The 142115-nt window shown below is 45.9% G+C and overlaps 2 protein-coding genes and 2 long non-coding RNA genes across 10 annotated transcripts; 1 reads left to right on the forward strand and 3 right to left on the reverse strand.

Annotated features, from left to right (window-relative positions):
• Positions 1–265: 265 nt before the first annotated feature.
• Positions 266–45436, reverse strand: LOC105482068 (uncharacterized). Of its 2 annotated transcripts, XR_011607156.1 has the most exons (6): positions 45397–45436; positions 42259–42303; positions 6738–6843; positions 6055–6292; positions 1488–1560; positions 266–1302 (listed from the first exon to the last, which is right to left on the reverse strand). It is a non-coding gene; the product is annotated as an uncharacterized lncRNA (long non-coding RNA). The 2 variants fall into 2 exon arrangements; XR_987373.2 differs by having other exon boundaries at positions 266–1560.
• Positions 24051–77384, forward strand: LOC105482067 (TNF receptor superfamily member 10b). 2 transcript variants are annotated; one of them, XM_011741941.3, is made up of 10 exons: positions 24051–24361; positions 52212–52317; positions 64373–64486; positions 65518–65629; positions 66639–66712; positions 66800–66910; positions 67489–67520; positions 67953–68117; positions 72015–72087; positions 73281–77384. In XM_011741941.3, the coding sequence occupies exons 1-10, from the start codon at positions 24212–24214 to the stop codon at positions 73592–73594; spliced, it is 1251 nt and encodes a 416-aa protein (XP_011740243.2). In that variant the 5' UTR covers positions 24051–24211; the 3' UTR covers positions 73595–77384. The 2 variants fall into 2 exon arrangements, with proteins under 2 accessions (XP_011740243.2, XP_011740242.2); XM_011741940.3 differs by having other exon boundaries at positions 66639–66910.
• LOC105482066 (Rho related BTB domain containing 2) lies at positions 75721–101649 on the reverse strand. Of its 5 annotated transcripts, none has more exons than XM_011741936.3 (10): positions 101579–101649; positions 91640–91841; positions 90771–90874; positions 90092–90277; positions 88492–89510; positions 88128–88246; positions 85561–85711; positions 81502–81590; positions 80542–80647; positions 75721–79050 (listed from the first exon to the last, which is right to left on the reverse strand). In XM_011741936.3, exons 1-10 carry the CDS (start codon positions 101632–101634, stop codon positions 78833–78835), a joined length of 2250 nt encoding a protein of 749 aa, XP_011740238.1. In that variant the 5' UTR covers positions 101635–101649; the 3' UTR covers positions 75721–78832. The 5 variants fall into 5 exon arrangements, with proteins under 5 accessions (XP_011740238.1, XP_011740240.1, XP_011740239.1 ...); XM_011741938.3 differs by lacking the exon at positions 101579–101649 and adding an exon at positions 99149–99437; XM_011741937.3 differs by lacking the exon at positions 101579–101649 and adding an exon at positions 96137–96690.
• A 5321-nt stretch (positions 101650–106970) lies between these two features.
• On the reverse strand, positions 106971–109055 carry LOC139355896 (uncharacterized). The gene is made up of 3 exons (XR_011607157.1): positions 108823–109055; positions 108638–108709; positions 106971–107163 (listed from the first exon to the last, which is right to left on the reverse strand). It is a non-coding gene; the product is annotated as an uncharacterized lncRNA (long non-coding RNA).
• Between the last annotated feature and the right edge of the window lie 33060 nt (positions 109056–142115).

Here is a 142115-nt window from a genome sequence, read left to right on the forward strand (position 1 = left end):
ATGGCGCTTGAAAGAGAAGCTCTTCACAGTCTCAGATCTAGCATAATTCTCACTGTCCTCATCTGCTGTGGACACGTAGGAAGATGCAGTTCCATGACGGTCCCAGCAGGACAAACCAGACACATGGCTTCCCAAAGATACCATGCTCTTCAAAATCCTGGGCATATGTAAACGTCTACTTATAAATAAGTATTTATTTATAAATAAATATAAATAATTATTTATTTCTAAATATTGTTTATTTGTAAATAAATACCTCTATATACCTCTAAAATCATCAACTAAGACAGACCGGCCCCTTGAAAAGTTGCCAGCCATCAAACCCTGGTCCACTCTGAGGGAGTAGGAGGGAGAACTGGAACACAGTCAGTGCCTCCCACAGAGGGAGGATTTCTCCCCTCATCGCTAGTCATTTTTGACTGCTGATTTTCACAGGCAGCCCATGTAAACAGCCTAACAAATGCATTTCCTAAAATTTTTCCATGCTTACATCAACGTGCACAAAAATAGGAAAACAGAAAGATGTACAACATATAGTTTTAGGCAATACAGATGTTTCTCTACTTAAGATGGAGGTAAGCCCCAATAATCCTGTCTTAAAGCCGAAAAATCTAAATTGAACCATCGTAAGTCCACATGCTCATGACTTAGCATGGGGCTATGTCTTGATAATCTCATCGTAAGTTGAAAGAGCCACATTTAAAACGCATGTAATACCCAGATAAACCAGTTATAAAGTTAAAAAACTCTAAGTCAAACCACTGTGGTATTACACCATCTGTAGTTAAATGTCATTAAATGCACATACCAGTATAGATGGGACTTACAATATAAGAAAGCTTTTTTCTCATGATGACTTCTCTCATAAAAAGGACTTCTCTCAGGATGAACTGAAAAAAATGACATCCTAAAACCACCCTTAATACACAATCATATAACTCTATGCCACCAACATCTTATATAAATTTCCACAGTTTGATTATCACACAGAATATTTCGTAAAAATTACTCCAAGTGCATTGACAAAGTTCTAGGACCTTTGGTAAGCTGCACCATATTGGATGGTAGAGTTAATTGAGGCATGGGTCAAGTAGTAGACTGTTTCTTCCAGGCTGCTTCTCTTTGTAGGAGAAAAGGTAAACGAAGGAAGCTCTAGTTTCCTGAAGAGATTCTTTCACACGCAGGATGCAGCAGAGCCTGCATCACCTTCTTCATAGAAGAACTTTTTGGAGACCACCAGTTGGTCCTGAATTATTTCCTTTGCATGTCTTTCAGTGTGTGAGGCCTCCAGCAAGGTGTTGACTGAAGAAGAAGAGAGGAATTCAGGGTCTTGATGCTCCAGAGACAATCAGCACAGGATTGGCATAGGACCCCCTACTTCCAGCAGGGAATGCTCCAGAAGAGCCCTCTCAGCTATGGGGGCAGCAGTTAGGACATCATCCCTATTGCCTCCATTCCTTCTGCATCTCTAGGCACAAAACACTTACTCTCAGTGGGGTCAGCACCATTCACTGGAACCAGCAGCCTCCTCCTCTGACACCCTTCAGCTTCTGCCTGTTCCTGTAACACACAGTGAGGAATGCTCTGGTCAGAGTCAGGAGTCCTGCGGTCCAGTACTGACCCCGACCACCAGCCAGCAAGAGACCTGCAGAGCTTCCCCTCTCGGGTCTCCATGGAGATGGAGACAAACCTCTGGTCCTGCATAGCTCTTGGGCTCTGTGTGCTGGTGACTCATTGAGACATACATGACAGGTAGTAAATGCTCACTTCATAAGTGTTCTGTCCAGCTTTGACTACTGTATACACCTGTGTAATCATCCTATGATCAAGACATAGCACGTTGCCACACCCCAGAAAGTCCCCTTCTTCCCCATCTCATCAATTTCCACCCACCCTCACAGAAGAGGATCACTTCATTACAGAACTTTTACCAACAGAAGTCTCAACAGAGGACTATGTATGAGAGCACCCAGAAAAAATCTAACAAAAGGATTTATTCCAAGATTGCAAAAGTTCTTTGATCATCAATACTATACCATATCAATAGTCTAAATAAGGAAATAAAACATCAGTCTCTATGGAGGCTGAAAAGATATTTAGTAAAATTAAACACCAATTCTGAATTTTTGAAACCCCTTTAGAATAGGAGGCTGCATTCTTGATGATGTGAATTTCTTTCTATATGAAACCAAAAGTGAGCATCATTCCTAAGGGTGGCACGTTAGAGGCCTTCCCCGGAAATCAGATCAGGACCCAAACACCTGCCTTCCCTAAGCACAGCTGAACATGGTTCTGAAATTTCTGGCCCGTGCAACAAGATGGAAAACAAAAATGAGGCAAGATTCTTGGAAGGGGGCAGACACAATAATCATTATATTTAATGTCACTTAAAAACCCTAAGAATGGGACTGGCTGGGCGCAGTGGCTCATGCCTGTAATCCCAGCACTTTGGGAGGCCGAGGCAGGTGGATCACAAGATCAGGAGATTGAGACCATCCTGGCTAACATGGTGAAACCCCGTCTCTACTAAAATTAGTCCCAGCTACTCGGGAGGCTGAGGCAGGAGAATCACTTGAACTCGGGAGGCGGAGGTTGCAGTGAGCCAAGATCGCACCACCGCACTCCAGCCTGGGCGACAGAGCCAAACTCTGTCAAAAACAAACAAACAAACAAACAAACAACCCTAAGAATGAAACTATGATATTGAAATATAAAAGTATATCTGAAGGAATGTTAAAAACATAGGAGATGCAATAAATTAGCAAATAGAATTACAAGGCTATGTAACTCATAACGATTACAAAAATACCAAACAGCCATGAGAAGAAATAGGAATAAATTTATCTGAAGAGGAGCACATATCACAACTCAGTTATAATAAAATACTTGACTTCAAACTGGATAAGGAAATACTGAATATTGATAAGATATTAAGTATTTCTAGATTAATTTTTAATTTTAAGATAAATTGATAAAAATGCCACTGATTTTCTTTAGAAGGGGAGAATGGAAGAAATCTTATAATTATAAGCTTTATCTGGGTAAAATGATAAAGTTTGAAAAAGTACAGAAGAGGTGTTTGCTCTCTTGGATATTAAAACACATTAGAAAGTTCCCATTGGAACATGCCTTAAAATAATAAGAGCCATCTATGACAGATCCATAGCCAAAATCATACTGAATGGGCAAAAGTTGGAAGCATTCCCCTTGAGAACTGGAACAAGACAAGGATGCTCACTCTAACCACTGCCATTCAACATAGTTCTGGAAGTCCTAGCCAGAGCACCTAGGCAAGAGAAAGAAATAAAAGGCATCCAGATATGAAACGAAGAAGTCAAAGATCTATCTTAATGGACAATATAATTCTATACCCTGAAAACCCTAAAGACTCCACAAAAAGGCTTCTGGAACTGACAACAACTTCAGCAAAATTTCAGGATACAAAATCAATGTGTAAAAATCGTTAGCATATCTATACACCAATAACATTCAGCCTGAGAAACAAGTCAAGAACACAATCCCATTTACAATAGACACACACACACCCCCCCGCCCCCCCGCACCAGGAATACCTCTAACCAAGGAGGTGAAAGATCTCTACAAGCAGAATTACAAAACACTGCTAAAAAAAAAAATCATAGATGGGGCCGGGTGTCAATGGCTTACACCTGTAATCCCAGCACTTTGGAAGGCCGAGGTGGGCAGATCACTAGGTCAGGAGATTGAGGCCATGCTGGCTAACATGGTAAAACCCCATCTCTACTAAAAATACGAAAAGAAATTAGTCGGGCACGGAGGGGCATGCCTGAAGTCCCAGCTACTCGGGAGGCTGAGGCAGGAGAATCGCTTGAACCTGGCAGGAGGAGATTGCAGTGAGCTAAGATTGTGCCAGTGCACTCCAGCCTGGGCGACAGAGCAAGACTCCATCTTAAATAAATAAATGAATAAATAAATATCATAGATAACATGAACAAATGGAACAACATTCCACACCCATGGATTGGAAAAAATAATATCATTAAAATGGGCATACTGCTCAAAGCAATCTACAGATTCAACACTATTCCTATCAAACTACCAATGTCATTTTTCGCAGAATTGGAAAAATTATTCTTAAATTCATATGTGACCACAAAAGAGCTTGAATCGCCAAAGTAATCCTAGGCAAAATGAACAAAGCTAGAGGCATCATGTTATCTGACTTCAAGCTATACTCTAAGGCTACCGTAACCAAAACAACATGATACTGGTACAATGGAACAGAATAGAGAACCCTGAATTAAAGTAACACAACTACAGCCATCTAATTTTTGACAATGTGGACTAAAATAATCAATGAGGAAAGGACTCCTTATTCAATAAATGGTGCTAAGATAACTGGCTAGCCATATGCAGAAGAATGAAAACTAGACCCCCAACTTTCACCATATACACAAATTAACTCAAGGTGGATTAAAGATTTAGATGTAAGACCTCAAACTATAAGAACCCTCGAAGAAAACCTAGGAAATACCCTTCTGGACATCATCCATGGCAAGGAATTTATGACTAAGTCCCCAAAAGCAATGCAACAAAAACAAAAATTGACAAGCAGGACCTAATTAAACTAGAGAGCTTCTGCACAGCAAAAGAAACTATCAGCCAAAAGAAACTATCAACAGAGTAAACAGACAACAATGAGAGAAAATATTTGTAAGCTATGCATCTGAGAAAGGTCTAATATTCAGGAGCTATATGCAACTTAATTGAATAAGCAAAAAACAAATAACCCCATTAAAAATGGGCAAAAGACATGAACAGGCACATCTCAAAAGAAGACATACAAGTGGCCAGCAAACATGTGAAAAAATGCTCATCAGCATGGATCAGAGAAATGTATCTCACATTAGTCAAAATGGTGATTATTAGAAAACCAGTAAACAACAGATGTTAGCCAGGCTATGGAGAAAAGGGAAAATTTATATACTTTTTTTTTTTTTTTTGAGACAGTGTCTTGTTCTGTCACCCAGGCTGGAGTGCAGTGGCATGATCTCGGCTCACTGCAACCTCTGCCTCCCAGGTTCAAGCAGTTATCCTGCCTCAGCCCCCCCAGTATCTAGGATTACAGGTGTGCGCCACCACGCCCAGCTAATTTTTCTTTGTATTTTTAGTACAGACAGGGTTTCACCATATTGGCCAGGCTGGTCTCGAACTCCTGACCTTGTGATCCACCCATCTCAGCTTCTCAAAGTGTTGGGATTATAGGCGTGAGCCACCGTGCCTGGCCTATATTTTTGGTGGGAATGTAAATTAGTTCAGCCACTGTGGAAAGGAATTTGGAGATTACTCAAAGAATTTAAATACAACTACTATTTAACTGAGCAAACCCACTACTGGGTATATATAGAGAATAAAACAAATAATTCTGCCAAAAAGACACCACTATTCACAACAACAATGACGTGGGATCAATCTAAGTGTCCATCAACAGTGGACTGTATAAAGAAAATGTGAGATATATATATATATATCACACACACACACACACACACACACACACGCACCATGGAATACTATGCAGCCATAAAAAATGAAATCATATCATTGACAGCTACATGGATGGAGTTGGAGGCCATTATCATAAGCCAATTAATGCAAGAATGCAAAACCAAATACTGTATGTTCTCACTTATAAGAAGGAACTAAAGACTGTGTACTCATGAACATAAAGATGGCAACAATAGACACTAGAAACTACTACAAGGGGTAGGAAGGGAGTGGAGGAAGGGTTGAAAAGCTAATTGTTGGGTACTATGCTCACTACCTGGGTGATGGAATCATTCATACCCCAAACTATATGCCCAGGTAACAAACCTGCACATATGCCCTCTAATCTAAAAGAAAAGTTGAAAAAGGAAAAAACAAACATGAAAAAAAAAGTTTCCTTTGGCTGTGTATTATATATAATATAATCCCTGTAATGTCAATAAAAAGTACATATTCATGTGTGAATATAGATGGCATATGCATAAAAATTTCTGCAAAGATTCACAAGAAATTATCTGTTGTATTTACCTGAATTTAAAAGGGCTGGGGACTGGAGAAAGTGTTAGGGAACTCCCACGATGACTGAGTGCCTTTCTATAGTATAGTAGATGTGTGACTCTGCATTTACCACCTTCAAAAAACATGCAATTTGGATGAGTGCAGTGGCTTATGCCTGTAATTCCACCACTTTGAGAGGCCAAGGTGGGAGGATCACTTGAGGCCAGGAGTTTGAGACCAGCCTGGGCAGCATAGCAAGACGGGATCTCTGCAAATTAAAAAACAAACGTGCAAAGTGATTCAGCACTGTGTAGTAATTGTTGACATTTTTTGTTTGTTTCCTTTCTTTTAACTTCTTGTGATTTAAAAAACACGTGGTACAGGTACAGGAAAGGAAGAAAAAGGTGGAAAGTATCCACATATTTTTGATCAGTGTTGGTTGCAACTATGGATGCAGAACCCATGGATGAGGAGGGCGAAGAAGGCTTATCCCAGGGCTGTGTATCCGTACAGCTGAAAATTGCTGAGCAGATTTTAAGTGTTCTTACCACAAATACATGATAAATATGTGAATTAGCTTGATTTAGGCATTCTACAATGTATAAAAATGTAAACACATCATGGTGTACACTATGAATATATATAATGTTTATCTGTCAATTATGTTTATCTGTCAATTAAAAATAAATTGATTTTTAAAAATAAGAGTGCACCTGTTGGACACTCATCCTCCTCGAAGCTGCGCCTCTGTTGCTGTGGGGCCACTGTCTGCTAGAGAACTTCGTCCTGCCAGGGGAAGGTGGCAGAGTCAACTTGGACCTGTGAGGACAAGGCAGAGATGGGCATGAGTGGCTTCCAGATCTCACCTCTCCCAGGCTCCGTTCCCTTCACCCCAGGCAAGAAAACCCATCAGAGCTTGGACTTTTTTCCAGCTCCAAACTTTCATTCTTTTGCATCCATGTTTGTCCCTTGGCCTGTTATAGCAGCTATTTTCTATAAAGAAAAATACCTCTGTATCCTTTTCTCATATTATAACATAAAATAGCTTTACCCCAGAAAATGTGAACAAGAAGTTATTTTGGTTTTTTGATACAGAGTCTTGCTATGTTGCCCTGGCTGGAATGCAGTGGCTATTTACAGATGTGATCATATCCCGCTATAGGCTCGAATTCCTGGCCTGAAGTGATCCTCCTGCCTCAGTCTCCCAAATAACTTGGATAACAGGTACATGCCACTGTGGTTGGCAAGAAAATATTTTATAAGAATAACTAAAAAAAACACATATGAGCCTTTCAGGCAGAAATGCTATCTAATATATTTAGTTTGACCAAGTATTTGACCAATGTGTGAATTCTGTCTCTCTCACACACACAAACACACACAGACACACATATAAACATACACATTTTTACAAATGAGGGTTATAATATATATAACCTCAAAGAAAGTTAGGATGTGCATCAAACATTAAGTAATTAATTTCTGCTTTTCAAACGACCTTGACAAGCTGTTCCCACTAAATATCAAAGTGTTCATGTCCCACTAAATATCAAAGAGTGACAGAAAAAGATGAAACAGCAATTCAGGGATCCTGGCTATGATCTCCATGTTGTAAATGACAACTGGAAGGCAACTGGAGAATCGGAATAGAGTCTGCATATTAGATAGTGGTAAAGTGTTGATGCTAATTTCCTTGTTTGTAGAAAGTACACACTGAAGAATTCAGTAATAGAGTCCATCATTTCAACAGCTATTTTTCGGCTGGTTGTCTTGTATACTTTTTGTAACTTTTCTTTAAGTTGGGAGTGTTTTAAAGTAGCAAATTAATTTAAGCAAAACCAAAATGGTTACAATGAAAGCGGCTTATGTTGGGCCCAGTTCAACTGCCTAGATCTAAATAAGACAAAATATAGCCTTCTTCCACATCAAAGCCTGTCCAGTAGTTGGTGGCAGTGAAGCTACTGTGTGGCCCTTAAACCCTCCTTTTTCCCGGCTGGGGTCCCTCTAGGTTCAGGCAATGTCTGCGTCTTCTTTCTCTGCTCTCACGCTCTTACTCCCTCTCATCTAACGAGGGGTTTATTAGGTTTTTTGATCCTTTCAGAACAGTTTTTCATTTTGTCAATTTCTTTCTTTCTTTCTTTCTTTTTTTTTTTTGAGACAGGGTCTCCTTCTGTAATCCAGGTTGGAGTGCAGTGGCATGATCTCTGCTCACTACCACCTCTGCCTCCAGGGCTCTAGCGATCCTCCCACCTCAGTCCCGCAAGTGGTAGGGACCACAGAGAGATGTGTGTTACAATGCCCGGCTAATTTTTGTACGTTTTATAGAGATGGTGTTTCGCCATGTTGCCAGACTGATCTACCTCCTAAGCTCAAGTGTTCTGCCTGCCTGGGCCTCTCAAAGTGCTGGGATTACAGGGGTAAGCCACCACACCAAGTCCACATTGTCAATTATTTTTGTGGTTTGTATTCTACTTCCTTAACTTACATTCCTGCTTGTTACTTTGATTGGTTTAAATTCACTTTATATTTTATGATTCATTAATGTGGATATTCGGGTCATACATTTCATGTTTTTTCTTTTTTTGACAGCTTTAGTGAGGAACAATTCACATAATTAATAGTTATAATTATTCATATAATTCACCCATTTAAAGCTACATTTCCATATTTTTTAAATACACTCGTAACTATGCAATCATCACTATAATCAATTTTAGAATATTTTCATCACCCCAAAAAGTAACTTCTTACCCTTCAGTAGTAACTCCCCATCTCCCAACCTACAATTCCTTAATAGAAATATTGAAAGACGCACGTTTCACCCTGAGCACTGTTAGCCACTTCCCACCAGTTGTGATGTGTTATAGTCATTATTTATTTTGAAATATTTAAACTTCCCTTTTGATTTCTTTGTTGAACCACAGATATTTTAGAATTGTGTTGTTCAATATCCAAATTTTGGATTTCTCTATGGATATTGTTACTAATTTCCAGTTTAGTTTCATTAAGCTTAAAAATCATATCGTATATGATTTCACTCCTTTTAAATTTCTTTAGACATGTTTTATAGCTCAGAATGTGGTCCATCTTGGCAAAAGAACCACAGTTGAAAAGAATGAGTCTTCAGTGGATGTTCCATTCCTGCTCGTTAAATGTCAATTAAATTGGTGGCCGGGCACGGTGGCTCATGCCTGTAATCCCAGCACTGTGGGAGGCTGAGGCGGGTGGATCACGAAGTCAGGAGATCGAGACCATCCTGGCTAACACACTGAAACCCCGTCTCTACTAATAAATAAATAAATAAATAAATGTCAATTAAATCAAGGTGGTTGACAGTGTGCAGGTCGCTTGCCACTTTGCTAGTGTTTTCATCTCATTGTTCTATCAATTGCAGAGAAAGAGCTGATTTAATCTCATTTTCATTCCATTTTTGCTTCAAGTGTTTTGAAGCTATATTACTAGGCATATACAATTTGTGATTATTATTATACTCCCTGATGAATTAACCTTTTTAACTGCAAAGGTTGTTTTTGATCTCCCATAATATTCTACGTCCTACAATTGTTACCCTACATAGCTAGTCAGGAATGAGCAGGGCAGGACAGGGCTCCCCCTGCTTCTTACACTAGGAGGGTTGAACGAACATCAGGTGATGGTTAGGTGGTTTTTAACTGTTTCTCTAAAGAAGTAACTGGTTACAGCTGATGCCAGGGAAAGGCAGGCTCCTAATAGATAGAAAGCACCTGAAACTGATCAGCAGCTTCCCAACAAGATTTCAGGACAGGGGAGAAGCAAGGCAAGATCCTGGAAGTATGCCAACGTATAAATCCCCAAGTCACAAGGTCAGGCTGCTCATTTGGCTTCTCAAGTCACCTGCTTGGCCATCTTCCAAGTTGTATTTTCCTTTCCTTTCCTTTTTCCTTCCCTTTTTCCTTCCCTTTTTCCTTCCCTTTTTCCTTCCCTTCCCTTCCCTTCCCTTCCCTTCCCTTCCCTTCCCTTTCCTTTCTGTTCTAAAGCTTTTTAATAAACTCACGACTGCTCTAAAACTTGCCTCCATCTCTCCTTCTGCCTTATAACCCTTACTCAAATTCTTTCTTACCAGGAGGCGAAGAGCTGAAGTTGCTGTGTACCCGTCCGAATTCGCCATCATCAGCATAGGTTAACTCGGATCTCGTCCACTGCTAACAAAATCAGCTATGTCTGATACTGAGATAGCCACAACAGTTTTCTTGGCCTTAGGATTTGCATGACATATCTTTTCCCATCCATTTACTTTCAACAGACAGCATCTGTGTCTTCCTTTTTAAGTCCCATCTCTTATAGACAAGATCTGGTTGCTTTCTCAGCCCTTCCAACCATTTCTACCTTTGAACTGTAGTGGTCAGTGGACTTACAGTTAGTGCAATAATTGATACAGTTGAAATAGATGTATAAGTTTACCATTTAAGCAATGATTGTCTAGTCTAATTTTTTTGCTCCTTTTTCCCCTGTACATTTTAATGTTAATTACCTTTTAGGATTCCATTTTAATTGGATACTGCCTTTTTTTTTTTCTTTTTTCTTTTCTTTTTTTTTTTTTTTTTGTTTTTGAGACGAAGTCTTGCTCCATTACCAGGCTGGAGTGCAGTGGCGCGATCTTGGCTTACTGCAACCTCCACCTCCAGGGTTCAAGCGATTCTTCTGCCTCAGCCTCCCAAGTATCTGGGACTACAGGCTTGTGCCACCACACCCAGCTAATTTTTTGTATTTTTTAGTAGAGACGGGGTTTTACCATGTTGGCCAGGATAGTCTCCATCTCTTGACCTCGTGATCCACCCACCTCAGCCTTCCAAAGTGCTGGGATTACAGGCATGAGCTACTGCACCTGACCAGATACTGACTTTTAGTGTGTACATATTTCCTGATCTATGTGCAAGTGCTATAGGGAATGCAGTATACACTCAAGTGTTTATATTCTATTTAAAGTTTTTTAAAAAATGAATTTATTGAGGTATAATGGATATAAAACAAAGTGCACATTTTTAAAATGTGTAGTTTGGTAGAGATGTAAGTATACACTATGAAACTATCACCACAATAAGATGATGACATGTCTGCCACCCCCAGAATGTCTTCATTCTTCAATGTAATCCTCTCTTCTGCTTTGCTCCTATGTCCCCAGCAACAATTCATCTGCTTTTTGTCACAAGAGATTAGCTACATTTTAATAAGAAGTAGAATCAGATGGTATGCATTCTGCTTGGATTCCTTCACATGACATGATCATTTTGAAATCCATCCCTGTGGCCATGTGCAGCAGTACTGCATTCCTTTTCATGGCTGAGTTGTGTTGCTGAATTAATTGTGTGATATTAATGGAAAGCTTAAGAGACTTGCAACAAGATAGGTCCATTCATCACCACCCACTATTCCTAAGCCTTAACTGCATACTTTATGAACCTCACAGCAATATCATCATCATTGATAGTATATATTTTTCAAGAAACTAAGAAGAAGTAATAATCCTTTACGTTTTCCCCCACTTTATATTTCTGGTGACCTTCCTTTCTTCCTTCACATCGAGGTTTCCATTTGGTGTCAGGTCTTTTCGGCCTGAAGCATTTTGTGTCCTGCGGGTCTACTAGCAATGAAGTGTCCATAGCGTCTCCAAAATCATATTCACATTCCTAATTCTTAAAGCCACTTTATGCCCTTTTACTCCTTATTTGGTAATGACCTCAGCCAAATCTCAGATCAGAAAAACCAGAATTCCACCCTGAACCTCCTTCCTCTTCTTACCAAACCCATTGCATCACCGGCCTGTATCATCATCATCATTTCCCTCAGATCCGCCTCAGCTACCACTTGCCTTCTTCATGATAATGCAACCTGACCCTCACCCTAACCACTAGGACCCATCCTAAATGCTGCCCAGGCCACGTCTGAGGTCACCCACCTAATCCACTCTGCACTGGGCAAACAATGATCTCTGAAGTGTTGATCTGGTGGGTGATGTCTCAGGTGAAAACTTGACAATGGTCCTGGTGACTCTGGATCCTCTGGATCCTCTGCACTCTATTCAGATCCTGTGTTCTGTCCTCGGCCTGCCTGCCACACTCCCCACCTCTCACGTTTAACACACTTTATGAGCAGGCTGAGGACACAACATTTGCATTAGTGCAGCTTCCTAGAATCCACATTACCCATTCATTCACTCATGGAAGGCATGTAGGCACCTGGTGACCACATATGCAAGGAGCCACGGAGTATCAGGAACACAGCACAGCCCTTCCTTTCCTTAGCACAGTTTCCATTCACGGGAGCTGAGGCACAGTCATCACCAACCCCAAAGTCCATGAACTTGTGAAGAGTCTGGAGGGGCTGCTCAGGCAGAGGTGACAAATGCCATCGGTGGCAGGGACAGTAATGGACATAGTGGGGAAAGTCCACACAGACAGAATCCCAGACAAATAGGAAGTCAAAGTAATGGGGGAGGGGAGTAAAAACAAGTGAGGTGGGGACAAGGCTGTGCAGGATGCGGCCTCTGATTGAGAGAGAACGGGTGTGTGGCCAGAGATGTGTGACTTTGTCCGTCCATAGAATTGTGTCAGACTTGAACTTTTTCCTGGTGTGTGTGTGTGTGTGTGTGTGAGAGAGAGAGAGAGAGAGAGAGCAGCATGCCAGAGGCATGGTGGGGAGAGAAGGAGAATGAGAAGGGAGGAGGGTGGAGGCTTCCTTAGGTCCTCTCCTGCAAGGCTCTGCAGTTCCAGGCTTCTCTCCAGATGAGTCATCAGCCGGGGGTTTCCTGGTTATGCACATCCCCCACTGATGATGCAATAGGTAGGTGGTTCCACAGCCCAGTGTGGCCCTCACCCTCCCTCAAGCCAAGCAGGCTCCTCTTTCCTCTGCAGGGCACACACACCCTTAAAGCTGCTAGTTGACCCTGACCTGAGCAGTCATTCAGAAGACCAGACATCAACTCAGACTTGTTCTCTCAGTCTTTCTGTGGCCTGGGATCTACTTCTGAGGTTTATAGATTTCTTTTTGTCCCTGTATAAGACCAGGGCCAGCCATTAAAGAGATGCAGGAGTCCGGGGAAGTCACTTCCCTTCCTTTCTAAACGTGAAGAGAGAAACTTCATTTAAAACAGCAAGTGTCATTAAATGAGCTCTTGGAGACCTCCCAGCAGTGACCCAGAAAGAGCTGAGCACCAAATTCTCCCCTGGGAAAGGCAGCAGAAGCCAGTCAGGCAGTGGGTGCTGCTCCCCTGAGATTGGCTCACCCATCCCCCAGTGACCCCCCTCCTGCCAGCCATCCCCCGCCCTGAGAATAGCTGTGTGACCTTCAGCAAGTTACTGAGTTGATCCGTGTCTCACACAAGAGAACCAACTTAATCATAGTTCTGGCACAGTCAGGTTGCTGTCAGAATTAGATGTGTGAATTTGTATGAAGGGGTCTGAATAGAGCCTGACTTATGGGATGTGCTGTATTTCAGTGCACACTCTGAATAGCATAATCATTACTAAAAGAATTTTTTTTGAGCCAGGGTCTCACTCTGTCTCCCAGGCTGGAGTGCAGTGGTGTGAACACGGTTTACTACAGCCTCGACTTCCCAGGCTCAGGTGATCCTCCCACATCAGCCTCCCAAAGAGCTGGGACTACAGGCGCATGCCACCACACCAGGCTAATTTTCTGTGAGTTTTGTTGTTGTTTGTAGAGATGGGTTTTGCTATGTTTCCCAGGCTGGTCTTGAACTCCTGGGCTCAAGTGAGCTGCCCGCCTTGGCAGGACTACAGGTGTGAGCCATTGCACCCTGCCCACTGTGGCCAATTGACTATTATGAATTAAAGGCTATTGAAAAACAGCAGGGGCATCGCTTCTTGGCCTTTTGGCTAAGATCAAGTGAAAAACAGCATGTGCAAGAAGATCCTTTTGACCTTTTTTGTGTTTTCTAAAAGCAGGACATGAAAGTCCCCTGGGATACATCAGACAAACTCTTTGTTTTTAAGGATGAGAAGTAGAGGCCAAGAGAGTACGGCACAGACCTTGTTAGAATAGAACCACTCTTGAGAGTATCGGCTTGGAGGGAGGGGCCAAAATAGCCCAATAGGAACAGCTCCCGTTTGCAGCTCCCAGCGAGACCGATGCAGAAGGCAGGTGATTTCTGCATTTCCAACTGAGGTACCCAGTTCATCTTATTGGGACTGGTTAGGCAGTGGGTCCAACCCACGGAGGGTAAGCAGAAGCAGGGTGGGGTGTCACTTCACCCGGGAAGTGCAAGGAGCCAGGGACCTCCCTCCCCGAGCCAAGGGAATCCCCGAGGGACTGTGCTACCCGGCCAGGTTACTACGTTTTTCACGGTTTTTGCAACCTGCAGATGAGGAGATTCTCTTGTGTCTACACCACCAGGGCCCTGGGTTTCAAGCACAAAACTGTTTGGGCAGACACTGAACTAGCTGCAGGAGTATTTTTTCTTACCCGTGGTGCCTGGAACCCAAGGGAGACAGAATCTGTTTACTGCCCCTGGAAAGGGAGCTGAAGCCAGGGAGCCAAGTGGTCTCGCTCATCAGGTCCCCCTCCCATAGAGCCCAGCAAGCTAAGATCCCACTGGCTTGAAATTTTCGCTCCTAGTATGGCAGTCTGAAGTCGACCTGGGAGGATCGAGCTTGGCTGGGGGAGGGACGTCTACCATTACTGAGGTTTTAGTAGGCAGTTTTCCCATGACAGTGCTAAGGAGTCTGGGAGGTCTGGGGTGGGCATGGCAAAGCAGCTGTGGCCAGACTGCTTCTTTAGATTCCTCCTCACTAGGCAGGGCATCTCTGAAGGAAAGGCAACAGCCCTAGTCAGGAGTTTACAGACAAAACTCCTGTCTTCCTGGGACAGAGCACCTGGGGGAAGGGGCGGCTGTGGGCGCAGCTTCATCGAATTTAATCCTTCCTGCCTGCCGGCTCTGAAGAGAGCAAGTGATCCTGACAAGAGGGTTTCTCCCACCACAGCACACCAGCTCTGCTAAGGGACAGACTACCTCCTCAAGTGGGTCCCTGACCCCTGTGCCTCCTGACTGGGAGAAATCCCCCAACAGGGGTTCCAGGCACCACGGGTCAACCTCAAACAGGAGAGCGCCTGCTGGCATCAGGCCAGTGCCCCTCTGGGACAAAGCTTCCAGAGTAAAGAGTAGGCAGCAATCTTTGCTGTTCTGCAGCCACCACTAATGATATCCAGGTGAATACAGGCTGAAGCGGACCTCCAGCAGACTGCAGCAGACATACAGAAGAGGGGCCTGACTGTTAGAAGAAAAACTAATAGAAAGCAACAACATCAACACCAACATAAAAGACCCCCACACTAAAACCCCATCGAAAGGTCATCAACCTCAAAGATCAAAGGTAGATAAATCCATGAAGATGAGGAAAAACCAGTGCAAAAATGCTGAAAATTCCAAAAACCAGAATCCCTCTCCTTCCCCAAATGATCACAACCCCCCTCTAGCAAGGGCACAAAACTGGATGGAGAATGAGATTGATAAATTGACAGAAGTAGGCTTCAGAAGGTGTGTAATAAAAAACTCCTCTGAGTTAAAGAAGCATGTTCTAATCCAATGCAAGGAAACTAAGAACCTTGATGAAAGGTTACAGGAACTGCTAACTAGAATAACCAGTTTAGAGAGGAACATAAATCAACTGATGGAGCTGAAAAACACAGCACAAGAACTTTGTGAAGCATACCCAAGTATCAATAGCTGAATTGATCAAGTGGAAGAAAGGATATCAGAGATTGAAGATCAACTTAATGAAATAAGGCATGAAGACAAGATTAGAGAAAAAAGAATGAAGATGAACAAACAAAGCCTCCAAGAAATATGGGACTATGTGAAAATATCAAACCTACAATTGATTGGTGTACCTGAAAGTGACAGGGAGAATGGAACGAAGTTGGAAAACACACTTCAGGATATAATCCACGAGAACCTCCCTAACCTAGCAAGACAGGCCAACATTCAAATTCAGGAAATACAGAGAACACCACTAAGATATTCCTTAAGAAGAGCAACGCCAAGACACATAATTGTCAGATTCTCCAAGGTTGAAACAAAGGAAAAAATATTAAGGGCAGCCAGAGAGAAAGGTCAGGTTACCTACAAAGGGAAGCCCATCAGATTAACAGCGGATCTCTCGGCAGAAACCCTATAAGCCAGAAGACAGTGAGGGCCAATATTTAACATTCTTAAAGAAAATAATTTTCAACCCAGAATTTCATATCCAGCCAAACTAAGCTTCATAAGTAAAGGAGAAATAAAATCCTTTCTAGACAAGCAAATGCTGAGGGATTTTGTCACCAGCAGGCTTTTTTTTTTACAAGAGCCCCTAATGAAGCACTAAATATGGAAAGGAAAAACTGGTAGCAGCCACTGCAAAAACACACCAAAATATAAAGACCAATGACACTATGAAGAAACTGCATCAACTACTGTGCAAAATAACCAGCTAGCATCATGATGACAGGATCAAATTCACACATAGTAATAACCTTAAATGTAAATGGGCTAAATGCCCCAATTAGAAGACACAGACTGGCAAATTTGATAAAAAGTCAAGACCTATTCGTGTGCTGTATTCAGGAGACCCATCTCACATGCAAAGACACACATAGGCTCAAAATAAAGGGATGGAGGAATATTTGCCAAGCAAATGGAAAGCAATAATAATAATAAACAAAAACAGGGACTGCAATCCTAGTGTCTGATAAAACAGGCTTTAAACGAAGATCAAAAAAGACAAAGAAGGCCATTACATAATGGTAAAAGGATCAGTGCAACAAGAAGAGTTAACTATCCTAAATATATATGCACCTGACATAGGAGAACCCAGATTCATAAAACAAGTTCTTAGAGACCTACAAAAAGACTTAGACTCCCACACAATAATAGTGGGAGACTTTAACACCCCACTGTCAATATTAGATCAACGAGACAGAAAATTAACAAGGCTATTCAGGACTTGAACTCAGCTCTGGACCAAGTGGACCTAACAGACATCTATAGAACTCTCCGCCCCAAATCAACAGAGTATACATTCTTCTCAGCACCATAAAGCACGTGTTATAAAATTGACCACATAATTGGAAGTAAAACACTCCTCAGCAAATGCAAAAGAACGGAAATCATAATAGTCTCTCAGACCACAGTGCAATCAAATTAGAACTCAGGATTAAGAAACTCACTCAAAATCGCACAACTACATGGAAATTTAACAACCTGCTCCTGAATGACTACTGGGTAAATAATGAAATTAAGGCAAAAATAAAGAAGTTCTTTGAAACCAATGAGAAGAAGGACACAATGTACCAGAATCTGTGGGACATAGCTAAATCAGTGTTAAGAGGGAAATTTATAGCACTATATGCCCACAACAGAAAGCCAGAAAGATCTAAAATCAACACCCTAACATCACAATTAAAAGAACTAGAGAAGCAAGAGCAAACAAATTCAAAAGCTAGCAGAAGACAAGAAATAACTAAGATCAGAGCAGAACTGAAGGAGATAGAGACATGAAAACCCCTTTAAAAAAAATCAATGAATCCAGGAGCTGGTTTTTTGAAAAGATTAACAAAATAAATGGACCACTAGCTAGACTAATAAGAAAAGAGAGAAGAATCAAATAGACACAATAAAAAATGATAAAGGGATATCACCACTGATCCCACAGAAATACAAACTACCATCAGAGAATACTATAAACACCTCTACATCCTCCCAAATCTAAACCAGGAAGAAGTCGAATCTCTGAATACACCAATAACAAGTTCTGAAATTGAGGCAGCAATTAATAGCCTACCAAACAAAAAAAAAAAAAACCCAGGACCAGATGGATTCACAGCCGAATTCTACCAGAGGTACAAAGAGGAGCTGGTACCATTCCTTCTGAAACTATTCCAAACAATAGAAAAAGAGGGACTCCTCCCTAACTCATTTTATGAGGCCAGCATCATCCTGATACCAAAGCCTGGCAGAGACACAACAAAAAAAGAAAATTCAGGCCAATATCCCTGATGAACATCGTTGCAAAAATCCTCAATAAAATACTGACAAACTGAATCCAGCAAGCACATCGAAAAGCTTATCCACCAAGATCAAGCTGACTTCATCCCTGGGATGCAAGGCTGATCCAACATACGCAAATCAGTAAACATAATCCATCACATAAACAGAACCAATGATAAAACCTCATGATTATCTCAATAGATGCAGAAAAGGCCTTCAATAAAATTCAACATCCCTTCATGCTAAAAACTCTCAATAACTAGGTACTGATGGAACATCTCTCAAAATAATAAGAGCTATTTATGACAAACCCATAGCCAATATCATACTAAATGGGCAAAAGCTAGAAGCATTCCCTTTGAAAGCCAGCACAAGACAAGACAAGGATGCCCTCTCTCACCACTCATATTCAACATAGTATTGGAAGTTCTGGCCAGGGCAATCAGGCAAGAGAAAGAAAAAAAGGGTAATCAAATAGGAAGAGAGGAAGTCAAATTGTCTCTGTTTGCGGACGACATGATTGTATATTTAGAAAACCACATCGTCTCAGCCCAAAACCTCCTTCAGCTGATAAGCAACATCAGCAAAGTCTCAGGATACAAAATCAGTGTGCAAAAATCACAAGCATTCCTATACATCAACAATAGACAAGCAGAGAGCCCAATCATGAGTGAACTTCTATTCACAACTGCTACAAATAAATAAAATACCTAGGAATACAGCTTACAAGGGACATGAAGGACCTCTTCAAGGATAACTACAAATCACTGCCCAAGGAAATACAAGAGGACACAAACAAATGGAAAAACATTCCATGCTTATGGATAAAAAGAATTAATTTCATGAAAATGGCCATACTGCCCAAAGTAATTTATAGATTCAATGCTATTCCCATCAAGCTGCCAGTGACTTTCTTCACAGAGTTAGAAAAAGCTACTTTAAGTTTCATATGGAACCAAAAAGGAGTCCATATAGCCAAGATAATCCTAAGCAAAAAGAACAAAACTGGAGGCATCACGCCACCTGACTTCAAACTATACTACAAGACTACAGTAACCAAAACAGCATGGTACTGGTACCAAAACAGATATACAGTCAAATGAAACAGAACAGAGACCTCAGAAATAACACCACACATCTACAACCATCTGATCTTCGACAAACCTGACAAAAACAAACAATCTATTAAAAGGATTCCCTATTTAATAAATGGTGCTGGGAAAACTGGCTAGCCATATGCAGAAAACAGAAACTGGACCCCCTTCCTTACACCTTGTACAAAAATTAACTCAAGATGGATTAAAGACTTAAATGTAAAACCCAAAACCATAAAAATCCTAGAAGAAAACCTAGGCAATACCATTCAGGACATAGGCATGGGCAAAGACTTCATGACTAAAACACCAAAAGCAATGGCAACAAAAGCCAAAACTGACAAATGGGATCTTATCAAACTGAAGAGCTTCTGCACAGCAAAAGAAACTATCATCAGAGTGAACAGGCAATGTACAGAATGGGAGAAAGTTTTTGCAAGCTACCTGTCTGACAAAAGTCTAATATCCAGAATCTACAAGGAACTTAAATAAATTTACAACAACAACAAAAATAAAACCATCAGAAAGTGGGTGAAGGATATGAACAGACACTTCTCAAAAGAAGACATTTATACGGCCAACGAACATATGAAAAAAAGCTCATCATCACTGGTCATTAGAGAAATGCAAATCAAAACCACAATGAGATACTATTTCACGCCAGTTAAAATGATGATTATTTTAAAAGTCAGGAAACAACAGATGCTGGTGAGGCTATGGAGAAATAGGAACACTTTTACACTGCTGGTGGGAGTGTAAATTAGTTCAACCATTGTGGAAGACAGTGTGACGATTCCTCAAAGATCTAGAACCAGAAATACCATTTGACCCAGCAATCCCATTACTGGGTATATGCCCAAAGGATTTATAAATCATTCTACTATAAAGAGACATGGACACGTATGTTTACTGTGGCACTATTCACAATAGCAAAGACTTGGAACCAACCCAAATGCCCTTCAATAATAGACTGGATAAAAAAAATGTGGCACATATACACCATGGAATACTATGCATCAATAAAAAAGAATGAGTTCATGTCCTTTGCAGGGACATGGATGAAGCTGGAAGCCATCATTCTCAGCAAACTAAAACAGGAACAGAAAACCAAACACTGCATGTTCTCATTCATAAGTAGAAGTTGAACAATAAGAACACTTGGACATGGGGAGGGGAACATCACACACTGGGGCCTGTCAGGGGGTGAGGGGCAAAGGGAGGGAGAGCATTAGGATAAATACCTAATGCATGCAGGGCTTAAAACCTAGATAATGGGTTGTTAGGTGCAGCAAACAACCATGGCAAATGTATACTTGTGTAACAAACTTGCATGTTCTGCACATGTATTTCAGAACTTAAAGTAAAATAAAATAATAAAGTATTCAGGGATAAGGAGAGAAAAATAAATTTAGATTGTATACATATATAAAATACATTTTAAAAGGTAAGCTTGTCTTTTTTATTCCTTAAAGGAGCAGATATTTAAAAAAAAAAAAAGAATAGAATCACTCATCTTTTTAGCCTCCACATATTTACTTGCTTCTTCACAAGTTACTTGGTCTAATTCAGTATATAAGTAACTGACTCTCACTATATCTTCTGTGCCATGTAAAATTTGCATATTAATTTATGTGCTTTTCTCCTGTGGATCTGTCTTATGTCAATTTAATTCTCAGGCCCAGCCAAACAAACAAACAAACAAACAAACCAACCCTTAAAGGGGAACTTAGCTTCCCTCCATGACCCTCATTGGTGGCTGTAATCAAACCACATCTTCCAGGCCAACAATACCACATCCTATGGCCTTACAGCTGCACTGCCTCCCTCCAGCACGGCCTCTCTGGAGGAGGGGGAGGCCAGGGTGGTGAGCTCTCAGGCCTCCCTCATGCTACCTCCTATTAGTTATATGTCCCCTAGTGTCACCTCTCCCTCCACACTGTGGGCTCCGGGGAGCAGGATTCACATGGGGTTTGTTTGTCCTCCCTGCCGCCAGCAGACCCCAGGCACAGGTGTTCCCAGAGTAAAGGGCTCACTGTCTACTTCCTGGGTGAATCATTTTCCCCAAAAGCCCATGAGGTGAGTGCAGTGGTAGCTTCAGCTCACTGCCTAAGGACAGGCTCCAGGCTGCAGCACAGGGAGGGCCCTGTGGACTCTGCTGAGGACCCACAGGAGCTCCCCGAGGCCAAGTGCAGGACAGAGATCAGAGAAGCAGCTGCTCAGAGAACTCTAGCCCTGCAGAGGCCCAAATATGGCTGCTATTATACAGAAGGTGAGGCCAAAATTGCTGGAGACATTGCTCCTGAATCTCATTTTGCCCCTTGTAAAACATGGAAAACGATCTACCCTCATCTCCCCGGGTTGTTAGGAAAATCCACTACATGAAGATGTGCAGTCTTTGGCTGGGAGCAGGACACCAGCTGCCCAACAGCACAGGCTCAGGGCATGGCACTGTCCCCACTGTCCCCACTCTCCCCACCCCCAACCTGGAAGCTAGAGCCTGACTGCCCTGCCACTCCTGGATACAGGACAGAGGACCGGAACCGGGACCGTGGTCTCTCAGTAGAGGCTGGGTGAACAGCCATCTGTGGCCACGTGGATTGAGACCTTTCCTGCTCACTCTTCAAACTGGGGCATGGGCTGGGCGCCCACCAGAAGGACAACTGGAAGCGCGGCAGGTAAACCAGGCTGTGATCCTGCAGTGCCATTGCTGTCCTCATTTGAATTCTGGCTCCTCTGTTCCTCCATGGCCTCTCCACATGGCGCTCCACCCCAGTCTTCAGAAGCTTCTGCCCCAAGCTCAGAGAGCTGGTACTGAGGTGCAGGTAGGAGCAGGTGCAGCCTCTGCTGGGTGGAGGACATGTGCCCTGGGGACCCAGAGTCCAGAGTGACTGACACCAGCCCTGAGGATGCAATTTGTCCTCCCAGACCTGTTAACAGAGCCTGCAGAAGTTTACACAGAGCTGCTGAAGATTTTTATCTCCTCATTTTACAGGAAGGAGCTGGGGCCACACCAGAGTCACAAAGCTGGACTGGGAGCATGGCAGGGCCCAGCCATCCACAGCCTCCAGTTTCAGTACTCTGACAACCTGAAAGCTGAGCCTTTGGATCTTCTTGATTCCTGTTTTGATAAAGAGAGGGATGGGGTGGAAGGACCTGGCATAGAGATTGGACCAGCCCAGCATTGACAGAGCCAGGACCTGGGGTCAGGAACTGAGCTCAGCTCCAGGCTCATCTGATGTCCTCCTGACAGCCTGAGGACAGAGACCTTATCTCCATTCACAGGCATGGTGGGTGGCAGGGACTGGCCCCAGCTGACCACGGTTTTCCAAGTGCACAGCTGAGAATTCAGTCTTCCCTGCCGCCCTCCACTGCTGTCTTGTCTGGATCCCTTGGTCGTCTATTCCCAGTACCAAAAACTCCTGTATCCTTGAAAATCCCTAGTACCATGAAGGAATGAAAATACCTAACAATGTGATGTATCATGTTTTATTTCCTAGACTAGTGACAAATGAAAGCTAAGTGTAGCAAGGGTGCAGGGACACAGACACATCTGTGGACTAGGTGTGAGCGTAAGTTGGGTTCTGTAGCAGGAAGAGCTGCAGACAAAAGCCATCAGACACCGAGTTACAGAAGGAAGGGGTTTATTTGGCCGGGAGCATTGGCAAGACTCCTGTCTCAAGAGCCAACCTCCTCAAGTGGGCAATTCCTGTCCCTTTTAAGGGCTCACAACTCTAACGGGGGTCCATGTGAGAAGGTTGTGATTGATTGAGCAAGCAGAGGGTACGTGACTAGGGGGCTGCACGCACCGGTAATCAGAATGGAACAGAACAGGACAGGGATTTTTTACAATGCTTTTCCATACAATGTCTGGAATCTATAGATAACGTAACCACTTAGGTCAGGGGTCCATCTTTAACTACCAGGACCAGGGCATGGTGCTGGGCTGTCTGCCTATGGATTTCATTTCTGCCTTTTAGTTTTTACTTCTTCTTTCTTTGGAGGCAGAAATTGGGCATAAGACAATATGAGGGGTGGTCTCCTGCCTTAGTTCAATGGTCTTTTGGCCAACATAGTGAACCACCATGCCTACTAAAACTACAAAAATTAGCCAGGTGTGGTGGTGCAGGCCTGTAGTACCAGCTACACAGAAGGCTGAGATGGGAGCATTGCTTGAACCTGGGAGACGGAGGTTGCAGTGAGCCGGGATCACACCACGGCACACCAACCTGAGCCACAGAGAGACTGTCTCAAAAAATAAACCACACAAAAGAAAGAAAAGAAAAAGAAAGAAAGAGAGGAAAGAAAAGAGAGGAAAGAAAAGGAAAGGAAAGAAAGAAAAAAAAGAAAGAAAGGAAGGAAGGAAAGAGAAAGCAGGAAGGAAGGAAAAGAAAAAGAGAAAGAAAAAGAAGAAAGAAAGAAAAGAAAGAATGAAAGAAAGAAAGAGAAGGAAGAAAGAAGGAAGGAAAGAAATGAGAAAGAAGGAAAGAAGAAAGAAAGAGAGAAAACAAGAGAACAGGAAGGACAGGTGCCCCTGGGAAGGGGAGAGGATCAGGACGCGCCTGGAAAGCGGACTCTGAACCGCAAGACCCTGTCTGTTCACAGCCAAGCGCGCGACCCTGGGAGGCATCAACTCCCCAGGCGCCTCCCTCAACTCATTCTCCCCCAGTTTCGGTGCCTGTCCTGGCGCAGACAGGACCCAGAAACAAACCACAGCCCGGGGCGCAGCCGCCAGGGCGAAGGTTACTTTCCGATACCTTCCCCTCCCCGCCCCACTTGGACGGGCTTGCAGAGCGTTACGTTGACAAGGCTCTTATTATTTATTTATTTTTTGTCACCAACCTGTGGCGGAATTTGCAGTTGCGTATTGGCTCTGATTCGCCCCGCCCCGAATGACGCCTGCCTGGGGGCTGTGAAAGTACAGCCGCGCCGCCCCAACTCATCCTGGACACAGAAATCAGCACGTGTCCCGCGAACCCCGCAATCTCTGTGCCCACAAAATACACGGACTGACGTCCGATCTACTTTAAGAGTTGAAACCTACGGGCCTGGGGGGCGAAGAGCGTTCCCTCCTGCCATGGGACAACTGAGACAGAGCGCCCCGGCCGCTTCGGGGGCCCGGAAAGGGCGCGGCCCAGGACCCAGGGAGGCGCGGGGAGCCAGGCCTGGGCTCCGTGTCCTCAAGACCCTTGTGCTCGTCGTTGCAGCCGCCGCAGTCCTGCTGTCGGTGAGTCCCCGCCGCGGTCCCTGGCTGGGGAAGAGCGCTCCTGGCGCCGGGAGCGGGCAGGGAGAGAGGGGGACACTATGGGGGTGCGTGGCCCGGGTCGCCTGCGGCCGGGCATGTCCGGGCAAGACGCACCAGTCGCCGGAGTCTGGGGAAGAGCCGGGTCCCCGGGCTGGGCAGGAGCGACCCGGGCCGCGAAGGAGCAGAGCGCGCGTTCCACTTGGTGTAAATTCCCGAATCCAGTGAGGGTGCGCGACAAGGTGGGAATTCCCGAGTAAGCCACGTGAAGCCACAGAGACGTCCTCGGACTTTGATTTTGTTTTCTTTCCTTACTTTCTTTTTCTTTCTTTCTCTTTTTCTCTTTCTTCCTTTCTTTCTTTCCCTCCCTTCCTTCCTCGATCAGTTCCTGCCTTAATTTCTTTTCCTTTTGCGCCTTCGAATGAATTCCTAAAGGTGCTCATTGCAGATCGCTTTGAACCCGCGACCAGTGAAGAACTCCCCTGTGGTCGCTGCGTCCCAGTGGTTCCGTTCCGCGCGCGGGAGCGGTTGCGGGCGCAGCTGGAGAGGACCCTTCCTCTCCTTAGCGGCTGCGCCCCTACGCGCGCGGGGCCGCTCATCGCCAATGCCGGTGTTTGGGGTTCCTTGGGAAAATGAGATTTAGGAGAAGGGAGTCTGTGGCACTTGGGGCCTGACCTGCTTGATAACAGCAGCTGCATTTTGGTCTGGCAAGAGCCTTTCTTGCCACCTCTCGGCAAGTATCTGTGATAATGGGGAAGGGACAAAGGGTCGGCTTTGTAGGGAACAGCACGGTGTGCTCAGCGACGGGAGAGATTGTGAATCATCACACTTTACAGAGGAGGAGACCGTAGCTCAGCGAGGGGAAGTCTGTGGGCCGAGACCTAACTCAAGACTGTACAGAGGGGCAGGAAGGGAGAGGAGGAACCGTGAAAGTAAGGTCAAGAGAATGCTGGTGTTGGCCTAAAGAATACCAGTGTGAAGCACTGGAGTTTTATGGGATATTGTTACACACCTCATGCTGAGTTCAGTGTTTCCACCCCACACCACTGTGTGTCCTTGGTATCACCTCTGAGTGGAGGGAGGGCGGAATCCTCTTGGTGAGGAAGGTGTACAGGGGCCTCGGCCTCCCCCTCCTGCTGTGGTTTCTGTGGGCCTAGGCTCCCACGGCATCTTGCTTCTCTGTGGGTGGTGGATCTTTGGTCTCTGGCTGCTTTTATGATTTTTTTAGCACTGGTTTGCAATGATTTGGTTTGTTTGCCCTGTTGTGTTTTTTTTCTATAAAGAATTTCTTGGATTTTTGGCTTTCGACTTTTATGTTCTTTCTACTTGGAAGATTTTTTCTGTAAAGAAAGCCACAACTGGGTTGTGTTGAATTTCTCTTATTTGTGGTTTTAGAGTTTATGTTCTCCTTGGAGATTTTTCTGTAAAGAAAGCCACGACAGCCGGGTCCGGTAGCTCATGCCTGTAATCTCAGCATTTTGGGAGGCGGAGGCGGGCAGATCACATGAGGTCAGGTGTTCAAGACCAGCCTGACCAACATGGTGAAACCCTGTCTCTACTAAAAATACAAAATTAGCCAGGTGGGCGCCTGTAATCCCAGCTACTTGGGAGGCTGAGGCAGGAGAATCACTTGAACCCGGGAGGCAGAGGTTGCAGTGAGCAGAGATGGTGCCATTGCACTCTAGCCTGGGAGACAAGAGCAAGACTCCAAAAAAAAAAAAAAAAAAGAGGGAAGGAAGCCACAACAGAGTTGTGTTGAACAAGGAAGGAAGGAAGGAACGAAGGAAGGAAGGAACGAAGGAAGGAAGCCACAACAGAGTTATGTTGAATTTCCTGGATTTGGGGTTTTAGAGTTAATGTTTTTTTGTTTGTTTGTTTGGTTTTGAGATGGAGTGTCGTCTTTGTCGCCCAGGCTGGAGTGCAGTGGCGCGATCTTGGCTCACTGCAATCTCTGCCTCCCGAGTTCACGCCATTCTCCTGGCTCAGCCTCCCGAGTAGCTGGGACTACAGGCGCCCGCCACCATGCCCGGCTAATTTTTTGTATTTTTAGTAGAGACGAGGTTTCACCGTGTTAGCCAGGATGGTCTCGATCTCCTGACCTCGTGATCCGCCCGTCTCGGCCTCCCAAAGTGCTGAGATTTACAGGCGTGAGCCACCGTGCCCAGCCGAGTTTATGTTCTGCTTGGAAGATTTTCAGCCATTATTTCTTCAAATACTCTGTCTGTCTCTTCTGGTGACGGTGGTCTTAATACATTTACGTTAGAATATTAGATTTTGTATCAGAGTTAACTTAGTATCTATTCTTTTTTTTGCCCCATCATTTTCTGTGCTTCACTTTGAGTAGTTCCTAGTGAGGGCTCTTCAAGTTCATTGATCTGATTCTGCAGAATCTAACCTGCTGTTAATCTCATCTACTGTATATCAGATTTTTTTTTTTTTTGAACTTTAGAAGTTCTCTTTTGGCTTTTTTAGTATCTTTCATTTATTTCCTGATCTTCTATGTGTTTTTCTTTTTTGAGACAGGGTCTTACTCTGTCACCCAGGCTGGAGTGCAGTGGCACAGTCAGAGCTCACTGCAGCCTCAACCTCTTGAGCTCAAGTGATCCTCCCACCTCGGCCTCCCAAGTACCTGGGACCACAGGCGCTTGCCACCATGCCTGGCTAATTTTTGTATTTTTAGTAGAGACCGGGTTTCACCATGTTGCCCAGGCTGGTCTCAAACTCCTGCGCTCAAGGAATCCTCCCACGTTGTCCTCCCAAAGTGTTGGGATTACAGGCCTGGGCCACCATGCCCAGCCTGTGAGTTTGGGCATGTGTGTTTTGTTTTTCTCTTTTTTAAATATCCTTGAGTACATTTGTAAGCTTTAGATGACCTGTTTTAAGGTCTTTAATGTATCAACACCATTATATCTGTTATCATGCCACTGTTTCTGTTGATTGCATTTTTTTTTCCTGCCTGTGGGGACATTTTTGGTTTTTTTCCATGCATAGTAATTTTTTATTGCATGGCATTGTGAATTTTGCTTTCTTAGGTACTGAACATCATTGCGTTCTTTCAAAGTCTATTGAGTATTACTCTGGTCACAATTAGAAAACTGAGGATCAGTTTGCTCCTCTGATACTAGCTTTTAACTACATATAACCATATGTAGTTAACCTTGTGTTCAGTTTCCTTATTCAGAGGCTCATTTAGTTAACTACTAAGGGTATAGTGGTCAACTTCTGATGGTAACTAGCCAGCACCCCTGGCATGTGGTCTGTCCACTGTAGGAAGGGGAACAGGAACATGCAGATCTCTCAGCCCTGCATGGGCCGCAATCTAATCTTCCCTTCCCTGGGTGGCTTCTTCTCAGGCACCCACAGTCCGTCTCAGCAGACACTGGACATGTCCTCTGCAAGGAGCAGCTGCTTCTCCCAATCTCTGCCCTGCACTTGGCCCCTGGAAGCTCCTGCCTATGGTTCTCAACAGAGTCTACAGAGCTCTACAGGGTCCTCTGCCCCTGCTGCAGCTGGAGGCTGTCCTTATGCAGTGAGCTAAGGCCACAGCTAGTCTCACTGTCTGTGCTTGGCGGCGGGGGTAGGAGTGATTCATTTATCAGGTAGACGAGGAGCCCTTTACTCTGGGAAAATCTGTGCCTGAGTTGGGGAAGGACAAATGAGCCCTGTGTGAATACTGCTCCCTGGAGCCCACAGTCCGGTGGAGCAGATGACAGCAGGGACCTCAATAACTATCAGGAAGCATGAGGTCCCACCACTGTCACCTCCCCTACCTCCAGATTGGCTGTGCTGGCTCCGGAGATGTCATCCCTCCATATTTGACTGACAGAAGGAGGCTGTGCAGTCCCAAGGCTGCAGGTCATGGTAGTGTGGCCGGGATAATATGGTTTGCTTAAAATCAACATTGCGGGTAATGATCATAGTAATCAGAGCATGTGTTTAAGTTCTGTGTTCTAAACACTTTCCACACATATTAACACTTTCAGTTCACACAACAACCTATGTAGGAACTGTGATTATCCAGGGCAGTTTTAAGGATGTGGGTGACTCAGAGAAGAAAGAGGAGGTTACTCGGGTTAATTTTTGATGAGAAATATTAGCAGGCATTAGGCTCAAACTTGGTATAAAGCAAGGAGCCTCTGTCACAGGTGGGTGAGTCACAAGACAGGGAAGCCCCGCCAATGACTCATGTCCGGGAGGAGGCAGGGTTCCTAGAATTCAATGGGTCAAGAACTGAATAAGCCAAACCGCTGGCCTCCCTTCTTCTTGTTTTCCTTCTCTCTCTTAACTATGCCCATGGACACCCCCATGAGCCCATTTCTGTGGCCCAACACAATCACACATCTCTGGCCACATGCCCATTCTCCCTCAATCAGAGAGGCCCACGGATGGCACAGCCTTGTCCTGCACAGCAGAAAGAGTGAATGGTGATGAATGGATCTATATTATTTCAACTCTCCTACCTTTTGTAATCATATTACAACATTAATTCAGCAGTACCTCTCTTGTTTTTACTCCCCTCCCTCATTACACTGGCTTCCTGTCTGTCTGGGATTCTGTCTGCATGAACTCTTTCCTTTATGTCCACTACTGTCCCTACCACCGATGGCATTTGTCGCTTCTGCCTGAGCAGCCCCTCCAGACTCTTCACAAGTTCGAGGACTTTGGGGTTAATGATGGCTGTGCCTCAGCTCTTGTGAATGGAAACTGTGCTAAGGAAAGGAAGGGCCATGTCGTGTTCCCGATATGCCATGGCTCCTTGCATATGTGGTCACCAGGTGCCTACATGTCTTCCATGAGTGAATGAATGGGTAATGTGGATTCTAGGAAGCTGCACTAATGCAGATGTTGTGTCCTCAACCTGCTCATAGAGAGCGTTAAACGTGAGAGGTGGGGAGTGTGGCAGGCAGGCCAAGGACAGAACACAGGATCTGAATAGAGTGTGGAGGATCACGCACATCCAGAGTCACCAAGGCCATTGTCAAGTTTTCGCTGGGGACGTTCCCCATCAGATCCACCCTTTAGAGATCATTGTTCACCCAGTGGAGAGTGGATTAGGTGGGTGACCTCAAGTGTGGCCTGGGCAGCATTTGGGATGGGTCCTAGTGGTTAGGGTGAGGGTCAGGTTGCATTATCGTGAAGAAGGCAAGTGGCAGCTGAGGCGGATCTCAGAGAAATGATGATAATGCAGGCCAGTGATGCAATGGGTTTGGTAAGAAGAGGAAAGAGGTTCGTGGTGGATTCTAGTGCTTCTAATCTGATACTTGGGTGAGGTCATTACCAAATAAGGAGTAAATGGGCATAAATGGCTTTAAGAATTAGGAACCTGAGGCCGGGCGCGGTGGCTCAAGCCTGTAATCCCAGCACTTTGGGAGGCCGAGACGGGTGGATCACGAGGTCAGGAGATCGAGACCATCCTGGCTAACATGGTGAAACCCCGTCTCTACTAAAAAATACAAAAAACTAGCTGGGCAAGGTGGTGGGCGCCTGTAGTCCCAGCTACTCGGGAGGCTGAGGCAGGAGAATGGCATAAACCCGGGAGGCGGAGCTTGCAGTGAGCTGAGATCCGGCCACTGCACTCCAGCCTGGGCGACAGGGCGAGACTCCGTCTCAAAAAAAAAAAAAAAAAAAAAAAGAATTAGGAACCTGAATGTGCTATTGGAGACCGTATGGACACATCACTGCTCACAGACCTGCAGTACACAAAATGCTAAAAGATTTCAATCTGAATAGAGGAAATGAAATGGAAACATGGATTAGTTATTTATTTATTTATTTATTTATTTCTGAGACAGTTTCACTGTTGTTGCCCAGGCTGGAGTGCAATGGCGCAATCTTGGCTCACTGCAACCTCTGCCTCCTGGGTTCAAGCGATTCCCCTGCCTCAGCCTCCTGAGCAGCTGGGATTACAGGCACTTGCCACCACACCCAGCTAATTTTTGTATTTTTAGTAGAGACGGGGTTTCACCATATTGGCCAGGCCCGTCTCAAACTCCTGACCGCAGGTGATCCACCACCTTGGCCTCCCAGAGTGCTGGGATTACAGGTATGAGCCACCTCGCCCAGCTAGAAACATGGATCTTAAGGAAAGAAAGAAGATCATCAGCAATAGAAATATAAATGCACCTATAAAGAATGATTATTTCCTGCTACTTTCTTGAAAATATCAAATAATGTAACACTTTGTAGGGTTTGTAACATATGTACATGCCTGAGACAACTATAGCAGAAAGAATCAGTAGTGGAGGTGAATGAATCTGTATTATTTCAAGTCTCCTACATTTTATGATATTATCATATTAATTCTGTGATACAACTCAGTAATAAAAAGGAACAGAGTACTGATGCACATGAAAATATGACTGAATTTCAAAATAATTATGCTGAAAGAAACCAGACAGAAAAGCATATATAGTATCTGATTCTACCTATGATATTTATAGCCAGAAATGGTTTAATTAAAAAAGAAGAAGGACCTTAAATCTACAAGCAAAGTTTACAAATATAGGAATTAGAAAAAGAATGAACCAAACCCAGAGTTAGCATTATAAAGGAAATAATTATTAGAAGAAAAATAAATAAAACAGATAATAGAAAAACAGTAGAGGCCAGACGTGGTGGCTCGTGCCTATAATCCCAGCACTTTGCGAGGCCAAGACAGGAGGATCGCTCGAAGCCAGGAGTTTGAGACCAAACTCTGTCTCTACAAAAAATACAAAAACCATCCTGGCCTGGTGGAGCACACTTGTGATCCCAGTTACTCGGGAAGCTGAGGTGCGAGGATCACTTGAGCCCCAGAGACGTAGGTTGCAGTGAGTCAAGATCACATCACTGCACTCTAGCCTGGGTGACAGAGTGAGACACTGTCTCAAAGAAAGAAAGAAAAAGAAAAAAAGAAAAACCATAGAGAGAATCCACAAAACAAACATTGATTCTTCAAAACTATTAATTAAGCTGACAGAATTCACTAGTGAATTCTAACCAGCTTAATTAATTTTAATGAAGAGCTAATACCACTACTTCTCAAACTCTTTCAAAAACTTGAAGAGAAGGGAACCTTTCTTTTTTTTTTTTTTTTTTGGTACGGAGTCTCGCTCTGTTGCCCAGGCTGGAGTGCAGTGGCCGGATCTCAGCTCACTGCAAGCTCCGCCTCCCGGGTTCACGCCGTTCTCCTGCCTCAGCCTCCCGAGTAGCTGGGACTACAGGCGCCCGCCACCTCGCCTGGCTAGTTTTTTGTATTTTTTAGTAGAGACGGGGTTTCACCGTGTTAGCCAGGATGGTCTCGATCTCCTGACCTCGTGATCCGCCCGTCTCGGCCTCCCAAAGTGCTGGGATTACAGGCTTGAGCCACCGCGCCCGGTCGGGAACCTTTCTTGACTCTTTCTGTGAGGCCAGCATTGCTCTGATACCCAAGCAGATAAAGATACTACAAGAAAATAAAGCTACATCCCAATATCCCTAATGGATGCAAAAATCTTTAACAAAATACTATCAGAGATAATTCGACAGTACCTTAAATGGATTATACACCATGACCAAGTTGGATTTATTTCCGGAATGCAGGAATGTTTCAAGAAATGAAAATTGAACAATGTAATACATTGCATTAATAGAATGAAGGGGGAAAAAGACACATGATCATCTCAATTGATACAGGGAAAACCTTTGATAAAATTCAAAGCCCTCTCATGATGAAAACACTCAGCAAACTAAGAATAGAAGAAAACTTCCACTACATCATAAAAGCCATGTAAGAAAACCTCACAGCTAACATCATACTCAGTGTGAAAGACGGAAAGCTTTTCCTTTAAGATTAAAAACAACATAAGGATACCCACCCACCTTTGCCATTCGGCATAGTACTGGAAGTTCTAGCCAAAACAATTAGGCAAGAAAAAGAAATAAAAGCATCTGAACTATAAAGGAAAAAGTAAAATCTGCGTTTTCAAATAATATGATCTTACTGGTAGAAAATCACAAAAGTTCACAAAAATTAAACTGCCAAAAATAAAATCATATCAAATTTTTAAAATTTTGAAATTTATTGTTGTTCAGTAAGAGACAGGACAGATTGCAATCTGGGAGATTTCAAACCAAGTGGTAAGAAACTTGCCTTACAGTAGGTATAGGACACTGTATAAAGGAGGATGTATTTTGACAATTTCATGATTGACTATTATAAATTTACATTATTTTAAAAGGCTATCAGAGCTGTTTAAGCTGATTTTTCTATCACTGCTTGATTTAATTTCACTGAACCACATTACATCATGACGAAGGTGTAAAACTTACATTTTGTGGGTTTTTTTCATGATTACAGTTAATGTTTCAGGGATATCAGGATGTCTTAAGTTTTGGCTACATGGTTATGGGTGATTGCCATGGGGTATATCTAAACTGTGTTTTTAATTTTTCTTTAATGATACTAAAATGAGTTCATCAAAGAAGCGGAATACAAAATCAACTGGAAAAGTCAATTGCATTTCTATACACTACCAATGAACAATTAAAAAAAAGAAATTAGGAAAAAATCCATTTACAATAGTATCAAAAATAATAAAATAGGAGTAAACTCACCAAGGAGGTGGAAGACTTGTGCAATGAAAACTATAAAACATTACTGAAAGTAATTAAAGAATACAAAAATAAATGGAAAGATATGCCATGATTATGGATTGTAAGACTAATTATGTTAACATTTCCTAAAGTGATCTATACATTCAATGTAATCTCTATCAAAATCCCAATTACATTTTTGCAGAAATGAAAAAATGTATTCTAAAATTCATATGGAATTTCTAGGGACCAGAATAGCCAAAACAATCTTGAAAATGAATGAAAATGTAGTAGGATTCACATTTCCTGATTTTCAAAACTTCCTGCAAAGCTGCAGTAATCAAAACAGCATAGTACTGGCATAAAAGCAGACAAATAGATAAGTGGAATAGAATAGAGCAGCCAGAAATAAACCCTCACATATATGGCCAAATTATTTTTCACAAGGATGCCAAGATGGTTGAATGGAGGAAAGGGCCATCTTTTCAATGAAGGGGGCTAGGAGAACTGGATATCCATATTCAAAAGAATGAAGTGAACTTTAGCCTAACATTGTATATAAAAAATAGCTTAAAAAAAAAAAAGATATAAATGTAAGTGCTAAAACTATAGAACTCTTGAAATAAAATATAGGATAAAAATTTTGTGACATTGGATTTGGCAATAATTTCTTGGATATGACACCATGGACACAGGTAACAAAAGAAAAAATACACATTTTGGACTTCATGAAAATCAGTAACTCTTATGCATCAAAAGATACAATTAACTGGATAAAAAGGCAAAACCCACGGAATGAGAGAATATATTTGTAAGTTGTATATCTGATAAGGGCTTAATATCTAAAATACATGAAGAATTCCTATAGTCCAACAAAAGAAAAACAACCCGGTTAAAAATGGGCAACTGATTTTTATAAACGTTTCTCCAAAGCAAATATACAAATGGTCAATAAGTATATGAAAAGATACTCTAATCACTAATCATTAGGGAACTGCTGGTCAAAACCACAGAGATACCATCCTATACCCATCAGGATGACTATTATAAAAAACACACACACAGGCCAGGCCCGGTGGCTCACGCCTGTAATCCCAGCACTTTGGGAGGCCAAGGCGGGCGGATCACGAGGTCAGGAGATCCAGACCATTCTGGCTAACACTGTGAAACTCCATCTCCACTTAAAAAAATACAAAAAAATTAGCCTGGCGCGGTGGCGGGCGCCTGTAGTCCCAGCTACTCCGGAGGCTGAAGCAGAATGGCCTGAACCCAGGAGGTGGAGCTTGCAGTGAGCCGAGATTGCACTACGGCACTCCAGCCTGGGCGACAGAGCTAGACTCCGTCTCAAACACACACACACACACACAGCATTAGCAAGGTTGTAGAGAAGTTGGAACCCTCATGCCCTGTTAATGGGAATGTAAAATGGTGCAGCCACTATGGAAAACAGTTTGATAGTTCCTCAAAAGTAAAAACAGGATTACCAGATGATCCATCATTCCCACTTCTAGGTATATGTCCAAAAGAATTGAAAGCATGGTTTCAAACAGATGTTTGTACACCCACGTTTATAGCAGTATTATTCACAATAGCCAAAAAGTGGAAGAAACCCCGGTTGGACAGATCAATAGATAATGTGGTATATTCATACTATGGAGTATTACTCAGCCATGAAAAGGAAGGAAATACTGGCACACGCTACACAATGAATGAACATTAAAGACATGCTCAGTAAAATGCCATTTATAAAAGGACAAATGAAATAGGATTCCACTTATGTGAGGTACCTAGTGTAGTCAAATTCACAAAAACCAAAAGTAGAATATTGGATGCCAGGGGTTGTAAGGAGGGAAGAGTGGGAAGATGAAACAACTTCTGAGGATGGAGAGTTGTGATTGTTGCACAACAACATTAATAAATGTAGTGTCACTGAACCACATACTTTAAAAGATTAAAAGATAAGTTTCATGTGATATATAATTTACCTTAGTTTTAGATTTTTTTTTAAAAGAAAGCATTTATTATAGTCACTATAACAATTACACATAAAATGGAAATACTGTTGATTTAAAAATCCAATGCACAGGCCGGGCGCGGTGGCTCACACCTGTAATCCCAGCACTTTGGGAGGGTGAAGTGAGCGGATATCCTGAGATCGGGAGTTCAAGACCAGCCTAACCAACATGGAGAAACCCCATCTCTACTAAAAATGCAAAATTAGCCGGGTGTTGTGGGGCATGCCTGTAACCCCAGCTACTTGGGAAGCTGAGGCAGGAGAATCGCTTGAACCTGGGAGGCAGAGGTTGCGGTGAGTCGAGATTACGCCACGGCACTCCAGCATGGGCAACAAGAGCAAAACTGTTCTAAGCAATTAATGGAACAATTTGACAAAAATATCAGTAAAGTCATAAAAGATCTGAACCACCTTGACTTAATTGACATTTATAGAGCACACATGCATCTATTGAAAACTCATTCTCTTCTAGTGAAGATGGTACCCTCACTCATTTTATAGCCCAGAATATGGGCTATAAAATTAAGTCTAAGTAAAGTCTCTTTTAAAAAAGAGAACTCATATAATGTATGTTCTCTGATCTCAATGAAATTCAATTGGAAATAGATAAGAATGTCTATAAAGACCTCCAAATTTGGATGCTAAGCAACACACTTATAAATAATCCATGGTTCAAAGGAGAAATTAAAAAGTAATTCAAAAATATTTCAAAATAAATGATAATGAAAACTTAACTTATCAAAACTTGTGGGGAAGCTATTAATATGTTTCTCTTTTTTTTTTTTTTTTTTTTTTTTGAGATGGAATCTCGTTCTGTTGCCCAGGCTAGAGTGCAGTGGTGTGATCTCGGCTCATTATAACCTCTGCCTCCCAGGTTCAAGGGATCCTCCTGCCTCAGCCTCCTGAGTAGTTGGGATTACAGGCACGCACCAGCACACCCAGCTAATTTTGATATTTTTAGTAGAGACGGGGTTTCACCATGTTGGTCAGGCTGGTCTTGAACTTCTGACCTCATCACCCGCCCACCTTGGCCTCCCAAAGTGCTGGGATTACAGGCGTGTGTCACCACACCCGGCCACTAATATGGTTCTTAGAGTAAAATGTGTAGCTTTCAATGGTTCTGTTAAAAGAATAGGAGTTAAGGGAAATGGAGAATGGCCCTTAATGATACAGAGTTTCTTTTGGGGGTGATGAAAATGTCCTAAAATTGATTATAGTGATGGTGGCATAACTCTATGAGTATATTAAAAACCATTAAGCTATGCACTTTAAATGAGTGAATTATGTGAATATAATTGTTAATTATGTGAATTAGACCTCACCAAAGCTATTAAGAAAAAAAGCACTGAATAAAATCCATGACCTGAAGAACCCCATTAATAAATTATAAAATGTAAGTGTAAATTAAAACCAAGGGAAATAACAAGGAGGGTTAAAAATCAATGTAATTGAATATAAACAATAAAAAGAATCAAACTGAATCAAAAGTTTGTTCTCTAAGACTATCAACAAAATTAATAACCTTCTAACTAGACTAACAGGAAAAAAGAGAACACAAAGTACCAGTGTTAATCAGGAGTTAATGGTTTATTATTAAAAACTATGCACCATTAAAAGGATAATAAAGAGATCTTATCAATAACTTTAGGCTAATAAATACATTTGATAACGTGGGTGAAATGGACAAAATCTTTCTTTTTTTTTTGTAACGGGATCTCACTCTATCTTCCAGACTGGAGTGCAGTGGCACGATCTCGACTCACTACAACCTCCCTCCTGAGTTCAAGCAATTCTCCTGCCTCAACCTCCTAAGTAGCTGGGACTACAGGCATGTGCCACTATGCCCAGCTAATTTTTTTGCATTTTTAGTAGAGACACGGTTTGTCCATGTTGGTCAGGCTGTCTTGAACTCCTGACCTCAAATGATCCACCCGCCTTGGCCTCCCAAAGTGCTGAGATTACAGGCCTGAGCCACTGCGCCCAGCCGAAATGGAAGATGATTGAAAACATATGTCCACAAAAAAAACTTGTAAAAGAATATTCTATGGCAGTCTTAATTTTGATAGCCAAAAGCTGAAAATGGCTCAGAGATCTATCAGCAGAAAAATAGATATAAGCACATGGCATAATCGGGGCATACGTATACAATGAAATTTGTTTATCAACAAAAAAAGCAACACTACTCATACATAGAATGACAGATGAATCTGAAAACATTAAGCTGAGTTTAAAAAGGCTCACAAAGGCAGGGCTCGGTGGCTCACACCTGTAATCCCAGCACTTTGGGAGGCCAAGGCGGGTGGATCACGAGGTCAGAAGATCGAGACCATCCTGGCTAACACGGTGAAACCACGTCTCTACTAAAAATACAAAAAATTAACCGGGCGTGGTGGTGGGCGCCTGTAGTCCCAGCTACTCGGGAGGCTGAGGCAGGAGAATGGCATGAACCCAGGAGGCGGAGCTTGCAGTGAGGTGAGATCGCGGCACTGCACTCCAGCCTGGGTGACACAGCAAGATTCGGTCAAAAAAAAAAAAAGGCTCATGAAGATGAGTATATGTATTCAAGATTTTGGAACTGGCAATACTGATTGATCGTGGAAAAACTAATCACTTCTTCGAGCGGTGTTGCCAATTAGGATTACCTGAGAAGGGGCTATAGGGATTTTCTGTGGTTATCCTCATGTTGTATGATTTTAAATGAAGGATTTGGGTTATACATGTGTATGAATTTATCAAAACTTACTGAATGGTACACTTGAGAATTATGCATTTTGGCCGTGCGTGGTGGCTCACGCCTGTAAGCACTTTGGAAGGCCTCAATCACTTGAGGTTAGGAGTTCAAGACCAGTCTGGCCAACATGGTGAAACCTCATCTCTACTAAAGATACAAAAAAATTAGCCAGGCATAGTGGTGTGTGCCTGTAATCCCAGTTACTTGGGAGGCTGAGGCAGGAGGATAACTTGAACCTGGGAGGCAGAGGCTGCAGTGAGCTGAGATCATGCCACTGTACTCCGGTCTGGGTTACAGAGTGAGACTCTGTCTAAATTGTCTAAATATATATATATATAAACAGTCTAAATTATATATTTTATATATGTATATAATATATACGCATTTTGCTGTTGTGGGTATTCATTGCACAAATCTGTAAACTTTATTGAGTGCTTGAAAATTTTCATAATAAAATGTCAAAGGAGAGAACCTATCAGAAGGAGAGCCAGGGAAGACAGGAGAGAATAGGAATGTGACGGCAGAGAAAGGGGACATAGATGTCTGAAGCCGGGGGGGCCCAGCCAGAGGAAGGGACAATTTGAGGGACACATGTTAGCTTTGCTGTCACTAAATACTGGACAGGCTTTTATGGAAGAGGGCTGCATTTTGTCTTGCTTAAATTCAGGCAGTTGAACTGAGCTCAACAAAATGTTTTCATTTTGTCTTTTATAGTCTAAATTTCACTTTTTATCTTAAAACACTCTCAAAATTACAGGAAATTTGCAAAAACTACACAAATACTTTTCGCTGAACCATCTGAAAACTCGGTGTTGACTTCATGCACATCATTCCTCAACACTTTGGTGCATACTTTGTACTAATAAGAACATTCTCCCCCATAACCATGACATAGCATTCAAAATGAGAGCATTAACATCAACACATTACTACAACTAATCCTCAGACCTTATTCAAATTTCTCCAATATAGTGGGCACAGTGGCTCATGCCTGTAATCCCAGCACTTTGGGAAGTCGAGGCGGGAGGATCACTTGAGGTCAGGAGTTCAAGACGAGCCTAGACAACATGGTGAAACCCCATCTTTACCAAAAATGTGAAACATTATCCAGGTGCAGTGGCACATAGCTGTAATCCCAGCTACTCGGGAGGCTGAGGCAGGAGAATCGCTTGAACCCAGGAGGCGGAGGTTGCAGTGAGCCAAGATCATGCCATTGCACTCCAGTCTGGGTGACAGAGCGAGATGCCATCTAAAAAAATAAAAAACAAAAAACAAAAAACAGAAAAAACACACCACCACCACCACCAACAAATTTCTCCAATAGCTCTTATGTCATTTATAGCGCAGAGATCCTCTCCTGAATAGCTGTACTGTTGTTTTCTCTTGTCTGTGACTCTTTGGTATTTAGTGGGGCATTGACAGGATATTTTGGAGACAGCTTATCAGGTACCTGTTTTTAAAAACTATTTATTTGTGATAAAATTACTACACATATTTAGTAAAATTTACCATCATAACTATTTTAAATGTACAGTTCAGCTGTGTTAACATTCACATTGTTGTGTAACCAATCTCCAGAATGCTTTTTGTCTTGCAGAAGTGAAATCCTGTACCCATTAAACAGCTTCTAATTCTCCCCTTTACCCAGCCTCTGACGACTACCGTGCTTTCTGTTTTTATGAATTTAACTACTCTAAGTACCTCATATAATTGGAATCATACAGTATTTGCATTTTTTTTTTTTTTTTTAGACAGTCTTGCTCTGTCACACATACTAGAGTGCAGTGGTGTGATCGCCACTCACTGCAACCTCTACCTCCTGGGTTCAGATGATTCTCCTGCCTCAGCCTCCCGAGTAGCTGGGATTACAGGCGCCCACCACCACACCTGGCTAATTTTTGTATTTTAAGTAGAGACAGTGTTTCACCATGTTGGCCAGGATGGTCCTGAACTCCTGATCTCGGGTAATCCACCTGCCTCGGCTTCCCAAAGTGCTGGGATTACAGGTGTGAGCCACCGCGCCCAGGCAGTATTCATCATTTCTGACTGGTTTATTTCATGTAGCGTAATATCCTCAAGGTTCACCCATGTTGCAGCATTTGTCAGCATTTCCTTTTTCTAAGGTGAATAAGATTCCATTGTATGCATGTACCACATTTTATTTATCCATTCATATGACGGAGACAGATTGCTTCCCTCTTTCGGCTGTTGTGAATAATACTGCTATAAACATGAGTGTACCAATATCTGTTTGAAACTCTACTTTTTTAAAGAAAAAAATGAACGATTCATTACATAAAATTATGCTTGCCAGAATACAGAAAAATTATTTCTTTTACCTTTACATATTTATGACAAGTACCAAGCAAAGTATAAGAACTGGAAGAACTCATTACAAATTACCAAAAACTATTTATTTGGTGAAATTATTCAAGTCATGAATGCTAAGTAAATTAATGCACTTCAAAATACATGAAGTGCAAAACAAGCATAGAAACAGTGATCTCGGCCAGGCGAGGTAACTCAAGCCTGTAATCCCAGCACTTCTGGAGGCAGAGGTGGGTGGATCACTTGAGGTCAGGAGTTTGAGACCAGCCTGGCCAACATGGCGAAACCCCACCTCTACTAAAATACAAAAATTAGTCAGGCATGGTGGTGGGCGCCTGTAATCTCAGCTACTTGAGAGGCTGAAGCAAGAGAATTGCTTGAACCTGGGAGGCGGAGGTTGCAGTGAGCCCCGATCATGCCACTACACTCCAGCTTGGACCACAGAGCAAGACTCCTTCTCAAAAAAAAAAAAAGGTAAACAGTGGTCTTAAATGATGATTCCTTTCACAAAACTAACCAACAAAGAAGCAGCACAAGAAAGTTTGTCAGGTTAGGCAGAAAAGAACAAATCAAATATATTGTTGGGTGGGATTGAACAAAAACCAACATCTAGGCAACTAGGATTCCAAAAAGAAAAAAAAAAACCTAAATGAGTAATTAGGACTCAAAACAGAATAAGGATATTCCAATACTCTATATCGTTTTTCTACTAATAACAGAAAGAAGGATTTGGGCTGGGCACGGTGGCTCATGCCTGTAATCCCAGCACTTTGGGAGGCCGAGGTGGGCTGATCACTTGAGGTCGGGAGTTTGAGACCAACCTGGCCAACATGGTAAAGCCCTGTATCTACTAAAAATACAATAATTAGCTGGGCATGGTGGTGCATGCCTGTAATCCCAACTACTCGGGAGGCTGAGGCAGGAGAATTGCTTAAACCTGGGAGGCGGAGGTTGCAGTGAGCTGAGATCACGCCACTGCACTCCAGCCTGGGCGACAAGAGGGAAACTCAGTCTCTAAATAAATAAACAAACAAATAAATAAATAAATATAAAAGAAAGATTTAGAGGCCAAGTATGATCTGTAGACCCAGGTACTGTCAAAGCATTTGCACTGAAGTCATCTTGGGATGGACATATAAATGAACTTTACTGTTACTCAAAGGTGAGAAAATGTATGCATTATAGCTGGGCGCGGCGGCTCACTCCTGTAATCCCAGCACTTTGGGAGGCCGAGGCAGGCGGATCACTTGAGGCCAGCAGTTCATGACCAGCCTGGCCAACACGGCAAAACCACGTCTCTACAAAAAATACAAAAACTAGCCAGCCGTGGTGGCACACACCTGTAATCCCAGCTACTCGGGAGGCTGAGGCAGGATAATTGCTTGAACCCAATAGGTAGAGGTTGCAGTGAGCAGAGATCATACCACTGCACATCGGCCTAGGGGACAGAGCAAGACTGTCTCAAAAAACAACAACACAAAAACTTATGCATTATAAAAGAAAGGAAAACAATTATACCTGAATAGGGCAAAAAGATTACACATTAAAATGATCAAATGCATCTCTACTATAAAACTAAAATAATCTGCTTCCAAAGAATTCCTTTGTACTTTAATGAGAGCAAAGCTTTTACCCTAATGAAAAGGCAAATGGGAGGTCTCTGGGAAGTTGGAATTGTCATAGCAAAAAAAAAAAAAAAAAAGAAAAAAGAGAGATACCTACCAGAAAATGTACATTAATGTCCATAATCTCATTAGTTAAAAAAAAAAAAAGCTCAAATTAAACTTTTTTTTTTTTTTTTTTTTTTTTTTTTTTGAGACAGAGTCTTGCTCTGTCGCCAGGCTGGAGTGCTGTGGCACAATCTCTGCTCACTGCAACCTCCCACTCCCTGGTTCAAGCGATTCTCTTGCCTCAACCTCCTAAGTAGCTGGGATTACAGAGCTGGAATTATAAGCATGGACCACCACGCCTGGCTAATTTTTGTATTTTAGTAGAGACGGAGTTTCACTATGTTGACCAGGATGGTCCCGATGTCCTGGTCTCATGATCCACCTGCCTCGGCCTCTCAAAGTGTTGGGACTACAGGCGTGAACCACTGCATCTGGCCATAATTAAATTATTTTAAAAATAAAAGTAATACATGAATAATATATATGTAATATGAATAATATGCCAAATTATTATATTCTATAGTCATAAGTGTTATTGATAAATACACTTAATTCATGCTACAAGAAAAAGAATTGAGACACTTACCTTCACATTTCGGAATTCCTGAGTCTTATCAGGCAAAAACAAGTCCTGAAAAAACAAAGTAAATCTACTTATTATAGTAGGGCATTAAGGTAATATTGTATTTGTAGTTTTAAAACTGACGGCTCTAAGGACAGTATATATGTGCTTCAATGAAATTATAAATATGAAAACCCTGCTTTCAGTTCTTTTGGATATATACCCAGAAGTGGGATTGCTGGATCATCTGGTAATTCTACTTTTAATTTTTTGAGGAACCACCATACTGTTCCTGGACCAAACTGAGGGTCAGGCTGCTATTTCTTGCCGCCCAATCGTGAGATGCCAATGAACTGGGAATAAAGAGAGTTTTTATTTCTGTAACTGGTTACAGGGAGAAGACCTGGAAATTATTGCCAGACCAACTCAAAATTACAAAGCTTTTCAGAGTTTATATGCCTTCTAATCTATATGTCTACATGTAAGAGTGCATTCATCTAAAGACATGTGATTAACTTCTTTTAATCTATAACTAAGGTCTGAGTCCTGAAGATCTTCCTCTGGAGCCTCAGTAAATTTACTTAATCTAAATGGGTCCAGGTGCTGGGGTTGTTACCCTTTTCTTGTCTCCTGCTAAACCATGGAGGTTTGGGGAGTTCCTTCAGACCTCCAATACACTTGTTTGTGGAGGCCTGGGGAGTTTCTTCAAAACCCCCAATAAAACTGGTTTAATCCTAAATGGGTCCTGTTAAGAATTCCTCTATTATTTTGTCATGCTTTAAAGCCTAGGCAAAACTCTTGATGGGCTTTTGTTACATTCCAGCCTTTGTATAAGGGCACTGGCCTTGTTTTTTTTTTTTTTTTTTTTTTTAAGCATTTAATAGTTAACTTAAGCACTTGATTAGTACTGAAACAGTTGTGATGGAGGGCTGCATTAGTGAAAACTGGACTGCCACAATCCCCACTGTCAATTTGTGCATGATTTCTATCATGCTTGTATATTTATTTATCATGAGAATCGTAGGGAGATGGGGCGTCATAATCTTTCTGGCTACTTCGTGCTGAGAGAGGGTCGTCGTTATGGGTCACCAGATGCACTGCTGGAGTGGAGGAGGTCGATTTGTTCCTGGTAGCACTCTGTTTTAGGGGCTTAGAGGCAGTGCCTGCTGAAACACCTAGTTTTCAGTTCACAGGGCTTTAAGAAAGCACAGCTTAGGTTTCAGTGATTTCCAGTTAGGGGAAATGGGGAAAAAGGAAAAGAAAAAGGAAAAAATTGAAAACATTTTTGAGACTTGCAGCCAGAAAAATTAGAATTTAATCCAAACTGTAGAAAATAATAAAAACTGAAAAACATTGAGGAAAACTAGAATTTAACAACAGGTGTAACTATAGTTTTTGAAACATATTTTTTCTCTCTCTAGTTTCCCATTTTTACTAAAAGACAAATCATGGTAGGACTGGTTTGCTTTATTGTACTTGTCCTAATTATTTATATACCGTGCAGCAAGAATAATTATTTTTTACATACGCCTTTTAAATTGGCTTTGATAGAACTTTGTTCCATAGAAGGAATCTGAGATAAGACCCTTTTAAAGCCGAGCCCAACCATGGATTTGTACCATCAAATACCTATGAGTTGGGCAAATTCCTCTCTTTTTGAGGTTCCAAGATAACTTGGGGTTCCCGGCCTGTCAGAAAGTGACAATCTTTACTTACCACAGGTCAGAAACCCTGTACAGGGTCTACGTACACAAAATATGAGGCCAGTTTCCAAGGGCTTTCTTGGCTTCGTAAGTCAAGTTTGATTCCTTAAAGGAGAGCAAAGTCAAAGCCTTGGTAAAATAACCAGTTTTTCCAATTGTGTCTTGTAACAAAAGAAAACAGATTCTTACTGCACTTATGCAAATAACTATATTGCCATAACTTAAGAATACTCACAAATAGTTTCCAAATTCTGGAGAAAATCAGGTAGAGAGAAACAAATATGCTCCAAATTTTGTTCATAGAAGTATACTGTACTTAATTGTTAAAAGGTGTTAATAGCTCAAAAGAAAAGTTTTCCTTGACTCTGAAAAGCAAAACAAAGGATTAGCAACATTTTAAGCCAAAAGTCAAAAAGATCACTTCAGTCTCCTATTAGTTCAGTTCATGCAGTTAATTCTTGTCCTGTTTGATATTAATGAACATTTTAACTCTTCAAGAGTTATGAACATTTTTCCTCTATTCTGATGTCACAATCTCCAAAGTTATCAGAAACCTGCATTCAAGAGCACCTGTCAGAGCTTTACAGCTAATTATAAAACTACCTTCTAAAGAGGACAAAAACAAGACAACAAATTTATGGATGACAAAAAGTTTTAGGGTAGCCATAGTTAAAGACACAATTGACGACAAGGTTATCTGTTACCTCTGTGGCACACAATAATTTTAACATAACAATTATAATTACTACTGATAACAAACACTAAGATATATCAGAATTATAGGAGTCTTCCATAACCTTGGAACACATACCAATAACATATTTATGCACATATAGCCCAAAGAAAGCCAAACACCATTTCATGTTCAACAATGCTTCCTGTATAATTTTTATATTAAATAAGCCACATTTCACCTTTACATTAGTGTACTATTAATGTTAAATCCAATTTTTAATAAAACCTTATAGACACATTTACCTGATGTTAATGTTCGACCATAAGGTAAGGCCCTAGGAGAGAGAGAAATAAAACCTAAAACATGAAGACCTTTTAAAGGCCTTCACACGTGCACACACACACACACACACACGTACATACACATTTTGAATGTTAGCTTTTAATTAAGCTGACTCTCAATCACTGAGTTTCAAAAAAACCTTTCTCCTTCTCAGAGGCCTTTCAGCAGAGATGGACCCAATACTTCCCATTTTCAAGTTTACATGGTATCAAAAAGAACCAGACAGACACACAAACACATGGAAACATTTCAGAAAAACACAAGGGGAAGTGCACTACGGCAAAACAGACTCTCAAAACTAATGCAAAACCTGATATCAACCAAAGGGAAAGTGGGTGTATGAGCCAGCCCTATTGCTTCCCTTGGCAGTACCGGACAAATGGCTTACCAAGCCCAAATGGGAAAACAATAGGCTCCTGGCATAGGATCCCATTGACTTACCCTTTGAGCGTGTCCGCTCTTTATCTCCGTTCCTCCCCAGTAGAGAAAGGGACATGCAGATTTGCACATAAACAGCCCTCTGGAGGTTCCCAGGGGAAACATCACCCGACAGCTGCTGGGATCCTCCTGAAGACTGTCTCATTGCAAGCTGCCAGCTGCTGAACACAGCACTGTTCTTATCTCCTGGCAGGAGAGTTTTTTGTTCCCAGACCAAACTGAGGGTGGGGCTGCTACTTCTTTTCACCCAATAATGAGATGTAGATGAACTGGGGAAGAAGAGAGTTTTTATTTCTGAAACTGGTTAAGGGGAGAAGTCCTGGAAATTATCGCCAGACCAACTCAAAATTACAAAGCTTTTCAGAGTTTGTATCCCTTCTAAGCTATATGCCTACGTGTAAGAGTGCATTCACCTAAAGACATAAATGATTAACTTCTTTTAATCTATAACTAAGGTCTGAGTCCTGAAGGCCTTCCCCTGGAGCCTCAGTAAATTTACTTAATCTAAATGGGTCCAGGTGCTGGGGTGGTTACCCTTTTCTTGTCTCCTGCTAAATCATGGTGGTTTGGGGAGTTCCTTCAGACCTCCCATACACTTGTTTGTGGAGGCCTGCGGAGTTTCTTCGGACCCCCTATAAAACTTGTTTAATCCTAAATGGGTCCTGTTAAGAATTCCTTCGTTATTTTGTCATGCTTTAAGGCCCAGGAAAGGCCTAGGCAAAACTCTTGATGGGCTTTTGTTACATCCCAGCCTTTGTATAAGGGCACTGGTTTTTTTTAGCTTTTAATATTTAACTTAACCACTCAGTCAGTACCGACACAATTGTGATGGAGGGCTGAGTTACTGAAACCTGGCCTGCCACAATACTGTTTTTCACAGTGTGTGTTTTACATTCCCACCAACAGGGCACAAGGGTTCCAGTTTCTTCACACCTCACCAGCACTTGTTACTTTCCATGCTGTTGTTTTTAATACAGCAGATGTTAGTGGTGTTGAGCATCTTTTCATGTGCTTATGGGCCATTTACTTATCTTCTTTGGAGAACTGTCTTTCGAGTCTTTTGCCCTTTAAAAAAATTTTTTTTAATTTTTATTGTAAATTAATAAATTATGGCCAGGCACAGTGGCTCATGCCTGTAATCCCAGCACTGTGAAAGGCCGAGACAGGAGGACTGCTTGAGCCCAGGCATTCAAGACCAGCCTGGGCAACATGGCAAGTCCCAATAAATTGTATGTATTTATGGGGATTTATAGGTTACAAAGTTATGTTACAATTTGTGCATACAATATGGAATAATTAAATCAGCTAATTGACATGTCCATCACTTCAAATACTTACCATTTTTATGGTGAGAACATTTGAAATTTATTCTTTTAGCAATTTTGAAATGTACAATATGCTGTTATTAACTATATTCATTGCACTGTGCAACAGATCTCAAAAACCTTATTCCTCCTAACTGATGCTTTGTACCTTTGACTGTCATCTCCCCATTGCCCCACCCCCCAGACTCTGGTAACCATTCTACTCTCTGCTTCTGAATTCAGTTGATTTCTTTCTTTCTTCCTTTTTTTTTTTTTTTTTTTTTTTTGAGATAAGAGTTTTGCTTTTGTTGCCCGGGCCAGGGTGCAATGGTGCAATCTCAGCTCACTGCAACCTCTGCTTCCTGAATTCAAGTGATTCTCTTGCCTTAGCCTCCTGAGTAGCTGGGATTACAGGTGCCCACCACCACGCCCAGCTAATTTTTGTATTTTTAATAGAGACAGGATTTCACCATGTTGGCCAGGCTGGTCTCGAAATCCTGACCTCAGGTGATCCACCCCACCTCAGCCTCCCAAAGTGCTGGGATTACAGGCATGAGCCACTGCATCCAGCCTAGTTGTTTTCAATTTCACATATGAAAACATACAGTATTTCTTTTTTTGTGCCTAACTTATTTCACTTAGCATGATGTATTCCAATTCCATACATGTTGTTGCAAGTGACAAAATTTCTATCTTTTTAAAGGCCGAATAGTATTCTGTGTTGTCTACATACCACATTTTCTTTATCCATTCATCTGTTGATGGACACAGTTGATTCCATAACTTGGCTGTTGTAAATAGAGCTGCAATGAACATGAAAGTGCAGATATCTCCTTGACATACTAATTTCAAATCTTTTTGGTAAATACTCAGAAGTGGGATTGCTGGATCATATAATAATTGTATTTTTAGTTTTTTGAGGCACCTCCATACTGCCTTCCATAATGGCTGTACTAATTTACATTCCCACCAACAGTGAGCAAGGGCTCCCTTTTCTTCGTATCCTCACCAACACTAGTTATTGTTCATCTTTTCCATAGTAGCCATTCTGATGGGTATGGAATGATATCTCATTGTGGTTTTAATTTGCACTTCCCTAATGATTCGTTATGTTGAATTTTTTAAAATATATCTATTGACCATTTGTGTGTCTTCTACTGAGAAATGTCTACTCAGGTCCCTTGTCCATTTTGTAAACAGATTATTTATTCTCTTTGAATAGAATTATTTGAGTTCTTTATATATTTTAGATATTAACCCCTTATCAGATGTATGGTATGCAAATATTTTCTCCCCATCTGTAGCTTATTGCTTCACTCTGTTGTTTCATTTGTTGTGCAGAAACCTTTTTTTTTTTTTTTGAGACAGAATTTCACTCTTGTTGCCTAGGCGGGAGTGCAATGGCATGATCTTGGCTCACCACAACCTCCACCTCCCAGGTTCAAGTGATTCTCCTGCCTCAGCCTCCCGAGTAGCTGGGATTACAGGCACACGCCACCATGCCCAGCTAATTTTGTATTTTTAGTAGAGATGGGGTTTCTCCATGTTGATCAGGCTGATCTTGAACTCCTGACCTCAGATTGTGCAGAAACTTTTTATGTTGATATAATTCCATTTGTCTATTTTTGCTTTTGTTGTTTGCACTTTTCAAATCTAAAAAAGTGTTGCCCAGATCAATGTTGTGTAGTCTTAGCCCCTGTGTTTTCTTCTAGTAGTTTAATGGTTTCAGGTCATATATTTAAGTCTTTAATCCATTTTTAGTTGATTTTTGTATATGGTGTAAGATAAGTGTCCAATTTCATTCTTCTGCATATGGATATCCAGCTTTCCTAACACCATTTATTGTGGAGACTTTTTTTCCCATTGTGTATTCTTGTAACTTTTGGCAAAAATCAATTGACCATAGCGATGTGGATTCATTTCTAGGCTGTGTATTTTGTTCCATTGGTCACTGTGTATATTTTCATACCTGTGCCATGCTGTTTTAATTATTATTGCTTTCTAGTATACTTTGAAATTAGGTAGTGTGATGCCTCCTGCTTTGTACTTTTTGCTCATGATTGCCTTGGCTATTTTTTTTTTATGGTTGCATATGAATTTTAGAATTGTTTTCTCTATTTCTGTGAAAAATGATATTGGAATTTTGATAGTGATTACATTGAGTCTATAGATTGCTTTGGATAGTATGGACATTTTAATAATATTAGTTCTTCCAAGTCATGAGCATTTATTTTCATGCATTTGTGTCTCTTTTCACTTATTCGTCTCTTCTATTTTGTTCATCAGTGTTTTATGGTTTTCAATGTACAGGTCTTTCACTTCATTACATTTACTCCTAAGTTTGTTTGTTTTTTTTTTTTTTTGGTCATTGCTCTTAATAGGTTTGTTTTCTTAATGTCTGTTTCATATAGTTCATTATTAATATATGGAAATGCTACTGATTTTCATATGTTGATTTTGTATCCCACAACTTCACTGAATTTGTTTACCATTTCTAACAGTTTTTTGGTGGAGTCTTCAGGGTTTTCTATATATAAGATCATGTCATCAGCAAATAGACAATTTTACTTCTTCCTTTTCTATTTGAATATCTAATAATTCTTTTCTTTTTCTTGCCTAATTGCTCTGGCTATGACTTCCAGTACCATGTTGAAAAGAGGTGGTGACAGTGAGCATCCTTGTGTCGTTCCTGATATTAAAGGAAAAGCTTTCAACTTTTCACTACTGAGTATGATATTAGCTGTAAGCTTGTTGTATAAGGCTTTTTTGTGTTGATACATTCCTTTTACACCTAATTTGTTGAGTGAGAGTTTTTATCATGAAAGAATGTTGTGTTTTGTCAAGTGCTTTTTCTACATCTATTGAGGTGATCATATGGTTTTTGTCCTTCATTTTGTTAAGATGGTATATCACATTTATTGATTTTCATATGTTGAACCATCTTTGCATCCCAGAATAAATTCCATTTTATCATGGTGAATGATTCTTTTAATGAGCTATTGAATTTTGTCTACTAGTATTTTGTTGAAGATTTTTGCATCTGTGTTTATTAGAGATATTGGCCTATAATTTTCTTTTCTTACAGTGTTCTATTCTGGCTTTGGTATCAACGTAATGCAAGCCTTGTACAATAAGTTTGGAAGTATTCCCTCCTCTATAATTTATTTGGGAAAGTTTAGAAAGGACTGGTTTTAGTTCTTGTTTAAATGTTTTGCTGAATTCAGCAGTGAAGCCATCTAGGTCCTGGGTGTTTCTTTGTTGGGAGACTTTTCATTACTGGTTCAATATCCTTAATCATTACTAGTCTGTTCAGATTTTCTATTTCTTCATGATTCAGTATTGGTAGGTTGTATGTGTCTAGAAATTTGTCCATTTCTCCCAGGTGGTTCAATCCTTTGGCATATAATTGTTCATAATATTTTCATATGATCCTTTGCATTTCTGTCCATTGTAATGTGTCTCCTTGTTGTTTTTTTTGTTTGTTTGTTTTTTGTTTTCTTTGAGACAGAGTCTCCCTCTGTTGCCCAGGCTGGAGTGCAGTGGGATGATCTCGGCTTACTGCAACTTTCGCCTCCCAGGTTCAAGTGATTCTCGTGACCCAGCCACCCAAGTAACTGGGATTACAGGTGTGCTCCACCATGCCTGGCTTTTTTTTTTTTTTTTTTTTTTGTATTTTAGTAGAGGTGAGGGTTTGCCATGTTGGCCAGTCCGGTCTCCAACTCCTGGCCTCAAGTGATCCATCTGTCTTGGCCTCCCAAAGTGCTGGGATTACAGGCGTGAGCCACCTCACCTGACCTCCTCATTCATTTTTTATTTGATTTGTCTTCTTTCTTTTGTCTTAGTCTAGTTAAAGGTTTGTTGATTTCATTTCTTTTTTTCAAATAACTAACAGAATTTTGATAGTCTTTTGTATTTTTTTCTAGTATCTATTTTATTTATTTTTGCTCTGATTTTTATTATTTCTTTTGTTCTGCTAACTGTGGGCTTAGTGTATCTTTTTTTCTGTTTCCTTGAGGTATAACATTAAGTCTTGTATTCAAGATCTTTCTTCTTTTTTGATGTAGGCATTTATTGCCATTTCCTCTTAACACTGCTTTTGCTGCATCCCATAAATTTGGTTATGTTATCTTTCCATTTCATTTTCTTAATATATTTTTAAATTTTCCTTTTGATTTCTTCTTTGACACATTGGCTGCTCAAGAGCTTGTTACCATTCAAGTTCTTTGTTCATTTCTTAACCACATTGTTGGCTTGTGGTGGTTGTTGTTGAGTTGGAGTTTTTATATATTTTAGATATTAACCTTTTATCGGATATATAGCTAGTAAATGTTTTCCTCTTCCTGTGGGTTGCCCCTTCACCGTTGATTATCATTTGATGCACAAAAGTTTTTAATTTTTACATAGTGCAATTTATCTATTTTTTTCCTATATTGCTTGTGTTTTGGGGATCACATTCAAGAAATCATTGCCAAATCCAAGGTCATGAAGAATCGTTCCTATGTTTTCTCCTAAGTTTTAGGGTTTTCACTTTTATGTTAGATTTTGGATCCATTTTGAGTTAATTTTTGTATATATGTAAGTTAAAGGTCTGAGGTCATTGTTTTGTGATAAGTCAATATCTAGATTTCCCAAGACCATTTTAAAAAAGATTGTCCTCTCTCAATTAAATGGTCTTGGTACCTTTTCCAAAAATTACTTGATATATATAGTCATGCACCACATAACAACATTTCTGCCAACAACAGACTGGATATATGATGGTGGCTCCAGCAATTATGTAACATACTACACAGGTTTGTAGCCTAGGAGCAAGAGGCTATACCATATAGGCCAGGTGTGTCATAGGCTACACCATCTAGGTTTGTGTAAGCATACTCTCTGATGTTCACACAACACAATCACCTAACAACCCTTTGCTCAGAACAATGTTGATCAATGCATGGCTGTATGTGCAAGTTCATTTCTGGGCTCTCTGATCTAGTCCATTGGTCTATATGTCAGGCACCTTTTAAAATCAGAAGTTCACTATTTAATGTTTGATCCTGTATCCCAATTTTTTAAGTTTGCTGTATTATAACCCCCATTTATAAAAATGTGTATGTGTGCCTGTGTGTCTGTTTGTGTGTGTGTCTGTGTAAGAGAGAGAATGAGAGAAAGAGAGAGAGAATAGGCATACCTATGGAAAAATAGTGGAACTAAATGAAACAAAATATTAATGGATGCTATCTTTAGCTGAGATTATCATGTGTGGTTTGTGTATTCTTCTAAAAACTTTCCTTGCCCACATTTTCTGGAATAAACATGTTTAGAAGAGTTTTTCAAGTGAATGTTACTTGGCCTTCCCTGAAATATGAAGGGACGAACAAACACGAAAGGATGTTTGAGAGGTGAGAGCTGCAAGAAAGATGAGGGTTCTGTTTAGCCTGCGTGCCTGGGGTCAAGGGAATGTGAGTGGATCCTGGGAGGGGTGAGCTCTGGAAGCCACTCACACCCATCCCTGCTTTGTCCCCACAGGTCTCAGCTGACTGTGCTCCAATCACCCGACAATCCCTAGATCCCCAGCGAAGAGCGGCTCCACAACAAAAGAGATCCAGCCCCACAGAGGGATTGTGTCCGCCTGGTATGTTTAAGATGGGTCTCTGATCCTTACCCCTCCTCCCCTTGTCTCCATGAGCTTCCAGTCTGTTTCCTTTGCACTTCCTGGTTCTTTATGCCACAGAGAGGCATTGGGTGCCTCCAGCTCAAGGCTCTGTCCTTCTGGAGCCTTCCTGCTAGGATGGTATCAAGACACACAAATGAATGAGACCGCCAAAGAGACTGATAGGCACCTTGAGGGAGAATTGAGTGGAACAGAGATGGGGCTGGTGAGGCCTCCAGGCAATGGTGACTTTGGGTTGACATCCGGAGGTGGGAACCAGGAAGAGTGCTCCTAGGAGGGTTCCACTGGAACAATTGCCGGGGGTCAGGGGTTGGGGAAGATGGAGCAACGGCAGGGGACTACTGTGGGGAGTGGAGGGTTACGAAGTTAGAGAGACAGGTGGGTTCAAATCCTACAGAGAGGAAGCTGGATTTTATTTCACGAGTGATGGATGTCCCTGCGAAGTTTTCAGCAGAGGGCCACCAGCATTGGATGTGCATCCTGAGTGCCCACTCCTGGATTGAAGCGGAGCAAGACAGGAAGCAGGTGGAGGGCCTTGAGTGTGAGGCGCTCCCCTGGGATGTTATATGGTGCCCTGTAAGGTCATTTGAGCCCTGAGAGATGCAGCAGGAACCTGGCCTGAAGTGTGCTTGACTGCTGTGTTCACCTCGCACTTCTTTCCCTCTTTCCCCCGCGCGGATGAGGTAAGAATTGATTGCTGCATGAAGGTTTCCAGGGCTGGCAAGTGTGGCAAGCAGTGGCTTGTAAAATCCATTTACAAATTTGCATTTCTTTTCCATGACTAAGGGCCACAGGAAAGGCTTGCCTGAGGGCAAACTCTCACATTGCACGCGTGGGCTTGTCAGGAGCAGAGCATGGAGAAGGAAGAACCCAGTGTGAAGCAGACACAAACTCATCTGTAAATGCTCCTATTGCTGTGGTCCAGAGTCAAGACCAGGGAGCAGGACAGGAATGGGAAGAATTCAAGAAGTATTTGGGGTGTGGATGGATGACATGTGGGGAATGAGGACAATCAAGGCACCAAATTCAACCGCTCAGGGTAACTTGGCCTCTGAGGGGACAGTGTGTGGCAGGGTTAGCAGTGCACATTTGGGGACCATAGCACATAGGTGATGCTTGAAGCCTCTGTCTTGAGGGTGTCCTCCTGGAAGAAGCTGTAAATACTGAGAAGGAGGGGCACAACTGAGCCCATTAGGATTTGCAGTTGGAGGCGATAGACCAGGGAGACAGGACTGCAATGGGCTGAGCAGGAGCAGTTGGAGAACTTCCATCCTAGAGGGGAGATGGTCCTTCCAACCACAGGGAGCAGGCCATAGCAAGCATAAAGGACTGAGACGTGGAAACTCCTCGAAATGTGCATTTCTCTTCCTGTGAATGAGGTCAAGAATCTGCTGATGACACAGACACCATTTGTACACGGGTTCTGCTAGGTTTTCTTCACTCCTTGTAAGAGGTTAGGTTTTTTTGTTTGTTTGTTTGTTTGTTTTAATCATTGAGTCACATGAATTCTTACAGATTAGGGAAATTATGCATTGATTGATTGATTGAGATAGGATTTCACTCTGTTGACCAGGCTGGAATGCGGTGGCAGGATCATAGCTCACTGTAGCCTTAACCGCTTGGGCTCAAGCGATCCTCTCACCTCGGCCTTCCAAAGTGTTGGGATTACAGGCGTGAGCCACTGCGCCGGGTCTAAACTTCTAACAAAAATTCCCATATAATGCCAGGCGCGGTGACTTACACCTGTAATCCCAGCACTTTGAGAGACCAAGGTGGGCAAGGAGTTCAAGAACACTTGAGGCCAGGAGTTCGATACCAGCCTGACCAACAAGGCGAAACCCTGTTTCTACTAAAAATACAAACATTAGCTGGGTGTAGTGGCGTGCCTGTAGTCCCAGCTGCTTGGTAGGCTGAGGCAGGAGAATTGCTTGAACCAGGGTAGCAGACGTTGCAGTGAGCTGAGATCACATCATTTCACTTCAGCTTGTGTGACAGAGTAAGACTCTGTCTCAAAAAAAAAAAAAAAAAAAAATTCTCATATATATTTGCAGTCATTTTGTGGTTTTCTATTTTATAATTAAGTCATTGAGCCACCTGGACTTTATTTTGTTGTAAGAGGCAAGTAAGGAAGACACTTTATTATTTTCCAGCCACCTTTTTAGTTGCCCCAACACTGTTATTAAATAATCACATTTTTATCAGTGACATGAATCACTATCATTATGTATGATACTTACATTATGTATGATAATAATGTATCATTATGGTACATTGTTAAGTAAGGTTTGTGTAATTTGGTTTTTTTAGAATGTCTTTCAATATTAATAAAAATAATTCAGGAATCTTGTGGATAGCATATAGATGATTATGGTCTATTTTTTGCTTTTGTTTTACTCACTCTGCCAATCTCTGCCTTTTAATTGCAGAGTTTAAACTATTTTCAGTTAACATAGTTATTGACAAGAAAGGATTTGTTTCTGCTCTTCAGCTATTTGTTTTCTTTATGACTTATATATATTTTGTTCCTCCCTTACCACCTTTTAAAAAAACTTCAGTTTATTTCTTGGCATGTACCATTTTGACTTACTTCTTTTCTTTTCTGCATATTTTAAAATTGATTTTCTTTTTTTCTTAAACATATATTTTCTATATGTATATCTTTAATAAATATATATTTAAATATATACTTATTTTAATATATATCTTAAAGATATGTATGTGTGTATTTATCTTAAACATACATATCTTTTATATATATATATATAGAGAGAGAGAGAGGGTCTGCTCTGTCACTCAGGCTGGAGTGCAGTGTCACGATCTCGGCTCATTGCAGCCTGTGGCTGCTGGGTTTAAGCGTTTTTCCTGCCTCAGCCTCCTGAGGACAAGGAGTAGACACTACGCCTGGATAATTTTTGTATTTTTAGTAGAGATGGGGTTTCACCATGTTGGCCAGGCTGTCTCAAACTCCTGACCTCAAGTGATCCACCTGCCTTGGCCTCCCAAAGTGTTGGGATTACAGGCGTGAACCATGCACCCAGCCAAAAATGTATTTTCTTACTGGTTTCTTGAAGATTACAATTACCTTCTTAAGTATCTAAAAAGGTAGTTTTATAATCCCGGCATAATTTCATTGCAATCCGAATACTGTGCTCCTGCACAGCTCCATCTCTCCAGCTTCCTGTTGTTGCTGTCATAGATCACATCCTTGCACACTGTGTGACCACTGACGTCGATCTTAAGGACATGCATATGTATGGAGCAAGGCTGACTTGTGATGGCTGATTTTACATGTCAACTTGGTTACCCAGATACTTGGCCAAATATTATCCTAGATGTTTCTGTGAAGGTGTTTTTTGTTGTTGTTGTTTTTAGATGGGATTAACGTTTAAATCAGTGGACTTTGAGTCAAGCAGATTACCCCCATAATGTTGGCAGGTCCCATCTAATCAGTTGAAAGCCTCAATAGAAAAAAGACTGACCTCCACCAAGAAAGAGGCTGTTCTGCCAGCAGGCAGCCTTCAGAGCTGAGCTATGACTCTTCTCTGCTGGCCTATCCTGTACCTTTTGAATTTGCCAGCCTCCACAGTTATGTGAACCAATTCCTTAGGATAAATCTCTATCTCTCTAGAGCAGGGGTCCGTGGCCTGTTAGGAACCAGGCCACACAGCAGGAGGTGAACTGTAGATGAGTGAGGATTACCGCCCGAGCTCTGCATGCTGTCAAATCAGCCGCAGCATTAGATGTCATAGGAACGCGAACCCTATTGTGAACTCCGCATTCGAAAGATCTAGGTTGCGCACTCCTTATGAGAATCTAATGCCTGATGATCTGTCACTGTCTCCCATCACCCCCAGATGGGACCATCTAGTTCCAGGAAAACAAACTCAGGGCTCCCACTGATTCTACATTATGGCGAGTTGTATAATTATTTCATTATATGTTACAACGTAATAGTAATAGAAATAAACTGCACAATAATGTAACATGCCTGAATCATCCTGAAACCATCCCCATTCCCCCAACTCCAGTCCGTGGAAAAATTGTCTTTCAGGAAACCAGTCCCTGGTGGCAAAAACGTTGGAGACTCCTGCTCTAGAGAGCCCTGACTAATACAGAATTTTTAAAGATTTGAAATTCTTTTAAACCATACTTAATTTCCAAGTAACGGAAATAATAAGATTGTATTTCCACCTAGCATAATACAGCTATCCTGTATACAACTGAAAACGCACTAACCCTTTCTCCAGAAGAGGATGCAAAGTCCTTGAGTGGTGTTTACTCCTCTCCTTGATACCCTGAAACATAAATACTATAGAGTGAACAATACTTAAATACTATGATATAAATTCAAAATATCTTATGTCAGGTAACAAGGGGATAAGAGAAGGAAGAAAACATAGATATTTGCTTAACATATATTTACACATAAGCACACACATATAACACAATAAGGAAGAAGTACTTATAATGATTACAGTCCTTGTTTCCATAGCTGGTCATGTCATTGTAGCTGGTATTTATAAGAAGCTTCTTTTGCTGTGCATTCTGTATTCCCTGTGCCCTCACTAAGCACCTCAGCTGGTCATGGCTCTATGCCTGGTAGAGTGAACCAACCTTCATTCCTGAAGCCTCCGAGCTATTAGTGGTCCTGCCTTAATTGGGTTGTGGTAGTTTTCCATTGACTTTAATCACAGGGCATGCTAATACTAAGATATGCCCTAAGGAGTCTCCTGTATTCTAGACATCCTCTTCCTTACGTCCATTGTGGAATAACAGTCCAATTTCCCCTTTGATTTCCCCTTTGTGGTCAGAATCAGTCAATCCAGCAAGGAGGGTTTGTGTAACTGGTTTTTGCCTGTTGATTCAGAGGCATGAGGAACCCAAAGTGGCCAAGTAGCAGTCTTAACTTCAAGTTACATGGAAGCATTGTTCTGTCTCCTCATGGAATCATTCCTCCCTCTGAAACTCAGAGCTCTAGCAAAGCATAAAGTCGAGGAACCAGGCAGCAAAAAATTTGCTAACGGGCCACGAAAGGTAATGTGTAGTGGGGCCACTCCTACTTCCTCCCCTAGATTCCTGGACACATGAATCCTAGCAATGGAAGAACCAACCCCCTGTATTGGAGGATAATTCAGAGCATAGACAGCCTCCTGGAGAACCTTGTTGCAGCCCTTCAAGGTACTGCTATCCAGCTGACATTATAAGTGAGTCTTCAAAAGGCCGTATCCCACCATCTTATCAAGCCAGCAGCTTTGAGATGGTGGGAAACATGGTAAGACCAGTACTTCCATGAGCACAGGCCTGTTACAGTGGGCAATGCATGTGCCATCAAGTGAGTCTCTCAATCAGAAGCAATGCTGTGTGAATACCATGACTGTGGATAAGGCATTCTGTGAGTCCACAGAGGATAGTTTTGACAGAAGCATTGCGTGCAGGGAAAGCAAGTCTATGTGCAAAATAAGCTTCTCTTCCAGTAAAAATGCTGCCCCCTCCATGATATACATGGTTCAGTGTAATAATCAACCTGCCACCAGGTAACTGGCAGATTGACCCTCTGAATGGTGCTATCTCAGAGACTCAGTGTTGGCCTCTCCTCCCTGTAGATTGGGCGCTCAGTAGCAGCTGCAGCCAGGTTGGCCTTGGTGAGGGAATTCTGTATTGTTAAGCCCATACATAATCTCCATCCCTGCCACCACGCACACTTTGTTCATGAGCCCATTGAGTGATGACAGGGGTGGCTGGGAAAGAAGCCGACTGGTATCCACAGAACAGGTCATCCTATCCACCTGATTATTAAAATCCTTCCCTGCTAAGATCACTTTTTTATCCATTCAGAGAGGTCTATCCACACACCTCTTCCCCAGACTTCCTTGTTATCAGTTTTCCTTCTGAGTCTCTGACTGTCCAGCCAAATCATTGACCAGAGCTCATGAATCAGTATATAACTGCATGTCTAGCCATTCTTCCCTCTGAGCAAAATGAACAACCAGGTGCACTGCTCAGAGTTCTGCCCAGTGGAGTGATCTTCTTTTTTTTTATTTTTTATTTTTCAGATGTAGTTTCGCTCTTGTTGCCCAGGCTAGAGTGCAATGGCATGGTCTTGGCTCACTGCAACCTCTGCCTCCCGGGTTCAAGCTATTCCCCTGCCTCATCTTCCCAAGTAGCTGAGATTACAGGCATGTGCCCCCATGCTTGGCCAATTTCGTATTTTTAGTAGAGATGGGGTTTTACCATGTTGGCCAGGCTGGTCTCGAACTCCTGACCTCAGGTCATCCGCCCACCTTGGCCTCCCAAAGTGCTGGGATTACAGGCGTGAGCCACTGCACCCCATCTAGAGGATTTCTTTTCACCACTATCCTTCAGGGATGTTCCAAACAGTGGATGTGATGCTGCAAATGTCCGCTTCTAAGTATTACCTGTATGTGGTGCAGAACCATCTGTAAACCTTCTTCTGGTAACTGACCATAGCAAATTTCTCATGAGGCCATAAGTGCAGGTCGGGCAAAAGAAAGTAATATCACAGGAGTGGAGATCATGGGCACTTGGGCCACTTCTTCATGTAACTTTCTTGTGCCTTCAGGGCCTGCTTAAGCCCAATTTTGTATATATACTAATTACATTTGAAAATGGAAATGGAAATTTCAGACTGTATGTGCCCAAACTTATGGCTTGGTAGGCAAAATAACACTCAGTTCACGATAAGCAGTCAGGTCGTAGAGTAATTTGGTGGCCTATGGTTAACATTCAGTCTGCCCTAAGGCCTAGAAACAAGCCAAGAGCTGTTTCTCAAAAGGAGAGTAGTTATCTGCAGAGGATGGCAAGTCTTTGCTCCAAAACCTAAGGGCCTGAGCTGTGGTTGACCTAGAGTGGGCTACCAAAGGTTCAAAACAGTATTGCTGTCTGCCACCAATACTTTAAGCACCATTGGGTCTGCTGGGTCGTATGGCCCAAGTGACAGAAAAATGTCTACGGCAGCCTGGACCTGTGGCAGAGCCTTCTCTTGTTCTGAGCACCACTCAAAACTAGCACATTTTCAGGTCACTTGATAAATAGGCCAAAGCAATACACCCAAATGAGAATTATGTTACCACCAAAATCAAAATAAGCACACTAGGCATTGTGTCATTTTCTTGGTTGTTGGGGGTGGGGGGTGGCAGATACAACAATTTATCTTTTATCTTAGACTATCTTAGAAGAGAAGGAATATGTTTTTTGGTTTTTTTTTTTTTTTTTTTTTTTTTTTGAGGTGGAGTCTTGCTCTGTTGCCCAGGTTGGAGTGCAGTGGTATGACCTTGGCTTACTGCAAGCTCCGCCTCCCGGGTTCATGCTATTCTCCTCCCTCAGCCTCCCTAGTAGCTGGGACTACAGGCGCCCGCCACCTTGCCTGGCTAATTTTTTGTATTTTTAGTAGAGATGGGGTTTCATCGTGTTTGCCAGGATGGTCTCGATCTCCTGACCTCGTGATCTGCCTGCCTCAGCCTCCCAAAGTGTTGGGATTACAGGCGTGAGCCACTGCATCTGGCTGAGAAGGAATATTTTATGCCCCACACCATTCAACAACTAGGAATTTGCTTCCTAGTTGTTGTCCTTCTACTGAGGTAGAAGGCCCTTAAAATTTTGTCAGATTTATTTCCCATTCTCTGACATGCAAATGTGTTACCAGTAAGTCAAGAGTAGTTGCTACTTCTTGCTCATGAGGTTCAATCAGTATAATGTCATCAATGTAATGGATCATCTTGTGTGATGTCTTGTTGAAGGGAAAGACCATCAATAACCCTGCAGGCCAGATGTGGTGGCTCATGCCTGTAATCCCAGCACTTTGGGAGGCCAAGGTGGATGGGTCACTTGAGGCCAGGAGTTCTAGACCAGCCTGGCCAACATGGTGAAACCTCATCTCTACTAAAAATACAAAAATTAGCTGGATGTGGTGGCGCACATGGGTAATCCCAGCTACTTGGGAGGCTAAGGAATGAGAATCGCTTGAACCCAGGAGGTGGAAGTTGCAGTGAGCTGAGATCATGCCACTGTACTCTAGCCTGAGCGACAGAGCAAGACTCTGTCAAAAAAAAAAGAAAAAAGAAAAAAGCAATGCAAACTAAATTATGACATAGGGCTGCAAGTTGATGCATCCCGGAGATAGGATAGTGAAGGTATATTGCTGGCCTTGCCAACTGAAAGCAAACTGCTTCTCTGGGAGTCCTTATTGACAGGTATAAACAACAAAGCATTTGCCAGTTCAATACCTGCATACCAGGTACCAGGGTGACAGGGATGTGGCGATTTGCTCAAACAATGAAACCATATCTGGTACAGCAGTTACAACTGGAATCACGACCTGGTTAAGCTTATGATAATCCACTGTCATTCACCAAGATCCAACTGTCTTTGGCACAAGCCAAATAGGCAAGTTCAGTGGGCATGTGGTGGGAATCGCCACAGATGCATCCTGGATGGTGGTAATGATCTCTGCAATCCCTCCAGGAATGTGGCATTGCTTTTGTTTTTTTGTGCTTTACTGGTGGGGTATCACTTTGTCACGCAGGCTGGAGTGCAGTGGTATAATCAGCACCCACTGCAGCTTGAACTCCTGGGCTCAAGCAATCATCCTGCCTCAGTTTCTTGAGCAGCTAAGACTACAGGCATGTACCATCATACCTGGATAATTTTGTATGTGTATGTACAGATGGAGTCTCACTATGTTGCCCAGGCTGGTCTTAAACCCCTGGCCTCAAGCAATCCTCCTGCCTTGACCTCCCAGTGTGCTGGAATTACAGACATGAGCCACCATGCCCATCTGATATTGCTTTTGATTTACTGTTTTTTTTTTTTAAGTAAATGCAAATCTGGTGGCTTCCACCTGGTCTTTAGTCTTCACTTCACATGTCAGGGAATGAAGGTGGGGATTGTGCCAGCTGCTGAGTATGTCTATTCCAATTATGCATACTAAAATGGGGAAATCAGACAGGATGGGTTTGGGGACCCACTGGCCCCTTTCTGAGATGGACTTGAGCTTAGTTTTAATAATGTCAACATAATTTCAATGGTATGCAAACACTGCGCTCCTGTACTTCTCCATCTTTCCTCCTCCATCTTGTTGTTGTCATAGATCACATCCTTGTACATTGTGTGCCTATTAATATCAATTTGTAATTATTGTTTTCTGCATTTGCTCTTTAAATCATATAAGTAAACAAGAGGATTTACAAGCCGAATGTACCACAATACTGTGCTATAGACTGAATTGTGTCTCCCGAAATCATATGTTGAAGCCTTACTATCCAATGTGATGGTATTTGGAGATGGTGTCTTTGGGAAGTAATTGGGTTTAGATCAGATCGTGAGGGTGGGGCCATCATAATGGAATTGGTGCCTTTTTAAGAAAAGACACCAGACAACTTGAGCTGTCTCTCTCTCTCTCTTCTCGTGTGCACAAGGAAGAGGTTATGTGAATGCACAGCAAGATGGTGGCCATCTCTAGAACTATGAGAAGTAAATGTCTATTGTTTAAGCCACTTGGTCTATGGGATTTTATTATAGCAGCCTGAGTAGCTGTGTGCCAACATTTATATTTACCTGTATCTTTACCTTTTCCAGTATTCTTTATCTCTTCATATGCCTTTGAGCTATTACCTAATGTCATTACATTACCTCCTAAAGGACTCCTTTTAGCATTTCACAGGGCAGATCTACTAGTAATGTGCTCCATTACCTTTCACTTACCTAAGAATGTCTTAATTTCTTCTTCCTTCTTGAATGACAGTATTGCTGGATATCAGATTCTTGGTTGCAGGATTTTGTGTGTGTTTTTGGTTTTTGGCACTTTAAATATGTTACCCACTCCCTTCTGGCCTCTGTGGTTCCTGGTGAGAAATTAGCTAATAACCTTATTGGGGTTCCCTTGTACATACTGAGTGGGCCACTTGCTGCTTTCAGGATTTTCTGTTTGTGTTGGGCTTTTGTCCATTTGACTATAATGTGTCTCAGTGTAGTTCTCTTTTAACTTATCCTGCTTGGAGATCGTTGAGCTTCTTGGATATGTAGACAAATGTTTTTCAAAAGTCTTGCACCTCCTTGTTAAATATTATTCCTAAATGTTTTATTTGTTTTTATGTCATTGTCAATGAAAGTGTTTTTCTTAATTTCCCTTTTGGATTGTTCTTTGCTACTGCGAAACTTTTACACTGAAAACTATCAAACATTGCTGTAAGAAATTAAAGAAAACCAAAATAAACAGGAAGATATTCCATGTTCATAGATCAAAATGGTGTTAAATTACCCAAAGCAATATACAGATTCAATGCAATCCCTATCAAGATCTCAGTGGTGTTATTTTAAAAATGGAAGAATTTATATTCAAAGTCGTATGGAATTAAAAAGGACTTACTGACCAAAAACAATCTGGTAAAAGAAAAGCAGAGTTGGCGGGACTCACACTTTCCAATTTTGAAACACATCTTCATTCCAGGGCAGCTTTAGTCCCTCTTTCTTTGGATCATTCTTTGACTCTATAGAGATTCCTCCCATTTTCTTCCCATGGCTGATGGTGTGAGCTTTAATTTTGAAGGCTTTTCCCATTGTTCTATGACTTCTGCTCCTGGTGTATCTTCCACTGGCTAGGAGCTCATTCAGAACAGGTATTAGGACATTATTCTGTGCATTTTAAAGGTCTAAATGGCACTGTCTAATATAGTAGTCCCTAGGCCCATGTGATTGCCAATCACTTGAAATATGCGAGGCGGGCGGATCACAAGGTCAGGAGTTCAAGACCAGCCTGGCCAAGATGGTGAAACTCCGTCTCTACTAAAAATACAAAAATTAGCCAGGTGCGGTGGCGGGTGCCTGTAATCCCAGTTACTTGGGAGGCTGAGGCAGGAGAATCGCTTGAACCCAGGAGGCGGAGGTTGCAGTGAGCCGAGATCACTGTACTCTAGCCTGGGCAACAGAGCAAGATTCCATCTCAAAAATAAAAAAGAAATAAATATGCTACTGCAAATTGAGATGTGCCATGAGTTGGAATATACGCAGGATTTGAAGACATACTATGAAAAAAAATGCTGTAAAATATCTCAACGTTTTATGTGGATTACATATTTAAGTGATATTATCTGGGGTACATTAAATTTAAATGCATTATTAAAATTAATTTTACCCCTTCTCACTTTTTTTAATGTGCTGAGTGTGAATTTAAATTTCATATGTGGGCTGGGCACGTACGTGGCTTACACCTGTATTCCCAGCACCTTGGGAGTCCAAGGAGAGTGAATCGCTTGAGCCCAGGAGTTTGAGACCAGCCTAGGCAACATGGTGAAATCTCGTCTCTACAAAAGAAAAAGTACACAAAAAATTAACCCGGTGTGGTGGTGTGCACCTGTAGTCCCAGCTATTTGTGGGTGGGCGAGAGGGGGGATCTGGGAGGTCGAGGGTGCAGTGAGCTGAGATCACACCACTGCACTCCAGCTTGGGCTACAGAGCAAGACCCTGTCTAAATAAATAAATAAATAGGCTGGGCGCAGTGGCTCACGCCTGTAATCCCAGTACTTTGGGAGGCTGAGGCAGGTGGATCACAAGGTCAGGAGATCGAGACTAGCCTGGCCAATATGGTGAAACCCTGTCTCTACTAAAAAAATGCAAAAATTAGCCAGGTGTAGTGGTGCGTGCCTGTAGTCCCAGCTACTCAGGAGGCTGAGGCAGGAGAATCACTTGAACCCTGGAGGCGGAGGTTGCAGTGAGCCAAGATCGTGCCATTGCACTCCAGCCTGGTCAACAGAATGAGACTATGTCTCAAAAGTAAAGCATAACATAAAATAAAATAAAATAAATAAATAAATGTGTGGCTTATATTTCTTTTGGCAGTGCTGGTTTAAGGTGTGTGAATGCAGAATTGACAAACTGACCAAGCTAGAGATTTCCCTGTTTGGGTTCCACACATCCCTGAAAAAGCAGTCCCCCAGTCACCACTGCCAGCTGCTGGGAATCCTGTGACATTTCATTCACCAGCTTTTCTCTCCCCTCCCAGGACACCACATCTCCGAAGACAGTAGAGATTGTATCTCCTGCAAATATGGACAGGACTACAGCACTCACTGGAATGACTTCCTTTTCTGCTTGCGCTGCACCAAGTGTGACTCAGGTACAGAACATAAGGACCCCATGCCTCAAGGTGGAATGCAGGGTGATGACATAAAAGTTGTAGCTAAAATGGGATCAGGAGACCTAGATACTGGTCCACCTTGGTCTTCGTCATACTTTGTTCCGTGATTTTGTCTTCGAGTTTTTAAGTAAATAAAACAGGCCAGGCATAGTGGTTCATGCCTGTAATCTCAACACTTTGGGAGGCATCGCTTGAGCCCAGGAGTTTGAAACCATCCTGGGCAAAATGAGAAACCCCATCTCTACAAAAATATAAACATTAGCCAGGCAGGGTGGTGTGTGCCTGTATTCCCAGCTACTTAGGAAGCTGAGGCAGGAGGCTCTCTTAAGCCCAGGAAGTGGAGGTTGCAGGGAGCCGAGATTGCGTCACTGCATTCCAGCCCAGGCAACAGAGCAAAACCCTGTCTTAATAATAATAATAATAATAATACAGAAATTATTTGTACAATGTATGCTACATGGTAAGGAAATCTTTTAGACTATCAGCTGCAAAGGAGTGGGGCTATGAGCCTGGCCGAGTGCACAGGGCTGGGTCTCAGCAGTGGCACGGGTCTGCTTCTGGACCAGGCTCTCTCCCCCGGGCTCTGTGCTCTTGGCAGGTGCTCAGCCTCACTCATCCTTCCAGTTCTCAGGCCTCTCCCTCCTCCCCAGCAGGCCGGGCCTTGGGGAAATCACCCAAGGGCTCCTCTCCTTGCAGTCTCTCAGGTGATGCCTCACACTTCCCTTGCTACTGACCATGTGATCTAAACAATGCTTGTTCCCTAAACGATGCTTTCCCCTAATCTAATGTAATAAATAATGAATTGTGGTCCTTTTGTATGACTCTTGAGTGTTGGCGACAGCTGAAGGGTGGGCGTCCTGTATGAGCCACCAGTGTGCTGGTGCAGAAACTGGCCCTCAGAACTCCTTGGCGAACTGAATTAAGCTGAGTAGGAGGGTCTTGGGGTGGGGAGGAAGGGTCAAGGGACACATCAGGAAAACATATCCCAAAACCTTGTGCTCTGTCGTCAGGTGAAGTGGAGGTGAATTCCTGCACCACGACCAGAAACACGGTGTGTCAGTGCGAAGAAGGCACCTTCCGGGAAGAAGATTCCCCCGAGATTTGCCGGAAGTGCCGCACAGAGTGAGACAGCAGCCGGGGGCTCCCAGCAGCTCCACAGAACCCCAAGAAGACCCAAGCCTCCTTGTACCCCTGTCTATCCTCTGAGAGCACCCCCATGGGGCATCCTTCAGCCTGTGGCTGCCCCTCCTGATCCCTCTGCCTGTCCCCACCCCTGCCCCCTGTAGCAGCCCCTTCCCACCCCTCCCCAGCACGAGTCCCCTTGGCCAGGCTGACTTGTTCACTGACCACAGAAGGCCATGATGTAGGGCCCATGATACTTTTAGGGGCCCATGAAACGATTTAATTTCTTTTGAAATGAGAAGAATGAGTAGAATGCAGCCAGGGATATATTCATCTTGATACCAATTCAGCAATAAAATGTAATTTTTAACATTTTTTATGCAGGCAGGGGTCCATAAAGACAAAAGTGCCCACAGCCCACAAGAGGCATAATAAGGCCGTGGGTGGAGCTCCTTCAAGTTCCCATGAGGACCTGAGCCCACCCAGCTGGCCTCGCCCCTGGCCCCTGATCCCCCAATAAGACCTGTCTTTTCTCTATTTGGGTTTTAGGGGCCAAGGGTAATTTGCTCTTCTCTGGCCCCCGTAGTATTTGCTGTGATTGGGAGGAATGGGCAGACAGGTGGGGACAAGAGCTCACTTTTGTGGTTGACTGGAAGACCAGACTCAGCTTGTGGCCATAGGGGCTTGTGACCTTCCCCTGGAGTGTGGCTCCTCCTAACGCAGCCTCCCCTGCAGCCCAGGGAAGATCCGTGTGTGCCCAGCACGGAAGGCTCCTGGAGCTGCAGCTCTGACCCCAGAGCAGGGAGGCCGAGGGGCCTGAAGTGCGCATGCTCAGACTCTTCCCCAGCCTCAACAAGGGAGCATAGGGGGACCCCCTGCAGACAAGAGGAACCTGCCCTTTCCCTGACACCTTCTCAGGGACACTGGGGAGGGAGGGTGGCTCCTCTTTCATCCCACCTGGCCAACTTTCCATCAAGAGTCCCCCCTCTCCCTCCCTGTGTGTACCCAGGTGCCCCAGAGGGATGGTCAAGGTCAAGGATTGTACGCCCTGGAGTGACATCGAGTGTGTCCACAAAGAATCAGGTACAAAGCACACTGGGGAAGTCCCAGCTGTGGAGAAGACAGTGACCACCAGCCCTGGGACTCCTGCTTCTCCCTGTTCCCTCTCAGGCATCATCATAGGGGTCATAGTTTTCGTCGTAATCGTGGTTGTGGCTGTGATTGTTTGGAAGACTTCACTGTGGAAGAAAGTCCTTCCTTACCTGAAAGGCGTCTGCTCAGGTAGGTGCTGGCTGAGGGCGGAAGCACTGGGCACTCTCTGCCCTGCCCCCCCCCACTCTATTCCCACAGACAGAAACGGCTGCCCCTCCCCCAAGTCTTAGTGTCTCCAGCCTGGCTGTATCCTCCTCCTTGTGGTCACCCCCATCCCCACATCCCAGGCACCCCCCAGAACCCTGGTCTCATCACTCCCTCTTCCGGAGCTGGGGGTCCCCTCATCTCCCAGCCAAGTCCAGGAGGGCAGGGCCAGTTCCTCCCACCTTCAGGCCCAGCCAGGCAGGGGGCAGTCGGCTCCTCAACTGGGTGACAAGGGTGAGGATGAGAAGTGGTCGCGGGATTTATTCAGCCTTGGTCAGAGCAGAACACAGAGATTTTCCATGTGTTGGTTTTACTCTAGTTCCCCTTCTCATCCCCCTTCCTCAGGGTGTCTCTGAGTTGTAAGACCCCATTCCTGTCCCCAGGCCCGGGGCTCCTTGTCCAGTGTCCCTGCCCCCAGCCCACCCCTGCGCCCCACTGTCCTCTGGGAGGGAGGTGCTGTGTGGGACCCTCCCCTCCTGCTAAGGAGACTCCTTCTCTTTTAGGTGGTGGCGGGGACCCTAAGCGTGTGGACAGTGTGAGTTGGTTTCTCCAGGAGCTGGGGGCTCAGGGGCTCAGGAACTGCTTCCTGGGACAGCAGAACCTGGGTGGGTGGGTCCCCATTGTCCTCATGGCTGCCCTGACTCTCTGAAGTGGCCTGGGGGCTCTGGGCTGACTGTGGGGGACACATGGCTGTTTTGAGCACCGCATATGCTGGTGAGCCCTGCTGCAGCCCAGGTGACACCCTTACCCCACAGCCTGCACCCTGGGGATGGGGTGTCTGCCAGAGCACAGCACTGGGGCCCTGGCCCCAGCAGCAGGTCCTAGATGTGCTGAGACTGGGCTGCCTGCGGTGACCTCACTGAGAGGGGGTGGGGATGGCAGGTCCAGCTGCATACTGGGGACCCTGCAGCGAGCCCTAGGTGTGGATTCCTGAGTGGACTCTTTGCCTTCCCAATGTTTTTTCCAGAGCTCACATTCCCCACAACGGCCTGGGGCTGAGGACAATGCCCTCAATGAGATCGTGAGTATCGTGCAGCCCAGCCAGGTCCCTGAACAGGAAATGGAAGTCCAGGAGCCAGCAGAGCAGACAGACGTCAACACTTTGTCCCCAGGGGAGTCAGAGCATCTGCTGGTGAGTGGGGGACAGGTCATTTTGTTTCCTGGCCCGCTGCTTACCTGGGATTTCACAGACAGTGCAAGAGGGCAGTGCCTTAGCTCTCCTGGCCCAGGGGAAATGGAACCTGAAAGAGACAGGGGACTGCAGAGGACAAAGCGGCTGCACTGAGGTGGTGACTGTGCCAGTCTGCAGGACACCTGCTTCTTACTCCCTGTCCTGTCCTTGCTGTGTCCCCAGAGCCTGGAGCTCCACAGGCACAGAGTGGGGGTCACAGGGTTCATTGGTGACTGAATAAGGCTGCACAGTCTCCATCGTGTGCTCCTAACAGAACTCAAGGCGCCCTTGCTTATAACAGTAGGAGTTTTAAATTTACTCTGAAATTGTTATTACATTGAACATATTTCAAAGTTTGTATGGCAGCTTCTAAAAAGTAGGATTCCGAGTCGATGCACAGAGGGCTTTTGGACTGGACACTCTCACACAATCAGTTCATATCAATCCATCAGTTTTGATATGATACTGAGTAGGTGGGAAATCTGTATATACATTTATTGTTCATTGCTCATAAGCACTGAAAGTCCTTCCCTCGAACATAGGATGAGATTATCCATTTTCTTGCAGTGTTTTATTTTTAATGATTTGATTTTTTTTTTTTTTTTTTTTTTTTTTTTGTGAGAAGGAGTCTCCCTCTGTCCCCAGGCTGCAGTGCAGTGGCGCGATTCGGCTCACTGCAAGCTCTGCCTCCCGGGTTCATGTCATTCTCCTGCCTCAGCCTCCCGAGTAGCTGGGACTACAGGCGCCCACCACCACGCCCGGCTAATTTTTTGTATTTTTAGTAGAGACGGGGTTTCACCGTGTTAACCAGGATGGTCTCGATTTCCTGACCTCGTGATCCGCCTGCCTCGGCCTCCCAAAGTGCTGGGATTACAGGCGTGAGCCACCGCGCCCGGCTAATGATTTGATTTTTAACATACCGCAATATAATCTAAACAGAATTGAATTTTTTTTTTTTTTTTTTTTTTGAGACGTAGTCTCGCTCTGTCGCCCAGGCTGGAGTGCAGTGGCGCGATCTCGGCTCACTGCAAGCTCCGCCTCCCGGGTTCCCGCCATTCTCCTGCCTCAGCCTCCCGATTAGCTGGGACTACAGGCGCCCACAACCGCGCCCGGCTAATTTTTTGTATTTTTAGTAGAGACGGGGTTTCACCGTGGTCTCGATCTCCTGACATTGTGATCCGGCCCCCTCGGCCTCCCAAAGTGCTGGGATTACAGGCGTGAGCCACCGCGCCCGGCTAATGATTTGATTTTTAACATATCGCAATATAATCTAAACAGAATTGAATTTTTGATTCCATATAAGCTGAGGAACTCCCTGAATTGTTCTGAGTCTCTGTTTCCTTCTTCCAAGCCCACTTAGCGACCAATTCTTCCTTTTCTCTCTGCCTTTGCCCTTTTGCCACCTCCTTTGCTACATGTCAAATGTTTATTTTTTTCTCTCTTCCTCTTCACTCTTTTTTTATTTTTTTAAACTAGATCTTGTCCTTGAAAATATCAAATGTTTATGTGGGCAGTGATCTCTTCCACCTAGACTGTTTCTGTTTCTTCCTTGCATCTATACCACTTTCTTTTTAATAAAGAGAAGAGATTTTAAAAGGAAACAAATGAATAATGCCAATACTTCCTCCATGCTTATTAATCACTTCGAACATTTTTTTTTTTAGACAGGATCTTACTCTATCACCCAGGCTGGAGTGCAGTGGCGCGATCTTGGCTCATTGCAACCCCTGCCTCCTGGGCTCAAGTCATCCTCTCACCTCAGCTTCCTGAGTAGCTGGGACTATAGGCATGTGCCACTGTGCCCAGCTAAGTTTTGTATTTTTTTAGAGAGACTGGTTTGGTCATGTTGCCTAGGCTGGTCTCGAACTCCTGAGCTCAGGCAATTTACCCTCCTTGGCCTCCCAAAATGCTGGGATCACAAGCATGAGCCACCATGCCTGGCCTCATCATTTTTTTTTTGTTGTTGTTTTTGTTTTTTGTTTTGTTTTTTTGAGACAGAGTCTCGCTCTGTCGCCCAGGCTGGAGTGCAGTGGTGCGATCTTGGCTCACTGCAAGCTCTGCCTCCCGGGTTCACGCCATTCTCCTGCCTCAGCCTCCTGAATAGCTGGGACTACAGGCACCCGCCACCACGCCCGGCTAATTTTTTTTTTTTTTTTTTTTTTGTATTTTTAGTAGAAACGGGGTTTCACCAAGTTAGCCAGGATGGTCTCGATCTCCTGACCTTGTGATCTGCCCGCCTCAGCCTCCCAAAGTGCTGGGATTACAGGCGTGAGGCACCTTTTTAAAAAGGAGGTCACCCATAGCCACGCATCCACCAGAGTATGAAAAAACTTGATCATATCAAGAGCCTTCTTCACTCTTTCCCCAGGCTTCTGGCCCTTATATTTCAGGTAACTACAGTGGATAATTTCTTGCAATTCTTTGCTAAGCTCTTTATGCATATGCCATCTATGTACATACATGCATATGTATATATGTGGTATTGACATGAAAAGGATTATATCATGTACAACACCAAACAAAACTGTCTAATATGTTTTAATATCTTAGACAGCAAATATGTTTTCAAAATTATTTTCACACATCTTAAAATTTAGAATTAGATAAAATTTAGAATTATAAGATTTTCTCCAGCACCCACCCCGCCACCACCACATAATCACTGGATGTTAAAAAATATTAATTTAAATTAATAAATGGTTCTAGGAATGATTGAGATCCTTTCAACATTCAATTTTATTATCAAAGAAGATAGTATTTCAAGTCTTTTATTATGACTCAGTCAAGATTTGGGGGTTTATTTCAGATAAATTATTCCTATTCCTCATCAAAGCTGTTTCTTTGCATTTCAGGTCTTCTTGTAAGTCCATTTTCTAATTTATTATGTCTGCTGCTACTTTTCTTTTCTTTCTTTTCTGAGATGGGTCTCACTCTGTCACCTAGGCTGGAGTGCAGTGGTACAATCATGGCTCACTGCAGCCTTGACCTCCTAAGGCCAAGTGATCCTCCTGCCTCAGCCTCCTGAGTAGCTAGGACGACAGTTTCGTGCCACCACACCCAGCTTTTATTTTATTTTATATTTTATTTTATTATTTTATTTTGTTTTATTTTTATTTTTATTTTATTTTAGAGACAGGATCTCGCTATGTTGCCCAGGCTGGTCTCCAACTCCTGGACTCAAGCAATCCTCACACCTCAGCCTCCCAGAGTGCTGGGATTACAGGTGTGAGCCACCATGCCCAGCCTCTGCTATGTGTTTTAACATTCATCAGGGCTGGGTGCAGTGGCTCATGCCTGTAATCCCAACAATTTGGGAGACTGAGCCGGGCAGATCACTTGAGGTCAGGAGCTTGAGACTAGCCTGGCCAACATGGTGAAACCCTGTCTCTACTAAAAATACAAAAATAAAATACAAAAATTAGCTGGGCATGGTGGCACACACCTGTAATCCCAGTTACTTGGGAGGCTAAGGCAAGAGAATCTCTTGAACCCAGAGGTGGAGGTTGCAGTGAGCCAAGATGGCATCATTGCACTCCAGCCTGGGAGACAGAGTAAGACTCTGTCTCAAAAAAAAAAAAAAAAAAAAAAAAAAAAATCATCAGGACATATTCATTTTTAAGTATTACAATTTAAACCTTGGGGTTTTAAAAATATACACTCCTAATTTAAATATTGACTGCTGTATTGGCCTCCTTCCGAGAGTCTTGCCTCTTTGTTTCCTGTCTTGTTGCCGGAACTTTCAGAACAATGTTCTGGAAGTAACGTGCTGCAGGTCTCAGGGCTGGCTGGTGGTCTGGTTCAGTACTGGACTGCAGGACTCCTGGCTCTGACCGGGACGTTCTGCACTATGTGTTACAGGAACCGGCAAAAGCTGAAGGGCCTCAGAGGAGGGGGCAGCTGGTTCCAGTGAATGAAAACGACCCCACTGAGAGTAAGTGTTTTGCTCCTGGAGATGCAGCAGGAATGGAGGGAATAGGGACAGTGTCCTAATTTCTGTCCCCATAGGTGAGAGGGCTCTTCCAGAGTATTCCATGGAGGAAGCAGGGGGTCCTGTGGTATAGACCATCTGGACCCTAAACTGTCTTCTCCCATCTCTTCTCCCCACTCTACCTCATCCTCTCTGCACCCTATCAATGACCCTAATGACTCTGTCCGTCCCCTTGTCCTCTCTCCTCCTTTGTTCAGGGTCTGATGTAGCCCCCGCCCCAGGGACCTCCTGAGGGGCTGGCCTGTCCTGCACAGCACTACTAACCCCAGTGGGCTAAGGAGCTCTTGACCTGTGCCTAAGCCCAATTTGCAGAGCTATTGTGTAAACGACATATGAATTCCAAAGACTTAATGCAGAAAAGAGTGGAAAATATTTCACTCATAATTTTTGTATATTGATTGTACATTAAATTATATTTTAAATATATTCAGTACCATACATTGAAATGAATGTCGCTTGTTTCTGACTTTTTTAAATGAGGCTGTTGGAAAACATAGCTTCGTGTTCCTGGCCCCGTCTATCTCTAAGGACGGCGGGGCGCATCATGTTGCACACACATCTCATTTAATCCCTCATTGTCCCAGGATCTGGGCAGCGTTGCTCAGTCTTTGGGTTCGCTTCTTGCTCAGAGTCTGTTTGCCTCCACCTAGCTCTGCCCTAGCACCAGGAAGTGAGGCCGAGCTGGGTGAAAACAGAGGTCCCCTGTCCCAGGCCCTGTGCTTTGCACAGATGCAGACATGGCCGCCCTGGGACCTGCTCCCATGGCAAGCGCAGCCCAGGCAGCCTCCTTCCTCTGAGCTCCCGCTGCAGCCACTCTCTCTCCCTCCCTCGGGCTCTCACCCATTTTGCTTTCTGCCTCTGTAGGGTTCCTCCATCCTCCCCTGGTGGGTTCTCAGCTCTGCGTGAGGGCTGATTCTCTGATGACTTTGACTCCCCGAAGCACCTTGGGTGCGGGGGAGGCCAAGCAGTGTGGGAGCGCTTTCTGTGGATGGGAAGTGGGTGGGCGCTGGAGCGGCAGGTTTGCCGACACACAGGGCTGCCCAGGTTCCCTGCCTTGGGTTCTGGGCCTGATGTGGGATCCTCTGCCCTTTCTGAGTCCCAACTCACCTGGCTTTCTGTGTGGCTTTCTCCACCAGCTCTGAGACAGTGCTTCGATGACTTTGCAGCCATCGTGCCCTTTGACGCCTGGGAGCCTCTCGTGAGGCAGCTGGGCCTCACGAACAACGAGATAAAGGTGGCCAAAGCTGAGGCAGCAAGCTCCAGGGACACCTTGTACGTGATGCTGATAAAGTGGGTCAACAAAACCGGGCGGGCCGCCTCTGTCAACACCCTACTGGATGCCTTGGAGACGCTGGAAGAGAGACTTGCCAAGCAGAAGATTCAGGACCGCTTGTTGAGCTCCGGAAAGTTCATGTATCTAGAAGATAATGCAGACTCTGCCACGTCCTGAGTGTGAATCTCTTGAGGAAATCAGACCTTCCCTGGTTACCTTTTTTCTGGAAAAAGCCCAACTGGACTCCAGCCAGTAGGAAACTGCCACAATTGTCACATGACCAGTACTGGAAGACACTCTCCCATCCAACATCACGCAGTGGACGGAACATCCTGGGACTTTTTCACTGCACGTGGAATTATTTTTGTAAGCGGAATGTGAACACTATGTAAATATCTAGATCACTCTATGTTTGTGTGTATTTTGAGATTTGGTTTGGGATGTCCTATTGTCTTTACAGCACTTTATCCTAATATAAACGCTTTATTTATTTATGTGGGCTACATTGCAAGATCTATCTGGCTTAGCATTTATGCAGTTGATGTCCAACTTCACTTGACACTATATGATGTGAATTTTTTTCGGGGGGAGGGGGAGTGGTTCACTCTGTCTCCCAGGCTGGAGTGCAATGGTGCAATCTTGGCTCACTATAGCCTTGACCTCTCAGGCTCAAGCAATTCTCCCACCTCAGCCATCCAAATAGCTGGGACCACAGGCGTGCCCCACCATGCCCGGCTAATTTTTTGTATTTTGTCTAGATATGGGGGGCTCTCTATGTTGCTCAGGGTGGTCTCGAACTCCTGGACTCAAGCAGTCCGCCCACCTCAGACTCCCAAAGTGCTGGAATTAGAGGCATGAGCCCCAGCACCTGGCCTTACCTTTCTACTTTTATAATTCTGTATGTGATTATTTTATGAATATGAAGAAACTTTAGTAAATGTACTTGTTTACACAGTTATGTGAATGGATTAGGTAAACAAAAATGAGGAGACGTACAATGGGGGAAGAAGAAAAAGTCCTCTGTAAGATGTCACTGTCTGGGTTCCAGTTCTCCCTCAGCTGTACTTTGGTTTCAATGACTGGCAACTTCTAAAGGGGCCAGCCTTTTGAACTGGACAACCTTACAAGTATATGAGTATTATTTATAGGTAGTTGTTTACATGTGAGTCGGGACCGAAGAGAACTGGATCCATGTGAAGTCCTGTGTGTGACTGGTCCCTACCTGGGCAGTCTCATTTGCACCTGTAGCCCCTATCTATGGACAGGCTGGGACTGAGGCAGACGGGTTAGATCACATACAGCAAATAGGGTCTATGTCATATCCCATTTCCAGTGAATGTAGTGAACTTGAGCCCTGTTTAGGTTCAAGAGAGAGAGGACAAAATCTGTCTCCCACGTCTGCCATGGCATCAAGGGGGAAGAATAGATGGTGCTTGGGAGTTGTATGAAATGGTTGCCATCTCAGGAGTAGATGGCCCAGCTCACTTCTGGTGATCTGTCACCCTGAGCCACTGAGTTGCATTTTAGGGTACAGATTCCCTACTTGAGGAGCTTGGCCCGTCTGTAAGCATCTGACTCATCTCAGAAATATCAGTTCTTAAACACTGTGGCAACAGGACCTAGAATGGCTGACGCATTAAGATTTTGTTCTTGTGTCCCGTTCTATTATTGTTTTAAGACCTCACTAACCATTTCAGCCTCTTTCTAACAAATTCTTCTCCACAGTATTTCAGTCATGGCAGGATCATTTAAGCAGGTAGTCATTCCAGGAGTTTTTGGTCTTTTCTGTCTCAAGGCATTGTGTGTAGTTTTGTTCCGGGACTGGTTTGGTGGGGACAAAGTTGGAATTGCCTGAAGATCACACATTCAGACTGTTGTGTCCGTGGAGTTTTAGGAGGGGGTGGCCTTTCTGGTCTTTGCACTTCCATCCTCTCCCACTTCCATCTGGCGTCCCACGCATCGTCCCCTGCACTTCTGGAATGCACCAGTTGCTGCTACCTCCTGGTCTTTGCCTTTGCTGCGCCTCCTGTGCAGGACGCTCAGCCTCAGGGCTCAGAGGGAGCCAGTCTGGTCCCAGCTCCCTTGTCCCTTCCACAGAGGCCTTCCTTGAAGATGTATCTGAAGTGTCAGCCTTATCAGTGTTTAAGATTATTCTTTTTTTATTTTTTATTTTTTGAGACAGAATCACACTCTCTCACCCAGGCTGGAGTGCAACGGCGTGATCTGCGCTCACCGCAACCTCCACCTCCTGGGTTCAAGCGATTCTCGTGCCTCAGCCTCCAGAGTAGCTGGGATTACAGGCACCTGCCATCACGCCTGGCTAATTTTTGTATTTTTAGTAGAGACGGGGTTACACCACGTTGGTCAGGCTGGTCTTGAACTCCCGACCTCAGGTGATCCACCTCTTCCTCCCAAAGTGCTGGGATTATAGGCGTGAGCCACCACACCAGGCCAAGCTATTCTTTTAAAGTAAGCTTCCTGACAACATGAAATAATTGGGGTTTTTTGTTGTTTAGTTACGTTAGGTTTTGCTATATTCCCAGGCCAAACAGCATGTGATACAGGACAGCCACTTACAGTGTGTCACTCATGGTTGGTGTCCTTTCATGCTTCTGCCCTGTCAAAGGTCCCTATCTGAAATGTGTTATAGTACAAACAATACAAGGAAGCACATTGTGTACAAAATATTTATGTATTTATGAATTCATGACCAAATTAAATATGAAACCTTATATAAAAAGAGGTGTGGTTTTTGTCTCCCGCCCCCAACCTCCCCTCCTCCTGTGAATCAGCTCTTGAGTGACAGGAGGCCAGGGCTGTGCTCCTGCTGGGACTCCTTCCTCCCTCCCTCCCCTCTGTTTTCAGGATTGGCCTGCTGGGGGTGTTTTCCTGCATCCAGGAATTCTCTGGAGTTCAAAGAGCTAGGTTCCTGGGGACTGGGATTCATACTTCCTTCCCCTCTCTCTCCTGTCTGCTCCTCCCTCTGGGGACAGGGACACCAGTGCTGGCCTGGTTTACCCACAGCCTCCCAGGAGGGTTCTCTGGGCTGCCGGATTGTATCTGGTTCCGACAGCTCTCGGGGAAGGGGCAGTGGGTCCCCTAAGTTGGGGAGCCGGCCCTGTTTCTCAGGGAGTCCAGTGGTCACTCTCCTACGGCTTCCTACAGCCCTGGGCCGACCTTCATTTTCTCTGTCCCGGCCTTCCCTGCACCCCCACCAGGGTACCCAGGTTGCTCAGCCCTGCAGGCACCTAGACCTATTTCCCGTTCCCCTTGCCCTGGAGGACCCATTCTCTCTCTCATCCACAGCTTCTGGGAGGCCCAGGCGTTCCCCAACGCTGTCCGCCTTCCTTAGAAGGGAGGTGGAGGTGCTCCAGGCTCCCACTTCCGTCCCCGCTGCCCTGCCCGTGGGCTTTTGGGCCTCACTTGGAGCCCTGGGCTGCGCTGAGCCGCAGGGAGGCCGAGCAGCCTGTAGAGGGCAGCACACCCATGGCTTTCCAGCCAGCCGCCCTGAAGGCCCGTGGAGGGGAGGCAGCCACAGTCCTGGAGGAGCCTGGGCCTGGACAACATGGCTCCCCATGGGGTTAGAGCCGCTTGTCCTCCAGCCGCCTGCTCTCTCTTGATGGGGATTTAACCTCTGGTCACTAGGTCCTGCTGGCTGCCTTTGTTTCGGCTCTATACCAGGCCTAACCAGCGTTTTGCTGGAGCCCACCCCTGGGCCAGACCCTCTCAGCTAGAACATCTTTCTCAGGCGAGGCGACTCCTGAGCTCCGAGCCCACAGCCCCACTGCCTCCTGGCTCTGCCCCTCCTCCGTGGGACTCCATCTTTTACACCTAAAAAGGGTGTGGGTAGTGAAATTTGAGTCAGGTTTAGAAAACGGAAAGGGGCAATTGTGGCCCAGCTTTTGCCCCATGGGGGCTGGGAGCTAGTTTCAATCCCCCACATTCCTCCAGCCCCGCCCTCCTCCTCTCTAGACCAACCCTGCTTTTCCTCCTGCTCCATTCTCCCTCTTCTCCTTCCCCTTATCCCACCCCAGCAGTAATAAGGTGGTGTCCTTTCACTACAGGCCTGTGCCCCTTCCCCTGACCTTTGGCCCCTATTGCAGCCCCCCCAAAAATATCCACCATAAGCACCCTGTAGGGTGATCCTCTGAAGGCAAGGAAGGGAGCCTGCAGTCTCCAGATGGGCAAAAGCAAGAGTCCGGTGGCATTTGAGCCTGGAGACCAAACCCCTCTTTGCTGCCAGCCCCGGCCCCTCAATCACCAGCCCTCTGGAGGCCAGGCCCCTGTGCTGCCCTCGGAGCCAGCTGGCAGGGTCAGGGCCTCCGCAGTCAAAGAAGTACCGAGTCCTTTCCTGAAAGGCATTGAAGTCGATTCTGCAACCTAAATCTTTACCTCCTCATCATGGGGGCCTCTGTTTCTAGAAATGTGAGCTAGGCAGGGGCTTTTTCTGGTTTTCATTCTTTGGAGGGATAGAGGACAGAGTGTTTGTTGGTGACTTTTTGTTTCGGTTTCAGTTTAGTTGTTGTTGGGTTTTGTTTTTTGCTAATTTTGCCCCACCCTATAAAAAGCAGTGCCACCCAGAGGCAGGGGAGGGCCCTGAGGAACACGGGGTCGCTGTGCACTCATTCCTACTTCCTTCTCCACCTGTCCCAGCCGCTTTCTTTGGTTCCCATCTCCAAATCTGAGGGTAAAGGAGGGGTGAGGGAGAAGTTTCTTGTTGCACCAAGAGGCACTGCTTCTAGGCCTGGAGCTCCGAATGACCTCTGTCCCCATTCTCAGGCCTGTGCCAGCACAGCCCCCCAGGACAGAGGGACGCTGGCAGGATGCAGGCCTTTCCATGTCTGGCCTTTTGCAGCTGGACCCCGGGATGTAGAAGCCTTGAGTTGGGCTCTGAAGGCTCAATTTCTACCCTGACTTCTCCAGTAAGGATGTGAGTAGACTTCGTGTGGAAATGTCCACAAAACAAATGCAACACTCAAGTCCATCGGTGGAAAGACATGGCCAACAGGGCCAGGAGCCTCGAGGATCACTTCTGCTTGCTGGGAGGGGGGGCTGCCTCCCTGGCCAGAGCAGCAACCAAGACACACAGAGAAGCCCTCGAGGCTGGGAGGCTTTCCCTTTGACTCTAGGGCTCTCAAACCCAGAGATAAAATGCCAGAGCGCTTTGCTCCTCCAAGCAGTTGTCTCCTGTCCTGCTTTGGGTCTGGGAACCTCTGCAGGTGGTTCCCGTTCTGCTCCACAGGGCCCGGCTCCTCTCTGGCTGAGCCACGGTGGCTGGTAAGAAGAGCTGCACCCTGTGGGTCCTGGTCACGTGGGCCCCCGGTCCCTGTAAGGTGGATGGGGTGATGCGGAAGAGCAGAGGGGCGAGGGCGGATGGGGACAACAGCAGCAGGGTCAGAAGAGGGTGGCAGCATCTCAGACCACAGCCGAGGAGGAAGACGGGGACGAGGAGGAGGCTGCCGAGGAGGATGGGGAGGACGGACTGTTCCAGAAGAGCCAACGCCGCTTGGGCTGCCGCTTGAGGTGGAGGTAGTCCTCCTTCTCACGCTCCTTCCGTGCCCGCTGGTAATGATCTTCCTCCTTCAGGTACCACACAGGTGGCCACCGATGCTTCTCGAAATACTCCTGGTTTTCTGGAACAAAGAACAGTGCAGCTTGGTTAGAAAGGAGGCAGAGGGACAAGAGGAGCGTGGGACACCAGTCCCACCCCACCACAAGGCCTGCAGCAGGCCCCCAGCCCAGCCCCCAACACATTCCCATGGCCCACGGCACATGAGCCTCTGAGGCAAGCAAAGTGCCCAAAAAGCAGGTCTGAAAGTCAGCACTGGGGAAGCTGAGTCCCTTTACAAAGATGGGAGCGATCTAGACAAGGGCTGCCTGTGCATTGGGAATGAAACGGACAGAGGTGAAGGATAAGGGAGAAGGGGTAAGCGAATGTCGGCCAGGAGATACTCAGCATGGTTAGGGGATGAGTGGAAGTTTCTGGCCAGAGCTGAGGTTCGGGGGGGAATATGGAGTCAGGGCACAGCAGGACACAGCAGCAGACCAGAGGAACGGCTCGCCTTATTCTGCCGGGTACGGGGGGCCGTGGAAGACTACTGTTTCAATGGAAGGTCTGGAACCAGGCAGTGATGCTATTGGACCTTTGCTCTAGAAAGAAAATGCTAGGCTGGGCGTGGTGGCTCACGCCTATAATCCTAGCACTTTGGGAAGCTGAGGCAGGTGGACTGCCTGAGGTCAGGAGTTTGAGACCACCCTGGGCACCATGGTGAAACCCCGTCTCTACTAAAATACAAAAAATTAGCCGGGCGTGGTGGTGGGTGCCTGTAATCCCAGCTACTCGGGAGGCTGAGCCATGAGAATAGCCTGAACCCAGGAGGCAGAGGTTGCAGTGAGCTGAGATTATGCCACTGTACTCCAGCCTGAGTAACAGAGCTAGACTGTCTCAAAACAATAAATAATTTTTTTTGAAGGGTTGTAGTAGTGAAAAGGAGAGATCGGGGTGAAGACTCGGCAGCACGCAGCAAAAACATGGAACAGGGAGGAGGGTCACGGCAGTGCGGAGGGAGCCCAGAGAGGACCCCATGGAAAGAGTGGCAGGCCCCTCAGGGAGGCCAGGGATGCCTCTCTCTGGAGGCTGTGCAGTTCCTGTTGAGCTCTAGGGCCTAAGAAATTAATCAAGAAGAGACAGGAGGCCTCGGAGGATGCCCAGACCTGGGTGGTCCAAGCTGTGGCCTGTGCCCATTCCTGGGTTGTACAATCAATTTAGTGGGCCATAAGCATGATTAAAAAGATGTATATATTTTCCTATATGTGCCTGGGTCACAAGATGAAATGTATTTCTTATTATGGTATTCTGTCCAGAAAAGTCTGAAATCGACCAACTCTAGTCCAGTATCCTCTTCATACCTCTGAGAATGAGACGCCAGAGAGGCAGGGTGCGGAGCCTCCAGGCCAGCGCTTTTCCTGGGGCCCCTTGGCTTGGCTGGAGGCTCCTTCGCAGGCTGCTCCCAGCCCCAAGGTCAAGGATCACTGGCAGCCTCCGGGTCCCTGGGATTACGTGGGAGCTGTGGACCCCTAAGGGGAGGGCAGCAGGTACTGCCAGGGCTGGCCCCGATGCTCACCTGGGGACATGGCCTTCATGTCTCGGGGGAACTTGCGGCATACGTTGTTGTAGTTGGTGCAGATGTGGTGGAGACACCAGTCGGCCAGCTGGTACGCACAGTGGAACTGGGGACAGAAGGGAAGAGCATCTGTACTGAAATCCCCAGGGGAGAGGGTCTGCATAGACACCTCCAGCTGCCTTCAGAGCTGAAGCTCTGGTGCAGGGCAGGCAGCGGCCCTGCAGTCCTAGAGAGCCTGCGCCAGAGGCAAGGCCACACAAAACTGAGAAGGATGATGCTGCCTCAGGCTCCTTGGCACCACCACCAGCACCACCATCGTCTCACCTCTGTTCTGCCCACTCCCGGCATCCTCGCTGCAGACTCCAGAGCCCTATGTAGTGGCTTCATACTGCATCTGCCCTCCTCAGATCTCACCCCACGTGACTTCCCTCTCCTCCGCATCCAGGACCAAGGCAGCCTGTACCAAGGCACTGACAATGAGCTGAGGGAGCTGCCTTCCCAGGGGTGTCTGCAAGCCCTGCGTGAGCCATGCTTCCACTCCACACGCTAATCTTTGGTGGCTGAATTTCTGGCACTGTGAAGGCCAGTGTGGGAGATTTGGCTTGTCTGGGATTAAGGGAGTGAGCAGTTAATTTCAGATGGAGAGTCCTCACTGCCCCTTAAATGACCTCAGGCAGGCAGCAACCATGTGTAAGCCTGAGCCTGGGGTTCCCTCTCCAGCCCTACTGATGCCTAAAGTCTCATTCCTTTCCTGCTTGGCCAGCTCCCCTCCGGGTACATCAGGAGTTCCCCAGCTGCTTCCTGGCATGGAGGAGGAGATGGGCTCTGCACAGTCAAAGAGCCCAGTCCGATGATCGGTTCTCCCGCATAGACTGCCTTCCACCCCTTCCCACTCACAGCCAATGGGCAGGCAGAGTGTAGAATTGAGACTGTTGTAGATTCCCTCCCCTGCCATGATACCTGAGCCAGTTCCAGGAACACAAGGACGTCCCCATCGATGTCCACCATCATCTGGGTCGCTTCCATCAGCCCGGTCACTGTGTACTGCTCTGTGACACACACGGCCACCAATCAGCTGAAGAAGCACATGACCCGCGCTCACCCTGCCCCCCATGTCCCCCAGCTCACTGCAGGGCAAGGAAAACCAGGGCCCGGGCAGGTCCTCACAGGCCCGAAAAGGCCCCAGGCTATGAAGTCTGCTGCCACCAGGGGGACCCCAGGGAGGAGAGCAAGACCTCGACGGGGTGGGGTAGGAAGAGTAGGAGGACATTAGAATTATCTTAAGAGGATTTTTCAAACTACGTATGTCCTGCGACATAATCTGATATAGGTAGGGTCAAAGTTCCCAATAGAACCAGCCTCTGATACAAAAGGGAGAGTGTGTGAAACCTCATGTCTGCTGATCACAGAAAAAGGCTGAGAACTGTGAGTTAGAACTACAAGTTAAGTTTAGTTGTTTGCTTTAATTTACATTTTGTAACAAATTGTGTACTAACTTTGCATTTTAAGTTAAAACATTTATATTGAAGAAGTAAACACTCTTGGTTCTGAATTTTAATTAGAAGCATCAGTATAAACTCATGAGGTATCTTATCTTTAAAAAGATCAATATATTTTCCCGCTCTGCCCACAAAAACGACCTAGAAACAACAGTCTTCCCAGTACAATGAGCATTCCTAGTGCACACAAATACCAGTTCCACTTCCAACACAAGAAACCAGGACTTCCTGGAGAAATGGCTGATTCCAGGTCTAGGGCACAGAATGTTCAAGAGAAACCTAGAACATCCCATCATTCCAGATAGAGAGGAAGCTCGTAAGACTCGAGCCAAGCCAAAGAGTGCAGGATTTGAGCCTCAGTGAGGATAACTGCAATTAACTGAAACCAATCAAGAATGTTCAGATCTAAGAGATCATAATAATACTTCAAAAACAAACAACCGGCCAGGCACGGTGGCTCACGCCTATACTCCCAGCACTTTGGGAGGCCAGGGCGGGTGGATCACTTGAGGCCAGGAGTTTGAGACCAGCCTGGCCAACATGGTGAAACCCCGTCTCTACTAAAAATACAAAAATTAGCTGGACAAGTTGATAGGTGCCTGTAATCCCAGCTACTCGGGCGACTGGGGCATGAGAATCTCCTGAACCTGGGAGGTGAAAGTTTCAGTGAGCCAAGATCATGCCACTATGCTCCAGCCCAGGTGACAGTTAAGATTCCATCTCCAAAAATAATTTTAAAAAGTAAAAAATAATGTAAAAAACCATACTGTAGTGTTTAATGACACACACTTGGATGATAAAACTATAAAGGAAAGTAAGGAAATATGCCCATAAAAAGTACCATAAAAAGAAGGAGTACTAAGCAAAGGGCTTCCTCTTAGGGAGGAGAGAGGGGTCTGTGAGAGAGGAGGGAGAGGCAGAGGACTTCTGGTGGCCGGCAAGATTCTAGTTCCTGACATAGGTCATGATTAGAAAGGCATTTTGCTTTATAATAATTCATTAAACTAGGCCAGGCTTGGTGGCCCACGCCTGCAATCACAGCACTTTGGGAAGCTGAGATGGGAGGATCACTTGAGGCTAGAGTTTAAGACCAGTTCAGGCAACACAGCGAGACCTCATCTCTGCAAAAAATATAAAAATTAGGCCGGGTGCCATGGTTCACGCCTGTAATCCCAGCACTTTGGGAGGCTAAGGCGGGTGGATCACTTGAGGTCAGGAGTTCAAGACCAGCCTGGCCAACATGGCAAAACCCCATCTCAAATTACAAAAATGAGCTGAGTGTGGTGGCGTGCGCCTGTAGTCCCAGCTACTCAGGAGGCTGAGGCAGGAGAATCGCTTGAACCCAGGAGGCAGGGGGTGCAGTGAGCCAGGATCACACCAATGCACTCCAGCCTGGGCGACAGAGTGAGACTGTCAAAAATAAAAAATAAAAATAAATTTAAAAATTAGCTGGGTGTGATGAGGCAGGCCCATAGTCCAAGCCACTTGGGAAGCTGAGTTGGGAAGATCGCTTGAGCCCAGGAATTTGAGGCTGCAGTGAACTATGATCAGGCCGCTGCACTCCAGTCTAGGTGACAGAGCAAGATCCTGTCTCTAAAAAAAAATAACAACAACAATAATTCAGTAACCTGAACATATGTTTAATGTGCTTTTATGTATTTGTGTTCTACTGAATAAAAGTTTTCAGCTGGAATTAATGGCCTCACAGGAAGCATATCTCACAAAACTTAAACCATCGCCAATTATATCAAACTTGGCATCTTCTACTGATCCTTAATAAGGCAGATATAAACATTTTTGTATATGTTCCCTAGTGTGTATCGATAATTTCAAGAAAAGTTACTTAACATTATTTTCAATAAGCCTTTCCATGCAGCAGTCCAGTTTCACATTTTTAATGACCACCGCGTGAAAACTGCCCGTGTGTGCTTAACCAACGGTTTTTCTCTGACTTGCTTCAATTGCCTGCCATGACGAAATGAACCTCTAGAAATAACTTTATGCGTTTTTCCCCTTTGGGTCATTTCTCTGGAGACAGTGTTTTAAAAGTGGAATTATTCCATCTAGGAATTTGAAGTTTTATGTGCTCTGGGAAGATCACACCATTGTTTCATGGAGAGCAGAAAAAGATACACCGTTGTAGCTGGGATCTTCAGAAGCCTCTTACTATCTGCCCCAAAGTCCCCTTTATCCCCTTCTGGGGCCCCTGGATTCCCTCTGCAGCCTCTGCTCTTAATATTCTGGTTCTGATCAACGATTTCTGCCTTCTTTCCATAACCCAGCCCCACCTCATCATTCATTTTTCCTTACAGGATTGCTGTTTTCCCTCCTATCTGAACCCCGATCTTGATCATCTGCCTGGATCCCAGCAGCTCTGACACTGGGTCCTTCCCTGAACCTTAACTCAGTATGTGAGGATCTGCTCTCTGCCCCCCAACCTATGCAAGAATATTAACCTCGGCATCAACACCAGCACTGGTACCCATGCCACCACCACCACCAATTCAAATGCCAACTCCAACATGAACAAGAGCTGTCTGCCTGCCTGGGTCTCTGGCCCCAGGCTCCCTTCACCCCATGAGTACCACTTCTCTTCCCTGGCTCCTTGGACCCTGACTGCCTGCTGCTGGCTTTCCCCCATGACTCAGTTCTTGCTCCACCTCAGAGAGCCCCTGGGATTGGTCCACACTAAAAGCTGAGCTCCAGCTCGCACAATCCGTGCAGGGACTAAGGAGCGGCAGGGATGTTTGTGTGCTGTTTTTGGAAGGAGGAAGAGAAGGTGATGTCAAAGTTAGGGGAAGAAGCAAAAAGGCAAAAGAGGAAGAAGGAAAATAAAAGGAAAGGAAGGAGGAGGAGAACCACAGGATAGAAATGTGGGAATTGTGTTCTATTCTTTTTTGACTTCTTAAGCTTGTCCAAGTGAAGTCAAGCAAAGACCATAAAGCACTGTCATGGTCCACTTTTTGTTTGTTTTTGAGATGCAGTTTCGCTCTGTCGCCCAGGCTGGAGTGCAGTGGCGCAAATTCGGCTCACTGCAACCTCCACCTCCCACGTTCAAGCAATTCTCCTGCCTCAGCCTCCCAAGTAGCTGGGATTACAGGTGCCCACGACCAAACATGGCTAATTTTTATATTTTTAGTAGAGACGGGGTTTCACCATGTTGGCTAGGCTGGTCTTGAACTCCTGGCCTCAAGTGATCCACCCGCCTTGGCCTCCCAAAGTGCTGGGATTACAGGCATGGGCCACTGTGCCCAGCCTTATGTTCCATTTTGTTGGGCTGAAATCGCCTTTGGAGAGAGCCTTTCAGGTGACCCCATCAAACAGGCCCCGCACACACCCTTCTTCACTCTATGTCCTCATCCAGAACTCTGCGCCCGTCAACAGATTCCGTTTCATGTATGCTTAGTCCCTTGGACATCGGCTTGTCCCCCAGGAAGAGAGAGGTAAGAGGAGAACATCGCACCTTGGGGTTTCCCTGGCCTCTCCCGCGGGGAGGTCCCCAAGCGCGCCGCTTAGTTACCTGTGAGGGCAACCAGGTGTGGCAGGCAGAGACGGTTGGCTAGGATGATGAGCTTCATGTCATCCAGGTCGGGGCTGGAGGTGAACATGCCCGTGTAGAGGTATTCCAGCACGGCCCGCATGCAGCTCTTGCTTGTGTAGGGAAACACCACCTGGGGCAGGAAGTAGTGAGCGGATAGCAATGAGGTCCTGCTTAGGAGAAGAGGAACTCAGCCCTGAGAAACCGAAGAGCTCTGGCCTCATACCCGGGCTCCCTGAGACAGGCGGCCTTCCCTGTGCTGCGTGTGTATCTGCTAAGACCACCCCAACACCTGGCCCCTAGAGCGACAACCTGTGCCGAGCCCGTTTGCTTACAGCACCAGAGTACAGGACTCTACTATCATTTATGTGTTTATTTTTAGCAACAGGGTCTTGTTATGCCATCCAGGCTGGTCTTGAACTCCTGGTCTTAAGCATTCCTCCAGCTTCAGCCTCCTCAGTGGCTGGGACTATAGGCACAAGCCATGGCGTCCAGCTTCTAAATTCTTCCAAAGGGAACTGGATACTACTCACTGGCACCCTCTGGAAGCCGCTCTTGATCGCGGGATGCTTGAAGGAGGCCTTCTGGTCACCTCAACCTACACCCCAGCCCCTCCCATCCCTGTAGGGAACAGAAGTGGGATACAGAATAAGTAAGGCCCATGGCAGCTGACTTCTTTCTGTCTGCGCAAAGCTGCTGCTTTGGGCCTCCAGGATCTCTTGAGAGCAGCGCTGCAACACAAACTGCTTTCTCATCAGGCCCTCCAGGCTGTGCTGGGAACTGGCTAGAGCTTTAAAGCTGGCGTCTATAGTACCGAGAAGTGCCTGGGGCTGGCAGGCCCCTGGGGCCCGTGAGAGCTCCTAGTCTCACATTTTGTATATCCAAATCCTACTCCCACTTCAGAGACCAACTCCCAACGCTTCCACTTAGCTTTCCTTAAGTAATTCCTTCCCAGAAATCTTAGAAAATGCACATTCCACATCACAGGATGTGATGCAGCCTCGTGCTTGGTTCTGTTTTTCATTCAAGCATTTGGTGAGCACTTCCTAAGAGACTGGCGCTGACAGGGTTTTTGGCAGAAGGAAAAAGACCCAGTCCCTGCGCTCAGAAGCAGTTACAGAGCAGCAGGGAAAACTGTGTGGATGTTCAGAACTCCACGCGCCTGCAAGAAGTAGAACCTCGTTAAGTACAAGGTTCAACACTCAGTGATGGGCAACTGAGGTCCAGGAGTTCAGAGCACACCAAGGGCTACTGCCCAGGCTACTCTGCTTGGAATGGAAAAGAGACCAAACCTAAGAGAATATTTCTAAGGACACATTGATACGCTTCTTCTAACCCTAAGTTTCCAGTCTAGGTGCATGAGAAAGTGGTGGCATCATGAGAGCTGGAGGGGCACTGATTAGAGGGGCAGGTGGTTCTGCTAAGTATGCTTTTCCTTCCCTTCCTTCCTCCCTCCCTCCCTCCCTTCTTTTCTTTCTCTCTCTCTTTCTTTTTTTTTTTTGTGGAGATGGTATCTGTGTTTCCCAAGTAGGTCTCAAACTCCTGGGCTCAGGCAATCCTCCCACCTCAGCCCCTCAAAGTGCTGGGATTACAGGTGTGAGCCACCACCTAGGCCTATTTTCTGAATTTTGATGCTTTGACAACTAAAGCCTTGCTGGCCCTGTAGGGACTGCCTTCCCCAGGGCTGGCCAGGTCCTAGAGATAGTGAAGGAGTTGCCTGCAAGCATGCCTTTCATATGCAAACCAACCAATCCAGAGCCCACAGTCCACCACCTCCCCTATGGGCTCTCACACTCCAGGCCACTATTCCCCTGCCCGAATCCCCCTAAAGCCAGGTGACAGACAACTAGAGACAGTCCCCAGGCCCCAGAGCCTGCTAACATTATTCAAACCAGCTAATCCTAAACCTGCTCAACCTGCCTCGCCCATTCCCTCCCATGGAAACCCTCTGCCTCCTGATTGACCCCAGAGCTTCCCCATGTGACCCCCAGCCATGGTGGTGTGGCATGCCCCGTCTTCTTGGGATCTGTAACAAGTTGTCTTATCAATGACAGCCATCTCGCAATCTGTGGGCCTCTCTACACCTCAATAATAAAAAAACCTACCTTTTAAAACAGTGATGGATCCAGTTGTTTCAGGTGGGTCAGGGAGGCAGTAAGGTACAACGTAAAGAGCCAAGGAATGGAAGTCCTGAGTTCAAGTCCTAACTCTACTTCCAACTTCATACAAGTCACTTAACTTCTCAGGGGCTCCCTTTCCTAAGTATACGGTAGGAGTGGCACATGTGTAAGTTGCGTGTGAATTCAATGAGATGATGAACTGAAAGTGCTTTCTAAACTCTCACGTTGAGGTGTTAGTGTAATTCCCTCTCCTGGTGTATTGCATAATCCTTAGCTCCAGGAACCACCTCATAAACCTCTCTTGGGCCCATCACCCTGTGGTTAGCACAAAGTCAGTGATGAAGAAAGTACCCTGAATGGCAGTGCCTCAGATGTAAAGGGTGCCAATGTCTCACTCCCTCCTTCCCCGCTTTGTGTCCTCAGCCTTACCTCCCGGGTGGAGCTCTCCACAAATGGCCCCCCGAACATGGCAGCCATCCAGTCACAGCTGGAAATCAACAGGGGCTTGTGGGCGCTGATGGTGCCATCATCCAGGATGAAGGTCACATCTGTCCAGAAGAAGCATCACAGGAGGACCGATGAAAGAAGGTGGGAGAACGAGCCCCAAGGGGAGCCACGGAGCCTCCTCCTGAACCCAGAAGATTCGGGGCATGTAACAACCCCGCTCCCAGCTGGGGAAAACCAGGCTTCAAGAGCATGGCAGCCGCAGCTCCAGGACACCAGGAGCTAAGACCGACAGGCAATGCTAATAGCACCAATGCAGAACCCCTCGCCTTCCAAGCATGTTTCATACCTGAGAAGGTGCCTTTTGCCAAACATTCCTTAACCCGGTTGGTCCGACGGACATGGAAGGCCTTGGTGATCTCCTGGTTCATGAAGGCCTCATTGTTGAGAATATTGGCCACCATCATGCGGAGATCAAAGACCTCGAGCAGCTCAGCAATGTGGGCAATGTGCATGAGGTCACGCTCGTTCTCGTCCAGCTCCCCCGTGTACAGGTACTTGAGGACCGCCCGGAAGGGCCCCGGCTGGATGGAGTTGTCCATCTTCACCACCACCATCAGCCGGGATTTGTAGGTGAGAGGATCTTCTGCCATCTCTTCCTGGATGCTCACAAAAGCTCGGCTCCAGGAAGAGAGCACACGACCCCTGCCCGGCAGGTACCCTGTTCCGTTGCCCCGTAAGATCCCGTCGCTGGTGGAAGCACGGAGGCCAGCAGGACCGGAGCCCCCAGCCTCATCCACGCTCTCGCATACGTCAAAGCTGGCTGCTCGGAGCAGGAAGTCTCGCCCATGGTGGTGGTGGTGATGGTGGTGGTGTTGATCAGGGTGGCCCTGGTGGTCCTCTGGGCAGGCGCCCCCTGGCCCCGAGGGGCCCCCCAGCTCCCCCTCACTCAGGTCCATGAGGAACAGGTCATAGAACTTGGAGGAAGAGGTGGAGAGGTAGATCTTGTGGGCAAAGATGCGCACCCGCTCCTGCAGCACCAGGATGACGTCCGCGCAGAGCGGGTCCTCCAGGAGGTGGGCGGGGCACTCCTCGCTGCTGGAGGGGGGGTCGGGCACCACGATGATGGGGGGCGGTGGCTTGGGGGGTAGGAAGGGTGCCTGCAGCAAAGGCCGCTGCACGTTGCGGAGGTGGGACTTCCAGAACTGCAGGTGGCGGCGGGAGATGAGTGCAGCTCGGATGGCGTTGTCAAAGACGTCCTTGATGCCGAACTGGGCCACCACGCTGGTCTCATAGTAGGGGATGCCCAGCTCCTTGGCCACCTCCCGACCCTTCTCTGGGGGCAGGATTTCGTTAGGTTTGATGGGCCTGGTGGGTTCAAGAAGGAAACCAAGCTTGTGTTGGTGGTGGAGGGAGCTGCCTGTTCTTCCACAGGCTGGAGGGACTCTGCTCAGGGTCTGGGTGCCAGTCCCCACCCACTCCTGCCCTGCTCTGTCTGGCCAAATCCCATCAAGCTCCTTCAAGGTCCACCCCAAGCCCGCCTTCTTCCAGAAAGCTTTCCCTACTCTGCCAGGCCCCAGTGACCGCTCCAGTGCAAAGCCGTGACAGCACTGCCTCTCTGGCAATTAGCAGGCAATGCTTCACAGGGATATTTAACATGCTCACATATTTAGTGGATCCCTCAGCAAAATTATAGGACTTTTTCATGCAAATATCACCTCTTCCTCTTTGTCTTTCTTCATGGTGTTTTACACAGCACTGCCCACACCAGAGGTGTGCGACAGGTATACGAATGAATGAATGAATGAGCATGCTTGTTGACTCCCGATGCAAGCTTGCTCCAAATGGAGGGAGAGACATGAGGCTCAGTGGAATTCCCCCAGGGCTGAGCAGGGAACCATGGTGAGGTATCCATCCCTGTTTGTCTCGTTGGTACCAGCACCTCCTACCTAGCCAAGGGTCGCCTAGCCCTGTTGACAGCCTCCAGGTCAGCGTAGCGCAGGTCCAACTGGCAGCCCACCAAGATGACAGGTGCCCGGGGGCAGAAGTGCTTGATTTCTGGGTACCACATGGTCTTGACATGGTGGAGGGAATTGGGGTTGGCAATGGAGAAGCACAGAACCACCACGTCCGATCTGCGGGTGGGAGAGTAAGGTTACGAGCAGAGAAGCAAGCAGTAGCTGACCTGGTCCTGGAACATCTGCCCCACCCCAGCCCCATACACTCCCACACCTGGTTTAGGTATCTGCTCACGTGTTCTTACACAAAACATAGAATAACAATACCTCCAATTTATGTGGCATTTTAGAGCTCAAGACTTGTTTTGGCCTCACAGCTATCTTGTGAGTTAGAAATGGCCATTTTTACCACTTCACAACTGAGAAACATCATCTCAGAGCCACTAGGCACAGAGCTGGAACTCAATCCAGGCTTCCTGATCCCGGGCCCAGGCTCCCTTCCCTGCCCCAGGCTGCCCCAGGCTGCCCCAGCCCCCACGAGGCTCTGCCAGAGCTGTTTTCTCCACTCCTTCTTGCCAGCTGAAATTTCACAGAGGTGCTTGGTTCCTGGGAAAAGCAGGAAAAAACCCACCCCGTTGGTTCTCTGCAGGCGGCCAGAGGCCTTCCCTACCTCCCATAAGCAAAGCGACGGTCTTTGTGGTGGTCTCCAAAGGTGTCCCAGAGGCGCAGAGAGACGCTGACATCATCTACCACGTCTCGGGAGCGTTCCAGCACCTGGGACAGGGGAGGAAGAGTGGGACTCGAAGGCAGCAGTTTTGGGGCCCTCCGTGTGCCAGCTCAGGATAGGTGCCGGCTGACACCTGGAGGCTCCAGACAGCACCGGGGAGGGAGGGACAGGGCTGGCATTACCCACTGTGCATCCTGCACAACTTTCATCCACATGAAATCTATATAGAATCAATGACAAGGGTGGCCTCCAAGCCGACCAGGAGTGGAAGAGACCCTAAGCAGGTAGAAGAGACACTAAGAGGGTAGAAGAGACCCTAAGGGGGTGGAAGAGACCCTAAGCAGATGGAAGAGACCCTAAGGGATGGCTATGGGTGTGGAAGGGGCCTCTTCGGGAGCTGACCCTTGTTCCTCATTTTCCCTGCAAACGGCATGTTTGTGAGTCTCTGGTCTTTCGCTATCAGCTGCCAGCTTCTTTGCTCCTCTCAGTTTGTATCTCTTCCAAGCCCCAGTCCCCCAGTGCTCCCCATTACTTAGGGCTGTGACTACATACAATGCAGTACCCCACACAAAGCTGGAGTCCCAGGCACCAGTTCAGTCCCTGAAAACACAACCAGCCAGAGACGCTCCCCTGGGGCAGGCTTGGCTCAAACCTCTCTCCAGGGGCTCCTTCCTCTTCAGCTGCCCCTACCCCACCCTGTCCCACCCCTGCAGGGCTCCTGTGAGCTCTGGAGACACCAAGTTGTGCCTCAGGAAGCCCCCAAGCCCAGACTCATGGCTTGGATCCCCAGCCAGGTAGCCCTGCAGCCTTACCTCCTGGCACACACGATATTGGTCGATGGCCCACACTGTGGGCACATGCGTGGCCAGCAGCTGGTACTGGGTGAGGGTGGCATTGCAAGCACGGGCACAGATGAGCCTAGTCTTGCCCACGGCGTTGTCCCCCACCACAACGCACTTGATGGTCTCTACGTTTGGCCTTTCATAATCCATGTCAGAATCCATTAAACGGGACCTGAGGGAGAGGAGGGAGGCAGTCAGGACGGCATGGCATGCCAGCTCGCCATGGGCCAGGGCCAGCACCCGCAGCTCTCCTCAGTCAGGCTGCCCCTCTGCAAGCCCCGGAGCTGACAGGAGGAAGGAGGAGCAGGCAATGTTCTGAGCAAGAGCTCTGCGAGGGTCCAAGAGGCCAGAAGCCCATTCAGGCTGAGAGGAGCAGTGCCACCAGATGGGCCACCCGTCCCCTTCCTGCTCCCGCCATCCTCCAGCTGTGCGTCTGGATGGAGGAGACCTGCACGAGATCACCAGTGGGGCCTGCCGAGGCCCTGCCCTGTCCCCTCTCCAGAGAGGGCAGCTCACTCCTCATCTGCTCTCCTTTTCCTTCCCCAGCAGGGCAGTGGCAGCAGAACAACAAACAGCTGAGAGAAGCAGAGTCGGCCAGGTCCCCACCCCTTCCCAGCATGCCTGGGGGCAGAGCACTTTAAAATTTAATGGACTTGTCAGAACTGGGCAGCGGCTCTCCCGGCCTCCACTCTTTGCCTCGCCCTCTCTGGTGGTGGTGGATTTCCAAGTCCTAGCCTGCCTAAGTGCATCCTTCAACCCCAGACCCCAGCCCCCTTTATGGAGATGCAATTCCTCCCAGCCTCTCTGGGATGGGGAGGTTCCTGGATGCGCCTGACCAGCCCAGGGGCCTCCCTTTCTCTACTACGGGTCTGTCCTGTTGCCCATGTGTCATGCTCAGCTACGGGTCCAGCTTTGAGATGGGGGTGAGGGGAACCACAGGCCTGTGATGGTACTGTCAGTGGCCAATGGGCCTCTACTTCCCCGATGTGGGGCTGTCCTCCCGGCACCCTGCCCCCAGCCTCAGAGAGAGTGAGATCCACCTCCACCCTCTTCTACCCTTCCCATTCCTAGGGAGGACGATTCTCAGGCTGACGATCCCAGGCAGCTGGCACTCCTGGGTGATATTCACTAAACTGGCTCCATGGGTGATGGGGTTGCCAGGAAGCAAAGGATCAGAAACTTGAGCCTACATTTCTGGGCAAATTCTTGCTTCAGTTGCCTTCGATGTTGAGCAGAGAGGAAGTGGCTTCTCCACCCCCAGAGAGGGATGGCTTGAATGAACAAACAGAAAGCACTTCTGTAGTCAAATGTCATGTTCGTGTTTAAAAATCTGTCGCCAGGAGGCCCTGGCCTCGGCATCCACCCTCCTGGGATTAGGGAGCAGGGGCAGGGCCGGCGTTACTAGGAAGCTTGGTTTCGCCAGCATCATCTGCCCGCCCCACTCACATTCCCTGTGTGTATGAAAGTTGTCTGGGGGGGCTTTAGTGCCCGGAGGCATCCCTCCTAGGCCAAGGAAGGCTGAGCTGAGTCCTGGAGGCTGCCCAGGCACCCTGGCTGCTGAGCCATCCATCCCAGAGCCAGGCCACCAGCAGCAACAGGGAGGCTCCATTCCTGCCGGGCTGTAACTGGATGCCAGCATGCAGGGATGCAGACCGAAATATCCAAGTAACGATAGCAACTGGGATTCGCGCGAGTGGATGCATCTCAGCAACCTAAGCAAAAAGTGCAGCAAGGACTTCTCAATGAGACAACCTCCTCCTCCTTTTTGGAATGTTACAGGATCTGGACCCTTCAACGAGGTCTCCATGCAGTGCCCTCGCGGTCTCCAGGGAAACTGTATCATCCCCTCTCTCTCCTCACCCTCCCTCAGCAGAGAACTGCTTTTGTTTTTGCTTTTGTTTTGAGACTGAGTTTTGCTCTTGACACCCAGGCTGGAGTGCAATGGCACGATCTCGGCTCACTGCAGCCTCCGCCTCCTGGGTTCAAGTGATTCTCCTGCCTCAGCTTCCCAAGTAGCTGGGATTACAGGTGTGTGCCACTATGCTGGCTAATTCTGTATTTTTAGTAGATATGGGGTTTCACTATGTTGGCCAGGTTGTTCTCGAACTCCTGACCATAAGTGATCTGCCCGCCTTGGCCTCCCAAAGTGCTGGGATTACAGGCGTGAGCCACCACACCTGGCCCAGAGAACTGTTATTCTAAACACAGGCTTCCTCCTCCCAATTCTCTCTCCTGAGCTGAGGACCGGGAACCCCACTTTCACAGTTCCTGGTCTCAAGTTGAGGGATGTGCTGGCACCAGGAGGTGGCACCTGGGCTGTGGTTTCTGTTTTGTCAAGTGAATACCAAAACAGATACAATCCCAAATATAAAATATGTGCAGCTGGAGGATAAAGATTAAAAACCCAAGGGCCAAAAAAAACTTCTTTCTCAAGTTTTGATTCTCGCAGCATATAGGTCTGTAGACCGAAGCGGGAGAATGAGGAGGCATAATGGAGGGGTGTCAGTTCTCAAATCCAGGAGCACTTTGACAATGAGAATAATGTCAAGACACCAGGAGAGCAGTGCTGGGCCAAGTTCAGCTACTTTGTGATGGAAACACTGGTGCCCCCCTTGTGCTATGTCACCTCTAGGGTTAAGCAGGGGTCAGCCAATCAACAAGTGGAAATTGACAAATACTGTGCCATGAGTTTAGACACCAGACCTGCTGAGTTGCTTCCCAAGCTGCGCCACCCCTTCCCTCCATTCCCCAGCCCCTTCAGCCATCCCCAGCTTGTCCTTCAGCTGCCTCTCCATTTGTATCATCTCACCCTGTCTACCCTGTCCCAACTGCCTGACTGGCAAAGTTCACCGTCCTATCTAGGAAGGGGCAAGTCACTTCACTTTTCTGGATATCAGTCTCCCACTCTGGGAAATGGGTATGAAGGTACTGGAAGAGTCTCCTGAACCGTGGTTAATTTGTGCCAAGAGAGGCTGGGCTGAAAGGAGGTGTTTGTCTTCTTATGTAATGTGGTATTATATAATGCTAGATTGCATATCTATATGTGTAATTATATCTCTCTTTAAGATACAGACCGGCCCAATTCAGCTGGGAAAACTCTTAGTCTAATCAGGCCTGTCTTAAATGAGGATCCTATCCTGGAGAGAGCGTGCCAAGAGTAATACAATTTTTGCCCTAGGATGTTGCTGATGTTGTATCATGGCTGATGTATGGTGATACAGCCCACTCAGTGAGCTTCTCAACTTCCCCTCTCCCTCCGGCTCTCTCTTCTTCCATGACTCCAGACTCTCCCTCAATTGCCTCATCCCCACTCAATCAACCTCCATAAACTATGACCTCCTCACCACCCGGCCCTGGGCATCACAACCCCCAACTCACTCCTCTTCCATGACAATCGCAAAGTCACTGGTATGTGTTCCTTCCATCCCTGTTCCATGATGCCTGTGCCCCTCTCCAAAAACAGCCTCCTGCCCACCGCTCTCCCAGCTCTTTGTACTTGATGCAAGCCAAAACCCAAGGTGTGCTGAAATTAGCTACAAACCTCGTGCACTCCCAGTCCCACCCCCACACCCCTACACACACTCTTTGCAGAGCTCAGAAAGGGCCCCTTTCCCTCCCACAGCTGATAGGAGGCTTGTTCATCTGTGGCTGCCCTAGTCTGGTTGTCAAGGAAACAACAGAATCTCCCTGGGAGCCTGGCTTGTCTCCTAGCAACCAATATCCCACATCATCTTACAAAATGGGAAAGCGAGGAAAATCCTGAAAATGAAGGTAAAATCAAGGGAGATGGATTGGAAGGGAAAATTGGAAGGAGAAGAACAAAGAGAGAGTGGACTCCGAATTCGGGGAGGCTCCCACGGGGGTCGCTGGCATTGCAAGGAGCCCCGTGCAGATCCAACAGAAAGCAAGGCCCAAAGGGACCCTGAATGGTCATATTAAAGAAATACAAGCCTAAACACAAGATAAGCCCCCTCAAACCTGAAATGTGGACACATCACCAAACACCGCCAAGGATCTCCCCAGTAGTTTCACAGAACTCAGTTACATAGACTGCAATGGAGTTGAGTTCAAAGAACCAGCTCCAGAACCGCCAGCAAAACACCCCAGTTCCACTGTTGTTTTGTTTTTGTTTTCTTAACAGAATCACTTCCACCACTCTGGACCGTGTTTATTTTTTTCTGACACGCTACTCTGCACACACACAAAATAGAAATTTAAAATTTGTTAAACATCGAGAAGGGGGAGGGGCACGACACGCCGAGGCAATCGAGTCATCTTCCTTTCCCTAGAAACACCGGAAAGGATTAGTCTCCAGCCTCTCTGAACCCAGTTGCCAGAGCCAGAGCCCAGGGAAGAGCGGGGCCCAGGAAACATAGCGAGGGGCGCAGCAGGGCCGGGAGGGCGACGCGGCGCGTCTGCAAGGGCTGCTGGCCACCCCGCCATAACCGCGAGCAGCCATCTACTTACACCACTACATGTGACGGGGTGGCTTCTAGCGTGAGGAACACATCTTTTCCTGCTGAGCACGCTCATTTTAGTGAAATGTCGAGGGTCCCTCCGCGCCTGCAAGTTGGGACGACGCCGGCGCCGCCGCGGGGCTGCTGGGCTCCAGCCTCCCGGCCGGCTCGCGGCCGCTCAGAAACTCCGGCAGGGCAGCCCAGGCCGGACGTGGGCCCAGGAGCGGACGCGCGCGCTGCACTGCAGCCGCTGCCCCTTCCGGATCAGCATCGCCCCGCGCCCCGGGCGCCCAATGTCACGGCGGCGCGCGGAGCCGGGCTGCGGAGGCTGCGGGCGGCGCGCAGGGGCGCCGGGAGAGGGGCGAGGCCGCCGCCGCTACGCGCCCGGGCCCGCGGCGAAGGCGCTGCCGCGAAGACGCCTGGCGCTGCAGTCCCGGGGACCGTTCGCGACCTCCTTTTTTCATTCACAAAAAAAGGATAGGCGAAAAAAAAAAGAAAAAAAAGGGAGGGTAAAAAAGCGGGGAGAAAAAATCGTACGCAAGACGACGGCCGTGACGGGCCCCGCCCACTGCTGCGCGCGGTTGGTGGAAAGCGTTCGGGGGGCGGGGAGGGGGCGGGCTGGAGAAGAAGGGGATTGGACGCTCCGCAGACCCCGCCGCTCCGCAGACCCCGCCCCTCCGCACCGCTCCCGCCCCCCGCCCGCGCTCCTCCGCCCCTCCTGCAGGGACGCCGCAAGGAGGGTCTCGGCTCGCTGGTCTGGGTGGTGCAGGTCCCTCCACCTGGCTAGGCGCAAAATCTCCCCGGACGCCCACGGGGTTTTCCCCTTTCCTTCGGGAGGCAGGGAAGAACCTCTGAGAGGCATCCTAGTGCGCCCTGGAAGGGATGCTAGTTGGAAGAGAACGTGTGGTTGTAAACCCAGGTCCTCACCACTTGCCCATGGGGAGGCGACGGTAGGGGCAGTCAGGGGGTGGGTAGGAATGAAGAACCGGCATTCCATACGAGCCCTCTGCTGCCTTGGGAATTTTCGTGGCATTTGAGAGCCTTCCTCCCTCCATGGCCCTTAATGAGTTGTGGGGTGGGTACCTGTACCACCTTACCTGTCTCCCAACTAGGCCTTCTTCAGCGGGTCCCAACCTCCATCCCACCTCCCTCCTGTTGCCTCCTGGAGTTCAGTAATAGCTGCTGATCTCTGAAAGAAACACCATGAAGACAGTAGCCTAGAAAATCGTCCCTAAGCCTTCTTTGGGTTCTCTGCCTCAATTTACCCCTCTGTAAAATAGAGAGATTCTAAGGTATAACATCTATAACCTGAGTGGTCCTTAGAAGACACTTTCCATATTCAAGGCTGGTTTCATCAGGATAATTTTTTTTTTTTTTTTTTTTTTTTGGAGTCTCCCCCTGTTGCCCAGGCTGGAGTGCAGTGATGCAATCTCGGCTCACTGCAACCTCCACCTCCTGGGTTCAAGCAATTCTGCCTCAGCCTCCCAAGTAGCTGGGACTACAGGTGCACGCCACCATGCCCGGCTAATTTTTGTATTTTTAGTAGAGAAGGGGTTTCACCACCTTGGCCAGGCTGGTCTCGAACTTCTGACCTCGGGTGATCTGCCTGCCTTGACCTCCCAAAGTACTGGGATTACAGGTGAGAGCCACCGCACCCAGCCAGGATGATCATGACTGCTAGTGTTACAGTAGTCAGCTCAGTCTGGTTTGATTCAACTCCTCAGTTACCTCTGGACAATTTTTGAAGCCCAGACTGGCATGCCGCCTACCTGAACCGCCTCCACCACTCCTCCATCTTGTGCTCTGAAAATGCAAATCCACTCTAATATTAGTTTATGCAAAATATGATTAGGAAGAGAAATTGACTGCCAAAAGAAAGCCGGGTTAAAAATGAATTTTGTATTGTCTGAAGCATGCTTCTCATCTGTGAATACATATACTTGGAAGCTGTCCATCAAGGTGTTTGTGATCAACGTGCCTACCTACCTGGTCAATGTACAGGAAGTGCTCGATCGTTGGAGGATGCTGCTTCCACCCCTTTCTACATCTACCCAGAGCTAGCCAAGAGGTTCACAACGACTGACAGGGCTACTTGCTTCTCATTTCTGGTTAGAAATCACCCTCCATAAACCAGAAAGTACTTATTTGAATACATATTTAGGAGAGAAACTAAACCGTGCTCACATATGTTCTTCCTCCACATGTTTGGCATTAAAGAGCCTTACCGCATCTTCTGTGTGCCAAAGAGAGCCCCTGCACCAGAGAAAATCGTAACATGAGCTCTCTGCATGGTTCCCACGGCAGGCCAGGGTCTCTCTCACAGACACCCTTTTCCCTCCACCTACCTCCAGAGACCAGCTGAGTGCCAGATGCCAGTTGACATCACCTTTCACCTGTCCTGGCAGGAGGCATAGCCCCGGTGGAGCAAGGAGTAGGAAGACAGAACTCCCTCCCACCCAAAGTCATGAAGCAGGAGAGGGTGGCTGCTCAGCCTGTAAGCTGGAGCCAATGCCCTTTCTGCCTTGGGAGAAAAAGCCTGCTCAGCCTGGAAGCCTCAATCAGGCTGGACTGTGCGAATTCCAAGGTGTAGTGTTGATTGCAGGGGAAGGGTCTTAGAGAAAAATGTGGGTGTCAAATGAAATTGCACCCCCACAGCTCCCGCCCTGCTCACACTCAGTGAACTGTTTCAGGCAGAGGCAGGAGCTTTGCTGGGGAGGTTTCCTCAATTCCCAGCCCTGCTTTTTGCACGCAGTTCCCTCTTTCAGCCTTTCTTCAAACCAAAGTCCTTCCCCATCATTTCATCTCTCAGCTGTCATGGTTGGCGGCCCACTCAGTCCCCTCTTATCATCAGAGTTCCTCCAAGTCCCCACCTCCTCCAACCAGTGCCCCCCAGCCCGTCCTCTGCAGCCCCTTGTCACTGTCAAGCCGCCCCATCCATGTCCCACCCTAGGCTGTCTGGTGACCTCCGCAGACCTCTTCCAGGCCAGCAGCCTGCGAGGAGCTCCCGCGGTTCACTACTCACAGACGGCAGCGTTTTCCCCGCTGTGCAAGGGGCAGACCACCAGCAAGCTCCAGCCGTCGGCCTGTGCCCCAGTTGTGGCTAAAACCAGGCCTTCTTCCCAGCCAGCCCTGGCCAGGACTGCCCTGGGCCCTCCACTCCTGCTACTCAATACAGCCTCCAGCCCCTGGCACCCCAGCCAAGGATTTGCCATGTCCCTTCATCTTTGTCCAGCTCTCCAATGCCAAATCCTGGAAAACAGGACCATTCCCAGAGGCCAGGCTTCCCCACCAGCAAGCAAGGAGCTGTTGGGCCCTCTCATGCCCATCCCTGTCCCCAGCTGTTAGCACCCAGCAGGCAGCAGCGTCTCACAGCACAGGAAGCCTCCCACTCTCCTCACTGCGCCCTCCCACCCCAGGCCCTGAGGAATCCATTTTCCTCGATTCAGGTGACTTCTCAAGGCAGGCCTGGGTGGGAGACAAAAGCTTCTGGCCTTTATTTCTCTGCCTCCTCCATTCTGTTACATACACACACACACACACACACACACACACACACACCCCAGCCCTCTCTGCCCATTTGCTGCAGCTTGGAAACACTGGTGTAATTCCGAGGAGCAGTTGAGCCTGAGCACTGATTCCCACCATCCCTGGCTTCCCAAGCCTGCTTCTGCTGGTGGGTCTGGCAATGTCCTGCCACGTGCCCAGCCACGTGGCTGTAGCCCGAGGGCTTCCTGGCAGCATGGAGTCAAGTTCCATTCTACAATCTCCTGCCCCTGCCCAACCCCAGCATCTTTTCCCTCACCAAATCCCTCTGTGACCCACCTCCCCAGTGACATAAACCCCTGGAACCTGTCCCCAGAAGGCACCCCCTTCATGCCTCCCCACACCACCCTCCTCCAGGCCGTCACGCGGCTGCTGTTTTCCTGAAGCCGGGCAGATGCCTGCCTGTGAACAGGAGGCTTATTTGGGGAAAGAGAAAGCTCCATTCTGGCTCTTAGGAAAGCGCACACGCAGCAGGCTCCCCAGCCAGTCCCACCAGCGTTGCTCTCCCTGTGGCTCTGAAGGCCCCTCCCCAGTGCCAGCCCAATGCAGACCCCCTGGCTCAGCCCCTCCTCCAACCTGCACCTTCCCTTTGCTTCACAGGCAGCTTTACCCTTCAACATTTTGCAGGGTACTAACCACGCTTTCATGGCACCCCTGTCTTGGAACACTAGAGCCTCTGCGGAGCCCAGCCCATGGGCCTTGTGACATGAGCTCCGCCCCCCACCCCCTGCCATGTGCAGGCTGGGGCACGTGTTGTCTCTACCCTGCAGCTGGGACAAAGTTCAGAACCAGCCATGAGCAAAAGTAGAGGCATTTCAAGATGCAGAGCCCTAGCAGGGTGAAGGAACTGAATCTGGAAAGCCTAGAGTCTCTCGGCTTCCCTGTCCGGGGCTTAACGGACACCATCGGGTCCCCACAAAGATATAGGAAGCTTCTGGGACTTTGCACAAGCAGTTTCCTCAGCCTGAACACTCTTTCTGTTTCTACTCCTTTCACCAGATAAATGTGTACTCATCTTTCAAGTCTCAGCCTAGATATCACTTCCTCCAGGAAGCCTTCCATGAATACTTTCTTACACTTGACAAAGTGTAAGTTTCCTGTTCTTCCCCTGTGCTCCCCTAATAATATCAATCACACCAATCTATCATTGGGTTTTTCTGTCTCCTAGATTGTACTGAGAACTCCCTGGGGCTGGCAGGGGAGCTTTCCTAAGAGCCAGGATGGAGGTTTCTCTTTCCTCAGATAAGGTTCCTGCTCACAGGCCAGGAAGCAACACTATAATGCTTGTTCAGGCCGAGTGCGGTGGCCCATGCCTGTAATCTCAGCACTTTGGGAGGCTGAGGTGGGAGAACAGCTTGAGCCCAGGAGTTGGAGACCAGCAGGGCAATATAATAAGATCCTGTCTCTATTAAATTTTTTTTAAAATTTTTTGAAAAGGATAATGCTTATTCAAAAAGGTATTTTGAACCTGGCCTGGTGGCTCACGCCTGTAATTCCAGCACTTTGGGAGGCCAAGGCAGGTGGATCACCTGAGGTCAGGAGTTTGAGACCAGCCTGGCCAACAAAATGAAACCCTCTTTCTACTAAAAATACAAAAATTAGCTGGGCATGGTGGCGTGTGCCTGTAATCCCAGCTACTCAGGAGGCTGAGGCAGGAGACTCGCTTGAACCTGGGAGGCAGAGGTTGTAGTGAGCCGAGATCGTGCCACTGCACTCCAGCACTCCGGTGTAGTGGGTGAAGAGTAAGACTCTGTCTCAAAAAGAAAAAAAAAAAAAAGGTATTTTTGTAATGCTAGTCTAGTGCCTGCAGTCTAGTGCTTCAATAAACAATTTGGGAGATGTTTAATAAATGCTCGATGGATGAATCAATGTTTGGGAAGGGAGAGCACAGTACACAGTATCTACTCACATGCTGTCCGAAGGGGTCTTCCGGGGGCCATCTGGGCCTTTTCTCCAGGCTTGCATTGCTCTATGTTCCCTGCAGGCTCCTGGTTGTGAGGGACAGGAGTGGATGGGGCGGGGCAGGGGAGACAGAGGGGAGAAAGGGAATGAGCACACTGGGAATTACTCCAAGGTCGCTCAGCTCAGATAGAGGGCCCTGCTCAAGACAAGAGAGCGGCCCCTGCTGTCTGGGCCCAGCGGGGGGTGAGACCCCAGCCTGGGGGCCAAGACCGAGGTCATCCCAGGGAGTCAAGGGACTAGATGAGAGGCCAAAACTGGGGTCCTTGTGCATCATGCGCCTCAGGCATTTGCGGATTCTGAGCTGGTTTGGCGATTTGGAAAAGAGCAGTCAGTCGTGCATCAGAGGCCTGGATTCTGCCTGCACGAAGCTGCTTGACACTGGACAATTTCCTCCCCTCTCTGGGCCTCACTTTCTCATGGACAAGGGCCAGATCAGGTGACCTCCAAGACTCATTCTGGCCCTGATATCCTCTGTGGGTGCCTAGTATGGAAGGTCTATATTTTCTTGGTCATTCTTTTCATTGAAACATCTCCTGACCCAAATTGAGACTCAGAAAAAGACCAGCTGATGGCCAGCATGGCTGAGAATGGAAGGAGGAGGTATTTTTTGGAGAGAGAGTGAGGATTAAACACATGGTAAGAGACAGAAAGAGAATCTAATTCTGCAATCGTCCCCACCTTCAGTTTCTTTAAATGGTCAGTCACAGTCTTGGGACCAGTTTAGCCAAAGAAAAGTCTAGAATTTCAGGAGAGATTGGAAGTGATCAAGGAAGAGATTAGAGATGCCAGGCAGACAGCTCGGGAGGCTGTTGGCACTGTATGGTTCAGGGAGGATGGAGGGGCACTTCTGCCACGACCCTTCAGGGGCAGGGAAGCCAGAGAAGCCAAGAGAAGAGGAAGCTCCCAGGAGTGAAAAGAAACCAAGGAGGAGGAGCAACCATTGAACTTGGTGCCAACCTTGGAAGTGTCTGTGTGACTTTGGGCAGGAGCCTTAATCTCTCTGGTCTCCCATTGGGGAGATCACATTATCCCTTACCTGAAGACATGGGTGGCTACATGACCTTCTTCCTGTACCTTCTAGCACTGAGACCCTTCTAACTCCTTCTCCACTTCTGCCTGCTCCCCCTCGCAGACCTAAGCCCCATGCCCTGGGTAAAGGGGGAGCCACCTCCCATTTGTGTCTCTGCCATCTGGGTCGTGTGTGGAGGGCAGACAGCATGGAGGGTAAGGGTCTAATCTCCCAAGGTCAAAAACTCCCATGTAGAACCGGACGCCATGGTGCACACCTGTAGTCCCAGCTACTCTGGAGGCTGAGGCGGAAGGATCACTTGAGCCCAGGAGTTCAAGGCTGCAGTGCACTATGATCGTACCGCCATACTGCAGCTTGGATGACAGAGCAAGAACCCATTCCCCCTTCATAAAAAGAAAGAAAAGAGGAAAAATCCCATGCACACCTTGGCTTTAGTGGCCTGTGGGTCTCCCAGAAAAATGAAGCCCAGAACAGGGAGCACCAGTCAGAGTTCTGACAGTGGGGTCCTCCCGGCTGGCCAGCCTCTTCTTGCAGCCATCCTACAGTCACATCGTGCACCTGGCAGAGCTGCTCCAAGCAGGACCTGAAGAATCCACTTCCAGTCCGGTCTGGCCAGGCTATGCCTAGTCCCTGCTGGCAGAAGTGTGGGCATACAGACCCCTGTGCCCATTCCCCCAATCCTCCCTACCCTGGCCCTGCCTCCCAGGAAGTCACGGCTGCGCAAGGCCTCCATGAAACATTTATTGCATCTCTGAAGCATCTCTGGCTTCAGTAAAGAAATTGGGGCATTGGTTTTTGTCTTTCAAAAGCTCCAAGTACCACCCTTAATACCATGAAACACTGCACACAAAGGAAATGCATGATATATATCAATGATTGTTGATCCACTCCAAGTCCCCTGGGATGGTGATATGGCAGGGCAGGGCCTGGAAGCCACCATCAGGCAGGCCTGCAACAGAAAGAAGCTAGATCCTGTGATTTCTACCCTGTTTTCTAGGCAGAGAAGGTACAAGAGGGAGACAAAAATGCAAACTACAGCCAGGGCTTCCGGGTCTAAGAATCCTTCTGCTTGGCCAAGCTGCAGACCTCCGGAGAGAGGGCAGGCCTCATTCCTTAAGCCCTGCAGAGCTGCGAGTGAGAAGCTCTGAGGAGGCTGATCACCCCAAAATAAACTTGTTTTTTTTTTTTTCACAACTTTTTCATGAGGCATTAGCATCTCTTGCAGCATGGAAAAAAAAATAGCCTGAACTGTTAACAAATAAAGATTATAAAAAGCCCCAACTGTTCGCCACGGGTTTCCATGTGGCTGCAGTATTTAGAGGGGGCAGGGGACGTATGTGTCCAGGAGCCCCCTGTCTCTTCTCCTCTGACCCATCTCTCTCCTTTGATAGTTGGTTCTGCTCACAGGGATAACAGTTGATGTCAGGGATGAGAAAGTTATTTGTTGACCTGCAGAGGTGGTCCACTGAGCGTGTGTATTCTTGTTTACTGCTTCCAGATAAAGGAGTGCGCGGAACAGAACAGGCTGCTTAAAAACATGATCACATTGCAATGAGGCTGGTTGCAATTAGGCTGTCTGACTGGGGGTGCGGAATCTGTGTAGTAAACACTTGGAAGTCAGCGTTCTTATCAAGGTCAACTAATCCTGAACTTTGACCCTTCCCTTGGGCATTGCTGGATGTCAGTAACTAGGCAGGAATTTAGGGTTGTAGCTGCTTTTGACCCAGGTTAGAGGATTGCCAGGGGCCATCTGGGAAGGGCTGTGGTTCTCTGAGCTCCTCTTGCAGAGTTCCAGGCTGGACCCTGCCCAGCCATCCCCCTTACCCTCTGCCTTCTTGGTACATGGACCCCCAAATGACAATGCAAGTCAGAGAATGGTGTAAAAGCCGTGGAGTGGAGTCAGGAGCTGAGTCCCTGTCCCCACGGGGTCTTCAGGAAAACGGGTCATTGCCCTGGATGATACCTGAGGAGTCTCTGGCCCTGACTTTTTCTAGCTGAGAGAAGTGAATGCCCTCAACTGTCCAGGACTCTGTGTTTTCCACCAGACTCATTCAACCATCAAAGACCCTCCAGCCCATCTCCACAGGTCCCTCTTTTCTCCTCCTTTCCTCCTCACTTCTCCTCCCTTTTGTTTATCTGTCCTATCCTTTCCCCACTTCCTGAGCAGAGATTTCTATAAAAATAAATGCACGTGGCCCTGGCTTGGACGGCTTACAAATTAGCAGGCTGGGACGGCCAGGATCCCAGGGGCCCTGGTGGGAAGTATTCAAGCCTGGATGGGCCCTGGATGGACGAGGGCAGGGAAAGCTGGCCAGAAGTTTCCGGAGGTGGTGACAGTGACGAGAAGCCCACAGGGCAGCTGCTTTGCTTTGGCCTTCTCCGGACCCACAACCCTCTCTCAGGCTCCCATCAGCCCAAGTTTTAGCAGCTACCTTTGAGCTCACCCAGGGGAATCCCACCCCCTCCCAGAGTGACAATTTTTAAGCTAAGAAGAGGGAAAGGGCTTGAGTGGAGAAAACCGAGAGTCCACTCTGACTTGTCACAGCCAAAGCATTGCTCCACAGGACATGGCTATTCCCCCCCACACACAGTCTCTGACCTCTCCACAAGGGATGAATTGAGGTCGGGGGAGGCAGGCAAGCAGGCCAGACCATAGGCAGACGACGCAGGGACTGGAGAGGCAAGAAGCCGGCGCTGAGTTGGAAGCTTTCGGTGGAACAGGCTGGACCCCAGATGGCCTGGGATGCGGGGCCTGGGCTGAGCAGCAGGGCGGTACCACCCATTGGACACACGGTTCAGGGTGCCTCAAAGGCCACTAAATATACGCCTCAACCTTCTGGTTGTCTGTGGCTTACCGCATGCCTGGAAACATTCACTCTGGGTCACATAATCTTCCTCCCAACCCACCCTCTCTTCCTTCTCCTTCTGGGAGGCACCAACAGAGAGCCCCGGAGCCTGAGCTGCTGGTGGAGGCCTGGCTGGAGAAGAGAGTCTCCCTAAGTGGACTGACGCACTGCCACCTCTGCAAAGCCTCACAGTGGCCACCCCTTCACAGATGCAGAACTGAGGTCCAGGGAGCCGGGGGCTAGGAGGTGTCAAGTCCAAGGTCCAACCAAGATGTCCTGCCTGCAGGCTGCCTCCCAGCTGCGGGCCTGCAAGGTGGGGTGGTGGGGGTGTGGAGGGCAAAGGTGGCACAGGGGCACCAGCAGCCCTTCCGGAACAGAATACACCTGAACTACCTGTGCAGCACCCCAAGTCCCTTTGCTTAACCTGGGTCCCCCTTTTCTCTGAAAAATATGAGACTTGTTTTGTCCTTCCTTCATTTATCCTTTCTTTTTTTTTCATTTATCAAATGCATGTTAAGCTCTTGCTAGTGCCACACCCTGTGCAAGAGATGGTGAGGATGATAAAATGATGATATGCTATCATGTCGTCAAGGAGCCTACGTTTAATAATAATAATACTAATAATAACTTACTGAGTGTTTATTACATGCCCGGGATTGTGCTGCATGTACTACTTCATTTAAATTTCAAAACAATCCTATGAGATGGAGGAACTATTCTTATCCCCATTTGGCAGAGAAGGAAATGGAGCTCCGAGAGGGGATGTGACTTGCCAGGGCTGCAAAGCAAGCAGGCAGGGTGGGGGTTCTCACCAGGCAGCTGGCTCAGATTCTCTCGGGGAGACAGACGCACAGCACAGCCCTGAGGCCTCATGCCCTAGCACATTATTCTTAATTTATGTCAAAATCACCCTCTTTATCTTACAGATGAGCAAACCGAGGCCTACGCAAAGTCACGGCTAGTTGGCAGTTGCGTCAGGCCCCAGTGCTATGGTTCTGATGCCAGATTTTACCTGTGGCTTTCAGTTTCCTTTTGCTTGCCTGAACCTAGGCAGTTTCTTTAAATGATCCTCAAGTTCTGAAATTCTGCTTGTGTGATGTTAGCCTAAGACATGTTAGGGAGACAGAACAGAGAGGCAGGAATGGCTCAGCTGACACTAGACCTGGAGCCCTACCCCACCCACAAGCACCCCAGGGGACAATCCTTGCCCAGTAGGGAGTTAAGAATGTGGAAATGTGGCCGGATGCATGGCTCATGCCTCTAATCTCAACACTTGGGACACCAAGGCTGGTGGATTGCTTGAGGTCAGGAACTCAAGACCAACCTGGCCAACATGATGAAACCTGTCTCTACTAAAAACACAACAATTACCCGGGCATGGTGGCACGCACCTGTAATCCCAGCTACTTGGGAGGCTGAGGCAGGAGAACTGCTTGAACTCAGGAGGCAGAGGCTGCAGTGAGCCAAGATAGTGCCACTGCATTCCAGCCTGGGCGACACAACAAGACTCAGTCTCAAAAAAGAGAAAGTAGAAATGTTTTCTTGCTTCAAGGCATGTGACTTTTAACTCAATTGAAGGAAAGTATGCATGTATTGATAGAGATGGCCATCAGAGGAACTGACAGGTCTTAGCCGTTGCAGATGAAGAAATATGCCCTAGAGGTCGGGGAAGAGGGAGAAGATACAAAGTTCTTTAACTTACAGCCAGGGCCAAGAAGATCCTTACATGGTGAGGTGAGAGGGCCCAAATCAGCCGAGCTGCCACTTCTGCAGAGCCTGTGCCCTTCTCCACCTGTGTTGGTGCCTGGGATGCCCATCTCTCAGCCTCAGCCCCTTGTCTGAGTTATCATAGCCTAGCTAGCATCTGTCTCAGCCCCAACCCTTCCAAAAGCTAGGGTGACACATTCAGCTACTGCTTTGCGAGGAAGTGACAGCAGTCTGGTTGGGTTGTGGGTGGGGGAGTGGTTGGGGGTCTCTGTTGCTCTGGAAGGAATTTCTACAGTAAGCCTGAGATCTCCTGGCCAAGTGTGGCTACAGAAAGGAACAAAATTTGGGGGGCTGAGGGCAAGAGAGGGCGAGGATTAGGGATGCTGCTCAGTTTCTCTTGATAAACGGATCCTGCTGCCTAAAGGATGGGGAGCTCCCAGAGTGGGGTGGAGCCGTGAATGGGCTACCCAGGACATGGTGGTGAGTAGTAAGAAAAGAGGGAAGGGGGTCAGGTGTGGTGGCTCATGCCTATAATCCCAGTACTTTGGGAGGCTGATGTGGGCAGGTCACTTGAGGTCAGGAGTTCGAAACCAGCCTGGCCAACATGGTGAAACCCCGTCTCTACTAAAAATACAAAAAAATTAGCCGGGCATGGTGGCGGGCCTCTATAATCCCAGCTACTTGGGAGGCTGAGGCAGGAGAATCGCTTGAACCCGGGAGGCGGAGGTTGCAGTGAGCCGAGATCATGCCATTGCTCTCCAGCCTGGGTGACAGAGTGAGACTCCATCTCAAAAAAAAAAAAAAAAAAAAAAAAGGAGAGGAAGGAGCAACAGGACAACAGAGGTGCTGGAAAGCAGCCTTCAGTTGGGGAGGGGCAGGAGCTAGAGTGGGCAAGAAGGCCGAGGTGGCCCTTTATCACAAGCTGTTCCTGTGCTCCTCTTGGCCAGTGGCCCGTCTAGATGGATCGGATTCAATGGGTTGTAGGGGGGTGGGGTGCAGTGTCATCTACTTGATCTCAGGGGCCTTCCCTTCGGTCCTGGCCAGGGTCACAAGGAGAGAGTGGCATCCAGGCCTGCTGCTGGCACATGGCGACTGTGGACACTTCCCCTGGACACCCTCATGACGGTCATGCCCTCCGCCTCCTGCCCTCCACCTCCTGCCCCAGATCTGGCTGCCACAGGTTGCTGCTGGGCCACAGTCCAGGGGCTGCCGCACCTTGATGGGGAAGATGCTTGACTGCTGATCGCACCTACCCCTCATGCTCCCTTCACACACCCCTCCTTTAGAAGAAATCTGATCCTGAGAACTGGAAATTGTGCAGTGCTGTGAGTGACCAGGTGAAGCCAGGTTAGAGAAGCCAGGGCTTGGAGATTCCTCTCTTTACCCTGGGCACAGAGCAAGGGCTGAAGGATTATAGACTTACCTGCCGCCTTGCCTCTGGGGCTCCGCTGGCCTGTCACTACTCCCTGTCCTGAAGCAGTGTTCTGGACCAGGTCTGCAGGAAGAAACAACACAAGGGTTTTAAGGGCTGGGATCCAAAGGCCAGCTTATGGGAAGGCAGATGAGGGAGATGATTCCTGCATCCAGGGGTGTGACCAGGGGACCGACCTGCTGGCTAGTTCCCTCGTCCTCCAGGGCTGTGCAGAGCCCAGAGATAAACCCTGGGCCAGAGGCTTTTTTTCCCCTCCAGGGCTGTGCAGACCCCAGAGACAAACCACCTAGACCGGAGGCCCTGTTCCCCATCTTTGGCCAGTTGAGCATTCTTGTTGCCTGGCCCAGCCCCTGGCCCTCAGGGCACTGTTTTGGTCCACCTCCTGCTCTTTTTGTCCTGACCTATCCTTCTCAGCCCCTGTTGACTCACACTGCTTTGGAATTTCACTCACTGGCCTTTCTGACGCATATCTTGAGAGCCTGGCCTACAGCCAGGGAACAAGCTATGGCTTCAACCCCACCGGTAATTAATTCCGGCTACCTGAGCTAGAGGCTGTGGAACTGGGGAGAGGGAAGGCCATGAAGAAGTAAGGTACAGGTGGTTGCTGGTTGATGGGAGGAGGCTTTGTTCCTGCTTCTGCTCACCTGCACACAGGTAGAAAGCAAACAGCAGAAAAGCTATCGGCTCACAGTGGCCAGACATCCAGGGCTGGCCAGCCAGGAAACACACGAAGCAGGAGTGATCTAGTGTAAAATCTAGACTGGCCATTATGCTTCTTGGAGTGGATTTCTGGACCTTAGTTTACCTTTTTGTGAGTCCTATAGGTTTGATAGCTCCTCCTTTGGGATGCTAAGGACCTTTATACTGGGGTGATAGTGCCTCCCTGTCACTCCAAATGGCTTGAGCTCTGTTTTCTCTCCATTTTCAATATATTTTGAGGGGTTGGCCCTGGACAGAATTCTGGAGAAGGGAAGAGAGAAAGAAAATTGCCATAACAATGCACTGGGGGCCAGGCACGGTAGCTCGTGCCTGTAATCCCAGCATTTTGAGAGGCTGAAGTGGGTGGATCCTTTGAGCCCAGGAGTTCAAGACCAGCCTGGACAACATGGCAAAACCCCGTCTCTACAAAAATTACAAAAAATTAGCCAGGCGTGGTAGTCCTGGACGGTAGTCTCAGTTATCCAGGAGGCTGAGGTGGGAGAATCACCTGAGCCCAGGAAGTCGAGGCTGCAGCTGCGGTAAGGCACTGCACACATGGGCAAAAAGAGTGAGACCTTATCTCTCTCTCTCTCTCTCTCTCTCACACACACACACACACCCACACACACACACACACACACACACAGCAATGCACTGGACTGGAAATCAAAGACCTGGATTCATTTCCAGCATCCCATTCCCTGGCAACCGCCTACCAAGTGCCTCATCAGTTAAATAAGAAAGAGAGAGAGAGAAAGAGGGAGAGACAGAGACAGAGAGAGAGAGAGAAGTCCACCATCCTTGCAGTGTCCCCTCCCATGGGTCTCTGATGTTCACTGCAGTCACTGGCAGAGGTCCCCTGGTTCTCCACTCCTCTGGAAGGCAACTACTTTTCCCACCTCTTACCTAACTGACCTTGACCTCCTTCGTCCTTCCAGCTTCCCAGGCTTGAAGGGTCCCAGCCTTGCTCCTGCACCTGCTAGCGCCTCTGTTGAGAAGGGCTTTGTGCTGCCTGCTGGGATGACCCCTATGGCTGCACTGGTGGGTAGGCCAGGGGAGATCCTAAGTGGGTTCTAGAAACAATGCCCTTACGTGTAACTCCAGCCGGAAGAGTGACTCCAGGCAGAGGAATGGCCGGCCAGGTCAGGGGCGTTGGAGTGTCTGTGAAGACACACCCTGGGTCTGGTCAATTCTCTGCTTTCCCATCGGGCAGGTCTGGCTGAAAATGTTCTATAGGGAATGCTGGAAAAGCATGCTTCCAGCCCTCCATCGCACCTTCCTCCCTGTTGGGGAAAGGACTTGTGGGGTGCCTGCAGAAACTGGCCATAAAAATATGGGACAATAAGTTGTGGAAAGTCACAAGAGACCTCTGAGGAGGAAATCATCCTAATTGCCATCATGTTCCCATGCTCAGAGCAAGACCTGCTGTCTTATCTATAAACACTGTGTTCAAGGAGAAAGATACTCCTCTGAAGCATTGGAATGTGGACAGATGTACGGACTCCTAGTTAAGCCCGCTCCCACCAGCTCCTCTCCGATAAGTGAAAGATATGCTGTTTGAGCACAAAGGAGATTCATTTAAATGGCTATTGCTATAGATTATGCCTGTGACACACTGCCTCCCTTTGACTGTTTCGCCCTGAACATCTGCTTCTTAGATCTAAGTGATTATACTCAATAAATAGTGTGGAACCAGAACTCTGGGCCTTTTGCAGCCTCCATTTTGTAACTGGCCCCCTGGCTCCCACCTTTATGAACCCTTAACCTCTCTGTTCTCATTCCTTTGTCACCACCGGACTTCGGGTACCCTATGGGTAGTGTTGAGGCTTGTCCCCAACACTCCCTCTTAGCCACACCCATGGGAACCATGATCATTTGGGAAGATCAAAGGAGTAAGGAGTGGGGGTAAGAAAATGAGTCTGGGTCTCTAATTCTACACCAAGGACTATAACAGATTTTTTGTTTCTAAATTGAAAACATTTTTTTTTTTTGAGATGGAATCTCACTCTGTTGCCCAGGTTGGAGTGCAATGGTGCGATCTCGGCTCACTGCAACCTCCACATCCCAGGTTCAAGTGATTCTCCTGCCTCAGCCTCCAGAGTAGCTGGGATTACAGGCATGCACCATGACGCCCAGCTAATTTTTGTATTTTTAGTAGAGACAGGGTTTCGCCATGTTGACCAGGCTGGTCTCAGATTCCTGACCTCAGGTGATCTGCCCGCCTTGGCCTCCCAAAGTACTGTGCTGGGATTCTAGGCTTGAGCCACCACGCTTGGCCAGAAACACCTTTAAAAAGACAACACTACATCATGATCAGGTGGGTTTAAGAGTCTGGAATCCCAAGTCCGGCTGTCTGGGTTTAAATTGAAGATGTTCCACTTACACGTTTTGAATATGGCTCATGTTTCCTTCTGCTATAGTCATTAACATATTTAAATGATGTAATATATGGTGCATAAGAATATTACACATATCAAAGTCATAGAACACAATAAGGACCCAATCAACCATGAAACCTTCATGTATTACACAATCAATACAGTGCCTGGTTGAAGCTGCACCTGTGTGGTGACTTCCAATTCCTACCTCCGACCTCTCCAACAGAGCCAGCCCTGTTCTGTATTTTGTGCTTGTCATTTATTTGATGGTGATATTGTCTTTGAAGATATTTTGTATCATATTATGTGGGCATCCCAGAATCACATACTGTTTAGGTTGGCTTGCTTTTAAGTTTTAAGAAACTGTATTATACTACATATACAACAATTCTTGTACTTTTTTTTTTTTTTTTTTTTTTTTTTGCACTCAGTCTTGCATTACTAAAAGCTGGTCACATTGATAGGAATAGATGTGGTGACTTCATTCCCACTGCAGTGTAAGATTCCGTGGCACTGGCTGGGCAGGGTGGCTCACGCCTGTAATCCCAGCACTTGGGGAGGTAGAGGTGGGTGGATCACAAGGTCAAGAGATTGAGACCATCCTGGCCAACATGGCGAAACCTCATCTCTACTAAAAAGTACAAAAATTAGCTGGGCGTGGTGGCACGTGCCTGTAGTGCCAGCTACTCAGGAGGCTGAGGCAGAAGAATCTCTTGAACCTGGGAGGCAGAGGTTGCAGTGAGCCAAGATAGCGCCACTGCACTCCAGCTTGGGTGACAGAGCAAAACTCTGTCTCAAAAAAAAAAAAAAAAAAAAAAAAAAAAAGTTACACTGCTGAATATTTATCAGAACCATCTGAAGTATGTGAAACTGTTATTTAAGTGATAAAAAAAAGTCATGCCTCTGTTTCTTCTGCACACTCAAAACCTTTTTCCCTCAAGGTAGAAAAGTAAAACCTAGGTTATGATAACCATCACCAAAACTAAGTAACTCTCCACATTTTACTCATGCTTTACTCTGGCTGAACTGCCAGCCTCAGAGTTTCGTTTCTTTTCTATTTTTTTTTTTTTTTTTTCTTGAGATGGGAGTCTCACTTTGTTGCCCAGCCATACCTCAAACTCCTGGCCTCAAGTGATCCTCCTGCCTCAGCTTCCCAAAGTGGTAACTAAGATTACAGGCATGTGCCACTGTGCCTGGCCTTTTGCCTTTTTTTTTTTTTTTTTTTTTTAACTAAATGATTTGAACCGTCTTTCACTGGATCAAGGTAAGAGTAGTCACACGTTGGTGCAGATTTATCTCCATGTTGTCCATATTCCCCCTTACACACGGCAAGCAGAGCTAATCCACCATGGTCCCCAGAATTTCTAACCCAACATCAGAGGCACCTCCCCATCCTCAAGACAGTGCCTGTGTCAGTAATTGGGTTGTACATGGAAGCGCAAATCTAACTTGCTGGGCAGTTTCATGTTGTTATCTGCTATGATCTGAATGTGTACTCCCCAAATTCATATATTGAAACATAATCTGCAATGTGGTGGTGTTAAGAGGCGGGGCTTTGGGGGAGGTCATTGGGTCATGAGGGCTACACCCTCAGGAATGGGATTAGTGCCCTCATAAAAGAGGTAGAGGCTTGAGGAAGCTCATTTGGCCCTTCTGCCATGAGAGGAAGCAGCCAGAAGGTGCTGTCTTTGAGAAACCAGCCCTCACCTGACACTGAATCAGCTGGCACCTTGATCTCAGACTGTCCAGCCTTTGGAACTACAAGCAATAAATTTCTGTTTATAAGTCACCCAGTTTAAGGTACTTTATTAGAGCAGCCTGAATGGAATAAGATAGTATGTGAGAAAGATTTGTGGGGTTTTCTTCATTTGTTTCTTTTTGTGACGGAGTCTCACTCAGTCTCTCAGGCTGGAGTGCAGTGGCACAATCACAGCTCACTGCAGCTTCAACTTCACTGGCTCAACTGATCCTCTTGCCAATGGCGTCATCTCGGCTCACTGCAACCTCTGCCTCCTGGGTTCAACTGATTCTCCTTCCTCACCCTCCTGAGTAGCTGGGGTTACAGGCTCCTACCACTATACTCAGCAAATTTTTTTTTTTTTTTTATCTTGGCTCACTGCAAGCTCTGCCTCCCGGGTTCACCCCATTCTCCTGCCTCAGCCTCCCGAGTAGCTGGGACTACAGGCGCTGGCCACCTCGCCCCGCTAGTTTTTTTTTTATTATTATTTTTTAGTAGAGACGGGGTTTCACTGTGTTAGCCAGGATGGTCTTGATCTCCTGACCTTGTGATCCGCCCGCCTCGGCCTCCCAAAGTGCTGGGATTACAGGCGTGAGCCACCACGCCCAGCCTACACTCAGCTAATTTTTGTATTTTTAGTAGAGACGGGGTTTCGCCATGTTGGCTAGGCTAGTCACGAACTCCTGACCTCAAGTGATCCACCCACCTCAGCCTCCCCAAAGTGCTGAGATTACAGGTGTGAGCCATTGCGCCTGGCCAAGAGAGATTTGAGAATGAGGAGTGGCAAGAAGATTATTGGAAGGAGATGGTAGAGCAGTGTCTCCCGACAGCAGGTGGGAAAGCCAGGAACGGGTTTAAAACACACTGCCATCTTGCCCAGGCCCTTCCTTGGCTACTTGATGGCATAGAGATGGAGTCACTGAACCAGTGGCCTCTGAGTCTTCCTGCACTTGGGTTAGTTGCAGTGGTGGGAGGACAAGAGTCAGAGGTCAATGGAGCAAGCGGGGGCTGCTCTCTTCTAGTCTACTGCAGAAACGCGTGGGCAGGTCCCAGGGCTCAGCCTCTCTGGTAACGGTCACCATCACTGATACCCTGAGGGCTTTAAGATCCTGGTGGGGGCGCCTGGGGTGGGGGGCAGGTGGGCCAAGGGGCCAGTTGCACCTGAGTGTAAAGTGGCCCGGATGTGGGACTGCCCAGGCTGCAGCAGCAAGGCGCTGCTGCAGCTGGTGCTCAGCTGACTGGGCTCAGGGCCAAGCTGAGGCCCTAAACTCGTCTGGAAAAGCTGGCACTTTGCTTTAAGAGCATGCCAGCCAGGAGTGGGCCTATTGCTCATTCTACACACTGGGAGAACACACTGAGTTGCTTCAGGGGCGGGCAGTGGGGGGACAGGGCAGCTGACTGCACCCACCTCTGTCCCTTTCAGCTTCACCCCTACCCCACCTCCCACCTCTGCCCCCTTTCAACCCCCACAGAAGGAGCCTGCACTAGCCACAGCTGCAAATTCCTGAATTCCCTAATTCGAAGCAGGGACCTGGTGGCTTATTCAAATGAATCCGGTCAGCAAAAGACCCAGCTCTCAAAACCAGCCTACTTAAAACAGTCTTGAGGGGCCTGCCCTGGTGAGAGAGAGAATGTCTCAGGGCTCCACTGAAGCAAAGAAGAGCAGCAGCCAGGGAGAGGGTGTCCTACACCAGGGATGAGCTGAGGGTAGCTCCCCCAGACTCATCCAAGCTCTCCTTCTTTCGAATATCGACAATATTCAGCCTAGGTTTAAAAATGATTGTCACCGCAACCAGAGATGAGGAGACATTTCACTTTTACTGGGTGGTTGAATCAACTCCAGCCGGTAAGCATTTCTTGAATGAGTCCTGGCAGGTGTGCCAGGCACTGACAACTTGCTTTACAACGGGAAATGAGATCGTAAGAAAAGAATATGTAATCTGACAAGCGGACCTTTTATATGTACTGAAATAGACTTCTGGAAAATACATGTGTAAATCTCAGAGACAAATCAGTTGGTGGTTTAAAATTGGAAAAGTGAACAAATTCTTTTGCTTTAATCTCTACAAACAGATAACGTATCATACTTGGAAGAAGAAACATCACCAGGCAATTTGGTGTTTTCTTTTGATTGGCTGTGGCTGAAGGAGAAAGTTAAATATAGCAGATGAGAGCAAATTTGAAAGTATTGTTTTCGTGTCACAGCTATGGGGTGAGGTGCACTTAATGTAATCAAGTTGAAACACGAAGTTGTAATTTGGGATTTCTAAAGTATTTGGGACATCGCACGAAGTCGTTAGAAGATTAGATTCCTTGGAATTTAGAGCTCTATTTTTAAATATCCACAGAGTTTGTTTTTTAAAAAAACTTGGTATTGGACATTAGTTCAGAATTTCACTTTGAAGACAGCTAGCATAACAATCAAAATTGCCCTGATTAAATGAACTGGCCCTTCTGTTTTTCAAAATTACTAAGGAATCTGGTGATTAAATGAATTCTTATTTCTCTTCACACTGGTAAGATAAATACGCAAGGTTTTCACTGTTTAGCCTCATAAATATTCTAAAGTAACAATTGAATATGTAAAATCTGAAGGATTTAAATTTACTAGTAAATGATTTCTAGCAAGTAAAATTAGGCAATGAACATACAGTTATAATTCATGAAAAAGGAAATAAATATAGAAGCAAACATTAAAAAAGGTTTTGCCTCACTTAGTAATTTTTAAAGTGAAAATTAGACTAATTTTTAACCTATCAAATTCGTAAGGATTTTAAAGAGTGATAATACTCCTTCTGCTAAGTAGGAGTGTAAATTAGTAAAATACATCTGGAAACTAATCAGATGATATATGCTACTTCTTTTATTGACTCCCACATGCACATAAATAAACCTTTTTTTCTCCTATTTAATCTGCCGTTTGTCAGTTCAATTTACAGCCCTCAAGTAATGACCCTAACAGGGTAGAGGAAAACTTTTATTTTTTGCTCCTCTACATATATATTAAGAGGCTTAAAAGAATTCCCATACCTGGCTGGGCGCAGTGACTCACACCTGTAATCCCAGCACTTTGGGAGGCCAAGGAGGGCGGATCACGAGGTCAAGAGATTGAGACTATCCTGGCCAACATGGTGAAACCCTGTCTCTACTAAAACATACAAAAATTTGCTGAGTGTGGTGGCACGCGCCTATAGTCCCAGCTACTTGGGAGGCTGAGGGAGGAGAATCGCTTGAACCCGGGAGGTGGAGGTTGCAGTGAGCCGAGATCGCGCCACTGAACTCCAGCGTGGTGACAGAGTAAGATACTATCTCAAAAAAAAAAAGAAAAAGAAAAGAAAAAAAAGAATTCCCATACTTTGGCCCAAGAAAACTCTAAAAACAAAATCTGAGGAAATAATCAGAAGTCAGGAAAAGGTTTATGTATGGGACGTTCATAAACATGAGTGATAGTGGGGGAAAAAATGAAGAAAAAGAAAAAACTGTCCTCTAAGCGGGGATGTCTTCAATAAATAATGGCATATCCATAAGATAGAATGTGTGTGGTACATGCATGCACACACACACACCCACAGTACATGATTGTACACAAAACCAAAAAAAAATTCATACATGAGAGAAAGGATAGAAAGAACTATTGCAAAATATAAACAGTAGTTATCTCTGGATGGTAAAATTATGGGTCTTAGAATTTTCTTTCCTGTATGTATTTTTATATTTTCCAGATCTTTACAATGTGTATGCAATACTTTTAGATTGGAGTGTTCGAGAGAAGCACAGATTTATTTATTTACCAAAATAATAAACAAATTAATTATTTTGAAAGAACGAAAATAAGGGAAGAAGAAAGAAAAATGTTTGCAAAGATCTTTGCTTTCCCTTGTAACATGTCATTAAAGCAAAAAATATGGGTAGATTTTTTTTCTTATGGTAAGAACAGTATTTTAATTATTTTATTGCATCCCAAAGGTCAGTGATAAAAGAAAATGTAATTTAACCAAGTCGAAACACAAAGTTACAACTTAACTTGGTTCATAAAAGATTCTAATAAAGATGTGAATATGTATATATATCATGGCCATATATAAGATAAAGGAAGATAGGCAGGGAATTACTTTCTGTAAATAACTTTTAAACATACTTTCAAAGATAAGAAAACATAAGAGGAAGTTAAGTAAAAAAAGCTTACATGATTTCAACATCTCAATGCCAATTATTTTCAGTTATTCCGTTTGCATGTCATACAAGTTTTATACATTTTTTGCTTCTTAAGTTATCAGGTATTTACTCGTGAATGATTTCTAGCAAGTAAAAACAGTCAATGAACATGCAGTTACAATTTATTAGAAATAAATACAGAAACATTTTTCCTTTCTTTCTTCCAGCCTCCTGTTACATGGAATACATTCTATTTTCTAACTTCTTGTTGTAAATGTTTGCAAACATACACAAAAACTAAAAAGAAAACAAAAAGTACGTTAAATACTGATATTCTCCTTACCTAAACTTAACAGTTGTTAAGTTTTTAGGGTATTTTTTAAATAAACTTAACAATTGTTAAGTTCTGGCGTTTTTTTTGGGCCATAACTTTTCACAATAACTTGTAGACATCATGTCACTTTACTCCTAAATACTGATTTTTTATTTTAACATTTTTATTTTAAAAGACTTAAAAAGAAGATATTTTTCTTTTTTTAGTGATGGGGTCTCACTGTGTTGCCCAGGCTGGAGTGCGGTGGCTATTCACAGGTGTAATTCCACTACTGATCAGCACAGGAGTTTTCCCTCCTTAGGTAACCTGGTGGTCCCTCATTTCCAGGATGTCACCATATTGATGTGGAGCTTAGTGCAGACACCTGGTCAGCACAGGACTCTCAGGCTCAAGCAATCCTCCCACTCCAGCCTCCCCAGTAGCTGGGACTACACGCCTGAGCCACCATGCAGGGCATTACTCCTAAATATTTTAACATGAATTCTCCTATATAACCACAAAACCACCATCACATTTAAGAAAATTAATAAAAATGTCCCAGTATTATCTACTACCCAGTTGATAGCCATATATCCCAATATGTCCCCACACATTTTTTATAACTATTTTCTTACTCATACCTTTTTAACACTTGCCTAATATTACTGTCAATGGGTATACCATGAAGGAATTAACCAGTTCTCCTACTTAAGGTGTTCTCAGTGATCAAGGAGCTTCTTTGCAAGTTTGTTCTTTCAACAGCATTTTTTTTTTTTTTTTTTTTTTTTTTTTTGGAGAAAGAGTCTTGTTCTTTCACCCAAGTTGGAGTGCAGTGATATGATCTCGGCTCACTGCAGCCTCCACCTCCCAGGCTTAAGCAATCCTCCCATCTCAGCCTCCTGAGTAGCTGGAACTACAGGCACGCACCACCATGTCCAGCTAATGTTTTGTCGAGATGGGGTTTTTCCATGTTGCCCAGGCTGATGTTGACCTCCTGGGCTCAAGCAATCCACCTGCCTTAGCCTTCCAAACTGATGAGAATACAGGCATGAGTCACTGAACCTGGCCTTCCACAAATATTCATTGAGTGTCCACTGTGCTCCAGGAAAGTGCTGGGTGCTGAGAAGTGTAGGGTGAACGTTATTGCTCCTATCTTTGTGCAGTGTGTAGTTTGTGGACAAGGAGGCTTTGTTCTTCATTGAAGTATTGCTAAATTAGCTGAAGGAGGAACCTGAGTTAAATAGTGGGAGCTATTAATAAATTAATTAATAATTTTGTAGAGATGGTGTCTTGCTATGTTGGCCAGGCTGGTCTTGAACTCCTGGAGTCAAGCAACCCTTCCACCTCAGCCTCCCAAGTAGCTGGGATGGCAGGCATAAGCCATTGTACCTGCCCGGGAGCTTGCATCGTGATATGTATATCTTCATTAAAAAATTGTTCTAGGCCAGGCACAGTGGCTCACGCCTATAATCCCAGCACTTTGGGAGGCCGAGGCCGGTGGATCATTTGAGATCAGGAGTTCGAGACCAGACTGGCCAATATGGCAAAACCCCATCTCTACTTAAAAAAAAAAACAAAAAAAAACTATCTGGGGATGGTGGCACACACCTGTAATCCCAGCTACTTGGAAGGCTGAAACACAAGAATCACTTGACCTAGGGAGGTGGAGGTTGCAGTGAGCCGAGATCACACCACTATAGTCCAGCCTGGGTGACAGAATGAGACTGTATCAAAAAAAAAGTTCCATGAATTATGCTATGTCAACAAAAATAGTGCTTCTGACATTTACCCCAACTAAAAATGGCGGTGTTCCCAATATTGGGATTACTCTCTTTTATTTTTCTTCTTTGGCACTTCGTTGGGTAGAAAACAATACTGCCTTTTTATTCCTTGATGACTAAAGTGGATTTTTCTTCCTGAACCCCTCAAGTGCCTTGCTTGGCTCTGCTTCCAGGTTCTTTCCACAGCTCTTTTTGTACCGTCTTCCTCACCTCCCAAGCAGAAATATTTACTGTCTGGGAACCTGGGAGTAGAATGTCCTGGGAGACAGTAGAATGTCTCCAGTAGAATGTCCTGGGAGACAGCCTGTTTAAAAACTGTGGGACCCACTGGTTGTCCTCAGCTCTCTGCCTGAGGTGGTCTCATAATCTCCGCTTAAATAAAGGACTTTACAGCTTTGACCCTTGCCCTTCTTCCCCAGGAGTCCCCAGTGGTCTTTATTTTTTGTTTTATTTTATTTTATATTTATTTATTTATTTATTTATATGGAGTCTTGCTCTGTCACCCAGGCTGGAGTGCAGTGGCGTGATCTCGGCTCACTGCAACCTCCGCCTCCCGGGTTTAAGTGATTCTCCTGCCTCAGCCTCCTGAGTAGCTGGGATTATAGGCACGTGTCACCACACCTGGCTAATTTTTATATTTTTAGTGGAGATGAGAGATGGGGTTCCACCATATTGATCAGGCTGGTCCAGAACTCCTGACCTCATGATCCGCCCACATCACCCTCCCAAACTGCTGGGATTAAAGGTGTGAGCTACCGCACCTGGCCCCCAGTGGTCTTTAGAGAGAGATCTGGGAAGAGACGGGAGGGAAGGGGCCACCCAGCTGGAAAGACAGGTTTGAATTCAGGCCCCCTTGGACTGGTTCCCCCTTTCTTGCCTATCCCACCTTTTGCTCCAACAAGCCTGCTGCATTCTCCAGGTTTCACACATATCCTGTGTGAGGTGCGTTTTCTGATCTTACCTGGGGACTGTGTGCCTAGAAGTTTCTACCCATCCATCCATCAGGTTTGACACCCTCTAGGCCAGGCCTAGTTCTAGCACTTTCTAGTGCTTTTTATCTCCTCTCGCTTCTGCATTTTAGTTCACATCCCCTGGCCCTGTGAGCCACCTCAGGCCTCCAGCAGTCGGGTCATATGAAACACACCCCATGTACTGACTCCCAAGCGACTCACCTCTCCACTTCCTGCCGTGCCTCTAGCCAACTCTGGTGGGAGGGAGCCATGGGGCCCTTTTGGTATGCTTGACAAACTCCTACCAAAGCCTATCCCACAGCCTGCAGGCTTTTCTGGTAGTTCCAAGGAAATGCAACGTCAGGATCTCCCCAGCTAGCTAGAGAAGACCCCGTTCCACCCCTTCCAGGGTAGAAACAGGGTGGGGCACATGAAAGACCCCCAAGAAGAGCAGCATCGGAGGGGAGAGGGCTGGTTTGGGTGGGGAGGAAGCAGGCAGTTCCACTTCGAGCCCTTTACCTGTGATGTGCCAGGGAGACAGCTGTTTGGAGAGTGGGCTTGACTCTCTTGGGAGAGAGGAGGCGCCTTCCGTGTAGGATTTGGGGTCAGCAGTATGAGGGGAGATGTTTAGGCCCTGGAAAGAGACGTCTAGTGAGATGATAGAATCTCAAGGGATAAAACATTGATCCAGGAGATAACCTCAGCTGAAGAGGGACAATTGGGGCGCTTAGTGGGTGAGGCATTTCCCTTGTCATTTTATGCACGGGTCCTTAAAGTTCGTGTAGCAGGAACTCTGAGTAGTACCTGATTATGCACAGTACCTGTTTGTGCACAGTAGCTACCTGTGCACAGTATCTGCTTGTGCACAGTACCTCCCTGAGCACCGTACCTGGGCCATGCAGCTCCCAGCAGCCCTTTCTCTCCCCCTGCTGGTCATGTGATTTAATTTTTAACTCACGAAAGGGAATTCCCTGTGGAGGGGCTTGAGGGCCAATTAAACACTCTACAAACTGACTTCACAGGCCCAGGATGCAACCTGGCCTGGCCTTCTAACTTCCAGGACTTCAGGGAAACGAAATTTCTCCCTGACCAACGTGGCAGTGACTAAGGTCTGTTATCTTTTAGCTGGGCCTCAGGGGGAGGAAACTCAGAATTATGAAACGGGGCAGAGGCCTGGCCTGCACTGGAGTGAGTGCTGTGGGTCCCCAGCTTGTCTAGTTGTCTCACCCGAGACACTAAAAACGGCACAAAGAGCCGGCAGGCCACCCTGCACCCCGCACTTTGCCTCTGCCTTGTGACTGTGCTTAATATAGGTCAAATGAAAACAGCTCCCAAAATAGACCTCTGAGAAGCAGCTGCAGTTGTGAAATGCTCCACAGAAAGGGAAAAGGTGTGGGTGACGGGAGCCCAGTTCTCCTCAGGTGTTACGTAACCCAGGCTTGGAAATCGGGGCCAGATGTCTGCAGAGAGCAAGCCAGCCCCTCCTGCCCTTTCCTCCCGGCTTTCCTCCCTCCATGCCCCCACCCTAGACCCAGCAATCAGCCCAACCACACATCAGCAAACTCCGAGGGAGGGAGCTGGGCCCGTTCTGGACGGCAAGGTCACCCCTCAGAGCATCCCTTGAGGAGCTGGTCGTGCATACCTAAGCGATCACGTGGCTCCCAGCAGAGCTGGCTGGGAGCTCCGGAAGTGGTCAGGTGACTCCCTGGAAGGGCTGGTGCCTGGGGTGGGTCTCATCTGACCCAAATGGTGGGGCGTGGGAGGGGTGGCGAGAGTGATGGGCTGAGATGGCTGAGAAGATGCCCATGAGGCAGGCTGCTGCTCTGGTCTGTTGAGACATAGAAGAGGCCTCCAGGAAGGAGGGTACCTCTGTGCTGCCCACCTCCTGCAGACTTTGCCTCTTCCCTCTGTCCCCCAAGCAGCCTCTGCCTCTGACATTTCCATCTTTGCCTCAGCAAGGAGGGGAATTTCCATTATATAATGAAAGAGAGGGGCCTTCCTCCCATCACCCATTTCTCCATTCATTCAGTGATCATTTCATCAGTGAGGAAGTGCCAGGCCCAGGCTGGGCACTGCAGATATAGCTGGGCATGAGACCCACTGCTTGCCCTCCAGAGTCTCTCATGGTTTGATATGGTGGAGAGCAGGACCAGGTGTGGTGGCTCACACCTGTAATCTCAGTGCTTTGGGAGGCCAAGGTGGGAAGATCGCTTGAGGCCAGGAGTTCGAGACCAGCCTGAGAAACATAGCCCAGAAGACCCTATCTCTACAAAAAATTAAAAAAATTAGTCCTGTACGGCGGCACACACCTGTGACCCCAGCTACTTGGGAGGCCGAGAGGGGAGGATTGCTTGAGCCCAGGAGGTTGAGGCTGCAATGAGCTGTGATTGGGCCACTGCACTCCAGCTTAGGCAAGGGAACGAGACTCTGTCTGTAAATAAATAAACAACCAACCAAATGTAAGAAAGAAAAGTAAGCAGAGTGTTAGAATTCAGGGAGATAAAAGCCAGGAGAGGTGAGCACAGGGTGGGGTCAGAGCCCCTAGAGGGGCGCTATCTTGAGGGCAGGTGGAGGACCAAGATGACTTTCCTGAACAAGAGACTTCTGAGAACAAGCAGGAAGGTTGAAAAGAGCCTGCCAGGTCAGGGGAAGGGAGTGAAGGCTGGAGAAGTTGCCCGCAAGGGAGCCTATGCCTGTGCCGAGGCGCAGGGGCCCGGTGGAGAGCATGCCTTCCCAGGAAACTGCACCCATCGCAGGACGGCTGCATGGCAGATTCAGAAAGGCAGGAGGAGGGATGAGGCTGAGAGGGAAAAAGAAGGCCATATCTGGAAGGGCCTTGTGAGGAAGTGTGGACTTCATCCTGACAGAACTGGGAAACTGCTAGAACAGGAGGTTCTCAAACACGGTCAGCAGCCAGGAAAGCAGGTCAGAAAAGCCAGTTGTCAGGCTCCTCTTCAGATCTACTGAGTCAGAAATGCTGGGGGTAGGGTCCAACCCTCCACATCTTCGCAGCCTGCTCCAAGCACCTCTGATGCCTGTTAATGTTTGAGAACCACTGAGCAAAAGGCTTTTATGCCAGGGAAGTGCAGAAGCAGCTCAGGAAGATCTCTCTGGTTGCAGGGCAGAAAGTGGTATGGAAGCGGGCGAGGCTGGAGGCATAGCAGGAAGGAGGGTGTGTGGTGGCACCCAACGCCCCCGGAGAGCTGACAGTGGTGGCAGCGGACATGAAGCAATATACCAGATTCAAGAAACCTTAGCAGGGCCATGCGCTGACTTTGGTAGGGTCTGGGCACTTGTGACTTTGTGGACCACTTCCTCCATTAAACAATACTTAAAATTATGTGTGATGACTGCATTGGTATAAAAATGAATATACTTCGGGCCAGATTATGTTAATTTTATTCTTCTAATTTTAAAAGAAATGAAGATTTTTTCATGAGCCCCTAAATGTGCCATGAACCCTAAGTGCTGTGCCTAGTGGAGGAGCTGGTTTGGAGCATCCAGACTCTACTCTCAACAGGAAATGGCCTTTGATGGAATGTGAGGAAGAGGGAGAGAGGGCATCGTGACTGACGCCCACCATCTGGGCTGGGGTCCCGGGTGGCGGAAGGTGGTCCATTGAAACGGAGAACACAGAGGAAGAGCAGATTTGCAGAAGGAGATGAGGCCAATTCCTTCATACAAGTTCAAGTGCAAGGGGCCTGAGACACATCCGAGTGGAAACGTCGAGGAGGCAGCTGGATACCAGGATTCGGACTTAGATAGGGATGTGTAAATAATGGCCGGCAAGGGGATAAATCAACTTAGATAGGGATGTGTAGATCATGACCAGCAAGGGGGTAGCTGGAGCAGGAGAAGAGTGGAGGTTATCCTGCAGAAAGTAAGAAGATGAATCCAGTGGGTAAAACCTGAGGGAAAGTCACATTCAAAGGATAGACTGTCCAGAGAGGTGGAAGGAAAACCACAAAGGCTCGGGTACACTGGAGGAGGTGAGCATTTCAAGGGAGAATAGTCAGGTGTCGAATGCTGCAGAGAAGTTCAGCAATGGGCAGTACAGCATGTCCTTCAGATTGAGTTGCCAGTGAACAAGGTGGCCTTGTTCTTTCAGAACCAGTGGAGCTGTGCAAGTCAGTTTGTAGAAGTGGAGGCAGTGAGTGCAGGTTGCTCTTCCAAGCAGTCTGGCTGTGAAGGAAAGGAGAGAGATAGGGCCAGGTGTAGTGGCTTACGTGTGTCATCCCAGCACTTTGGGAGGTCAAGATGTGAGGATCACTTGAGCCCAGGAGTTCGAGACCAGCCTGAGCAACATAGCAAGACCTCACCTCTACTTAAAAAAAAAAAAAATAGATGGGCATAGTGACACATGCCAGTAGCTGCACCTACTTGGGAAGCTGAGGTAGGAGAATCGTTTGAGCCCAGGAGTTCAAGGCTGCAGTGAGCCATGTTCATGCCACTGCACTGCAGCCTGGGTGACAGAATGAGACCTTGTCTCTTAAAAAAAAAAAAAATACAGAAAAAGAAAAAAGGGAAAGAGAGAAGTAATATGGGCTGAGTGAGGGTGGGAAGGAAAGAGCTGAAGCACAGGAAGAAAACTCAGCCTTCGACTCAAGGGGAAATGCCTTCTCTCTCATGTTGGGAGGGAGGTGGAGGATTTCAGGTGGTTTTTGTCTCGTAACTTCTATTTTTCTCTATAAAGTAGAAAGGACCCAGAAACACAGGGAGGTTTGTTGAGGGTGCAGAAGGTTTGTAATGATTACAGTGGAGAATGGGAGAAGGCACTAGAAAATTACAAATCAAACCGTGCAACATTGAGGAGCCAAATGGAGGCAAAGACCGTCACAGTTTAGCGGCAACCATCTGTGGAGTTGTGTGTGGAAAGAAGGAAATTAAACAAGAACACAGAGTATGAGACTGATGGCTTTTTAAAAAATAGTTTTTGTGGTCGGGCATAGGGGCTCATGCCTGTAATCTCAGCACTTTGGGAGACTGAGGAGGGAGGATCACTTGAGCCCAGGAGCTCAAGACCAGCCTGGGCAACAGGGCGAGATACTGTCTCTACCAAAAAAAAAAAAAGTATATATATATATTTACAGACAGGGTCCTGCCCTGTGGCCCAGGTTCTGGAATGCAGTGGCATGATTATACCTCACTGCAGCCTGGAACTCCTGGGCTCAAGCAATTCTCCTGCCTTAGCCTCCCGAGTAGCTGGGACCCCAGGCATGCACAATGCCCAGCTTACATTATTTTTAATGGTGTATGCTATGGTCTGAACAAAATTCATCTGTTGAAACATAATGGCCAATGTCATGGTATTAAGAGGTGGGGTGGGCCGGGCGCGGTGGCTTAAGCCTGTAATCCCAGCGCTTTGGGAGGCCAAGACGGGAGGATCATGAGGTCAGGAGATCGAGACCATCCTGGCTAACACGGTGAAACCCGTCTCTACTAAAAAAAATACAAAAAACTAGCCGGGTGTGGTGGTGGGCGCCTGTAGTCCCAGCTACTTGGGAGGCTGAGGCAGGAGAATGGCGTAAACCAGGGAGACAGAGCTTGCAGTGAGCTGAGATCCGGCCACTGCACTCCAGCCTGGGCGATAGAGCAAGACCGAGACTCCGTCTCAAAAAAAAAAAAAAGAGATGGGGACTTTAAGAAGTGAGTAGGTCATCAGGGCTCCCCCCTGGTGAAAGGGATCAAGGCCTTTCTAAAAGAGGCTTGGTGCAGTGTTCATTCCTCCTGTATTTCCACCTTCTGCCATGTGAGGGCGCAGCAACAAGGTGTCATCTTGAAGGCAAAGAGCAGTGCTCACCAGATGTGCAAACTGCCGGTGCCTTAATCTTGTGCTTTCCAGTCTTCAGAGCTGTGAGAAAATGAATTTCTGTTCTCTATAAATTATCCCATCTGTGTATTTTGTTATAGCAGGACAAATGGACTAAGAACAGTGTGTTTTCTAAATTGTGGTGGTGCATTCTCCAGTATAAAATACTGTAATTTGGCCAGGCACAGTAGGCTGAGGTGGGCAGATCACTTAAGTCTAGGTGTTTAAGATCAGCCTGGGCAACATGTGGAAACCCCGTCTCTACAAAAAAATAGAAAAACTAGCTGGGCATGGTGACACACGCCTGTAGTCCCAGCTACTTGGAGACTAAAGTGGAAGAATCACCTGAGCCCAAGGAGGTCAAGGTTGCAGTGAGCCCTGATCGTGCCACTGCACTCCAGTCTGGGCAACGAGTGAGACCCCATCTCAAGACACAGAAAGCAAAACTATAATTTGTAAAATTCTAATTTCCTATTGTTAAACTGATATGGTTTTCAGATTATTACTATTATAGATAATATTAATTATACTTGGGTATTTCCTTAAGGTAAATTCCAGATCGAATATCTTGGTTAAATTACATAAACATTTTAAGGCTTTTGATAGGCATTATGTATCAAAATGTACCTGGCTTCATTTTTCATGCTTTGAGTGATAGTGCTTCATTTTGCATTGTTTTAGTCATATTTTTTTTCTTCCCCTGTGGTTATTTGTTCATAGTCTTTACACATTTTTCGAGTGGAATGCTACTTTTTTTCTTATTGGTTTATAATGGCTTTCTTTATAATTAGTTTTTTGTCATGTGGTGTCAACGTTATTTCCTGGTGATACAGTTTGACTGTGTCCCCACCCAAATCTCATCTCGAATTATAGCTCCCACAATTCCCACATGTTGTAGAAGGGATCCGGCAATAGGTAATTGAATCACGGGGCCTGTTTCCCCCATACTGTTCTTGCGGTAGTGAATAAGTCACACAAGATCTGATGGTTTTATAAGGGGAAACCCCTTTTTCTTGGCTCTCATTCTTTCTCTTGCCTGCTGCCATTTAAGACGTGCCTTTCACCTTCCACCATGATTGTGAGGCCTTTCCAGCCATGTGGAACTGTGAGTCCATTAAACCTCTTTTTCTTTATAAATCACCCAGTCTCGGGTATGTCTTTATCAGCAGTGTTAAAACAAACGAATACACCTAATTTGTTGCTTGACTTTTATACGGTTTTTTGTCATTCAATTCCAGATTTGTATCTTGCAAAAGATCCATTTTATGTTTAGGGTTTTTTTTTTTTTTTTTTTGCTTTTATTCTTAGAAAGGCCTTTCCCTCTCCAATATCGTATAAGTATTTTATATTATTATTCTCATTCTTCTCATTATTTTATAGTTTTCTCTTTGAACTATCTGATTTTTTTTCTTAATAGTCAATTGTCCCAGTGTCTTTGCTTCCCTAATTAAATCACACTTTTATCATATATTAAATATTTACTCATTCTTGGGTTTATTCCTGGACTTTCCATTTTGTTTCATTGAGCTATTTATTGTTGTAACATATCATACTGTTTTAATTATTGTAGCTTTACAGGAAAACTATTAATAAGGCATAATATTCTCCCTTCCACACTCCATTAACTTTCTTTTTCAAAAAATGTCTTGAATATTCTGTTACATTGACTCTTCCAAATGAAGTTTAGACTTATTTTGTAAAATTGCACTAAAACCTCAAAATTTTTACTGGAATTACTTTTACAAATTCATAAGGAAAACTGATATTCTTGAAATATTAAATCTTCTCAACTAACTAGATAAGTATCTCCATTAATTCAATAATTTTTTAAAAAGTTAAGATTTCTTTAATAAAATTCATTAAATTTTATCACTTTCTCCATATATATTTATTATTTCATATACACTTCATTTAATTTGTTAAGAAAAATACTCCCATTTTAGGTTAACTAAGATTTTTAAAATTGTTTTTTAGTGTTTTAAAATTTTATTTAATTGTGAAAAATATTCATAACACAAAACTTACCATTTTGGGCCGGGCGCGGTGGCTCAAGCCTGTAATCCCAGCACTTTGGGAGGCTGAGGCGGGTGGATCACGAAATCAGGAGATCGAGACCATCCTGGCTAACATGGTGAAACCCTGTCTCTACTAAAAATACAAAAAACTAGCCGGGCGTGGTGGCGGTTGCCTGTAGTCCCAGCTACTCGGAGGCTGAGGCAGGAGAATGGCATGAACCCGGGAGGCGGAGCTTGTGGTGAGCCGAGATCGCGCCACTGCACTCCAGTCTGGGCGACACAGCGAGACTCCGTCTCAAAAAAAAAAAAAAAAAAAAAAACTTACCATTTTAACAAAATTTTTTTTTTTTTCGAAACAAGGTCCCACCCTGTCACCCAGGCTGGAGTATAGTGGTTTGATCATAGCTCACTGCAACCTCAACCTTCCAGGATCAAGCCATCCTCCCAACTCAGCCTCCTGAGTAGCTGAGACTACAGGTGCACACCGCCATGCCTGGCTGTTTTTTGTAATTTTTTGTAGAGATGGGGTTTTACCATGTTTCCCAGGCTGCTCTCGAACTCCTGGACTCAAGTGATTCTCCTGCCTCAGCCTCCCAAAGTGCTGGGATTACAGGTGTGAGCCATGGCACCCAGCCCCAATTTAACTATTTTTAAGTGAACAGCTCACTGACATTAAGTACTATGCATTTGCATTGTTGTGCCACCATCCTCACCATCTGTCTCCAGAACTTTTTTATCTTGTGAAACTACAACTCTATACTCCTTTAACAATAACTCTCCATTCTGCCCTCTCCACGGCCCCTGGCAACTACCATTCTACTTTCTGTGTCTGTAAATTTGACTATTCTAAGTACCTCATATGAGTGAGATAGTATTTACCCCCTTTTTTTTTTTTTTTTTTTACACAGAGTTTTGCTATTGTCGCCCAGGCTGTAGTGCAGTAGCTCGATCTCGGCTCACTGCAACTTCTGCCTCCTGGGTTCAAGCGATTCTTCTGCCTCAGCCTCCCAAAGTAGCTGGGATTACAGGTGCCCGCCACCACACCCAGCTAATTTTTTTGTATTTTTAGTAGAGACAGGGTTTCACCATGTTGGCCAGTCTGGTCTTGAACTCCTGACCTCAGGTGATCCGCCCACCTCAGCCTCCCAAAGTGCTGGGATTACAAGCGTGAGCCACCGTGCCTGGCCAATATTTACCCATTTATGACTGGCTTATTTCACTTACCATAATAATACCTTCAAGGCCCATTCATGTTATAGCATGTCTGAATTTTCTTCCTTTTTAAGGCTGAATAATATTCCACTATATGTATATATGACATTTTATTTATCCATTCGTTCACTGAATGGATACATACATATGATGATGGCTGATGGACACTTGGGCTGCTTCAAGTCAATGGGATGATGCTGCTACAAACATCTCTCTAAGACCCTGCTTTAAATTCTTTTGAATATATACCCAGAGGAGGAATTGCTAGATTTTATGGTAATTCTATTTTTTAATGTTTTGAGAAACTACCATACTGGTTTGCATAGCAGCTACACCATTTTCCATCCCCATCAGTAGTGCAGAGTATTTTAATGTGTCTACACCCTTGTAAACACTTGTTATTTTCTGGTATTAAAAATATATGTAGTAGACATCCTAGAGTGCTACATGGACCATCTTTGCCCCACAGAGGATGGTCTGCTTACTTATTATGAGCTCCATCCAGATGTGTTTTTAATATTAGGGATAACATTAGGAAAAACAAGATTCTAAAGCTAATTACTATAGCTATAGGATATAGAGTGATATCTCATTGTAATTTTTATTTGCATTTCCTTAATGATTAATAATATTGAACATTTTTATTGATGTTTTTTCCTTCCCCCCACCCTTTCATGGAGGTAAGGTTTTGCTATGTTGCCTAGGCTTGTCTTGAATTCCTGGGCTCAATTCTCCCACCCCAGCTTCCCAAAGTGCTGGGATTATAGGCATGAGTCACCATACCCGGCCTGATGTTGAGCATCTTTTCAGGTACTTGTTGGCCATTTGTATGTCTTTGGGAAAATGTCTGTTTAAGTCGTTTACCCACTTTTTACTTGGGTTTTTTGTTTTTTCATTGTTGGGTTTCATAAGTTTTCTTTCTTCTTTTTTTTTTTTGTCTGAGACATAGTCTTACTCTGTCACTCAAACTGAAGTGCAGTGGTGCCATGTTGGCTTACTGCAGCCTCCACCTCCTGAGTTCAAGCAATTCTTCTGCCTCAGCCTCCCAAATTGCTGGGACTACAGGCACACACCACCATGTCCAGCTAATTTTTGTGTTTTTTTTAGTAGAAATAAGGTTTCACTATGTTGGCCATGCTGGTCTTGAACTCCTGACCTCAAGTGATCTGCCCACCTCGGCCTCCCAAAGTGCTGGGATTACAGGCATGAGCCACCGTGCCTGGCTGAGTTTTATAAATTTTCTATATATTCTGAGTATTAATCCATTATTAGGTATGTGATTTACACATGTTTTCTCCTATTCTGTGAGTTGCCTTTTTAATCTGTTGATAGTGTTCTTTGATATGCAGAAGTTTCTAATTTTCATGGAGTCCAGTTTATTTTTATTGTTGTCTGTCTTTTTGATGTCATATCCAATAAATCATTGCCAAATCCAGTGCCGTAAAGCTTTCCCTCTATGTTTTCTTCTAAGAGCTTTATAGTTTTAGCTCTTACAATTAGACCTTTAATCCATTTTGAGTTAATTTTATATTTGGTAAAAGACAAAAATGTCATCCTTTTTAATGTAGATATCCAGTTTTTCTAATACCATTTGTTGAAAAGACTATCCTTTCCTCATTGACTGGTCTTGGCAACATTGTCAAAAATCCTTTGACGATATATGCAAGGGTTTATTTCTGGGCTTTTTCTGTATTCCACTGGTTGATGTTCTGTCTTTATGTCAGTGACACACTGTTTTGATTACTGTAGCTTTTTAGTAAGTTTAGACATCAGGAAGTATGAGTCTTCTAACTTTGTTCTGCTTTTTCAAGATTGTAGTGGCTATTTGGGGGTCCCTTGAGATTCTATATGAATTTTACAATTGTTTTTCTATTTCTGCAAAAAAGCATCATTGGGATTTTGATAGGGATTGCATTAAATCATTAAATTGCTTTGGATAGTATTGACATCTTAGCAACATTAAGGTTTCCAATCTATGAACAAAAGATGTCTTTCCACTTAGATTTTCTTTTTGAGTCAAATAGCTTAATTGTATTACCATTATTTTTAAAGTCAGCTATGATGTTGACAAATATTTGGGTTAGACTGTAGCAAGTCTCTAATTTCCAAGATACAAAAGACAATAAAAATGGATTCAAATTCAGCCTAGAAATGAGATTCTAAAGCTAATTACTAGGCTGAGTATGGCGGCTCACACTTGTAATCCAAACACTTTGGAAGGCTGCGGTGAGCAGATCACCTGAGGTCAGGAGTTCGAGATCAGCCTGGCCAACATGGGGAAACCCCGTCTCTACTAAAAATACAAAAATTAGCCAGGCATGGTGGTGGGCACCTGTAATCCCAGCTACTCGGGAAGCTGAGACAAGAGAATCCCTTGAACCCAAGAGGTGGAGGTTGCAGTGAGTTGAGACCGCGCCATTGCACTCCAGCCTGTGTGACAGAGTGAGATTCCATCTCAATAAATAAATAAATAAATAAAATTAAGCAAACTACTAACAGTGTAGCTTAGTTTCGGTATTTCAAATACATGTATAATTCTTAAGATGCTACAACAACTCATATAATAAAGGTATTGCTCACCGACAACCAACTAACAGATCTTCACTGACCATACACAATTGTATGGTGCCTTGGAGCCTTCATGTGAGTCCCCTGAGGGTTCACTGGTGCTGGGGGACAATCAGAGATGGCATCACCATGGCACTGGTCCTTTCTAACAGGAGGACTGGTATAGGAGCAGGTGCTGAAAATGCCCACTGAGCAGGACAGAAAGCTGATTTCTCAATAGCACAATAAACGGTCTTATTGTTTTGCAGAAAACAAGATTGTCGTATATTTTTCTGATTGCTACATGGAACACCTTTGCCCCACAGAATATGGTCTGCTTTCTTATGAGCTCCATTCAGAAGTGTTTTTAATATTAGGAATGAATGTTGGAATGCTTTTATTTTCATAAGAAACGTGATATGGTTTGGCTGTGTCCCCACCCAAATCTCATTTTGAATTGTAACTCCCACAATTCCCATGTGTTGTGGGAGGAACCTGGTGGGAGATGATTGAATTGGCGGCAGGTCTTTCCTGCACTGTTCTTGCAATAATGAATGAGTCTCACGAGATGTGATGGTAAGAAAAAAAAAAAAAAAACAGGAAGCTGGGCGTGGTGGCTCATGCCTGTAATCGCAGCACTTTGGGAGGCCAAGTGGGTGGATCACCTGAGGTCGGGAGTCTGAGACCAACCTTACCAATATGGAGAAACCCCATCTCGACTAAAAATACAAAATTAGCTGGACATGGTGGTGCATGCCTGTAATTCCAGCTACTTGGGAGGCTGAGGCAGGAGAATCGTTTGAACCTGGGAGGTGGAGGTTGCGGTGAGCCGAGATCACACCATTTGCACTCCAGCCTGGGCAACAAGAGCAAAACTCCATCTTAAAAAAATAATAATAATAATAAAAATAAATAAATAAATAAATAAAATAAGAGTTTCCCTGCACAAGCACTCTCATTTTTTGCCTGTCACCATCCACATAAGACGTGACTTCGGCTCCTCCTTGCCTTCCACCATGATTGTGAGGCTTCCCCAGCTATGTGAACTGTAAGCCCAATTAAACCTCTTTCTATTGTAAATTGCTCAGTCTCGGATGTGTCTTTATCAGCGGCATGAGGATGGACTAATACAGTTGGTAATTCCTCTTTTTTTTCCATTTTGTTAAGTTTTGGTATTACACTTGCACTAGCTTTGTAAATTGTATTGGGAAACTTCCTGTGCTTTTCTCTAATGTGACATTACATTTTGTAGCAAGGGAAATATCGTTACCTATTTCATTTGTATAGCAGGTGTGAATTGTACACAGGCTTAGAGATATAAATATGTGTCTTCATTTCTCTGTAACAGACACTTAGTTCAGGACAGCCCACTTCTGCTGATGAGAGAAAACTTACTTTTATAAATCTTAGCTGCTTTTGATGTGTATCAATTCAGAGTATAAACTTTAAGTCAGTTGTCTCCCTTTCCCCTCTTCTTTCCCATGGTGATCTTAATTCCAGGAGGCTTCCTCATCTTTCTAGCATGGGGTGGGTTATCTGGTCCTGGCATCATGTCCTTTGGCTCCTGTTGCCAAATGCTGGTGCTGAAGCAGAGGTGCCCAGCCCTGCTAAAGTCTCTACTGGGCAATGGGCCCAGGAGCACTGCATACCTTTGTCCTGATGACAGGACCCTTTAAATTTGTCTACCTCCCTACTCACCACTTCTGTGGCCACTAGTGCTTGGCTGTTTTCCCTCACCTGCCCAGGGGTGCATGGAAGCAAATGAGGCTTCCATCCACCCAGGTGGTCCACTCGACCATTTTGCTTTTACCACCCTTGTTCTGTGTCCTCTGAGGCTTGCTGGGCTATGGAAACCAGCCTATGGCTCTGCTCTGGGACGCACTGAAACGATCTGGGTTTCTCTCATCCCGCTCTTCAGTGTCCACCAGGAGGAAGTCAGGGTGCTGAGCACTCTCGGAGTCTCTCTGTCTGATGTCTCTCTATGTCACCAAAACTGTCATTTTATTATATGATCATGCATTCTATGTTCTCAGTGGCTTCATCTGAGAGGCTTAATTCAGCTTTAATTGTAAAGTCAAGTTTTTTAGAATGCAAAATAAAATAAAAATAACTTCTGTCTCAGATATCTGACTCTTGAAAATCAAGAGTTTTTGGCATTCAGGCTTTCTCTCCTCCATAAAGTAAAACCTGCTTTGAAACTCAAAGTTTAGCAACATCTTCTTGTTCTTGGAACTGCCACATCCTCAAAGCAGTGAAAGACTTTGAGTTAAGAACAATGAGCTGCCCGGCAACTAAGAGAAAGTAAGAGTTATTTTAATGAAAAGTACATCAGTTAATGTAAAATAAAATATCCCATTTTTGAAATCATTTTCTCATAAAATCACCTGGGCCTAGTATATATCCAGAAGATAATTCTTTGATAGCTTTCTTTTTTTCATTTTAATTTGTCTCTTTGTGGGTTTCTTTCTTTCTTTCTTTCCCCCTCTTTTTTTTTTTTTTTTTTTTTTTTTTGTAAATTTGTTGTTGTTTTTAGAGACAGCCTTACTCTGTGGCCCAGGCTGGAGTGCAGTGGCACCGTCACAGCTCACTGTAGCCTCCAACCTCTGGACTCAAGTGATCCTCTCACCTTGGCCTCCCGAGTAGTTGGGAGTACAGGCACCAGCAACCACACTTGGCTTTTTTGTAAATTTGGAAAACTTATATATTCTGAGAAACTATCAGATTTATCCTTTTTTTTTCCAAACGTATCAGCATAGCGTTATGCATTTTATTCACAATTTTAAAATGCCATTTTATCTATGATTGTATACTTTTCCTTACATTGTTGCTCATTTCCCTCTTTCAATTGCATTTGTCAAGGTTTGGTTGCAGAAAAGGAGTCCCCATGACTGGTGTAAGCAGAAAGGAGATCATGTCAGTGCAGTAAATAACTTACAGAATTGTTGGGAAGTCTGAAGAGACAGACGCAAAGCTGAGCTCTCAAAGACAACCTCAGAGCCACTGTGGACACACAGGGAGTCCTTGTGTGTTCACTTCTCCCCTCCCTACCCTCCTTTTAGCTCTTTGTGAATATCGTTTCAGTGATGTCTGGCATCAGTGATGTACACCATGAGGTAGGACACACACAAAGACCAATGAGGTATTAAAAATAAAAACTTTAGGCAAATTAAATTTAGCAGAGTTTGAGCAAAGAAGGGCTCGAGAGTCAGGCAGCCCTCAGAGCCAGCAGAGGTTCAGATAACTCCATTCCACAAGGCAGGCAGGCAGGCAGCATTTATAAAAGCAAAATAGAAGAGAGGGACAGAAACAGCTTGATCAGTTCCAGCTCCAGGTTTGCCTCATTTGAACATGGTCTGATTAGTTGGCTGCTTGTGACTGACTGGAGCTCAGAGGCTGTGATTGGTTGAGATTGGCTATTTGTTACAAAAGTATATTCCTGTGTTAGGGTTTCAGGTAGTTTACTCCTAAGGTTGCAGGGCCTGACTTAGCGGCTCCCTCCTATAATCTTATTACGTTGGGAGGCTGAGGCAGGAGACTTGCTTGAGGCCAGGAGTTCAAGACTAGCCTGGGCAATATAGGGAGAAGACCCCCCACATTCTACAAAAAAATTAATTTAAAAAAGTTAGGTTGCAGTTCCTTCAGTAAGGACTCAGGTACTGAAGCATTCTTAGGCCAAATTTAGATTAATTTAACAGAATCTACGATCTCCATGGTTACAAGCAGGCTAACAAGTAGGGGATCAGGGCTAGAAATAACTTTTCAGATTTGAAGCTGATAACCTACAGGTCACATTTGGCAGGCTTCCCAATGAACCACCCAGGGAAGGTCTTACAATTCACGGCTTACAATCTGTCCCTGAGTAAAGAAAGTGATTGTGAGTCCCTGAAATTTTATCATGAGTTCCTTAAGATACACTAATTCATGTGTAACCTGCTGACACTAAAAATGACACTGATTTGTTTTGGAATCACAAAGTTTTACCGATTGTCTTGCACGTAGAACATTTTAGCTGTGCACTGTGATCTGTAGCCAACGATTGTACCCTCCAATGAAAAAGACAATTCAGGGGCCGGGCGTGGTACATGCCTGTAATCCCAGTACTCTGGGAGGCTAAGGTGAGTGGATCATTCGAGGTCAGGAGTTCGTGACCAGCCTGGCCAACATGGTGAAACCCCACCTCCACTAAAAATACAAAAATTAACCGGTGCGGCGGCACACGCCTGTAATCCCAGCTACTCAGGAGGCTGAGGCAGGAGAATCGCTTGAACCCAGGAGGTGGAGGTTGTAGTGAGCCGAGATTACACTACTGCACTCCAGCCTGAGCAACAGAGTAAGACTCTATCTCAAAACAAAAGACAAGACAAGACAAGAAAAAAGACAACTCAGATATAAGGGGTTCCTCTTCCTTCTAAACTTTCTTATAAAAGCATTTCAACTTGTTTTTTTGTTGTTGTTGTTTGTTTGTTCTTGTTTTTTTTTTAGATGGAGTCTCACTCTGTCACCCAGGCTAGAGTGCAGTGCCATGATCTCAGCTCACTGCAACCTCCGCTTCCCAGGTTCAAGTGATTCTCCTGCCTCAGCTTCCCAATTAGCTGGGATTACAGATGCATGCCACCATGCCTGGCTAGGTTTTTTTGTACTTTTTTTTTTTTTTAGTAGAGATGGGGTTTCACCATGTTGGTCAGGCTGGTCCGGAACTCCTGACCTCAAGTGATCTGCTCACCTCGGCCTCTCAATGTGCTGGGATTACCAGCATGAGCCACCATGCCCAGTCAGCATTTCAACTTGTAACAAACTCTAGAATATGTCCAAATCTGTGGGTGAGTCTTCCCTGGTCAATCCTCATATTTGGCGTCCAATAAACCTTTATCAAACTATTTCTGCCTCAACAGCCTTAATTTTGATTGACACGGCAAACAGAGGGGGTCAGAGCAGAGCTGGGATGGACCATGACATTTTGGTAGTCAAAGTGCCTAAAACCCAAAGAGTTTGGGGATAACTAGGAGCTGATAACAGGAAGCAGATTCCAGACTGAACCCGATCTTGAGATAGAATTATTTCTTCCTGGGAAAGTTGTAATTGAATTCAGTCCTAAAAAAAGTCCTAGCATGGTGACTCATGCCTGTAATCCCAGCACTTTGGGAGGCTGAGGTGGGCAGATCACTTGAGGTCAGGAATTCGAGACCAGCCTGACCAACACGGTGAAACCCCGTCTCTACTTAAAAAAGAAAAAAAAAAAAAAAAACTAGCTGGCATGGTGGCATGCACCTGTAATCCTAGCTACTCGGGAGCCTGAGGCATGAGAATCACTTGAAACATGGAGGCGGAGGTGGCAGTGAGCCAAGATCACGCCACTGCACTCCAGCCTGGGCCATACAGCAAGACTCAGTCTCAAAAAAAAAAAAAAAAGTTTAAAAAGGGGACCCCAGGATGTGGTTGGATGGGCCTGTGGCTGGGGTAGTGGGGTGGTGGGAGAATGCTATGGCAGGCTACACACAGGGCAAAGACCAAGGAGGCACATGTTGGTGCCTCTGATACGTCCCCTAAGGGGATTAAGGAGAGTGAACAATGTATTTTCAAACCTGGAAGACTAGCAGAGTCCCAATCATTTTCATACAAAAGCTTGAGGACTGCTGGTCTAGCCTGGAGCCTTAGACTTTCCAGGCCACACACATGTTTAGTATACATAGTGGCCCCAGTTGCGACCAGAGAGTACGGCTACTGTGTTTGTGTGATGCTGGCTTAACCCATTCTGGGTCCCATTCAGACGTGTACCCATAGCCTCAGAGCATACTTCAGATATTCAACCTCTTTTTTGTTTTTTCAGAGAGGGTCTCACTCTTGTCACCCAGATTGGAGTGCAGTGGTGCAAATACAGCTCACTGCAGCCTGCACCTCCTGGCATCAAGCAATCCTCCCACCTCAGCCTCCCGTGTAGCCGGAACCACAGGTGTGCACCGCCAGGCCCAGCTAATTTTTAAAAATTTTTTTGTAGAGACAGGGTCTCGCTATGTTGCTCAGGCTAGTCTTGAACTCCTGGGCTCAAGCCATCCTCCCACCTCACCTTCCCAAAACGCTGTGATTACAGGCATGAGCCACTGCACCCGGCCTGTTTAGCTTCTTGAGTAACGAATTTCATATGTGTCTTTCCCACGCTGGAGAGTCCAGGTTTTTGCCTTGATATTTAAAACAAGTTCCTTCAAGCCTCAAGCTCTCCTTACTCCACACTATGCCCCAGTTTGCCAGCATTTAAAGAAACAAACAAAAGTTCGTGCTTACCCTGTTATACCCCCTCCAGTCTTCACTTACCCAGGTTGCAGAAGACTAACTTATGTAGTTCGTCTTCATTTGAAATTTCTTCCCAGCTCCTTGTCATACAGGCTGTCTTGTTTCTAGGCATTTGGAGCATTCCCACGTCTTTGGAGAGGGGAGGGCACCCACCTGTGCCAGGCCAGGTCTCCCTAATGGCTGAACAGACAGGCCTCCATCACAACTGTTTCAGCACTGGCTGAGTGGTTAAGTTAAATATTAAAAGCTGAAAGAACCATTGCATGTCTACAAAGACTGGGATGTAACAAAAGCCCACAAACTCAGTTTTGCCTAGGCCTTTCCTGGGCCTTAAAGCAAGACAAGATAATGAAGAAATTCTTAACAGGACCCGTTTAGAATTAAACACATTTATTAGGGGTCTGAAGAGACTCCCCAAACCTCCATGGCTTAGCAGGAGACAAGATAAGGGTAATCAGCCCAGCACCTGGACCCATTTAGATTATGTAAATTTACTGAGGCTCCAGAGGAAGGTCTGCAGGACTCAGATCTTAGTTATAGACTAAAAAGAAAGTTAATCGCTTATGTCTTTAGATGAATGTCCTCTTACACATAGACATATAGCTTAGGAGGTATATAAACTTTGGAAAACTTTGTAATTTTGAGTTGGTCTGGCGATATTTTCCACGCCTTCCTCCTGTGCCCAGTTACAGAAATAAACTCCGTCTTTTCCCAGTTCATTGTTATTGGGCCACAAGAATAAGCAGCCCAAACCTCAGTTTGGTGCAGGAACGCACATGCTGCCCCAGGCGGGAACAGTGTGGCTCCTTTGTGCCCGTGGGCAGGGGACAAAAGGAAGGGGCGGCAAGTGCCCTTTCTCAGCTGAGTAGCCGAGAAGGGCTGGCTGTCAGGGATAATTAGGCTTATGAAGCCCAAACCAGAGATGTGTTTGAAAAAACAGCCCAAAGCAAAACTTAAGCAGAAAGAGGATATTTGCATGATCTCAGAGTATTTCCTTTCAAATATTGAGTGATCACAAAAGACAAAAATAGTGAGCTTACAGTAGAAGATCCTGGCAGGCACCACCTTAACCAAGCGGTGAAGGTCGCCTCACCAGGAATACACGTCGGCATCCCACACCCTTTTGATCTGAAGCACCGAGACGAGCTCGTCACCTCTGTGGCGTCCACTGCGATAATATATCGCCTCAACCTAATTGTGAGGAAGAGTTCTGCAAGGCATCTAGCCAGTACCCTTCAAAATGTCAAGGAAAGACTGAAGAGACTAGCACTAACTAAGGACGTGTAACATTGACTACAGTGTGGATCCAGGATTGGAACCTGTATTAATTCATTCTCACATTGCTGTAAAGAAATACCTGAGGCTGGGCACAGTAGCTCAAGCCTGTAATTCCAGCACTTTGGGAGGCTGAGGCAGGTGGATCACCTGAGGTCAGGAGTTCAAGACCAGCCTGACCAACATGGAGATACCCTGTCTCTACTAAAAATATAAAATTAGCTGGGCATGGTGGTGCATGCCTATAATCCAGCTACTTGGGAGGCTGAGGCAGGAGAATCGCTTGAATCCGGGAGGCAGAGGTTGCGGTGAGTCGAGATTGCACCATTGCACTCCAGCTTGGGCAACAAGAGCAAAACTCTGTCTCAAAAAAAAAAAAAGAAAAAAAAAACCCGAGACTGAGTAATTGAGAAAGGTTTAATTGAAGTTTAGTTGGCTCATGATTCCACAGGCTGTACAGAAAGCATGATGCTGGCATCTGCTTGGCTTCTTGGGAGGCCTCAAGAGACTTACAATTGTGGCAGAAGGCAAAGGGGAAGTGAGCACTTCACATGGCTGGACCAAGAGGAAGAGGGGAAGGGGCTACACACTTTTGAAAAACCAGGTTGCATGAGAACTCACTATCACGAGAACAGCACTGAGGTGATGGTACTAAACCTTTCCTGAGAAACTGGTCCCATGATCCAATCACCTCCCACCAGGCCCCACCTCCAACTTTGGGGATTATAGTTCAACATGAAATTTGGGTGGGGACATAATCCAAACCATATCAAAACCTGAAACAGAAAAAGACAATAGTGGGAAAACTTGTGAGCACTGAATAAATTCTGTGGTTTCATGAATAGTATAGAACCAAGGCTAATGTCCTAGCTTTGGTAACTGTTCTACAGTTATGCCAGACATTAGCTATCACTGGCTGAAGTTGGTTGTAAGGTATATAGGAAATTCTCTGTACTGTTTCTGTAACTTCTCTGAAAGTATGAAATCAACTGGAGAAAATACACCCCACTAACTCACAGGGGTGGGTTGAGGGGCAAACCAAAGGTGAGCATAGGTAGGGTCCCAGAGCCCTTCCTTAGTGCCCATCTCCATTTGAGATTTAACTTCTTCATCCCCCTTTGGGGGGAAGCTCCAGGAGGTGGCATCCTTTCATATCCTCTGTACCCAGCACAGAGTGGGCACTAAAGATTTGTTGAGTGGCTGGGTACAGTGGCTTATGCCTATAATCCCAGCACTTTGGGAGGCCAAGGTGGGCGGACTGATTGAACCCAGGAGTTTGAGACCAGCTTGGCCAACTGTAGAGGACTACGTGCTCGCAAACGAGACGTTCCTGATAAGTCCTGCTCTTGCAAACAAAGCAGGACATTCCCGATAAGTCCTGCTCTTGCAAAGGAAGCAGGGCGTTCCTTCCCTGCAAACAGGGAGGACAAAGGAGCCAGCTGCACACAGCAGACCCTGGGGGCTTGTTTATGTGTAAACATCTTGAAAATCCAGAAAGTCAGGGAAAGGTCAGAAAAACAACAATGTGTCTTGTGACTTGGCAACATTCCACAAATGACTGTATAAAATAAAGCAGAGCGTGCCATTCGGGGCGGCCGCCATGTTTGTCTTGTCTTGTGTTGTCTTGTGTGTTCATTCCTTTGTTTAGGAAACACACGGACCCCAACAGCCAACAGAGTGAGACCCCATCTCTACAAATAATTTACAAATTAGTGAGTGGTGGTGGTGCACACCTGTAGTCCCAGCTATTTGGGAAGCTGAGGTGGGAGGATCCTTTGAGCCTAGGAGGTCAAGGCTGCAATGAGCCATGATCATGCCACTGTACTCCAGCCTGGATGACAGAGAGAGATCTTGTCTCAAAAAAAAAAAAAAAAAAAAAAAAAAAAGATTTATTGAATGACTTGATGGATGGATGAGATTCTGGTTTTCACAGTGGAAGCAGAATTGACCTCCACAATGAGAACCTTCAGAGCAACTGCAATTGTTAAAGTCTGTGCATCGGTCTAGAGTCCTGGAGGACATGGAGCCAGAGTGGGGATAAACTTGTCATTGGGTAAACCTCTGGGGCCACAGTTGTCCCAGTAGGTTCCTTCTAATGGTTTGGGATGCAAGTGCTCTTCCGAGAGGCGGCGCAGGGGCTGCTGGAATGCAGAGTCATTTGTGCTCACAGTCTCTTCCTAGAGCTGCTCCTCTTTGGTGGGTTGTTGGGTTTTTTTCTGATTTGATTTGCAGGAGCTCTTTATACATTCTGGGAAAGTGGATCCTTTATTGGCCATATGCAATGCAATATTTTTTATCTGGGGCATCTT

The sequence above is a fragment of the Macaca nemestrina genome, chromosome 8, assembly GCF_043159975.1.
Source record: "Macaca nemestrina isolate mMacNem1 chromosome 8, mMacNem.hap1, whole genome shotgun sequence".
NCBI classification, from domain to species: Eukaryota; Metazoa; Chordata; class Mammalia; order Primates; family Cercopithecidae; genus Macaca; species Macaca nemestrina.

Excerpts from the sequence above, each read along its gene's own strand:
- LOC105482067 (XM_011741940.3), top strand. The coding sequence starts at position 24,212 with ATGGGACAACTGAGACAGAGCGCCCCGGCCGCTTCGGGGGCCCGGAAA. Across the intron at positions 24,362-52,211 it reads CCGCCGCAGTCCTGCTGTCG|GTCTCAGCTGACTGTGCTCC; the intron begins GTGAGTCCCCGC and ends TTGTCCCCACAG. Across the intron at positions 65,630-66,638 it reads TGCCGGAAGTGCCGCACAGA|GTGCCCCAGAGGGATGGTCA; the intron begins GTGAGACAGCAG and ends GTGTGTACCCAG.
- LOC105482066 (XM_011741936.3), bottom strand. The coding sequence starts at position 101,634 with ATGCAAGCCTGGAGAAAAGGCCCAGATGGCCCCCGGAAGACCCCTTCG. Across the intron at positions 90,875-91,639 it reads AATATCGTGTGTGCCAGGAG|GTGCTGGAACGCTCCCGAGA; the intron begins GTAAGGCTGCAG and ends CCCCTGTCCCAG. Across the intron at positions 81,591-85,560 it reads ACACCTGGTTGCCCTCACAG|AGCAGTACACAGTGACCGGG; the intron begins GTAACTAAGCGG and ends TGTGTGTCACAG.